The sequence below is a fragment of the Microcebus murinus genome, chromosome 12 (genome assembly GCF_040939455.1).
Source record: "Microcebus murinus isolate Inina chromosome 12, M.murinus_Inina_mat1.0, whole genome shotgun sequence".
Classification (NCBI taxonomy): domain Eukaryota; kingdom Metazoa; phylum Chordata; class Mammalia; order Primates; family Cheirogaleidae; genus Microcebus; species Microcebus murinus.
The window spans coordinates 86634694-86773949 of NC_134115.1; the positions used below are offsets into that span (position 1 = coordinate 86634694).

At 54.1% G+C, this 139256-nt stretch overlaps 5 protein-coding genes across 16 annotated transcripts; all 5 read right to left on the bottom strand.

The window, feature by feature from the left end:
- Positions 1–2637: 2637 nt before the first annotated feature.
- ST6GALNAC6 (ST6 N-acetylgalactosaminide alpha-2,6-sialyltransferase 6) lies at positions 2638–19476 on the bottom strand. 7 transcript variants are annotated; one of them, XM_012772027.2, is made up of 7 exons: positions 14946–15097; positions 13809–13863; positions 12032–12122; positions 9931–10110; positions 7457–7863; positions 4781–4888; positions 2638–4103 (listed from the first exon to the last, which is right to left on the bottom strand). In XM_012772027.2, exons 2-7 carry the CDS (start codon positions 13832–13834, stop codon positions 3914–3916), a joined length of 1002 nt encoding a protein of 333 aa, XP_012627481.2. In that variant the 5' UTR covers positions 13835–13863; positions 14946–15097; the 3' UTR covers positions 2638–3913. The 7 variants fall into 7 exon arrangements, with proteins under 7 accessions (XP_012627481.2, XP_075865175.1, XP_075865176.1 ...); XM_076009060.1 differs by having other exon boundaries at positions 13680–13863; XM_076009061.1 differs by lacking the exons at positions 13809–13863; positions 14946–15097 and adding an exon at positions 19116–19476.
- Positions 19477–21071: 1595 nt separating this feature from the next.
- Positions 21072–31279, bottom strand: ST6GALNAC4 (ST6 N-acetylgalactosaminide alpha-2,6-sialyltransferase 4). 5 transcript variants are annotated; one of them, XM_076009063.1, is made up of 6 exons: positions 31124–31279; positions 30042–30125; positions 28035–28217; positions 24710–25122; positions 22727–22834; positions 21072–21750 (listed from the first exon to the last, which is right to left on the bottom strand). In XM_076009063.1, the coding sequence occupies exons 2-6, from the start codon at positions 30051–30053 to the stop codon at positions 21561–21563; spliced, it is 906 nt and encodes a 301-aa protein (XP_075865178.1). In that variant the 5' UTR covers positions 30054–30125; positions 31124–31279; the 3' UTR covers positions 21072–21560. The 5 variants fall into 5 exon arrangements, with proteins under 5 accessions (XP_075865178.1, XP_012627491.2, XP_012627490.2 ...); XM_012772037.2 differs by lacking the exon at positions 31124–31279 and adding an exon at positions 30573–30737; XM_012772036.2 differs by lacking the exon at positions 31124–31279 and adding an exon at positions 30481–30737.
- A 3497-nt stretch (positions 31280–34776) lies between these two features.
- Positions 34777–47434, bottom strand: PIP5KL1 (phosphatidylinositol-4-phosphate 5-kinase like 1). The gene is made up of 10 exons (XM_012772042.3): positions 47365–47434; positions 46384–46587; positions 45140–45190; positions 44776–44930; positions 44414–44538; positions 44077–44111; positions 43933–43988; positions 42386–42498; positions 41937–42090; positions 34777–35119 (listed from the first exon to the last, which is right to left on the bottom strand). The coding sequence occupies exons 1-10, from the start codon at positions 47392–47394 to the stop codon at positions 34852–34854; spliced, it is 1191 nt and encodes a 396-aa protein (XP_012627496.2). The 5' UTR covers positions 47395–47434; the 3' UTR covers positions 34777–34851.
- Positions 47435–50310: 2876 nt separating this feature from the next.
- DPM2 (dolichyl-phosphate mannosyltransferase subunit 2, regulatory) lies at positions 50311–53688 on the bottom strand. Of its 2 annotated transcripts, XR_012922145.1 has the most exons (5): positions 53365–53688; positions 52976–53065; positions 51747–51849; positions 50414–51016; positions 50311–50371 (listed from the first exon to the last, which is right to left on the bottom strand). XR_012922145.1 is itself a non-coding variant. In XM_012772046.2 (4 exons), the coding sequence occupies exons 1-4, from the start codon at positions 53671–53673 to the stop codon at positions 50958–50960; spliced, it is 561 nt and encodes a 186-aa protein (XP_012627500.2). In that variant the 5' UTR covers positions 53674–53688; the 3' UTR covers positions 50311–50957. The 2 variants fall into 2 exon arrangements, 1 of the variants encoding a protein (XP_012627500.2); XM_012772046.2 differs by having other exon boundaries at positions 50311–51016.
- A 1992-nt stretch (positions 53689–55680) lies between these two features.
- Positions 55681–89899, bottom strand: EEIG1 (estrogen-induced osteoclastogenesis regulator 1). The gene is made up of 11 exons (XM_012772044.2): positions 89364–89899; positions 67275–67395; positions 67041–67070; positions 64221–64337; positions 62523–62569; positions 62255–62412; positions 60359–60463; positions 60078–60273; positions 59524–59645; positions 59358–59427; positions 55681–58389 (listed from the first exon to the last, which is right to left on the bottom strand). Exons 1-11 carry the CDS (start codon positions 89507–89509, stop codon positions 58344–58346), a joined length of 1158 nt encoding a protein of 385 aa, XP_012627498.1. The 5' UTR covers positions 89510–89899; the 3' UTR covers positions 55681–58343.
- Positions 89900–139256: the final 49357 nt, after the last annotated feature.

Consider the following 139256-nt stretch of genomic DNA (forward strand, 5'->3'; position numbering starts at 1 on the left):
ATGTGGTTTTTTTTTCACAGCAATTTAAAAATAAAGTCTAGGTCGGGCGCGGTGGCTCACGCCTGTAATCCTAGCTCTCTGGGAGGCTGAGGCAGGCGGATCATTTGAGCTCAGGAGTTCAAAATCAGCCTGAGCAAGAGCGAGACCCCATCTCTACTATAAATAGAAAGAAATTAATTGACCAACTAAGATATATAGAAAAAAATTAGCCAGGCATTGTGGCACATGCCTGTAGTCCCAGCTACTCAGGAGGCTGAGGCAGGAGGATTGCTTGAGCCCAGGAGATTGAGGTTGCTGTGAGCTAGGCTGAAGCCACGGTACTCACTCTAGCCTGGGCAACAAAGTGAGACTCTGTCTCAAAAAAAAAATAAATAAAAATAAAGTCTATAAATAAAAACATTTTAAGTACCTGTTTTAATTATTTCACTTGTATATGAACAATGGATTTTCCACCAATGGTGAGATATTAAAGTTTCAGGGTTTTATTTCCCAGCTATAACCTAAAGAAAGAAAAAAGGAGGGGCAACGGGGAGGGAAAAAGAGGGAAAGGGAGGGAAAAAACTGCATGGAGGAAAGATCTGGAAGATTATATCCTACACTAACAGGCAATAGGGCTGGGTGGTGCCTTCCCTTTCTACCATATCATTCATACAATTTAAGTTATTTTATGACCAACAATCTAAAAACAGAAACATATAAAAATGAAACCCATTTTTTAAAACATTAAAAAAATATTTTGGTTAAAGACAGAATTCCAAGGCTTAAAACAAACCAGCCAGGGTGGAGCATTCTGGGGCCTCTTCACTCTGAAGTTCACTGCGGGATCCACGGGTCAGCACACAGGGTGCAGGGGGAGCCTGGGTTGGGGTAGGGCTGCCCCAGGAGGGCCTGGGGGAACCCCTGAGCATCCGCAACAGCTGGAGGTAGGAAACAGCTGGACGGAAACGTAGAGAGCAGCTGGCTGCCACTCACTAGGGCCGCAGCTGGGGGGAGGCGCAGAAGGAGACACCACACCCCCAAGCAGGGTAGGGGCAGGGCCCTTTCCACAGAGGTGGGGCCCCACGGGCTTTGCAGGGGGAACTGGTAGAGGGGTGCAGGGGTGGGTGTGGGAGACCTGGAACAGCAATCGAGGAGGTGGATTTGGTTCTGGCCAATGAATGGGGAGCCAGGGAAGGTTTCAGAGCAAAGAGAGCCGTGCCGAGAGGGCTTCAGGAAGCTGACTCTGGCAAGCAGACCAGTCCCCACGGGGTCCCACCTGACGGGGTGGGAGTTTGAGGAGCTGGGGTTGAGGTCCACCATAGTCCCACTCCTGATGCTAAACCGAACTACCCAGGGTCTGCCCCAGCAAGACCTCCTCTTGACACCTTCTCTGGACCTTCGTGCCCACGGGTGGGCAGAGAGAAGAGCCAGGGCATTCTGGGAGAAATTCCACCCGAAACCTCTTCCTGGGCCCTCTTCCCCGCCACGGCCCAGGACCGGAAGTGGGCCATGTTCCCATATCCCCACAGCCACGCTGGGCGGTAGTCCCCAGATGGGGACTTTCGAGGAGCCTCTGTCCCTCCAGTACCCTCCCCCAACAGCCAACATTACCCTGCACATGCTCAGCCCCTGGGACCCTGGTGCGGCCCCACTGTCCCGCTGGGGCCCGCTGGACTTCTCCAAGCAAGAAGGATCAAGGCTTTGCCCCCTCGGGCTGGCACTCACGGCCCTTTGCCATCTGGCCCCAAGCAGTCTGGTCTCTCACTGCTGCCTCCCGCTGCTCTGTGGCTGGCTGAGGCTTGCTGGGGCCATTCGTCCCCGCCCCCGACACACCCTCCCTCATCAATGGGGCTCAACACAGCACAGTACATGGCCTGCGGCTGCTGATTGACTACGAGAACTGAGACAAATCCAAGGTGCCATTCTTGCCTCCCAGCCTCGGTGGCCCACCATCCGGCTGGCCCAGTGCCCAGGGAAAGCTCTCTTTCCTGTCCCCGGCAGCCCTGGGATCCTGGGAGATCCCAGCAGGCTGCCTGCCCTTGTCTCACACAGTCACCCTTTGTTAGGCCTCACTCCCAAGGGCATCTTATCTGCCTAAACAGGTTGTAATCTCAGAGTCACAGACCCCCTGCCTCCTGCCAATCTGCCTTTCTGTGAGAGGCTGGCAGCAAGGTGGAGACCCCGCTCACCACACCCCTGCCAGGGTCCCAGCCTCACCAGCCTCCCCGCTGCAGGGCTTAGCAGGAAATTTCAGCCCCCTGCCCATCAGGCCCCCATGCCTTTGAGCTGAGCCAAACAACCTCTGGCCCTATGGCCAGGATGTTGTCCCCCCATACCCCTTCCACACTTCCTGCCCAACTCTTCCCTCAGCTTCTACAGGAGTTCTTCGCAGAGCCATGGGGGCCTCCCCTCCCTAGAACCTGGGCTCCCTAAGGGCAGCATCTGGTCCCATTTGGTCCATGAAGAAACTGGGGCTCTCAGAGAAGTGCGTCACCCAAGGCCACACAGGTACCGTAAAACAGGGACAGGAAAAGCCAGGTGGGCTTGCCTCCGTACCCTCACCTCCAGTCAGGTCTCCACGCTCCTGACCGACGGGTGCCTGCTGCACGCAGCGCTGCACCAGCTGAGCTTCCACCCAGGAGACACAGGACACGAGGCTGGAGCTTAGGTGTGTTTATTCCTGTACAAACCATTACAAAACCAAGTCTGGGGCAGTCACTGCCCCTCCATCACCCCAGTGTGCAATGGCTCGCTGCTGGCCTCCCTGCCCGGTCCCTCCCACCTCACAGCCTCCCCCCCAAAGCCCTTCCCTTCCAGGCTCCCGAAGGGCAGGGGCCAAACACACCCCACTAAGGCCCAGCTTTAATAAAGTGCCTGACACGGAGCCAGGTGACAGAGCTCCCAGCTCCCCACAGCCATCCCAGGCTGGCTCAGGGGAGACCCTCAGAAGCCCTTAGCGGCTCCAGACAGAGCCCGTGTGAAACCCCAGTGTGGCTGGGATCCCCTTTTCTCAGCCCCAAAGTCTTGAACTGGTGGAAACCTCCCTGCTAGAGGGCAGAGGAGGAGGCCTGGCCCTTTAAGAGCCAAGCTGATGGCAGCTGGGCTGAGGGGCTAAGAAAACAGCTGAAGGGTGTCCCATTCCTGTCACAGTCCCCCAACCCTGGGGCAGTTTGCACAAAAATACCCTAAAGTTTTCCAGGAGGTGGGGAGGGCACCCTAGACCACCCAGGAGCTGGCTCCCAGCAAGGGACAGTGGCTGGGGGACCCAGCCTCAGGGAGAACAGACCCAAGGGCGGTCGGCTGCGGTGGGAAAGGGACTCAGACCACCTCAGAACCTGACACAGGCCAAAGGGCACTCGGAGAGGGGAGGGGTTTGCCCAAGGTAACTCAGGGCACAGCCAAGACCTGGACACCGGCCTCCCACCTCTGGGACTCCCCAAACCCCCACAACCCCACAGATTCTCTGGCCTGGCCTCCGGACAGCTTCCACCCCTATGTGATCTCTTTCTGATTCTGGGAACTGAGGGGGCAACACCAAGTTCCCAGTTCCTTGGGATGGGACCCCACTGTCCCAACCCAGGAGGGAGTGACTTGGAGTCCATTCCTGGGGCTCTGAACCAAGACCTCATGGGAAAGGACATGTCCTTAGCCTCAGATTGACTCAGAAGCACCCTTATACCCTGAATGACTAAGCTTAGACCCTGACAGGACAGGAAAGACACCCCTGATTAACCACATAGACTCCCAAATCCCTGACTGGCCTAGAGATACCCCCGGGCCCTGATTGGCTGGAGGATACATTCTCGTCAAGGCCCTGATTGGCTGAGAGACACTCCAGCCAGCTTTGATTGGCCAGAAGACAGCCCACGGTTGAGTCGCTGGGCGGAGAGCCACTTCTCCAGTGTCCCTCCTCCGGTCCCACAGGCAGGGTGGCCTAGGGCCAGGAGGGGTGGGAGAAGGTGATGCCGTACAGCTGGGCCCACGATGAGAAGACCCTCTTCTCAGTGATGAAGCGGTGGTGGTTGCCCTTGCGGCTGTGCTCATTCTGGATGTAGGTGACACACTCGTCCGGCCCCTTGGGCTCGTAGTAGTGGTAGGGCGTGCGCTGCAGGCGGGACCGCTGGCTGGGGCAGAGAAGATGGGGTCATCATGGCAGGGTCCTTGCCCTTCCTGCCCCGCCCCTCCCCTGGTGTAGGACTTCAGTAAGGGAAATCCCTGGCCCTCCCCAGCCCTCGGTTTTCCCTTCTGTAAAATGAGTGTAGGGTGGACTCGGTTTGTGACCATCAGACTTTTTCTTTTAATGCAGTGGCACCTTTTCCTTTGCCCAACAGGGCGGCAGTGTAGAGTAGAGGCAGGACTGTGGGCACAAGAGCCGGGACGCACCTCCTACTGTTTGGGGGACCTTAAGCCATTCATAAAACAACTTCCTTAGCCTTTCTCATTTCTGAAATGGGGAAAGTGGCAGTTCCTATCCCTTAGGGTTGCTGTGAGGAGTAAGTCAGCTAATAAACGTAGCCACGCTCGGTGCGTGGTCAGTTCTCAGTAAATTATAGCTGTCACTTAGTGGGCTTTTCATAGCATACTACTAATAATAGTTATTATCAATAAACAAACTCTGGCTGAGCCTGGGGTGGAGGCCCCTGAGGGAGCTCGAGGAAGCCTGGATCTCTGCAGAGCAGTTTGAATGCCATGAAGTAGAAGCCCTTTTAGACACTCCCAGGCAAGGTTTCCAGGCCCCCAGCTCCATCCTGCGGCCAGGGACAGGGCATTGTCCTAGGAGGGCCCTGGCTAGGCAGCTCACCTGCAGTAGTTGGGAGGGACCATACCATAGACGTGCACGTGGTCACACAACTCCACTGCGATCACCATGGTAAACCAGCCTGTGCTCAGCCACGAGTGGGACTTTTCCCTGGGGACAGAGAGGGGTGGTGATGAGGGGGCACACAGGCAAAGAGGGGGCAGCAGGCAGGGAGGGGTGGCCAACCCACATGGAGTTTCCTGGAACTCCTCCCGCCCACACAGCGGGGCCCTACCCTCACTTCAGTTCCCCAGTCCAGCCCTGCTCTGGAAGCATGGCCTGTGGCAGAGGGCTGTCCAGGCAGAGACAGGAGTGTGGAGGGACTGCCTTTGAGGGGAAGAGTGAGAATGTGCTTCCAGGAAGACCAGTCACAGTAGGGCAGGCTGGGAGAGAGCATGCTAAAAGCAGATGTGCCCTAAGGGGACACTAATCAGAGGTGGTCATACTGGAGTGACTGCAGTTCAGAGCAAGGCCTGAGAGCCTAGCCCAGAACCTGGTGCTTCCACCTTAGTGGCCACCAGCCACATGTGGTCATTGAGTACTGACATGTGGTCGAGATGTGCTGTAAGTGTAAATACATACTGGATTTGTTAGTATGAAAAAAATGTAGAATATTTCATTGATAATTTGTTATATTGATTACATTTCGAGCTGAAAATATTTTGCATGTATTTGATAGAAGGTGGTACTCTGAAAAGATTTTAAAAAAAATAAACCTCTAGCAAGACTGACAAAGAAAAAGAGAAGACACAAATTACCGATAACAAGAATAAAAGAGGGGAAATCACCATAAACCCCGCAAACATTCAAAGAATAATAAGAAAAGTCCACAAACAACCACATACATACATTTGACAACTTACATGAAACGGGCCAATTCCTTCAAACCCACAAACTACTAAAACTCACCCAAGAGGAAATAGATAACCAGAATATACCATAATTATTCAAGAAATTGAATTCATAGTTTTAAACCTTCTGAAAAACAACTCTCCAGGCCCAGAGCATTTCACTGGGAAAGTCTACCAAACACTTAAACAGAAATAATCCCAATTTTACACAATCTCTTCCAGAAAAATGGAAGAGGGGACATTTCCCAAGTCATTTTCTGATGCCAGCATGACCCTGATAGCCAAACCAGGCAAAGCTAGTACCAAAAAACCGAACAGATCAGTATCTCTCATGAACACAGATATCTCTCATGAACACAGACACAAAAATTTCAAAAAAATATTAGCAAATCATATCCAGCTATCTATCTATCTATCAATCTATCTACAAATACATCACAACCATGTGGGATTTACTCCAGAAACGCAGGACTGATTCAACATCCAAGAACCAGTCGGCTGGGCGCGGTGGCTCACGCCTGTAATCCTAGCACTCTGGGAGGCTGAGGTGGGCGGATTGCTCAAGGTCAGGAGTTTGAAACCAGCCTGAGCAAGAGCGAGACCCCGTCTCTACTATAAATACAAAGAAATTAATTGGCCAACTAACATATATAGAAAAAATTAGCCGGGCATGGTGGCACATGCCTGTAGTCCTAGCTACTTGGGTGGCTGAGGCAGAAGGATTGCTTGAGCCCAGGAGATTGAGGTTGCTGTGAGTTAGGCTGACGCCACGGCACTCACTCTAGCCTGGGCAACAAAGCGAGACTCTGTCTCAAAAAAAAAAAAAAACAAAACCAGTCAAGGCCAGGCATGGTGGCTCGTGTCTGTAATCCTAGCACTCTGGGAGGCTGAGGTGGGCAGATAGCTGAAGATCAGGAGTTCAAAACCAGCCTGAGCAAGAGGGAGACCCTGTCTCTACTAAAAATAGAAAGAAATTAATTGGCCAACTAAAAATATATAGAAACAATTGGCTGGGTATGGTGGTGCATGCCTGTAGTTCCAGCTACTTGGGAGGCTGAGGCAGAAGGATCGCTTGAGCCCAGGAGTTTGAGGTTGCTATGAGCTAGGCTGATGCCATGGCACTCTAGCCCAGGCAGAGTGAGACTCTGTCTCAAAAAAAAAAATCAATTTCTATATACTCTTTCTATATATTAGCAATGAACAATTGGGAACCAAAAAAAGTTTTTTTTATAGTCATGTATAATAGCTCCAAAAGTTTTTAGAAATTTAGGTATAAATCTAACAAAATATGTATATGAGCCATATGTTCATTATATTGGGTTAAATAAAATATATTAAAGTTAATTTCACCTGTTTCTTTTTACTTTTTTGAATGTGACTACTATAGAAATTTAAATTACATATGTGGCTCACATATTTCTATTGGATAGCACTGGCCTAGATGTATCCCTAGAACAGAACGTGATGGGAGCCAACTGTGTGCTTAAGCAAGACATGTTGGGAGTAGGGAAGACTTTACCTTAGGTATGCTATGGGGAGCTTCTCCCAGAAAGGTGCTAGGAGTGACTGTGCAATCTCAGAGCAGAGCATGCTGGAAGTCCTTGTGCCCTCAGAGCAGTGCATGCTGGGAGGAAGCCCTCCTGGGGAGATGAGGCCATGCAGAGCATGTTGGAAAACCCATGTTAACAGCTGGACATGAAGAGAACTCTCCTAGAAACCTGACCACACCTTCAGAGCAGTGTATGCTGGGAGCAACAGGCCCCTCTGGCCAGGACATGCTGAGAGGGAGCACAGGGCTGGCCATAGGGGATGGGTGGGAGGCTTGTACCTGTCCTTGCCCGTCTCACCCAGGAAGAGGTCATCAAATTGATGCATGCGGGTGGGAGAGACGGCGTAGGCCTCCATGTTGGGGAACGCCAGGCCTGCCCGCTGGATGACACGCACAAGGCTGCCCTGCGGCTTCTGCATCTTGTCCGGGGGCCCCCAGAAGATGAATATGGGTTCAGGGGTCCGGTTGACGAACTCCTGGGGCCTCCGCAGCACACGGAATACGCTGGAATGAGCCACCACGCGGAAGGTAGTCTTGTTGCCCACATCGGCTGAGTAGCCCGTGGTGGGCGCGTCATTCATGCGGATTGTACACTCGGCACGCTCAATCTCGGGGCCCAGTTTGGTGCCCAGCAGATGGCTGGAACTGCTGATAATCACACACCGGTGGCACCGGGAGGGCAGCGTCTGGGGGGCAAAGGAAAGCCAACATTATCGAGGTCACTTCATGCTGAGCCCTGTGCTCCATATGTCCAGGCCTCTAGGAGCCAGGAATTATTATACCCATTTTAAAGACAGGGAAAGTAAAGCCCATTCATTTGCCATTCAACAACCATTTCTAGCAAGCTGGCTCACCCTTTGCACTCGCTTGCTTTTTTCTCAATTCCTTTATTCTACTCGAGATTTAATTTTTTAAATACCCCAGATTTTACAAAGCGTGGCAGTAGAATAAAAAACTAGAGTTTCTTTTCATACAAACTTATTTATTGGGATTTTTTTATATTTCAAATTATTGATACATTCAAGGAGTAATTTTAATATCTATAATTTTTGCTAACCGTGTTGAGTTACACTCGACATCTGAGTGCAAAGGGCTAATGGCCAAGTACGTGGGACAGAGCAATGAGTAAAACAGACCCAGCTCCTGCCTTCAAGGAACTCAGTCAGGGAGACAGAAAAGAATGTGATACATGCCAAGGAAACATAAAATAGGGGCAGGTGATCACGAGTGACTGGACTGGGGGCGATTTTAGAAAGGCCGGCTGGGGAGGCCTCTCGGATCTGAGCCCTACAGGATGAGAAAGGACCACCTGAAAAGACATCCTGAAGACAGGAGAGACGGCAACCACAAAGACTCCTAGGCGGGAGTAAAGGCACTCAGTTGGGGCAGAATCAACAAGGCAGAAAATAGAAGGTGATGCAGTGGAGAAGTGCAGTGCCAGGATTTGAACCCAGGTCTATGTGACCACAGATTCCTCTGTCCCCAAAAAGGACATCTCTCCAAATGCACCCCGGGCATTTCCACATCACCCAGAACCAAGACAACCCCCTTACTATTAAGGAAGGCTGTGAAAGCCCCTCTGGGCCTCTGTGTTTCCGTGGGTGCAATGAATGGGTTCGAACCACATGCTCTCTGAGTCTAATTTTTGCCCATGGAATTCCCAGTCACCCTTCAAGGCTAAGCTCAAATGTCACCTCCTACAGGCAGCCTTCCCCGAGCCCTTACTCTGGGATCCAGCAACGTGTCCCACGTACACTGACTGACTGTCTCTCCCACTCTCCTGAGCTCTCGTTTTCTGGCTTCCCCAGCAGGCCAGAAGCTCCACGAGCCTGGCTCTGCCTCACTCCTTCCCACCTCACCCACGCGCGAGCTGGGCCCCTTTTCTTCCGCTTTCAAGGGTTCTTAGGGTAGAGAAAGACTCAGTTAGGTGTTAATCTGTCTCTAAACACTCAAGAATGGGCCCTTCCCCAGCGAGGGTACGTCTGGAGCCCAGGGCTCTGCGCTGTGTGCAAAAGCCCTAAAGAAAATATAGGAGGGTCGATGAGGAAGGAGAGGTACTACAGGGCGAACCCCAGAAATACAACCTGAATTTCATGGCTACTCAGGGAAAACCCAAGTCTCCAGGAAGGACTTTTGGCCTCTCTACATAGCTGCAACTTAGCAGAGGTTGGAAAATACCTTGTCTCCTTCCCCTCCTTGCTGTGTGGCTGCGGACAAGTGACCTCACCTCTCTGAGCCTTGGTTACCCCATCTCTGCAAGAGAGAGAATAATGCTGACCTCACAGGATTTGTCTGAGGATTACTGGTGACCACAGTGCTTGGCACGTGGCAGGCCCTTGATACAGGCAGCTGTTATTACTACTGCTTTTGTGTTGTCAGGGACCCGTGTCCTGCTCTCAAGGCTTGCAGACGCCCTGGCAGAGACAGAGAGAGCAGTGAAAGCCAGAGGCACGTTTCCAATGGGATTCTGACTCAAGAGGCGGCAGGATATCAGCCTTGGAGGCCCAGAGAGGGACAGGGCACTTAACCAAGGTCACACAGCCAGCAAGGGGACAAAGTCACAGGGGGTCAGGGTCTTGACTCCCGGGACGCTCCTTTCCTTTAGGAGGGCTGGGGGTGGGGGAGAGAAGAGGTGATGATGGAGTAGGAGGAGGAAGAAGAGCAGGAGGGGGAGAAGGGAGCAGCAATGGTGGGCAATGGGCAGGATCAGCCACCAGGCACCTCCAGGGAGCTCCCCAAAGGGGCTGCTCTACCTTGTTGCCAAGAATGGGGACATAGCCATCAGTCATGCTCCACTTCTTGAGGTTGACAGGCCCGCGTGTGTGGCCCCGCGGGGAGCCGTGGTGGAAGACCTCGTTGGCACTGTTGGAGCTGTAGAGGATGAGGATGGTGATGAGGGCAAAAAGGATCACGAACACTGCTGACCGCTGCTCCTGGAGAGGGAGAGGCCAGTGAGGGCCCAGCCACATGGCAGGCTCGGCGCCCCCTGCCTTGCCACCTGCCATGCCTGGCTAATGCTTGCTCTTCATGCCAGACCGGCTGACGCACTACCTCCTCCAGGAAGGCCTCCCTCAGCCCCCGCCTTTCCCCCATCACAATACTGATCACACTGCATCCAAACTGCCATCCCTCTAAGTAGTTCATGAGCTTTGAGGACTGAGCCTGGGTCAGCTTCACACCTTACTGTATCCCAGATCCCAGGGCAGGGCCTGAAACACAGAAGTTTCCTTGGGGTGGGGGAGGGTTCTGGACCAGATTGGACATGGCTGTCAGGATTCTCTCCAGCTGCAGCTAAAAGGCTGTCTAGAAACAGGCAGGACATCTGAGCACCAGGGCCCAGCTCTTCCCCAACAGTAACTCTCTATAAGTTATCTAAGTTGCCTCTCAGCCCCAAGCTTATCCTTTTTGTCTGTCCTACAGAAATGGATCTGGGCCCTTTAAATATTTTCCCTCACTAGTTAGCTGCATATTAAGCTTGGTGAGTAGAAGGTGCTGGCGAGACATTGCACTAGGAAAGGCCTTTGCTTCTGGGTCCTGGTGGGCTTGCTAGTGCACGTGAGCCTTGCTAGAGGCCCCTGCAGAGCACGTGGCTTCTCTAACAAGGGCATCGTCTCCACTGCCCAGAGGCCAAGAGTGTTGGCACTAGCAGCACCCAGCAGCTTCCTCAGGCAGAATGCCTCTAGCTCTTGCTGCAGTCACAGCTTCTCCAAAGTACAGCGACTGCAGAGCACTCAACCTGATGCTGCACCCAGAGGCCAGCAGCTACCCCACCCTGGGCCAGTTCTGTATTAGAGCCACCCAGCGGGCCATAGCCATGGCCTCTGCAGCAAGGCCTGGATCTCAGCCCTGGTGGTGCTGGGGGGTGGTCTGCTCTTTATATCTGCTATGCCCATGTTCCTTAGAGTCCCAATCCCTTGTTATCCCAATGCCCTGTTACAGTTGATAACTCTTTGCATAAACTTTTCCTGTTCAGTTACTGTGTGGCTTCCCTCTCCTGATTAGACCCAGACTAATACAGCCAGCCTACCCCACCTCCAACCTCAGGCTCTGCCCAGGCTGCAGTGGACCCTAGGGAAGGGGTGCGCAGGGTCAGGCGCAGAGTAGGTGAATGAATGAATGAATGAATGGTGGGGAATCCTGGTGTCCTCAAGGCGATGCTTATGTTGAGCCACCTTTTTTTTTGAGACAGAGTCTCGCTCTGTTGCCTGGGCTGGAGTGCCGTGGCATCAGCCTAGCTCACAGCAACCTCAAACTCCTGGGCGATCCTCCTGCCTCAGCCTCCCAAGTAGCTGGGACTACAGGCATCCGCCACCATGCCCGGCTAATTTTTTCTGTATATTTTTAGTTGGTCAATTAATTTCTTTCTATTTTTAGTAGAGACGGGGTCTCGCTCTTGCTCAGGCTGGTCTTGAACTCCTGACCTTGAGCGATCCTCCCACCTCAGCCTCCCAGAGTGCTAGGATTACAGACATGAGCCACCATGCCTGGCCAATCACCTTTGACTGTCACCACTGCCCCCTCCCCTTGCCTCCTGCTCACTTCCACCTCCCCACCCCCACCCCCTGCACACCACTCCACAGTCACCTCTGCTGGTCCTTCACCACAGACAGACCAGTCAAGCCTAGGAGGGCAGAGCTGACCCCAGGCCCAGAGACTGGCAGGAGCCTGCCTCACGCCACTCAGCAGCTCAGTAGCCAAAGCAGGGCTCAAATCTGGGCCCCCAGGCCTCCGATGCTCCTTGGCGGGAAGGAGAGAGACTCACAGTGGCGTGGGTCTGAGGCAGGTCCACCGGAGCCCATTCCACAGAGGGAAATGGGAGGCCCGAATGGGGACAAGAAATGAAGGAGAACTTACTTTGTTGCTACTCATCTCTCTCTGGCATCTGCTGAGGGGTAGGGGTCGGTGTCCTGCAGGTGCCCCTGGGGGCAAGGATGTGGGGTCACACCTGTAAGCCACCAGAAAAGGTTATGGCCTGGGCATCTTCCTCTGGGTTCAGCTGGTCAAATACTACACCCTATGTCCCCCACTGAGCTGTCCTACCCGCCCAGAATGGTACAGCTCAGGGCCACATCCACTTGGCAAATGGAGACCCTGAGGCCCAGATAGGGCAGGAATTTGCTTGAGGTAACACAGCACTGTGGTGGTGGCAGAGCCCCGCCCCTCTCCCTGCCCATTCTCCTCCTTGAGCAGGAGCTGGTCCACACGCAGGCGGCTGGCAGACCTAAAGCTGGCTCCCCTTTTGGAGGACCTGACCCCCACTCAGAGGGAGCCCCATTTGCACTAAAGCCTGCCTTGGGTCCCTCCGGCCTCAGAACAAAGCTGCACTCCTCGTAGGTCCCAAACACCTCTGCTCTTACTCCCCTCAGCTCTGCCTGGAGCACTGCTCTCCTCGGGCCACCTGGCCGCCACTCATCCTGCAAGCCTGGGGTGGACCAGGAGCGGTGGACCAGGAGCTTCCCTGGGCCCTCACCGGCCCCACCCCAGGCCCGCACTTGGTTGCCCTCTGCCGCCACAGCCACGGAATCCCGCGGACGGAATCAGTTCTTAACCAGTAAGGTCAACCGACCCGGGAGCTGGGGGCACTGGCTGAGTCGGGAAGCCCGGTGCCGGTGCCGGCTCCGCAGTCTCTGCAGAGCTCAGGGGCTCGGACTCATCCACCAAAGGGCTGTAATCACAGCCCCACCCGGGCAGCTCTGGGTGGGGGACCTCTGGGTGACAATGCAGCCTTGGGCAGTCTTCCTTCCTGCGCCCGCCCATGCCTGGCAGTGAGGGGACCAGCCCAGCTCTGCTCCTCACTCCCCAGCCGCCGCCGCGACCCCCACCCAGGAGCCAGCTCCCTCAGGGCCTCAGTTTCCCACCTGTGAAAGGGGAGTGAATACTGTGTCCAGTCTCCCTCCCACAGAAACGCCGGAGGGCGGTGGGGAGGGTGTGCAGAGGGACAAAACTAGGGCTCAGGGGGCTCCTCGGCCAGGTCCCCTCCTCCAGTGCCTGTGGGCTCCGGCCACTCTCTCCAACCGCTCTCTCCACCCGCTGACCTGGCGACTGTTGACTCCTACACCGTCACCAGGAATAGCCAGGGAACCTCGGGCCAAAGGGAGCGCCACGCTCCTCGCTGCAGATTGGTCAGGTCCTGGCCCCGCCCCTCCCCGGCCCTGCCCCTTCCCCGCGGGGACCTCCCACCTGCCCGGCCCGCGCAGGTTTCTCGGCGGCCAGCCCCTCACGGCCAGTCTGGGAGACCCCGAAACCTCGCCCAGGCCAGGCCCCGCGGTATACAGACCAGAACACTGAGGCTCGTCAGGAGGGAGGAGCGGCTTGTCCTTGGACTCACAGGCCGTCAGGGCAAAAGGCGGGAGCCCAGAATCCTAGGGTCCCCATCAGCCCTGCCGCCTCCGGCATTCAAGGCCTCGCGGGTCCCGCTGCCTTGGTCTTATTACGTCTTACTACCCTTTCCTGCGCCGGCCCCATGCTCCAGACACTCCAGTGCCCACCCCCACTTTCCCACCTTTGCCTGAGCAGTGCCCTCAGCCAGGACCACCGCCGCCTGGCCAGCCCCGTCACAATCCCGCTCTGAGAAGGCCATGGTCAGTACAGCATGTCAGGTGCCAGTGCGAATCCCGGGTCCACCACTTACTGGCTGGGGGGCCTCGAGCAAGCCATGTGACCTCTCTGAGCCTCAGTTTCCTCATCTGTGAAATGGGAATGAATAACAACAGCAGGTGACTCACAGGGCTGTCGGAAGGATTCCAGCGGATGTGGCAAGAGACACACAGCGCTTGACAACGCTGTCAGTGCCAGCCGCTGCTAGTCTGGTGGTTACTCATTGCTCAAGGCCTGCGTCTCCGGGGTGCCTGGGAAACACTCCTCTCCTGACCCCGACCCCCGGAACGCCTGCAGGAGTGTGCTAAGCATTGCCCACTCGCTCAATCTTCCTGGCAACATATGCTTATTCCCCATTTCACAGATAAGGAGACTGAAGTTTAGAGAGGCAAAGTGCCTTGCAGGGCCGCCCAGAGCCTTTATGGGGAGTCTTGTTTACAGGGAGCAGCCCAGCCCAGGGCTGGGCCTGACCGGGTCTCCCTGGACGATCCCCCTGGGCTGGAGGGGTAGAGGCCACCGTCGTGTGCCCAGCACCTGGCCGGGCACTGGCAGCGGGAGCAGGCCTGTTGAAGAGCGGCTTGCTCAGGATGGGCTGGCGGCAGCCCAGGCGCACTGGCCCAGGAGCCTGGACTTAGCCCCAGGACTGGACGTGCAGGAGGGCTGACCCCGAGCTAAGGGCGGGGGCTACACCCTGCCCTCTGTTTGGGGGCTTTCCTTCTTCCAGCCCCCAGCGCCCTCTCGCAGGGTCGGGACGCCCCCACGAGCCCGCGTGGGAGGAGGGCTCCAGCGAGAAGGGGGAGGGGGTCCTAATTCCGAGATGATGGGGGCGCCAAGCCCGTGGGTCCACCGGGGAGCTCACCCCTGCGCCCTCCTCGCGCCGACCCGCTCCCCAACTCCCGCACTCGGGCGTCCGGAGCCCTAACCCCAGCGGGAAAGAGAAGAGGCAGGGACCCCAACTCTAACCGGGTAGTCAGCGCCAGGAGGCCCAGAGAACCCCGCGACAACCTCTGGGCGCGAGGAGCGGGACCTGGGGGCGCGATCGCCCAGGAGGACTGGGTCTAGGGGAGTCCCCGGGCCCCCGCTTGCATCCCCACCCCCAGCGGTCCGCGATGCCCCTTCCCGGGCGCAGGCGGCGCCCCTCCCGCCCCCGCCCCGCGCGGCGCCCGCTCACCTCCGCCGGGGAGCGCCCGGCCCCCGCGGCCCCCGAGCCCCTCACATGGCGCCGGGAGCCGAGAGCCGGGGTCCGCGCTCCCCAGGCCGCCAGGCCCCGCCGCAGCCCCGGCCCGCCGGGTCCTAGCGCCGGGCTCGCAGCGCGGTCCAGGCCTGGGAGGCGGGCGGAGCCTCGGGGGCCGCGGTGGCTCCGCCCCCGGGCGGTGCCGGCGGGAAAGGGTGAGGGGCGGACGGCCGGGGTCCCGCAGCCCGCTGGGCGCGTCAGTTTCCCCACTGGGCAGCCTGTAGTGACAACGAAAATACAACAAACTTCCAGAGCCCTGTAGTGTGGGTCAGGCCCAGTTCAATCTCGTTTTATTGTCACCACGACCCCGGATGGGGAAACTGAGTCCCAGAGCACACTGCGCTTGGACTCATTTGAGTTTCTTCCAAGGCTCCCTGCCCGGAGCCTCGCACCCGGGAGTCACCCTGAGTGGACTAGCTGCGCGGCCGGCACGCACTTCCCTCCCGCTGCCTCTGGAAAGGAGGGCAAGGACGACCCCGGGCTCGTGAGGGTTAAAAATGCTCCTCTTCCAGTCGCTTCTTGTGGTAAAAAAAGAATGAACTTTTAAAATATTAAAAAAATATATAAAAATTAAAAAAATTAATGTTCCTTCTTATAATTACACGATAGTGAAAAATAACCGACGGAGCCTGGGGGAGCGTGGGAGGGGGGACGGTTAAATCAACAAAGGCGCAGCCCGCAGTGCCCTGGGAGGCTATTGCGGTGTAGGATTCGGGTCAATGGCCCTAACTGGAAAGTCTCCCTGGGATGTTTACAGGACATTTAAGTGAAGAAAGCAAGTTTAAGAACTGCGTCTTGAGTTCTGACATCCCCTTCCTGCCAGACCACATTTCCAGGACCCTGATCCGCTCAGCCGGTCTCAGAGAGAAGAGGAAAAAAAAGAAAAACAGACACAGGCTTTTCACAGCCCTCTTGCTATCAGTTGGCAACAATAACTATTCTCTTTTGTCTTCGCCTTTTGCTCTCAATAAAAGCCCAAACCGCTAATCCTCTGGGCTGGCACTACTCCTTTCTCTCTCTTGTGCCATGCCCTTCCCTACCTTGGGAAGTAAAATAAACTTTATTTCTTTAAAACTCAAAAAGAAAAAAGCACGGCATCTTGTATGATCACTTTGGAAAACAAAGTTGTAAAATTTGCACTCCACGCCTGGCTAGATATGCCCTGGAGAAATTCTTGCAGATGTACACAATAAAATTCATGGCCACGTTGCTTGAAATAATACAAAACTGGAAACAGCCCAAATATCCATCAACGAGAGAAGAGAATTTTTGTACATGATGAAACATTCACACTACAGAATAATGTATAGCAGGGAGAAACGAGCCAGCTACAATTACGTGGATGAATCTTAGAGACAGGAGTGAAAAAGTCAAGTCTGGGAAGACAAATCAAAATACACGAGGTATTATTTAAGCATTCAGCAGGCCGCCTCTCACAGCCAACGACACTGGATAGCTTTTGCCTCTCATACTGATTAAAGTTTTAAAAGCAAAAGTCAAGAGCACCAGGATGTCTGTAGGGGAGGAAAGGAGGTGTGCAAGTAATGGTCTGGTCTTTAAGTCAGGACTGAGTTCAAGAGATTCACGCTATCATTATGTTTTATAAGCTACAAAGATGATACACGGTCGTTTATGTGTATCACAATATTTTAAAAGAAAGGTGAAAAAAAGAAGAAAGTTAAAACAAAGAAAAAGAAAAATAAGAAAACATCTTTTTGCCCATCACAGTGATTAAAGTGTTAATAGTGTTTATTTCTGGAATGATGGGATTTAGGGCTTTTTTTTTCCTTTTGGCTTAGCTACATTTTCTAAAAATTTTAAGATCACAGTCACACGATGTTTACATATTTAAAAACATTATTTTTAATTTCTAAAAAGAGCTGGGCTTGGTGGCTCACGCCTGTAATCCTAGCACTCTGGTGGGGCGGAAGCGGGAGGACAGCTTGAGGGCAGAAGTTCAAGACCAGCCTGACCAAGAGTGAGACCTGGTCTCTACTAAAAATAGAAAAAATTAGCTGGCCAACTAAAAATAGAAACAAAAACTAGCCTGGTTGCTGGCAAGTGCCTGTAGTCCCACCTTGTTGGGAGGCTGAGGCAAAAGGATCACTTGAACCCAGGAGTTTGAGGTTGCTGTGAGCTAGGCTGATGCCTTGGCATTCTAGCAAGACTCTTGTCTCAAAAAAAAATTCTAAAAAGGAACTGCATATATACTGTGATTTTTTTTTTTTTTTTGCTTGTCTTTTTTTTTTTTTTGAGACAGAGTTGCACTTTGTTGCCCAGGCTAGAGCGAGTGCCGTGGCATCAGCCTAGCTCACAGCAACCTCAGACTCCTGGGCTCAAGCAATCCTACTGCCTCAGCCTCCCGAGTAGCTGGGGCTACAGGCATGCGCCACCATGCCCAGCTAATTTTTTTCTATATATATTAGTTGGCCAATTCATTTCTTTCTATTTATAGTAGAGTCGGGGTCTTACTCTTGCTCAGGCTGGTTTCGAACTCCTGACCTTGAGCAATCCACCGGCCTCTGCCTCCCAGAGTGCTAGGATTACAGGCGTGAGCCATCGTGCTTTTGCTTGTCTTTTTTTTTTTTTTTTTTTAATATTTAGTGTAGAAATGAATTAATTCTTTTTTTTTTTTTATGCTTGTCTTTTAAAAATACAACTGTCTGTGCTGAATTGTAAATGTACACATAAATTGTCTGGGAGAATCCACTCAGGACTACCGGTTGTAGTTTCCCCTGGAGAGTGGAGGTGGGACAGGAAAGATAGGTGCCACCTTTACTTTTCCCTCTGTAAACTTCTAGGCTGTTTGCCCTGTAGTAATGTGGTAAGTTAATAACACTTTGTTTTCAATTAAAACAAAAGTCAGCAGTCCTCCAAGGTCCTCCAGGCTACAAAGGCACAGCCCTCAGGAAAGGGAGGGGGTGGCCCTTCCTGCAGGTCCCTGCCCACCTACATCCGCTTCCTAATCCTCAGGCCCAGGACAGCCTGGCCCGGGACAGCCTGGCCTGCCCCGCCAGGCACAGGATGGAAAACCATGGGGCAGGGCCGTCAGGTGGGGAGCCTGAGGAACCTGACTGCTGGGACCCAGAGAAGGAGCACCCCTAGCCTAAGGCCACCTAGCAGGTTGCACCAGGCATGGGACATGTAACCCAGTCCTCCTTTCCAAGGTCAGTGACTTGAACCCAGGAAGTAAGAGCGAGTAGTTCAGCTCAGCCCCTGGACCAGATCCGAACCTGAAACTGCCCACTCAGACTTGCCATGACCCTGGGCCCAGGCTCACCCCAGGAGGCTCTGCTTTAGGGCTGCTCCCCTTGCTGAGCCCCAAGAACAATGACCACCAAGTCAACAGTAATAATAAGGATGAGAAAAGGAGCAGCTTACTCTTATGCTAAGCACTTTGCAAACATACCTCTTTGAATCCTTAAATAAACTATGAAATGGGTACCACTGTTACCCCAATTTCCAGACGAAGAAACTAAGGCTCAGAGAACACATGGGTGGCAGGGCTGAGATTCCACTAGGCCTAAGAAGCACAGAGTTGTCCTACACTGAGGCTCCAGGCCTTATGAGAGCTGGGCCAGGCCACAAAGGACAGTCATGGATGGTGATTGTAGCCAATCCTCTGGTTCCTCCCTCCCACGGTCTGGAAGAGCTGGCCTCTGCTTCAGCCCTTCCTGCCCCACAGGTATCGGTCGGGCATGTGACCCCTCTTCTTGCCCTTTAGTAAACTTCTTTAAGCCAGTATGATCTTTCCCTTCCATGGTGTTCTGGGGAGTCCTAAAAGATCTCCTCCCCTGCTGCCCAGGGTTCCCCACAGAAACCAAAATCAAGGCCCAGGGAGAGGACAGAACTTGCCCAGGATACCCCAGCAGCCCCTGGGCAGAGCACAGGCTGAGAGCCTCTCTCCCTCCAGACGACAGGCCGGTGGGGGCGCCCGCAGGTGGGGCCTCACACGGGAGCTGCTCCATAGCCCCCTGGTCCCTACCTGGGCTCCTGCAGAGGCACAGTGGCTCTGCTTCTTCACAGACAGAGGCTGGAGTGGCGACGGGCCCGGGTGACACAGGTACCCAGAAGGCCCCTTACGCCACCTCCAGGTGTGCGACTCACCTGGCTTCCTTCTGGGCTCAGGAGGAAGTAGGCCGGTCCCCAGCAAGTCTGCTGAGGAGCACAGGAACCAGAGTGTAGACAGGAAGACAGACGCCCAAAGAGGGGCTGCACATCGAGGTGCCCTCTAGAGCTGTGGGAGGCTCTGGCCCCCCATTCACCTCCCAGCAGCTGCAGGGCCCGCTGTGGCAAAGGCAGAGTCCTCAGTTTCCTGGTCGGGAGGTTGGAAGAGCCTTCAGCACATGTCAAACCAGCCACCAGACCTGTTAGGTCATCTCCGTCTACCTAGAGGAAGTGGCCGACACAATACTCCTGCCAGGTCACCACCCAGAAAGATGCACTATTTGGTCCAACCCAGCAGTAAACACCCTACCCGAGGGCAGGGACAGAGTACGCTCTGTGTCCTTGGCCTGAGGGCTGGGCCAGGGTTTCCTGGGAAGGATGGAGGAGGAAGAAGATGTGCCCTCCCAAGAGGGGGTTGAGTTCGAATCTCAGCAGACCCCAGGTCCTGGACTCCAGATGAGGCTGTGAGCAGGGAGACAGCACACAGGGTGGGAGTGCTTCCTGCCTGGCACCACCCAGGCAGGGCGGGGCCAGAAGGGGTGGGGAGGTGGGGGCAGAGCGGCAAATGACCCCATTTAAAATGACAGCTCCACATATCAAGTATCAACCCTATCCTAAGTTCAGGAACAGAGAGTCCATTGTCTTTGAATTCAAATAATCTGTGAGGTGGGGATTATTTTAACCTTCTATGGATGAGAAAACTGTGGCCCAGGGAGGGGTGCTAAGCCACCAGGGCCCCACAGCAGGAAGTGGCACCAGAAGCAGGTCAGGCTGACTCCACAGCCCTCCGAGCCTGGAGACCGCCCATCCCGATTCCCCATCTGCTAAGTAACATCCCCCTTCCTGGGCCCAACACCTGCTCTAAGCCCAGCCACCCCCAGACTGCCAGCGGCTCCCCTTCGCCAGCGCAGGGCTCTCCTCCCTCCTCCCAGGCCTGCCTGCAGAGCCTTCTGGGCCTACCTGGCACTGGGTAGGGGAAGGCAAGGTGCAAAGGCAGTGCTGTGGGCCCAGTGCCATGGCTCCAGCCGCTCCAGAGAGGGCCGGGGTGGGAGGGAGAGTGTGCCAGGTCACCCCTGGCTCGACTGCTACATAATTTGTGGGGTCCAGTGCAAAATCAAAATGCAAGGCCCCCTGTTAACAAAAATTAAGAATTTCAAGCTGGAGACAGCAGGGCATTAAGTTGAGCATGGGCCCTGACCCCTGGAGCAGGAGCTAGAGCCCCAGCGCTCCATCTGGCCAAGAGCCCAAGGCCTGGGGCGCTCTATTAGTCTTCTGGTCTCCAGAAAAAGGAACGAGGGGTCAGAAAGGTGTCAGGCCCTTGTGGGCTCCCTCCGGGCTCGGCCCAGCTGCTGCACGGCTGGGCTGTCGGGCTTTAGCTGAGTGGCCTCGTCTCATCTGTAAAATGGGCTGATACCAGCCCCCTTCCAGGGTGGCAGCATACCCTCATTAACAGGTGCAGAAGCCCAAGTGAGGCGAGGAAAGAGAAGCTCAGAGAAGGAAGCCCTGGGCTGAGGGTGAAGCAGGACTGACTCACCTCCAGGCAGCCACTCCCAGCAGTCCTGCTTTGCAGAGGGACCTTCCCCAGAGTTAACAGGGAACTTAACTGGCTTCCTCTTTGGAAGAGGCTTCCTCCCAGGTCCTGCCTCCCCTCCCACTGGGCGCAGAGCAGGGGCCCCAGAGAGGCCTCTGACTTGGGGTCAGTTTCCTGGGCCAGAACAGCCAAGGAGCCAGACCCTGGAGGAGTCCAATCTGCTGGAGACCGGGCTGGGCTGGCACCATCCACCGAAGGTTGCTGAGAAAGGGCTTCAGGGCTTGGAGTCAACAGGTTATGAGATTGTAACATGGACAGAAGTCACGACCCCCACTCCCAGACACATCACCACGCCAGAGACAGTGTCCAGAAAACACACATTTACCCGTACGCTCTCGATACGGCCTTGGCAGTCGGGCTCAAAGGCCCCTTCATCAGACAGACCCCAGGCTCGCACCGCCCTACCCAGGGCAGCTGGCCCGAGAAGTGTGGCACCAAAGGTGGCAGGGGTGGGGGAGGACCAAGACTGGCACAAGGTCACGATGCTGGTGAGTGGTGAGCCATGAGCCCAGGGACAAAGGCCACTTGATAGACCAGGAAGCGGGATGAACCCCAAAGCGCGGTGGATTGCTCGGGGAGTGGGTTGGAGACAGGGCGCCCCTGTCCACTCCCCTTCAAGTCGTGAGGCCCGAGATGGCTCCAGGCGTCCTTAGGGCAGGGCAGGAAGGAACCCTAGGCCCATCGGGCAGGTGGCAAGAGTCAGGATCCATAAATTAAATGTTTCAGTGGAGTGTGGTGGCCTGGGATGGGACACAGGCCTGGCGAAGGCATGGTGGCCGGCTGGGTGACAGGGGCTACTCGGTCCTCCAGGATGGGTGAGCGAACACGATGGGCCGCTTCTTGGCCCAGCGGGAGAAGACAGCCTTCTCGGTGATGAAGCGGTGGGCACTTCGGGGCGCCCGCTCGTGCGCCAGGTACATCTGGCACTCGTCCAGCCGGCCCTTCTCGAAGTAGTGGTAAGGCACCGAGGGGTGGCTCTTCTCCCTGTGGGGTGGGAGCAGTGCTGCTGTGGGATGGGTGTGGGACACCAGAACCCACCCACCTCCCACCAGACCCTGCCACCACCACGGAGACCCACGCCTGGTCCCAGGGAAGGGCAGGACACACGGAAGGAGCAGCACAGCCTGCAGATCCCAAAGGCCAGGGTTCAAGCCCCGGCTCTGCCTCTTACAAGCTGGGTGACTCTGGGCTGGAGATGTACCTCGTGAGCCTCAAGAGCTCACCTACAAAATGGAGGTGGTGACACCCACCTTCCAGGGTGGGAGTGTAGGTCAAAAGATAAAGGCTGCAAAGTGCCCTGCTGGTACCAGGCTCCCAGGGCACAGAGCCACCAGCCCTGCACTCCCACCTCCCCGTCAGCGTCACGGAGGCCGGCGGTGAGGCCAGGGCCACGGCTGGGACACACAGGCACCTGCCATCTCGCCCACCTGTGCAACAAGCCAGCTCCAAAGAACACGGGGTCAAAACGTGGGACTTTTCTGAACTCGTTAGTTACAATGACATTGAAATATAGTAACATAACAATGTTATAATACCATAAATGTATCTGAACTTGATACGATGTTGAAACAATATAGAATGTAAAAACTTGTCTGTAGAATATCACTGATATGCCCTAATTTGTGGTAAACACTTTTGTAGATTATTCTCTCCCTAAATGTTTCAGCAACCTTCTGAGGAAGCTGCCACAATTTTCCCTATTTTACCCACGAGGAACTGGTGGCACTGGGGGCGGGAGGACTGGCCGGAGGCCACACCACAGCACTAGGATTGGTATGGGAGCCCGTTCCAGGGGCCGGGCTCCTTCCCAGGGCCCAGTGCCCAAGTGTCTGCACCCCGGCCACCCACCGTGACGCCCACACACTCTGTGCCCCACAGCTCCTAAATCCTCTGGCTTCAGGCCTGGGCAGGGCCCCCAGCCCGCCCCCCACCCCTGCAGCCCGGAGCTGGCTGGTCTGACCTGCAGTAGCTGTCGCTGACCATTCCATAGACCACAATCTTCTCGCACAGCTCCAGAGCAAGGATCATGGTGAACCAGCCGGTGCTGAGGAAAGAGCCTGACTGCCTCCTGGGTGGGGCGGGGGGACACGTCAGCCACCGTCTTCAACACCCAGGCCTCAGCCTTCTGGCGGATGTGGGCTTGGTACTTTCCCAGCCAAGGGCCCCTCACCTCAACCTCTACAGAGGGCGCCTGGGGGAGCCAGAGTGGGAGCACAGCCGGCCCAAGGCAGAAGGGGACAACAGTGGAGCTGGACACAGCCCAGGCCTGCTCCACTCCCCACCACCCAAGCAGGGCTTAAGCCGAGCTGTGCTTCAAGGGCCTGAACAAAGCCCCGGATGATAGGTGTAGGGGCTCTGGCCACATCCACCCCTCATCTAAGGGGCCAGGCCCGGGGAGACAGCCATAGGCAGCAGAGCACAGTGGTTAAAAGTTGGGGGACTTGTGTGGTCTTCCAGATGGTCTTCTGTTTGAACCCTGACTCTGCTGTGGGGCATCAGATTTCTGGGGCAGCAGCACTGGGCACCCTCCCTGCTGAGGGCCACCACCGCAACCTCCACAGGGCGGGCATGAGCTGGGTCACGCTCATCCAACTCACACCTCCCAGGCCCTGTGCAAGCCCTGGACCTGCCACACCCAGTGCCAGCATTCCCAAGGGAAGGAGACAAATATATAAACAAGATGATGTTAGAGGGTGACACCTGCTGCCATGACAAGGAAACAAAGGACCGATATAAAGAATGTCACTGAGCCAGGCGCGGTGGCTCACGCCTGTATTCCTAGCACTCTGGGAGGCCAAGGCGGGAAGATAGCTTGAGCTCAGGAGTTCCAGACCAGCCCCTGCAAGAGTGAGACCCTATCTCTACTAAAAATAGAAAAAATCAGCTGGGCGTGGTGGTGTGTGCCCTCAGACTTGGGAGGCTGAGGCAGGAGGATCGCTTGAGCCTAGGAGTTGGAGGTTGCTGTGAGCTAGGCTGATGCCACAGCACACAGGCGCTAGGGAGGGCTTCCCTGAGGAGGTGACATTTCATCCAGACCTGAGTAGCAAGAGGAGCCCGCCACGAGATGATATGGGAGGAAACGTTCATGGCACGTGCAGGCTGCATGTGGAGACACACAGGGATCTCAGCGGCCCCAGCGGCCAGTGTGACTGGGGCAGAGTGAGTGAAGGAGCCAAGGCCACAGAGGCAGGCAGGGGCTGAGTCATACAAACTCGCAGGCCACAGGAGAGGAGGAGGTGGGAAGACTGGACTTCATTCTCCCTGTGGTACAAAGCTGCTGGCAGGTCACGGGCAGGTGACTCATGGGACTGAATTCTCTGCAGTTGAGCTCAGATGGCAGGGGCAAGGGAGGCAGCAGGGGGACCTGCCATGGGCTGTTTCCAGGGTGGGAGAAGATGGAGGCTTAGGTCAAGGTGGCACTCGGGGCCATTGCATGTGACAGATGACAGTACAAGGGGAGACAGGGGCTCAGCCCAAGGTTTTGGCTAAAATGCCAAGGTAGACAGGTCTATTTCCTGAGCTCTGGAGGCTGGGGGAGGAGCAGGGGTGTGAAGGAGGGGACAGCAGGGGTCAGGGGTGCTCTCCTGGGTGTGGGGTAAAAGAAGATCCGGAGCGCAGAGTGCTTAACCCAATGCCTGGTGCATGAAGAGGATGTCAGAGACCAAGCGAGATCTCAGAGCATGCCCTCCAAAGGGCAGTGCTCCCTACCGCCTCCCCACGCTGCCCAGTGCTCTCTACCAAGTGCTCACAAGGCCCCGTGCCCCTCACCACCATTTGGGATCTGCGGGCAAGTTCCATGAATGACAATCCCTCTGCCCCCCCATGGGAGGGCAGGACTGTGTCTGCTTCCATCACTGTGGATCCCCAGGGCCTGAGGACGCAGCCCCTGATGGACAAGAGGCTGCCGGGGAGACCCCAGCAGGCAAGTAGGCCCCAGGCTCACCGGTTCTTGCCCGTCTCGTCCTGGAAGATCTGGTCGCAGTACGCCATCATGCGCTCAGTGAAGGTGTACACCTGCAGGCCTGGATACATCTTGGTGAGCTGCAGCAGCACGCGGTAGGTGCGGCCACCGAGCGCCCGGTCCATGTGCCTGCCCTGGCCCCACACCACGTACAGGGTGTCTCGGGCCTGCTGGAAGTAGTGCGAGTAGTTGCGTAGCAGCAGCGGCACGCTCGTGTGCGAGACGACGCGCAGGGTGCTGCGATGGCCCACGTCCGCCTCAAAGCCCACGGTGGGCGCCTGGTTCATGCGGAGCACGCACTCGGCACCGTCGATCTCGGTGCCCAGGCCCGAGCCCAGCATCTGGCCGGAGCTGGACACCACGGCACAGCTGCGGCACGGCTCTCGGACCAGCGGCTGCAGGGGGAGGCAGAGGGGAAAAGAGAGAGAGGTGAGTGCACACAGCTTCCACCCCTGCGCCTCCCCCCAGGAACAGCCGCTCGCTCGAGGACTTTGCTCGACCAGGTATCAGCTCCAAGCACTGTTTGTTATTAACCCATTTCGCAGGCTGGGAAGGTGGGGTGGCTTTCCCAGGGTCACACTGACAGCACGCGCAAGAGCTAGGATTCTGCACTCAGAGCCCTGGCTTCCTCGTCAGCCATATTCCTGGTCCTTGTCCCTGCTGCCGCCTCTGAGGCCCTAACAGTCCTGATATCAAGCCCTTTACAAGCGTTACATGAGCAAATATCTATAAAATACTTAGAACAGTAGTTGGCACAGACTGGATGTCATTTAAGTGCTTGTTAAGTGAACACGCGCCTCAGCTCTTCATGAACGCTCCTAGGCCGCACCCTCCGCCACCTGAGCCCTACCCATGCCGTGCCCGGTTTCTAAGTACAAACGGGGTCTTCAGTGCCCACGACAGCTTTGGGACTCTCTGGTCCTGAGCCTGAATCCCAGCTCTCCCCCTTCTTGGCTGTGTGGCCTGAGGTCAAGTCACTCGAACTCTGTGAGCCTCAATTCCCTCATCTATAAAATGGGGGTGCAAACAGTGTCTTCTTGCCCCACTTGTGAGGTTCCAATGAGAAATGCCTGGAAAAAACAGAGAGCTGGTGGCAAACAGGTAAAGGAGTCAGAAAGAGCAAGGGGCTGGGCTCTATAATCCAGTCTCATGGAGCGTGTGATATTTTACCCCCGTGAAAGCCGATAATCCTGTATCAAAACTCCTGAAAACCTAGCACACGATACAGATGTGGAAAAAAAAAAAAAAAATCAGCCCAGAGAAGGCTGCCAGAGGACATGGCAGAACTTTGGGGGATGACAGAAAATTTCTATTCATGACGGTTGTGGTTGTTACACAACCGTGTACATTTGCCAAAACTTACTGAAACGTACATTTAACATCGGTGAACTTTGTTGTATGGAAATTATGCCTCAATAAAGCCGATGAAGTTTCTCTAAATGCCTGGAGGGTGATGTGCACAGACCTGCGCACAGACAGGGCCCTACCCCAGCTTGTCATTGTCCCCCCTACCCCGGGCTGCAGGAGCTGAGCTGAGCCACTTGAGCCACAGCCTGCAAGAGCCCCAGAGAAAGACGTGCCCCTCCCTCCACACTTGAGCCCTCCTGGAGGATCACAGGTTCACAGAGGCAAGGAAAGTTGGCAGGGACATTAATTCCAGCCAATAGAAAGCACACTGTCATATCCCACACAGGGACATTTTATAGCCAACATAATATTGATTTAGAGACTCGGCGGCGTTTTCCACAGCACACGGCGACAGAGAACAAGGCTTCCTTCTGCCCTCGCCTGGGGCCTGCCTTGGCAACCGGGATCTGTTCTGATCCAAGGTCACCACCCGCCCCAGGAGGTATTCTGCTTGTCCCTCACAGGTCTTTAAAACTTTTCATTAAGCTGGGTGTGGTGGCTCAGGCCTGTGATCCTAGCAATCTGGGAGGCAGAGGCGGGAGGATCACCCAAGGTCAGGAGTTCAAGACCAGCCTGAGCATGAGTGAGACCCCCATCTCTACTAAAAATAGAAAGAAATTAGCTGGACAACTAAAAATATGTAGAAAAAATTAGCCGGGCATGGTGGCGCATGCCTGTAGTCCCAGCTACTTGGGAGTCTGAGACAGAAGGATCGCTAGAGCCCAGGAGTTTGAGGTTGCTGTGAGCTAGGCTGATGCCACAGCACTCTAGCCTGGGCAACAGAGCAAGACTCTGTCTCGAAAAAAAAATTTTTTTTCATTAATTCTTAATTTATAAGAAGTGGCCCTTTTGACATTCAAAATCTGGACTGCCTGCTTCTCTTAAGGAAAACAAGGAGGACCCGGCCTCCCTGGGCTCACATCCCTGAGAGGTTTGTGTGTCTGAAGTGAACACTGGCCACCACGTGGAGATGGGACAGTGTTCCCCCAGCCCACCCCGACATTTGCCCCCTTGGCCATTCTGTGGCACATGAGAATTTGAGCCCCTGAGTTGTTTTGTTTCTTCATCAAAGACTTGTACAGCGTGTGTTCTGTGTACTGGCCACCAATCGTCCGCTGAGTCGTCTCTGCAACCCTACAGAGGCAGGAGCTGCAACCATCGGCTGTGACAGACCAGGAGGCAATGGAGACTCAGACGGACGAAGACCGGAAACACAGCTCCTCCCAGCCAGCGTCCCTGAGCAGCCTCCCGCGCCAGCCACTCAGAGCGCCATCGAACCCGGACTGGGAGTGTGCGGCACCTGCATCAATACAGACGCCCCTGAGGGTGCCCCCTGGAGGGGAAACCCACCACGCAGGCCACCAGAGTCAGGGCGAGGCGTGCCAAGGGCTCTGCACCTCGCCAGGCAGAGTGAGCATGGAACGGCGGGCGCAATGGGGCAGGGGCTGCGCCTGCCTCGTCACCCCGGGGACCCCGCATCCTATCCTCAGCAGCCATTGGCACGAGGCCAGACACATGGCAGGTGCCAAGTACACACTTGTCGAACAGATTGTGTGGGTAGACATGAATCGGAAGATGCCCAGAACGCACGAAGCACACTGTGCCGTGTCTGTGTCTGTCTCCCCCACTGGACTGGGAGCCCAGGTGGGCAGCCGCGCCGACTCATCCTTTTACCCCAGCATCCAGCTGAAGCAGCCAGACACTATTTGCTCAATAAGAAACCCATTTCCTCCTAGAACTCAGGGTTCAGAGAGGTAAAGTAACTGGCCTGGATCACACAGCATGTGAGCAGAGGGGCCACGCTTGAGGTCCAGGCTGGCCTGGCACAAGCCCAGTTCTCAATACCCCCTAGAGTTGAGGGAGCCAGGCCTGCCCCTGACACGTTGCCTGGCCAACTCACCTTCCCATCCGGCACGCTGCTATAGCCACTGAAGTGCAAAGGCCCCGGCACGGTGGGCCTGGAGCCGGGAGGGAGGTGGTCCAGGCAGGTGGCCAAGCAGAGGGGCAGGCAGGTCCAGCAGCACAGGAGCATGTAGACAGCAGAGAAGACCAAGGAGCACAGGACGATGAGCAGGAGCCGGCCCTGAGGGAGACAGTGGTCAGGGGGTGTATATGGGGGAACGGGGACTCCCAGGAGCCTCTGCAGGGCTGCACCTGGCTTCCTAGGCCTGGACGCCACTTTAGCAGCTCAAGGCCACGTGGCAAGGAAAGAGCACGTGGGCCTTAAACATTGGCTGGAGAGCCCACATTCTTTTTTTTTTTTTTTTTTTTTTTTTTGAGACAGAGTCTCATTTTGTTGCCCAGGCTAGAGTGAGTGCCATGGCATCAGCCTAGCTCACAGCAACCTCAGACTCCTGGGCTCAAGCAATCCTGCTGCCTCAGCCTCCCAAGTAGCTGGGACTACAGGCATGAGCCACCATGCCCGGCTAATTTTTTCTATATATATTAGTTGGCCAATTAATTTCTTTCTATTTATAGTAGAGACAGGGTCTTGTTCTTGCTCAGGTTGGTTTCAAACTCCTGACCTCGAGCAATCCGCCCGCCTCGGCCTCCCAGAGAGCTAGGATTATAGGCATGAGCCACAGGGCCCAACCGAGAGCCCACATTCTTTTTCTTTCTTTTGAGACAGAGTCTCGCTTTGTTGCCCAGGCTAGAGTGAGTGCCGTGGCGTCAGCCTAGCTCACAGCCACCTCAGACTCCTGGAGAGCCCACATTCTTAACCAGAAGCCTGGGTGCTGTGCAGCCTTGGGTATGGCTCTCCCTCTCTCTGGGCCTGTCTCCTCCTCCACAAATCCCTCCTCTGTAGAGTCCTCTGATAATGCCCACAGTGGGACCTTCCAGCGAGGACAGTGGTGGGAGCATTCTGTGCACTCTAGAGTGCTGTGCACATGAGGACAGGAGAGGGGCACATCAGAAGGGCTGCCAGCCCCTTTACTGCATGGACCACCTGGGATGGCCCCACCTCCGTCCCACCCCCAGCTGACTCAGTGGCAGTCCCCCTAGCTGATGATCTTGACCTGGGTCAGCAGCCCAGCAGGCGGAAAGGGATTCAGGAAAGCCTCATTCAAGAAATGGTTCCAATAATTGAAAAGCTGTTGCCCAGAGCCTCCCGCCTCCAGAAGCCTAGTGCCAAAGGCCATTGGAACCAGGAAGCCCTCTGACTCTCTGGCCTGGGGTGGGACCTGCTGGCAGACTTAGTTTTCCAAGAGGGGCTTGGTGAAGGACAGAACCCTGGGTCTGTCACTGTGTGCTGGCCTACCCTGGTCACCACCTGTGTCTCTCTGGGCTCTGATTTCTAGGCCCAAGGCACAAGTTGCAAGGCCACCCCTCAGAAACCACCTAGCAGCTGGCTGTCACTCTCTGAGAATCAGAAGTGTGAAAGCAGCCCCCACCCTGACAGAGGCACATCCTGCTCAGAGGCCCACCGATTCTCAGCCCACAGCTACATCAGCTTCTAAAAATAAATCTCTTCTGTGTGGCCAGCTGTTCCTCCGAGGTGGCTCAGCCCCTGAGGCCTCAGGCTCTGTCTAGCACCTGCTCCCCTGCCTACGAGGAACAGGCGACCCAGAGGCCTTGATTCAGACAGTGGGGTCAACTGCCCCCAACATCCAGGTTTCTCTCCCACAGCCAGGGGCTCCTGAACAAAGACAAGAGCAGCCGAGCTGAACTTTCACTGTATCCCACCCTCGGGTACTGTCACCTCCGTTCTACAGGGGAGGACAGTGAGGCACTGAACTGCAAAGGAATGCACCTGCCCTGAGCCACAGAGCCTGCACGAACGGGGCTGGACTTTGAGGCCGGAGCGGTGAGGTCAGGCGTGACTGTCAGTCCTGGCGTGGAGAGGCTGTTGAGGCTGCTGGAAGGTACCTCCAAGTTCCCTGGGAACCTTCCTCCTTCCACCACTTACCGGAGCCTTCATGCTGTCGCCGTCCCTCAGTAGTCCCGGGGCTGCCTCCAGGGCTGGCGCTCGGAAGGAGTGGGAGCTGGACACCTGCCAAGACGCAGAAACTCAGAGGGATAAGGGGAGAGAGAAGGCAGACGGGGTCCCAGGCTGTGAGGATAACTGAGGCAGGGAGGGTCAGGCCCGGGTCAAGGCAGATGCTGCCGAGGAATCCAGCGCCTAAAAGTCTCCTAACACCGGAAGGCAGTGTCCCCATCCTAAAGGAGCAGGAATCAGTGACCTCGGGGAGACCTCCTGCCCCCCAACCCCCACTGTGCAGGTGGCGAAGAAGAGGCAGCAGGGAGGGGCCCCTTGGGCTCAATATCATCCATAGGGTCTGGGGCAGATAGAGCCAGGAGCCAGGAGCCAGGAGCCCGGATTTCACCCATCCATCCTACCTCCCTACCCGGAGGACGAATGAGAGGCCTGGGCGGCAGGACGTGAGATTTTCACCGCCCGGCCAGATTCCACCGCCCCCGCTCCCGGCCGGGCGCTAACCGGACGGGCAGGTTGGGGCTCGCAGGAGGCTCCGGATCCGCTGCCCGGAGCTCCATGGCCCGCGGGCCTGGCGACCGGGCTGGAAGCGGGATCTCTGGGGCGGAGGCAGCGCTGCGGCCCGGCTCCCGAAGGCTGGCAGCCCAAACAGCGGGCCCGGAGGCGGGGGCGGGGCGGGGCCGGGCCGGGGCGGGGCGGGGCGGGAGGGACGTGCGCGGAGGGCGGTGGGGCCTCAGGGCCGGAGGCGGGGCCTTGGCGCCGGGGCGGAGTCTGAGAGCCGCGTCACCCCTTTTTCCTTCCTCTGTCATTTCTAGCGGGCCTGTGCTCTGGGTGGCAGTGGCGGGGCGGCAGAGGAAGGGGACCTAGAGTGTCAGAGCCACCATGCGGTGCTGCGTGGCCGTCCAGATTTGAGTTTCCCCGGGTCTGAAATTGGCGGGTGGGCAGGGAAGCTAAGCAGGAGCTTTGGGTCCGGCAGCCCTGGGCTCCAAGCTGTTAGCGTTGCCAGATCTAGCAAGTGAAATAGAGGACACTCGGCTACGACCACCTACTCTTACCTCCCAAAGGCCTCCTTGCCAGAGTGTCCTCCAAATCCCACTCAGTTCGGCCTAGGCCCAGCAGGTGCTGAAATGTGCGGCATTGGAAGGTTCACATGGGGTCCCTTGGGAATTTCCAAGGTGGCTGCCCTCAGGCGCCAGGCTGGTGGCAGCAGGCACTGAAAGGGCCCGCTGTGGGACAGTGGGAGGAGGAGCCTGTGGTGAGGTGGTGAGCACACTTCCCCTCTGAGAACGTTTTTTGCAAAATGTTGCATTGCCTAGAAAGGTCATCTAACCATCCCTGCCACACCCACCTCCCATGCAGGTGCTGGCCCCAGCCTTGGCCCTTGCTCTGGCCCCCACTGCAAACTCCTTCTTCCTTTTTCTCAGAGGCCCAGGTACGGGCAGGACCCCACGATGTCCATCCCCAGCTCAGTAACCTGAGTCTACCCTACTCCAGGATCAAAGCCAAATCCCCTAAGCCTGTGCTCTCGGCCTCCATTCCTCCCCTGTCCTATTCAGGGGCTGGGAGCAAACCTGCTGCAGTGACCCTGCCCTTTCAGGGCTTCCTTGGAGCATGGCCTCTTGTCCCTCCTACCCCAGCTTGGACACACTTGGGGAGCAGTGGTCCAAGGTCAGTGGTCCGAGTTCACCTCACCCTCGATGGCTGGTGAGGTGATGCTTCCTTCCCCAGAGAGGCAACTGCCTCCTCACTAGGACCACAGGAAGGCAGGGACATACCCAAACTGTCTGGGCTCCCAGAGTAGATGAGGATCCTAAGTTCACAGTGTAACCCTGACCAGGAAGTCCCAGAGCCCCAGATGAAGCTCTTCGTTTTGGCTGTGGCAAAAACCCACTCTCCTTGCCCCCAGCCTACATGCCCCTGCACGCTGTGACCTCCTGCTCCCTACCCCCAGTCATACTGTTCACTGCATCCTCTGCTGGACAGCTCTAGTCACATGGCTGCCCCTTCTTGCCTTCTTGTCACTCAGCTCAAGCACCGGCTCCTCAGAAAAGCCCTTGTGGGCCTGGCGTGGTGGCTCACTTTTGCAATCCTAGCACTCTGGGAGGCTGAGGCGGGCGAATCACTCACAGTCAGGAGTTTGAAACCAGCCTGAGCAAGAGTGAGATCCTGTCTCTACTAAAAATAGAAAGAAATTAATTGGCCAACTAAAAATATATAGAAAAAATTAGCTGGGCATGGTGGCGCATGCCTATAGTCCCAACTACCTGGGAGGCTGAGGCAGAAGAATAGCTTGAGCCCAGGAGTTTGAGGTTGCTGTGAGCTAGGCTGACGCCACGGCACTCTAGCCCGGGCAACAGAGTGAGACTCTGTCTCAACAAAAAGAAGAAAAGCCTTTGCCAGCCACCCTATCCAACTCTGCACCCCACCCCCCTTGTCTCACCCCAGTTTAGTTTTTTTGCTGTATTTGTTACACTCTGGAAACACCCTCTTTATTCACTGGTTTTCTTGCTTGTAGCCCACGTGCCATGAGCTCTGATTGGGCAGAGTCAGACCAGCCATGTTCTTGGGCACCTCCAGCACCAGCACAGTGCCTGGCACACTCTAGGTGCTGGATAATGTCTGTTGAATGCACGATTAGGACAGCCAGGCGTCCTGGGTCCCATGAGATCTTGGACAAGTCACTTCCCCCTCCAGCCTCAGGCCCTGCCACAGACGCAAGGGCGGAGAGGGGGCTGAGTCATCTCTGCGGATGGAGCGTGATTCTGGGGCTCTGACTCAGCCTGTCAGGGCCACACCCCAGTTCCTACCGCGGTGCCTTGCCACCCTGAGTCTCTCTGGCCTTCCACCTCCCGAGTGTGACCTTACCTACTCTGTTTTAACTTCCTGCTAAGCAAGAGCAAGAAATTTCCACTTAGCTCATGTCAGCTCAGAGAGGTTGAGCAATCACTCAAGGTCATCCAGACAAGTAGGAGTTATGTCAATATTTTACAAATATGTATTCTCAGAACCCACACTCCAGCCCTGCAGCATAAGCTGTCCCCTCCCTGGCAGCCATCTGATGCTCAGTGGAAACAGCAGCATTCAGTGTAGCTGAGTGGGGTTCCCAAGTCCTGCACTGCCCAGTCCTGGGGCTGCTCTTGGCCCACATAGCCTGTTCCCCCTGTTTTCTTTCTTTCAAATACCAGGCTTCTGTCACCCCAGACTTTGGCTGTGCCCTTGGTCTGGGACCCTCTCAGGAGGTGTCTGACTCTTCTGGTCTCAGTGTAGAAGTCAAGCCCCTCTCCCAACACCATCCATCAAACCATCAGGCGGGAGCCCTTCCCCCAGCTCCATGGCACCATGCTTCTCCCTGAGGCTTTGTCACTCCAGGCTGCTTTTGTCACCCAGTCTGTGAGTCCCCCCAGACTGTGAGTCCCTTGTGTTCTGCGAAGGCAGAGTCTCTGCATCTTGCTTCATCCCCACGTCCCCATTGCCCAGCAGGGGGTCTGTCACATGGCAGGTGCCCAGTAAATATTTAATGAGTTAATGAGGTCCATTTTCATCCTTTCCACTTTACAGATTAGACCATTGAGGCACAGAGAGGTTTAGCACCTTGTCTTGGTCACACAGCCAGGCTCTAGAGTAGCTCTGGAGGAAAAGGCCCCCTTGGGCATGGTTGGATTGAACTGGGGTCAGAGGCCAGGCTGGAGTGTCCTAGAGGAGGAAGAAGGAGTGATGCAGGCTCCTGGTGACATCTATGCAGCCAGCCTTGGTCTTAGCACTGACCCTTGCCCCCATTTCACAGATGAGAAAAGTGACTTCCGGAGGAAGCGAGCTCACATGAGATCAATAGTGGACCACATCAGAATGCCTCCCAGAGTTCCAGGAAGCCCCTACGCGGAGCAGGTCCTCCCACCTGCACCCCTAGAGGAGCAGGAGCAAGGGGCCATCCTGGAGGGAGGCTAGTAGGGCCCCAAGTCAGGAGCAGGGAGTTGATGGGCCTGAGTTCTCCAACTGACCTTGCCACTTACCCATGTGTAAGCCCCTAACATCTCTGGGCCTCAGTTTCCCCATCTGGATGAAAAGGGGGCTGGAGCCTTCAGCCTACCCACTTCCCCAGAGCAGACGATGGGCTGAGGGAGTTGGTGGTTAAGAATACAGGTTCTGGGCCGGGCGCGGTGGCTCACGCCTGTAATCCTAGCACTCTGGGAGGCTGAAGCGGGCGGATTGCTCGAGGTCAGGAGTTCGAAACCAGCCTGAGCAAGAGCGAGACCCCGTCTCTACTATAACTAGAAAGAAATTAATTGGCCAACTAATATATATATATATAAATTAGCCAGGCATGGTGGCACATGACTGTAGTCCCAGCTACTCGGGAGGCTGAGGCAGAAGGATTGCTTGAGCCCAGGAGTTTGAGGTTGCTGTGAGCTAGGCTGACGCCACGGCACTCACTATAGCCTGGGCAACAAGCGAGACTCTGTCTCAAAAAAAAAAGAATACAGGTTCTGGAGTCCAAAAGGCATGGTCGATTCCTGGTTCCAGCATTTATTGCTGAATGATCTTGCTCAGTTCCTTCACCCCCTGAGCCTCCATTTCATGGTCTGTAAAAAAAGAATAACAGCATTTTTTGAGGATTAAATAAGCTAAAGTGGGGGCGCGCTTGGCACGGTGCCAGGGACAGCACCACCACCAAACGGGGCAGCGCTGTTATGGGATTAGTTAGGGGATGCTGCCGCCTGATGGCCAGCAGGGGAACTGCAGGCGAGAGTCCGGGTCCCGAAGCGCAGGGCGAGGCCAGCGCCGGTCACTCAGTGTGCGCCTCCACCCACTGGCAGAGGCGACAGGCGTATCGAGCGGGGCTGACAGTGGAAAAGGTCCGGCCCGGGTAGCGCAGTGTCTTCCACAGGTGCTCCAGCCGCTTGCGGAGCCCGTAGACCGTGGCGAGATCCACGAGGCCCAGGAAATAGCGCTGCTCTGGCCCGTCTAGGATGTGCAGGGCGTTGGGGGCGTCGGGCAGCAGCCGGCGGTTCTGGGCTCCCGGCTCCTCCGGGCTCTCTGTCCCTTGCACAGACCTGGGGGCCGACAGTGGGGTGAGGCTGCCGCCTCCTCCAGGGAGCCCCAGCCAGTCGGCCTTGGAAGAGGTGCCAGCCTGCTCACCTCTGGCCCATTCCCACACCCGTGCGGGATCTATGAAGTCAGGTAAAGTGGGAGGCCCAGGAGGGTGCAGTTGAAGGCCTACAGGTGCCCTGTCCAGGTCTTAGCCACTGGCCACACGTGGCCACTGAAACGCAGCCAGTCCCAGCAGAGACACGCTGTACGCGTAAAACACGTACTGAATTTTGAAGACAGTATGAGGAAAATGATGTAAGGAGGGGAATCAAGATGGCGGGCGAGTAACACGGCCAGACAGAGTGTCTCTGCAGAAAAGACAGATTCTAGCAGAAATTAGAAGAAAGAAGCAAGAAGACGAGCATACAGCAGACAAGTGTCGGAAGGAGGGGTACCTGAGACCATGGGAGACTCCACGGGAGGAGGTTGTGGAGGAGAACTGGAAGCTGAGACCGCTGTAGCAGCCTGGAGACCAGCGGGAAGGGTAGGTGGATAAATCACCTTTCCCCTTCCCTGCATCTGGGACTGCTGGTGGGCTCCCCAGCGGGTGGAGAGACCTGCGGACACCAGCCCAGAGACAGCTGCTGCCAGTGAGCGGTAAGCCAGTAGCGGACATGGCATCAGGCTCCCAAATCCCGCGGGGCACCTCCGTGTGCATAGACCCAAGCGGCGCGGCAGGCGCCATATTGCCTCATTCTCCCCTCCGCTGACCCTACCCACGGCTGCCCAGAGAGACAACACAGCCACCAGCCGGAGGCACCTCCAGGGAACAGAACCTTCCCTTTGGGGACCCTACAGCTGACTAGGGGGAACTCAGACTGTGAGCTCCCTACCCGCCAGCCCTCCCAGGTGCTGCTGGCACAGTGATCCCAGGAGAACGGGGCAGACTCTGAGGCTGAGAGACATAGACCCAGCCTGGGCTCCCTGTGGGTGAATTGGGACTGGCACTCCTCCCTGGTGGGGATATAGTTTGAACTCTGGGGCCCAGAGGTCAGACCTGCAGACCAGATCCCATGCAACGAGGGCTCGCATTGCCCGGGGCACAGAAGGGATATACGTGAACAGCCTACTGAGGTGTGTGTGCCTTCAGGGGCAGATCCGCGTCCTAGAGGGCAACCCTCCCCCCAAAGGGAGGCCGGGCACCCAGCCCAGGTGGCATTCCTGTGCAGGGAACCTCCCCATCGGCATCACAGTCCGGGGAGGCCTGGTGACCTGTGGTCTGGCCTGCTGGCAGAGGCCCAGGAGTAGCTGCGGAGTTGGGGAGGGTGGAAAGAAGCGAGGCCTGCTCCAGACTGCGGGTCTCAGGCAGCCCCACCCCCACACGCAAACTTTCTGACTGAGCAGGACCATTCCAGCCCCTCCCTGACAGCTTTTCCTGGAAGCAGAGAACAGAATTTTGACCCCTACTAACGGGATTGGTGGTGCCTGAGGGCAGGCTTACCCAACCCAACTCTGCCCAGACTCTCTCCTAGACCAGCCCTCACTGAGGGGGAGAAAAGGACACACCTGGAAGTCCCAGGGCCCCACTGACCACCTGAGGCACTAGAGTGCCTCTCTACAGGAACAAGAGCTGGTTACAGGACACAAAAACAACAGCGTAGCCTGTTCCTCCAAGCAAGCACCACCTACTGACAGGGAGGGCATCCTGCACACCCTTTTCACGGCACCTACTGACCCATTATACAAGGAGTGGTCAAATCACCCCCACAGACACCACCTCCCGGCTCAGAAACTAAACAAGGCGTGTGAGTACCCAAACAAAAACCTAAAGGAAAGAAACAACAACTGATCGACATGGGAAGAAATCAGCGAAGGAACTCCGGAAATATGAAGAACCAAACGGAAAGCACCCTCCCAAAGAGGAGCACCAGCCCCCTAGAAACAGACACCAACCAAAATCAGGCAACCAAAATGACAGAAGAGGAATTTCAAATGTGGATCATAAGAAAATTCAACGACCTGTAAGAACAACTCAATAACCAACACAAAGAAACCACAAAAAGCCTCTAGGACCTGGAACAAAAGTTCACTAAAGAAATCGACATAATGAAGAAAAGTTTAACTGAACTCCTGGAAATGAAGAATCAATTCAGGGAACTACAAAATACGGTGGAAAGTCTCAAGAACAAGGTAGATCAAACAGAAGAAAGAATCTCAGAGATTGAAGATAACACTCTCCAATTAAATAAATCAGTCACAGAGAGCAGAGAAACAAGAGAAAAGAGCAAAGCCTACAAGAGATGTGGGATTATGTGAAGAAACCTAATGTGAGGGTCATAGGGTTACCAGAAGGGGAAGAAGACAACACTCAAGGGTTGGACAAGCTATTTGAAGATATAATAAAGGAAAATTTCCCAGGCCTTGCTAAAAATCTCGATATACAAGTTCAAGAAGCTCAGAGGACCCCTGGGAGATTCAACACAAACAGGAAGACGTCACGACATTCAGTCATCAGACTGACCAAAATATCAACTAAAGAGGCCCTTCTAAGAGCTGTAAGATGAAAGAAGCAAGTAACATACAAAAGAAAACCAATTCGAATAACACCAGACTTCTCTACTGAGACTTTACAAGCAAGGAGAGACTGGGGCCCCATTCTCACCCTTCTGAAACAAAACAATGCCCAGCCTAGAATCTTATTCCCTGCAAAACGAAGCTTCATATATGAAGGAGAAATAAAGACATTCTCAGATAAGCAAAGTCTCAGAGAATTCACCAAGACAAGACCAGCCCTACAAGAAGTACTCAAAACAGTGTTACTTATGGAACACCATAATAAAAACTCACGAATATAAAAACAACCAAAACCCAAAGATTAAAGGCCAGATATTACAATGGCTCAAGAGAGAAATCAAAGCAACAACATCCAACCCAACAGAATGAACAGTAATCTACCTTACATATCAGTTTTCTCAATAAATGTGAATGGCTTAAACTCTCCACTCAAGAGACATAGGCTGGCTGAATGGATAAGAAAATACAGGCCAAGTATATGCTGTCTTCAGGAAACACATCTACCCTGCAAGGATGCATATAGACTAAAAGTAAAAGAGTGGAGATCACTATTCCAAGCAAGTGGAAGCCAAAAGAAGGCTGGCGTGGCAGTTCTAATTTCAGACGATTTAGTTTTTAAACCAACAAAAGTAGTGAAAAACAAAGAGGGTCATTATATAATGGTGAAGGGCACACTTCAACAAGAAGAGATAACAATTTTAAATATATATGCACCCAACTTAGGTGCACCCAGATTCATAAAGCAAACCTTACTGGATCTAAGCAATTTGATTAATAGCAACTCCATAATCACCGGAGATTTCAACATCCCACTGACGGGACAAGACAGATCCTCCAAACAGAAAATTAATAAAGAAATAATGGACTTAAACAAAACTCTAGAACAATTGGGTCTGACTGACATTTACAGGACATTTTACCCAAAATCCACTGAATATACGTTATTCTCATCAGCTCACGGGACATTCTCTAAGATTGACCATATCCTAGGACACAAAGTAAACCTCAAGAAATTAAAAAAAATAGAAATCATACCATGTATCTTCTCAGATCACGGTGTAATAAAAGTAGAAATCAACCCTAACAGAAACTCACATTTCTACAGAAAATGGTGGAAATTAAACAACCTCCTACTAAATGATTACTTCATAAATGAAGAAATCAAGATGGAAATAAAAAAATTCTATGAAAAAAATGACAATGGAAAGACAAGTTATCAAATCCTCTGGGACATAGCTAAAGCAGTTCTGAGAGGAAAGTTTATCTCCATAAATGCCTATAACCAAAAGTCAAAAAGATCGCAAATAGACAATCTAATGAAATGACTCAAAGAGCTGGAAAAAGAACAGACCAACCCCAAACCCAGCAGAAGTGAAATCAACAAGATCAAATCAGAACTAAATGAAATTGAAAACAGGGAAGCTATTCGGGAAACTATGAAACACTGAGGAAGGAAATAGCAGAGGATGTAAACAGATGGAAATCCACACCATGCTCGTGGATCGGCAGACTCAACATCATTAAAATGTCTATACTACCAAACTGATCTACAGATTCAATGAAATACCTATTAAAATCCCATCAGCATTCTTCACAGATATAGAAAAAATAATTTTACGCTTTGTATGGAACCAAAGAAGACCCTGAATATCAAAAGCAATTCTAGGCAACAAAAACAAAATGGGAGGTATTAATATGCCAGATATCAAACTATACTACAAAGCTGTAGTAATTAAATCAATCTGGTATTGGCACAAAAATAGCAATATTGACCAGTGGAACAGATCTGAGAATCCTGATATAAAACCATCCTCATATAGGCATCTAATCTTTGACAAAGCAGACAAAAACATACGCTGGGGAAAAGAATCCCTTTTCAATAAATGGTGCTGGGAAAACTGGATAGCCACTTGTAGAAGGCTAAAGCAGGACCCACACCTTTCACCTCTCACAAAAATCAACTCACGCTGGATAACAGACTTAAACCTAAGGTATGAAACTATTAGAATTCTAGAGGAAAATATTGGAAACACTTTCCTAGACATCGGCCTAGGCAAAGAGTTTATGAAGAAGTCCCCAAAGGCAATCACAGCAGCAACAAAAATAAATAAATGGGACATGATCAAACTAAAAAGCTTCTACACAGCCAAAGAAACAGTCATGAAAGTAAATGGACAACCTACAGAATAGGAGAAAATTTTTGCATCCTACCCATCTGATAAGGGGCTGATAACTAGAATATACTTAGAACTCATGAAAATCAGCAAGAAAAAATCAAATAACCCTATTAAAAAGTGGGCAAAGGACTTGAACAGAAACTTTTCTAAAGAAGACAGAAGAATGACCAACAAACATATGAAAAAATGCTCAACATCTCTAATCATCAGGGAAATGCAAATCAAAACCACAGTGAGATATCACTTAATTCCAGTGAGAATGGCCTTTATCAAAAAGTCTCCAAACAATAAATGCTGGCGTGGATGTGGAGAGAGAGGAACACTCCTACACTGCTGGTGGGACTGCAAACTAGTTCAACCTCTGTGGAAAGCAATATGGAGATACCTTAAAGCGATACAAGTGAATCTGCCATTTGATCCAGCAATCCCATTACTGGGCATCTACCCAAAAGATCCAATGACACTCTACAAAAAAGACACCTGCACTCGAATGTTTATAGCAGCACAATTCATAATTGCAAAGCTGTGGAAACAGCCCAAGTGCCCATCAATCCAATAATGGATTAATAAAAATGTGGTATATGTATACCATGGAGTACTATTCAGCTCTAAGACACAACGGTGATATAGCACATCTTATATTTTCCTGGTTAGAGCTGGAACCCATACTACTAAGTGAAGTATCCCAAGAATGGAAAAACAAGCACCACATATACTCACCAGCAAACTGGTATTAACTGAGCAGCACCTAAGTGGACACATAGGTACTACAGTAATAGGGTATTGGGCAGGGGGGAGGGGGCGGGTATATACATACATAATGAGTGAGATGTGCACCATCTGGGGGATGGTCATGCTGGAAACTCAGACTTGTGGGGGCAGGGGGGGAAAGGGCATTTATTGAAACCTTCAAATCTGTACCCCCATAATATGCCAAAATAAAAAAAAAGAAAATGATGTAAAATATCCCATCAATTTTTATGTTGAATAGATGAAATAATAAAATCTTGGATGTATTGAGTACTAAATTGTATTTTATTATTTATTTATTTATTATTTATTTGAGACAGAGTCTCACTCTGTTGCCTGGGCTAGAGTGCCGTGGCGTCAGCCTAGCTCACAGCAACCTCAATCTCCTGGGCTCAAGGGATCCAGCCTCAGCCTCCCAAGTAGCTGGGACTACAGGCATGCGCCACCATGCCCGGCTAAGTTTTTCTATATATTTTAAGTTGTCCAGCCAATTTCTTTCTATTTTTAGTGGAGATGGGGGTCTAGCTCTTGCTCAGGCCAGTCTCAAACTCCTGAGCTTGAGCGATCCCTCCACCTCGGCCTCCCAGAGTGCTAGGACTACAGGCGTGAGCCACCGCACCTGGCCTCTTTGTATTTTTTTAAATGAAACTACTAGAAAAATTTAAATGACAGGCATAGGTTGGGCGAGGTGGAGGTGTAATCCTAGCACTTTGGGAGATAGCGCCAGGAGGATCGTTTGAGTCCAGGAGTGTGAGGTTGCAGTGAGCTATGATGCCACTGCACTCCAGGCGTCAGCCACCACGCCTGGCCTGAGCCTCAGTTTTCACATCTCTAAAATGGGAATGAGTCCACCCTCTAAGTGAAGCTCATGGTTGCTATGTAAGGAGAGATGGTTACTACTACAAAGGAGAGGACATGATGATGGTGCCAGGGGCAATGACCCCAGGGTCCTGGAAGTGGAATGACTGGCTTAAAGGTTCAGGGCTCTTTCTAAGGTGAAAATAAACAGATCTTTCCCTCACTCTGAAACCTTCAATGGCTCCACACCCCCTGCTAGAAAATGGACAGATTCTTCAAAATGCCACTGGACCTCACGTGTTCTGTCCCCTGCTGTGGTCCACCTGTGGCCCCAGCCCCAATCAGACAGGCTTCTCTGGCCCTTCCCTCTAAACACACATACACATGTGTACACGCGTGTACACACACACGTTCTGCACTCTCCAGCCTTCGAGCCTTTGCCTACGCTGTCCCCACCTACGGAAGGCCCTCCCGCCCCTCCACACCCATCTTTCCCATACTCTCACCACCTCACTCTGCTGCCGCCTCTGTGTGGGCTCACCTGGCCATGCGGAAGATGAGGCCGCTGCCCGGGCCCCTCTCATCCTCGTGGAGACGCTGGAAAGCCATCAGCAGGCTGTAATCCAGCACGTTGAGCTCGCGGAGGAAGGCGGTGTCCAGTTCCATCTGGCGGAGGAACCAGCTCCGCTGGGGCCCTGCCAGAGCATCAGTGCCCCAACCTGAGCGCCCATCATGGGTCAGCCACAGTGCTCCACACGCTTCTGCCCCGAGACGGCAGGTGGCATTACTGTCCCCATTTCACAAATAAGGAAAGTCATCTGTACTTTGCCTTGGTCACCTAGCTAGGAATGGTGGAGCCAGAATTTGAACCCTGCTCTGTCTGACTCCAGAATTTGGGCTCTTAACAACTCACGCAGAGGGCTGTGCGGGCACCCGTCTAAACTTCACCCTGCAGGGACCAAGAGTGGGCAGGGACCTCCCATAGCTTACCCAGGTCGATAGTCTTGCCCTGAAAGTTGAGGTCCTTCAGCACCAGGATGACAGGGCTGCCCTCCGGGGCTGGCTCCACCCAGCGGCTCACCTCACAGCCCTTGATGTCATACCTGGGAGATGGGGGTGCAGAATTCAGCTTTGCATAGATTCGACACAGACGGAACCTTGCAAGGTAATAGAAACAAGAGCTTCCACTGGTGACATTTCACATACACATGCAACTCCTTGCCTTACTGTCTCTAGTCCTCAGCACAGCCCTGCTCCATTACCATCCCCAAGGTAAAGATAAAGAAACAGGCTCAGAGAGTTCCTCCTACTTGCCCAGGCTGCACAGTAAGTACAGAGCAGAGCAGGGGTTCAAACACAGGCCCTGGCAGGCCCACCCAGGCTTTAGCCCTGCCTGTGCCTGCCTCCCGGCACCTTGTCATTACTGAGGGTGTCCCAGACACAAGGCTCCAACCCTAGACAGCAGTACCAGGAGGGCAAGAGGGAAGCCGATGGCCCTGAGGAAGTGGCAGTGGGGACCCCCTGGGCAGAACAGGGCTGGAAGGCGCAGAGGCTCTGTGCAGCCAGGGAGGCCGGGTTTCAACCCCTGCTCCTTGTACATTAGCTGTGTGGCCTTCTGAACCTTCCTCCGTTTCTTATCCATTAAATGAGGAGAACCACAGCTACCCCTCAGTGTCATTCTGGGAGTTAAGAAGGTGATGGCCCCAGCGCGGTGGCTCACGCCTATAATCCCACCACTCTGGGAGGCTGAGGCGGGCGGGATCCCTTGAAGCCAAGAATTCAACACCAGCCTAGGCAACATAGCAAGAACCCCCTCTCTACAAAAAATAAAAATAAAAATTAGCTGGGCATAGTCGTGTGCACCTGTAGTCCCAGCTTCTGAGGAGGCTGAGGCTCACTTGAGCCCAGGAGATGGAGGTTGCAGTGGGCTGTCATGATGCCACTGCACTCCAGCCTGGCAGAGCAAGACCCTGTCTCGAAAGGAAAGGAAAGGAAAGGAAAGGAAAGGAAAGGAAAGGAAAGGAAAGGAAAGGAAAGGAAAGGAAAGGAAAGGAAAGGAGAAAGGAAAGGAAAGGAAAGGAGAAAGGAAGGGAAAGGGAAGGAAAGGAAAGGGAAAGGGAAGGAAAGGAAAGGGAAGGGAAGGGAAGGGAAGGGAAGGGAAGGGAAGGGAAGGGAAGGGAAGGGAAGGGAAGGGAAGGGAAGGGAAGGGAAGGGAAGGGAAGGAAAGGAAAGGAAAGGAAAGGAAAGGAAAGGAAAGGAAAGGAAAGGAAAGGAAAGGAAAGGAAAGGAAAGGAAAGGAAAGGAAAGGAAAGGAAAGGAAAGGAAAGGAAAGGAAAGGGCTCAACACAGCGCCTAAGGCATACTGAGTGCTCAAGAGATGCTGGTTATGGGTGTCACAGTCTCCGACCCGCCAGATCGTGGGATCGTCCCTTCTCCTTCCTGGGCCTCAGTTTCGCAGTCTACCTAGTGAGTGTGGGTGTTTCAGGGGGCACGTTCCGGGTGGGGTCCGGCCCTGAGGCCTGCTGCCGCGGACTCACCTCTCGGAGATGCGGCCGGCGGGGTAGAAAACGCTGTGCATGACGATGAAGTACGTCTGGGGACCGGGATAGGGAGTGAGGGAAGCCAGGCCCTCACCCTCCGCCGCCCCCTCCGCCCAGCCATCTCGCCTTGGTCTCACCCACCTTCTTTCCCCCGGCCACCCGCAGACTGTGCACTCCTGCAGGGGAGAGGGCGCCAGGTGAGGGCCCCAAACTCCACAACCCCGGCCCCCCGGGCCAGCCGCAGACCCAGGCCACGCCCCCTTCTCGAGATCAGCCGCATCCCGAGCCCACTCCTCCAGGCCCCGCCCCCAGGCCCCTTCCTCGGCTGGGAGTCCCTGTGCGACTGGACCCCACCCCGAGACCCAGCCCAGGGATGCCCCGCCCACAGGCATCGCCCCGCCCACAGGCGCTGCCCGCCCTCCCCGGTGTGTTAGCGCCTAGGACCAGACCCCACCGACCCCCTCCCCAGCCCCCGTACCCAGCAACCGGGCGAGCAGCGAGTGCGGGTGCCGCTGCAGGTGCCGCACGTAGCGGGGGAGGTGGGCGAGCAGCGCCCGCACCTCCCGGCGCCGCTGGGTCTTCAGGAAGAAGCGCTGGTCGTGGCTGGGGAGCGGGAGGGAGAGGTCACTGCCCAGGCTGGAGCGGCTCCCATCGGCCCCCCTGCCCTGGCCTGTGCACGCCCTCAGTCCCTCCTCCCCGCATCGGACCTCCATCTGGCCCAGACCCTCCCTGGCCTTGGTCACTCTAGTTGTCTGTCTCCCAAGGAGCATTCTCCACCACTCCGCCCTCCTTCCCCCCGGGGCACCACCCTCACCCCTGCCCCAGCCCGCGGAAGCTCACGACAGGAAGAAGATGGCCTTGCTCTTGGAGGTGCTGAGGAACTGCAGGTAGGGGCTGCCTGGGCCCAGCGCAGCCTGATAGTCCTCTTCGGCCAGGCCTAGGCAGTGGCGCAGCCGGGCAAAGGCTGGACCAGCCAGAGTGCCCAGCTCAAAGCCCTGTTGGGGAGGAAGAGCAGTCCCAAGAGTGCCCACGTGGGGCCAGGTGTACAGCTGGCCCTGGTGCTGGAGGGTCAGGATGACCACACCCTTCCTGCAAAGCTCCTAGGCAAGCCATCACTCCCCCTGCACAGATGGGGAAACTGAGGAGGAGAGAGAGCTAAGACCGGTACATGCCCCTTCCCGCCCAGGATTCTTGGGCTTCCTACCTCGTGAACCTGGGTCAGAACCTCAGAGAAGTCCTCCTGGGAGGGCAGCCCCTGCAGGGAGGACAGAGGAGCTCAGGGCAAGTCTCAGTCCCCACTGCCTGTCCCAGGGTCTCCTGCACCTGGCCTTGCCCCCTTCCTCTGGTTTGATTCCCTCAGCAAACAGGGACCTGAGTTGTCTCTGGCTGTGTCTTAGGTGGGCAGATGGGCTGCAGGGAGGACAAGGGTGACCTGAGGCAGGTGTGTGTGGTATGTCTCTTTCACCGCTGGGTCTCCAGCACCTGGCTCTGAGTTCAAGCCTGGCCAACGCCCCCAGACACACACATTGGCCCAGCGAAGCCATATTCCATCCCACTACAAGGGGATGGTCCTGAGGCCACGGCTGCCTGACACGGCCTGGGAGGGGCAGGATCAGAGAAGCTTCCTGGGGATGGTGACCTCTGAGCTGAAATCTGAAGGCAAGTGGAGAGGAGCAGGGTGCTCATAGTGGTGACACAGCACTGGTGGCCACCAGCAAGGAAAGGAGGGCCTGAGTGGCTGCAGCCAGTAAGGGAGGTGGTGTAGGAACAAGGCTGGACACTTAGCCCTTGGAGCCTGCAGGCTGTTGAGGCCATGCTGAGTACTGGGGAGCCAGGCAAGACTTTCAGCAGGTGATGAGGTCGGGTTGTGGCTTAGAGGACCCTCTCAGGCCCCTACACTCCCTGGACCTCCAGGTCCCTGTGCCAGGGCTTGGCCTGTGGGATGTGGTCACACTGTGTACACACACACACACACACACGGGCACACACACACACACACAACACACATGCTCACCGGTGCCTGCCCAGCTGCTGAGCTTGCAGTTGGGTGACCCTTTCTGCTGAGCCAGCCTGGCCCCAGCCTGAGCTCCAGAGAGGACAAGCCAGGCTGGCAGGGTGGGGGTGGGGTCCCTTCTCAGCCATATACTCTGGCAGGGCTGGGAGGGCCTCAGAAACCACAGAGTACAATCCCCCTCCATTATACAGATGGAGACACTGAGGCTCAGAGACAGGCAGAGGTGCACCTGGTGTCACACAGCAATCACCTGACTCAGGGGCTCCTCACACCCCCAACCCTGGGCTTTCCAGCTTCCCCCAGAATGTTCTCCCTCCCTGCCTTCTGCCCTGGATAGCGCTCTCTGAGCCCCAGGTCTGGAGTATTAGCAAGGCAGGGCACCAGCCCAGTCTTGCCATTGGTGTGGGGCTGCATGGGACAGACTGGCCACTCACTGTGGGTGGGTGATCCATGGAGACCTGGGTGGCAGCCCATAGCCCCGCCTGCATCATACACATCATCCCATGCAGTTCGTGCCCTGGGCCGATCTCAAACAGGCCCAGGCGAGACTGCTTGTCTCGCAGGCGCCAGAGGAGCCCACGGCAGCTGGAGCCGGAGGTGGGTGCTCTGCGCGCAGCCTCTGGGGAGAGGGCCAGGACCTGGTGGGGGGAGGCACAGGAAAAAAGCCCATGTGGCAGCATCTCAGAGAGGAAAGACCCTGGACTAAGTCCCACTCCCTGTACTTGTGAGACTTCCCCCATCGCTCTCTGCCTCAGTTTCCTCAGCTGTAAAGTCGGGATAATGGGGGTACCCACCTCACAAGGTGTTTGTGAGGTGGCCACATGGCGCCTGGCAGGTAGTCGGCACCCACATGGAGTGATGGTTGTTACATGGTCTGTGGGTGGAGTCAAACCTGGCCAAGACTGAGCGTCTCTCACCAGCTGTGTGACCTTAGGTAAGTCACCCAAACTTTCCAGGCCTTATTTTCTCAGCTGTCACAGAGAACTTTCGCTCCCTCCTGGCAGGTATTAGCTGTCACTGCTGTTGTCCTGGGCTCCTTGCACGGGCACCCTGGACAGCAGGAGCTGCGATGCTCCAGTCAGTCTACTCCTCTCGCGCCCGCTGAGCGCCCCAGGCTCCCGCAGAGGGTCAGCGCGACGCTGGGATCCCACGGCAGGAGCTTTGATTACCGTCCCCGTTTTCGGAGGAGGAAACTGCGGGAGTCCTGGGGGATACCCGCCAGACCGCCCCCTCTGTCTCAAACGGAAAGGAAAGGAAGGGAAGGACCACGCGGGGCGTGTCCTGGTCCTCGCCCAGGGCAGGGCCCCTCCCTGCTCGGATGGGGGCGTGTCTCCTCCTCCGTGCTCACGGAGGGGAGGCCCGGCCGCTGCCCACCACCCCTTCCCGCTCCTGTCCTCTCTCGAGTCTGCACCTACCTCGCGGGGCCCCGGGCTCGGCGCAGCCATCGCCCCCGCCGCAGCTTTCCGGGCTTTGGCCGAGTTCCCTGGCGCCCCGCTGCGGGAGCCAGGCCCCGCCCCTGCCTCGCGACCCACCAATCGCGAGGCGCCGGTCACAGCAGCGCCCAATCCGCGCAGGGGGCGCTGGCGATCGCCGTCGGGTCCCGCCCCCGCGGCTGCAGCATCCTTCGGACCGCGGTCCAGGCGGGGCGGAGCCGCCGGGCGTTGGCTAGGGTTCCCGGGACGGAGAGCCCCTCGTTTTCCCCGCTGGCGTGGGGGACTCGGGTCTGGGGGCCGCCTGGAAGCGAGTAACCTAAATCCCGTCCCGCCCACCCACTCTGCCGTGAAATTCCCATTCACTTTCTCGTGTGTGGAAACTAAGATGCAGAGAAAAAAGGGACTGCGCCCAGGTCACACGGGAGTCAGGACATCCATTCATTCAACACACATGCTTTGAACGCCCACTTTGAGCCAGTAGTGCTAGGCCCTGGGGATTTAGTGGTGAGCGAGAGGGAGGGACACAGCTGCCAGCGTGATCTTTTAAAAGCGTAAATCACATGATGTCACTCTCATGCTTGGAGCCTCCAGTGGCTTCCCAGGGCAATGGAACAAAATCCAAACTCTTCAGCATGGCCCCAGGCCCGTGTGTCCACTCTCCCTACACCCACCACCCAGCCACACAGGCCCCTACAGCTCCTTGGCCACCAAACCCTCACAATCCTTTCCCCCAAATTTTCACTTGCCTTGTTCCTTCCAGTTATCTCGCTGGGTCTAACCAGCCGGCCCCTCCCCCAACTCTTTTTTTTTTTTTTTTTTTTTTTGAGACAGAGTCTCACTTTGTTGCCCAGGCTAGAGTGAGTGCCGTGGCTTCAGCCTGGCTCACAGCAACCTCAAACTCCTGGGCTCAAGTAATTCTTCTGCCTCAGCCTCCCGCGTAGCTGGGACTACAGGCATGCGCCACCATGCCCGGCTAATTTTTTCTATATATATTAGTTGGCCAATTAATTTGTTTCTATTTATAGTAGAGACGGGGTCTCGCTCTTGCTCAGGCTGGTTTTGAACTCCTGAGCTCAAATGATCCGCCCGCCTCAGCCTCCCAGAGTGCTAGGATTACAGGTGTGAGCCACTACGCCTGGCCTCCCCCAACTCTTGATCACATCACCTTTATTTTCTTTATCCCCTTGTACACTGTCCGAGATTGTCTTGTTCATTTATTTGCTTACTACACCTCCCCCCTAGAATGGAAATGCCACAAGGGCAGAGGCATGCCAGTCTCATTTTGAGCCAATGTGAGTAGGGTATGCAAAGGGCCTGGGCAGTCCCAGGAAGCGAAAGGCCAGCGTGGCTGGAGTGAATAGGGCAGAGAAAGCAAGCAGCCAGGGCCTTGTAGGCTGTCATAGGGAGACAGGTGTGGAGTCAGAAAAACATCGTGTGAGTGTGAGAAAGATGCTTAGATATGGGTTTTGGAAAGGCCACTGTATTTTGTGCATAGGTCAGAGAGGGCCAGCACAGGGGGGGCAGTGGGGGGCGAGTGGTGAAGAAGCCATCCATGACTTAGGGCAGAGGGTAGTAGCTTTGCCTCCAGAAAGTGGCTGGGAAGGGAGAGTTGATGGGATTTGGGGACTTGTGGATGAGGGGTGGGGGAAGCAAGCTACAGTGGGGACGCATGATGCCAGCCAGCCACGAGAGGGGGGAGGCATGAGAGGAGAGCCAGAGTTGGGGAAAGTCTAAGAATTCAGCTCACAATCGATGGATCGAGGTCCCACCACAACATGCAATGAGGATGTCAGGTGCACAGCTGGGGCCCAAAGGGGACAGTTGCGCTGCAGGCAAGCCTGGGAAAGGATCACCAGGGAGGGTGTGGGTGACAAGGCCTGTGACCAAACCCTGAGGAGCCCATGGCAGAAGAAAACACCAGAGGCATCAAGGACACTCATCACAGACACCAACAGAGCGTCTGATCCAGGGGATGTCATGTGCCAAATGTGGCAGAGGGTAAAGGATTTAAAGGAAGGGCATCACTGGTGGCCCCAGGGGCTGTGGCCTCCCTTGGGTGACAGGACAGATGCTGGTCACAGCAGGAGAAGAGGTGTGGACACCCTTTTGGGGCAGTTCGGCAGTGGAGAGGGGGAACTGGTAGGGAGTTGCTGGGTTGATGCAGGGTCCTGGAAGTGGAGCCTGAAGCGTGTTCAACAAACTACCTGGGAGAGGTAGAGGTTGTTCGCACGACAGGGAGCACTGGTGACATAGGCTCCTGCCACAGCAGTGGGGGGAAAATATCCAAAGCCCAAGTGGGCCGCTCCACCTGGACTGGAGGACAGGCGGCACAAGCAAGGGAGGGCAGGCGTGTCCACAGTTGGCCCCTTTCCTCTGTGATGAGGGAGAAGCCTCCATCCGCTAACTGGGCGGAAGTGGATGTCCCAGGCTTGGGGGCAGGTTCACGCTGGGTACTGGGGAGGACGGGAGAGGCTGCTCAGGTACAGCGGGCAGATTGCTGGCAGCCTGGGGCCTGTGCCAGATCAGCTACCCTGAACACAGCAGCCCTGCTCTGACTCAGTAGCAGCCTTTGTGGCTCAGGGCTTGGCTAAGTCTGGCTGCTGCATATAAGAGATGGATGATGACAGGCTTGGGCTTTCAGTGGAGTAGCCCAAGGATCCCTAAAATAGTAAGTCCATCTTGGCCACACTGGCAAAGGGGAGACACGGCAGAGGCAATGCCAGGGCCACCACGGGCTTCACAGCTGTGAGCTCCACTGAGTCCGAAGCACATGTGTCCTAGTCCCAGCTTTGTCTCCAGTGTGCAGCACAGGGACAGGTCAGGGGAGGCACCTGAGGCATCCTCACTGTACAAACCAGGGTCTTCTGACCTGAGACCAATGCAGGGGCCACATCCCAGCCCCCTCCTCTGGTAAGGACAGCACAGAGAGAAACACGAAACCAGTGTTTATTGGTAAGCGCCGCACACAGGCCAGCCCTGGGGCTGGGGCCTGGGCCTCCATGAGGAATGAATGGTTGGTCAGGAGGCCCACGTGGCTGCCCTGTGTGCCGAGACATGGTGGCGGCTCTGGGGTCAGTTCTTCTCCTAGGCTTTCCAGGTCCAGAAGTCCCTGTGGGGTCTGGGGCTGTGTCAGGCCAAGAAGCAGCCTTCGAGAGAAGCAGGACTTGTGGAGAGAGGTCAAAGAGGCCATGTGCCATCTCAGAACCTGCTAAGTCCAATATCAGCATGTGAAAGGAGGGAAACTGAGGCAAGATGGTAGAACCCAGAGGAAAAAGTGACGGGAAGTCTGATTGTGAGGTAGGGAGAACCAGCATCTCTCATGCCCAAGCCAGAGAGGGTGAGAGGTCTCCCAAGTGCTCCTTTGTCCTGGCTTCTGGAAGGGTGACCAGGGGAGGAGCAGGGCTCTGGTTGGTCAGGGGTGAGTCCTGATCAGCTCCATCCCACAGGGATGTTTGGAGCGCAGCCAGGCTGGAGGGGGGCACAGTGCCTGGACCAGTCCTGTGGGCTCCCACCCTTGGTCCCTGCCCTGGAGAGAAGGCCAAGAAGGGGCTGGCAGCCTCATCCCTGCTGGGCCTTCACTGAGCCTTCTTGGTCACCCTCTGGTTCTTCAGCATCACGTAGGTGATGAACAATCCTGGAATAAATATACAAACAAGAATGGCCAGGTAAGATCTGGGCTCATGGATGCTGGGAGGACAAGGCAGGGCAACCCACATGCAAGGTCATGGGCCTACCAACCACCCTCGAGGGCACTTGCTGTCTCCCCAGTCATTCAAGTCACACATCCGCTCACATTCATTCAACAAACACCAACTGAGTGCCTTTCTCAGGCAAAATGTTGCATTTGGTGTTTCAGACTCTAAGAAGAACAAGACCCACCCATCTATCCATCACCCAATCAACCACTTGCCCACCCAACATCCACCTACCCACCCATCTACCCCATCATCCAGGCATCTGATTGTTGACTGACTCATCAAAACTACTTTCCTGTGCTGGGTGCTGAGAACATAGTAACAATAGAGACATAGTCCCTGTCCCTGTGAAGCCATGAGAGAGAGGTGCAGGGATTAGGAGCCAGGGTGATAAGAGGGTGAGAGGCGATTGAGGTGTGAGCAGAATGATGGGGGGGAGTGGGGAAAAAGAGAGACACACCATTAGAGTCCAAAAAGCCCAAGGCATTGGGAAGCTCAGAGGAGTTACTGACAGTGGCCTTGAAGGAGGAACATGAAAACCCCAGGGGAGAGTTGGGGGCAAGGAGTCTCAAGCAGATAAACAGCAAGTGTCAAAGCGTGGAAGTAATTTCAGAGGGGCCCTCCAGACACCCTGCCCAGGGTTGGGGCTGCAGTGAGGGGGTGACTTACCCACAAACAGGAGCAACAGGAGACCCACCGCCAGGGGGATGGCGACAGCATAGGCCCGGGGCAGGAAATACTTGTGGATGACATGCTGGCTGTCGATGAATGGCTGGCAGCCAGAGCAGAACTCTAGTGAGCTGCAGTCGCCTTGCCCAGCCCCTAGCTGCCTCGCCCAGCCCCCAGCCGAAACAACCCACCCCCTCCATCTAAGGGACATATCGTCTTTAGGACGATGGCATCTGGGTGCCGGTACTTGTTTCTTTCCTTCCTTTATTTAATAGTTACTTACTGGGCACTTGCTTGGTGCCTGCCCTACGTTGGTGCTGGGAACCTGGCAGTGAACAGAAGCCAAGAGAACTGCCCTAAGGCACTCACAGTCTAGCAAAAGGTACATGAGGAATCCTTGAGTGACTCCCAACATGGGCTCCCAGGTCTTCTTTACTAACATCTTTCTCCAAAGGATACCAAGTTCTGCAAGATTTTGCCCTCCAAACACACTGCATTTTTTTTTTTTTTTGAGACAGAGTCTCACTCTGTTGCCCAAGCTAGAGTGCCATGGCATCAGCCTAGCTCACAGCAACCTCCAACTCCTGGGCTCAAGCAATCCTTCTGCCTCAGCCTCCTGAGTAGCTCGGACTACAGGCATGTGCCACCATGCCTGGCTAATTTTTTCTATATATTTTTAGCTGTCCAAGTAATTTCTTTCTGTTTCAGTAGAGTCGAGGTCTCACTCTTGCTCAGGCTGATTTCAAACTCCTGAGCTCAAACGATCCACCTGCCTCCCAGAGTGCTAGGATTACAGGCATGAGCCACCGCGCCTGGCCCACACTGCACTTCTTAAGCAATGATCAATAAATTTTCCTACAAGAAAAAAAACATCCTAAAGGCCCTCATAAAATCCACTGGTGCCTGCCATGCCCACGAGCCGGTAGGCTAACCAGAACCAGAACTCCCCCCAAAAGGCAAAGCAAACAGGGCACAGGGCTTTAAGTGCAGCAGTTAAATATGCGACCTTGGGCCAGACCCTTCTCCCTGAGCCTCAGCTCCCTCATCTACAAAATGCGGACACCACTAGCATCTTCCTTGTAGTGCTGTTCAGGAGATTTCATGAGCTCAGGCAGGTATAGCACCTAGCACAGCACCTGGCACTTAGTGGCTGCTTAAATGGTGTTGTAGGTCGGCTTCAGGACCCAAGGATGGGGAAGGTGAGCCAAGGGCGGGAGAGACAGACATACCAAGAGAATCACCCAGGCCGTGTAGTAGGTGAAGATGATCAGGCTAATGGCGACGAGGCCGAATCCCACCACCTGGTCTGTCCCCGTGGCCTGAAGAAAAGGGAGGGCTCAGCTGACGAAGTGACTCTCCATTTATGGGCACTAATGGACGGGGGGCGTCGCGGCCTAATTACGCTCTAAGTTTCCCATTCATTCAGCCGATGCTAGGGAGGGCTGATTAGGGATCAGTTTCCAGGCTGGGAGAGAGTGCCAGGCCTCTGCGTGTTCATGCATACAGAGAGCAGGCGGGAGAGAGCACTCCCGGTTCCGAGTGCCCAAGCCCCAGCTCCCGAGCAAACCCCGGACCTCACCCTGGACGCCCACAGCCAAGAACTCAGCCCCAATCTCACCATTTCCCCGGCGCTCCGCCACCAGGGCACCAAGCCACATCCGGTTCCGGATCCGGGCCCTTCTGGCTTTGGGGCGCGGAGCGCGCCGGGAGTCGTAGTTCCCAGGCTGGCCCAGGAACACGTGGCCCGAGACCGGCAGGCCCCGCCTCCCTTTGCATCTCGGGAAATGTAGTTATCGAGGGAGTCATGGGTAAGATTTCTCCCCGAAGCTAGGGAATGGGACCAATGGGAGTTGGGAACCCGGACTGAGGGGCTTTCATGGCCACAGTCTTGCGCGATCGTCCCCCCCCCCCCCACGCCAAAACCCATCTCTAAACATCCCAGAGTCCCAAAGCCAGAGCGGGATGGAGGTGGAGGATCGGAAGTCCCGTTTTTCAGATGGGGAAAGTGAGGCTCAGAGACGGGAGTCCTTGGTGAAGCCCACACTGGAACCCGACGGGGAGCCCTACTGCCTGGTGGTCTCGAGGCCCTAACTTGTCTGCTGAGGGCTAGGCTGCAGAGCCCGGCCTGGGACGGGATGAGGAGGGGCTGGCTGAGCCGACGTTGACGGGGAGGATTTCGACTGGAGGAGAGAGGGCGCCCCCTTGCCAATCGCCTGGCTTCGCTGGCGACCCTTTCCCGTACCTCCCTTCACCGTCTGCCTCTCTGGTCCTTGGTGTCGCAGCACCAGAGGTTTCGGACAGGCCCCTGACAAGGCCCCTTCGGTCTTGGAGGCCCTTTCCTCTGAGAACAAGGGGAGGCAGGGCCAGATCTTTGACGCTTCTCCAGCACCAAGACCTCATAGCTCGTGGGGCCGGCTGCGCCTCACCCCTCAATCTCACTGGGATGCCTCCCCCTGCCCCTGCAAGGAACCTTCACAGCTGGAGACAAGGGCTTCTTCCCCTCTGCGTTTGTGTGTGTGTTGTTGTTGTTGTTTGAGGCAGGGTCTCTCTTTTTTGCTAGAGTGCAGTGGCGTCATCATAGCTCACTGCAACCTCAAATTCCTGGGCTCAAGCGATCCTCTTGCCTCAGCCTCCAGAGTAGCTGGGGCTACAGCTAAGTGCCACCACACCTGGCTAATTTTTATATTTTTTGTAGAGAAGCTGTCTCGCTCTTGTTCAGGCTGCCCTCAGTCTCCCAAAGTGCCAGGATTACAGGGGTTTGGGATTACAGGCATGAGCCTCCGTGGTGGACCCCTGTGTGTTTGGATCAGCTGATTTACTTAGTTGGTCTGGGCCATATTGTAAGCGCCCCAAGGCTAGGGTCTGTGGTCACTGCTGTATCCCCAGAACCATAATGGGTTTGGCACAAAGTAGGAGCTTTAAATCAATCAACCAGCTGTAAGAGTCAGAGATTTTTTTTTTTTAGATCCTCGAATGCCCTGAGTTGGTTGTGGAGTCACTTGGCCTGCTGTCCTCACTTGAGAGGGCAGGGGAGAGTTGTCTGGGTCTGGCATAGTTTGCTCCCACCAGCAGCATTTATCTCCTGTCATCAGAGCCCCTGTCTATGGGGGCTGCCCTCCCAAAGTTGACACGATCAACCCTTTTTCTCCCACAGCCCAGTTCTATTCCTCACCACTAAGGACAGACGGCTCAGCTGGGAGCCAACTTTTCCCTCCCTGCCCACGTATGCATAGAACAGAGGAGGGGACTGAGAACCCCCTTCAGGGTTTAAAGAGGCTACAACTGGAGTTGAGTCCTAGAAGGGGTGGGGATAATGATTGTTCTGGGGCACAGATAGAGGCCTGGTGGCCTGGCCAAAGCTACTGAGGCTTCCTGTCACCTCTGAGCTTGTTAAAGGCCCAGAGTGACCTGGCTGTCCCAAAGCTTGGCTAAGCCACTGAAATTCTATGTAACTTGGGACAGTCAGGAACAGGGGTGAGGGGCCCAGACCAACCTGTAGACAATGCCAGTCTGAGGCTTTAGTTAGGGAACACACCCAGCACCTCCTGTAGTGCAGGCTGTATACCCACGTTCTCATTTGATCCATAACCCCATTTGCAGCAGAGGAAACTGAGGCACAGTTATTTGTCCTCAGGCATTTTCTTAGAAGCCACCTGATTGTAGGGAAGGTCCACAGAGCAGTGGTTAGAACTTGGGTTTGGAGATCAAAGCTGTCACTCAGTGTGGCAAGTAACTGCCCACCTGGGACTGTTTCCTTTCCAGGACTCTGGAGCAATAAAGGTGGTGATAATTGTGACTGCAGTCAGGACTGGGAGAAACTGGACCACCTACATTTTCCCCACCGGTGGAATGTCACCTTATACATCTGGCTTCCTTCTGATGTTGTCTTTGAGCCCAAAGTCAATGTAACAAAGTAACAAGGTAAAAAAAAAACTCAGCAAAACAAAATCCGCAATATTTAATTTTTTTTCCCCAAACCAAGACACTGACATTAGGCTGATTTCCCCTTACAATGTTATTTTCTACAATAGAAGCTGGGACACAAATACAAACACAGCCCACTGAACTGGAAGTAGTGGTGGCAGCATTCTCTTACAAAGGAGGGGGATTACAGAAAAAAAGGACCCCTCCCCCATTTCCTCAATTACCTCCCTAAAGACAGAGGAAAACGTGGACATTCCCCTCCTGGCAGATCATGCCATGTGGTCAGTTTGTGGGGTTTAACAGGAAAAAAAAAAAATCTTAAAAATATTGTAGACCTTTATTTTCTTTAAATCTCCTAGTAAAAACATTAAACTTTCAAGAAGATTCCAAACTGGCATTGCATAGACCAATTCCTTTCCAAAAATATCTCTAATATATTCTTTCCATCTCTCTCTATATAGAATTTGAAGTCCAGGGGCTGTGGGCACCTGGTGGGAATTCGCTGAGCTTGAGGGGATGAGAGGGCTGACGAAAGGTGTCCCTCATGGGGACAAGGCCAGGGCTCCGGGCCTCTTGCTCCAGCCAGTGACAATTTGGTTGTGGCCGAATTCTCAGTTGGTCCAATTACCCTGACCTAGGGCCTTGTGTGGGAGGACGTGGCAGGCTCGATCTCCTTCTGGGGTGACTCTTAGGCCCAGACCTTGGCTGGGTCGGGGCTGGGACTCCTGGTTTGGAGCCTCCTCAACAGCACCAAAGCCAGCTGTTCTGTGCCTGCAGCCCCAGAACTTCAACTCAGATCCCAAATCTACCCTGAACGCACCTCCCCACTGGGCTGGGTGAGGTGACGCAGACACAGAAGGGAAGGACAGTGCTCCCCCATCTTCAGGGGGCCAATTCATCTGCAGACCCTGTGGCCAGCTTCCTTTTAAAGTGCCAGTATCTGTATCTGTAGGGCAGAAAGGGACTCTCGGGGCTGACCAGAGCCTTCTCTAGCCTGAGCGAACGCTCCATCCTGCCTCGGCAGGCACTTTCCAACATTCATTTTCCAGAAGAGTTAGGTAAGTAAAACAACAACATTAACAAAAACCCTAGAAATGCTCTGGTCCCAATGCCAGGAAGTTCCCAGACCAAGAACCCTAACTCTGGCCAGCTGGGGACCTGGATTGCTCCCAGCCTGGGGAGGTCACCCGCAACCCCCCTCCCCAGAGGACCAGCATCCCAGCCCCCAGCTGGGTCCCCAGCCCTGCTGGACCCAGCCGGCAGGTGGGGCAGAGAAGAGAAACACCTCCCCTCACCGGGGGGAGGAGGCAATATTGAACTGTGAACTCAATGAAAGAAAGAAAGAAGAAAAAAAAAGGAAGGAAAGAAAAAAGCTACAGGGCTAAGTAAACACCAGCCTGCTGGGTTTATACGAAATGAGTGAAATTTAAAAGGGGTAAGGGAGTCTGTCCAGGGGCTGGCTGGCAGCTGGAACCCACCTTCAAGCAGGTTACGAGGACCGGGGTGAAAGTGCTGAGAGCAGGGGCTTCAGTGAGGGCAGGGGCCAGGGGCAGGGCCAGACTGCTCCCCACTGGGAAAGCACACCCCTTAAAGGACCCCACCTCTCCCTTGCCCAGAAGGGGGGATGCTTCCAGAGGAAGGCTGAGGCTTTTCCAGCCAGGAAGCCAGCTCTAGGCGGTCCAGTCGCAGCCCACCTGCCTCTCTGGCATCCACCCCAGCTGGGCCAGCTGACCCTGAGGGCAGAGAAAGGGGCTTTACTTGCCCCAACCTTCCTGCGAGAAACCAGCTGCTCAGGACCCAGCCCTGGGCAGAGGGCACCGTCGGTGCTCAGACCTTTGTCAGCGCAGGTCTTAGGCCTGAGCTGGAGCTAAATGGAGGGAGGAGAAGCAGCCTGTTCCAGCCGGGCTGCTAGACCCCGGGCCTCTGACTGCACAGCGGGCAGTGACCAGGAGTCCTTGGGAAGGGGTCAGGGGAAGGGGAGGAGAAGGCCAGAGGGGCTGTGCTGGGGACAAGCACGTGCAAAGTGCAGGCTGCCAGGGCAGCAGGAGAACATTTGTTGGGAGAGGTGGGGCTCTCCATCTGGAGTGTGGGGAGGGTCTGAGGTCATGGCTCCCAGGAGGCGGCCGCCAGCAGATCCCCCAGGACACAGGGCAGGGACAGCTGAAGCACTAAGCAGTCAAAGGGTTACGGGTGGCAGGATTCCAGGGGTGGCCTGCCCCTCCCCCCCCCAAAAGGGGGCAATGGAGCAAGCCCCTGCCAGGGCATGACTGAAGCCAGTGCCCCTGGAGTGGACAGGCCCTCAGCCACACACATCCCCACATGTTTAGGAGCTGCGACATGTCCTCAGCCGAGGGGCCAGGTTGGTCTCCAGCAAGGGCAGTCTGGCCATCTCGTCTTGCCCACCAGCTGCATGGGCCACCCTGTCCTGCCCTCTAGTGGTTCAGAGGAGAATATTCACAGTGGTGCCTGGGCCCTCGCAGGCAGGCCAGGAGGCTCCCGGCATGGATGGGAGGACAATGGAATGATGCCTGGGGGGCAGGGGTGGGCTGGAGTGGAGAGGCACGGAGGAGATGCAGTGAGGATGGTGATCCGAATGGGAAGGTTCCTCATGGAATGACGCGGGTCTGGACACCCGAGAAGGCAGGATCCTTCTCCAGCCTGGACACCTGCTCCTCAATGGCTTTCAATCACTACTGGCTCGTAGACCCCAGAAGAGACCCTGCAGGGGAGAGATGGGTCCCCCTCAACACTCCACTTGCCAAGTACCCCCCAGGGCCAGGCCCTTGGAGGTACATGAAAGCAGTCACTGCTGCCCAGACTCATTTTGCAGGGGGCTAACGCTGAAGCTCAGGGATGTGAAGTCACTTGCCAGGGGTGGCACAATGGCAAGTATCAGAGTCCATGGGGACCGCAGAGCTGGCACAGGCTGTGCCTGAGCTCTTCCAGGGTACTGGCAGCTTGCATTCCTGTGCCACCCCTAACCCACAGTAACCCTGGCAGGCAGGGACTGTGCCATGTCCCATTGACAGATGAAGAAACTGAGGCTCACAGGGACTGTGAGGTTTGCCAAGAGGACAGTGGAAAGTGCAGGAACCTGACAGCTCTCCTGCCTGCAGGGACTTAAGACGTTGCTGCAGCCAGACTGGTTTCTTCCCTCCCCTGAACCCATCTCCTCATTTCAGGAGGGGCCAGGGAGGGGTGTTTACAAACCTCAACGGAGTCGCCCTGTTTTCTTCCTGCCCACCCCAACCAGAGCAGCCCAGGAGGCAAGCTGGGAGATGGCGGCTGCAACTTCAGGCCTCGGCCAGCAGGGGGCAGCAGGGCCGCTGCCCAGAGCCCGGCCAAGGCCATCCTGCTCTGAGTCCGGATGTTCCCTACCCACCCCACAGCAACACGGGGGACGCCTTCAGCACAGTCCGCACGTGGGAGGCTCCTTCACTCCCTCCCTCCCTCATTCATTCATCCAGCGAGCCAAGGGGACGCAGCGAGCCAGGCACACGGTAACGTGCTCCGAGTGAGGGCGTAGGAGAGGGCACGCTACGAACTGTCACGTGGGCGCAACCTGCGTTGTCCACAGCTGTACCCCAGCACTAGCTCATCACAGCCAGGGCAGGGGGCCGTGGGGACAGCTGTCACTGCCGCACCCCACGGCTGCCCTGTGACCCCTCCCCGAACCTCTGCCCCTACCTGTTGGCCAGCTGGATGCCACTCAGCGTGGCGGAGCCGTCACGGCTCACGAACAGCCGGAGGTTGCTGTCTGTGGAGACACAAGGGAGGATGGAGGCTGAGCAGGGCAAGGGCAGCCCCTGGAGCGGGCGACACCCTCCCAGCCCGAGAGGCACAGGCAGCTCACCCTCTGTGTTGCTGCCCTCTGTGAAGTCCTGGCTCTGCATGATCTTCTCCACAATGTCATCTGCGTCGATCCGCGTGTCATCCACCCAGGTCGGGTGGCTCTCCACCGAGTCCTTCTTCCGCCTGGGGTGGGGCACAGTCATGACAGTAAGGCAGCAACAAGCACAACGGAACAACGGCGAAGAGCTACAGCACTTTTCTATGCACGTCCCCCGTTGTGCTTCATTCAACCCTCACAAGCACGCTGGGGTGAGGAGGCTGTTATCCAGTTTTATAGATGAGGACGCCAGGCACTGAGAGGCTAAGTAACTTGCCCAAGGCCACACAGCATGTAAGCGGTGGATCCAAGGCTCAACCCCAGGGCTGTCTGGCCCACAGGCCATGCTCTTGACAAACGGCAGTCACGGACGCACAGGGCTGAGCCCTGGTTGAACCATCACCACCCAAGCCTCTGAAGTAGGGACCCTACTGCCCTTGTGGCACAGGTAAAGCAGGAGAGGTTCAGGGAGCCACTGGGAGGGGTCTGTTCCCAGGGAGCAGACCAATGGGACCCACCGAAACGAGCGGTCCGACAGATGCAGGGGCCGTGGGGGCCGTGGCGGCTTCTCGGGCGGCCGGTGCTCCCGCTCACTGCCCTCAGGGCCCTCCACGGTCATGCTGAGGCCACCGGAGGCGCTGCTGCTAGTGGACGTGTTCCGGCGGTGCGTCAGGTCCGAGAGGCTGGAGGAGCGAGAGTGCTCTGTGCTGTAGCCTGGTGGGGGAGGGGGGAGGGAGGGTCATATGGCGGATGCCAGGGACACAGCAGGCCACAGGGGCAGGGCCAGGCAGCCACTCACCGGAGATCTTGGACTGCTGGCTGGCGTAGCTGGAGTTGCGGGAGTGGCCCGAGTGGAACACCTCCTCGGGGCTGGACAGGTTGTGGTCTGGCTCCTCCAGCAGCCCTGGAGGCAGAATGGGGGAGGGGCCGGGCTTACCCAGTGGTGCCACCTCACCCTTCACACTGTCCCCTTACTCAGCCTCCTATGGGAGCACCATGCATTTCCATTTAACAGACTGAAAAACTGAGGTTCAGAGGAGCAGCAACCTGCTTGAGTCCCTGAGCCACAGGTCACCCTCTGAACCTAGGTTGTTCATTCCAGAGATACCAGCTGGGGACCTCCTTGTGAGGAGTGCCTGGGGCTCAGAGGCAGGATGCTGAACAAAACCGGGCCACTGTCACCCACACCTGCGGTGAGCAGCAGAGCAGGGAGCAGTGCGTGTCCAGGGCCTGGCCTAGTCTGGGGACCTGAGGGAAGTCTTCTCCAAGGAGATGGCCTTAATGCCAAGCCGTTCAGGACGTGGGAGGGAGGGAGCCGGATAAGGCATCAGGGAAAAGGCCTTCCCGACAGAGCGAGCAGCACAAAGGCCCTGTGGCAAACAGAGGGAGGGGACGTGGAGAAGGGGAGGGGAGCAGGCTGGCCTGAAGTCCCAAGTCACCCATAAGCCCAACTTCAAAACAAACTTTCCTGGCATTCCCCAGCAGGAGGCACGTGGGGCCAGGCAGGACCCACCCAGTGCTCTGAATCCCCACCCGCCAGCCCTCCCGGCGACACAGGAAGGGCCCATCCTCACCCTCTTCAGAGAGGAGCACACGCTGCCGGCATGCAGCCCAGGCCTACCCTTGTGACCACCACATCCACGTGGCTTTGCAAGCCCCCAATGGGCTCTCTGCACCCGGGGAGGAAGGAGCCAGCCACATAAGTAAATGGGTGCTTAAATCCCACCTGCCTGGGAGAGGCCTGGTCCCAGAGGGAGCTCCCCTCTGGGCCCCGTCTGGGGCTGGAGGAGTAACTGCAGGGGAGCCCCACTCACTGCCTGGGGCCTCCCCTGGCTGGCTCGGCCAGGGCCCAGGTCAGAAGGTCCCTCACCACCCCCAGCCCCCAGGATGGAATCACCCAGCAAGCAGCTGCGGAGCTGCCACAGGCTGGCACAGGCTGGCTCGCTCACTCATCAGCCTGGGGGCCCTGTTTCAGATTACGGGACACAACCAACACTTGGGGGCGGGCCAGAGCCTCCTCTCCCGGCAGCACCACCTCCTAATTGCTACGCTGTCTCCTCTGGGGATTCAGGCTTCTTAACAACTTTAGTAATGATGCTACTTTAACACAAACGCGGTAGCTACCGCCTACTACGCGCCAGCAGGTACCACATTTGCTTGGTTAAGCCCCAAAGCAACCTAAACTGTAATTACTATTCCCAATCCCACCTTCCAGAGGACACTGAGACTCGGAGAGGCGAACTGGCCAGTCAAGGTCACACAGCAAGCGGGAGAGCAAGAGCTCCCAGCCCGTCCCTCTGCCAAGTACGTGGAGACCTAGCCCCAGACGCCACCTGCTCGGGGAAGCTGGCCCTGGTCTCCGACGGATCCCGCCTTCTGTGCCTGTCTCCCCCACCTCTGGACACCTCTGTACATAGACGTGCATGGGATTTATTTATGGCTTGATTAACGCCTGTCTCTCCTGATAGACTGAGGACCACATGGGCAGGGAGGCCACGTCAACTCTCGGTTCAGGGCGCTGCAGGCATTCCAGGCCCAGTGTCGCGGCCAGCACTCGTGAGTGTTCAGGCCGCATCCACGCAGTGGCAGCGCGGACACAAACACCATCACACCACCTCCCTCCTCTCAGCAAGCATCTCCCAGGGGAAAGGGGACCCGCTGCTTGTAGCGGAGGGGCGGGCAGAGGGGGCGGTACCTGAGCTGAGGATGGTGGGCCGGGGTTTGGGAGGCCGGGACCCTGTCAGGGAGCTGGTGCTGCTGCTGCCACCGCCGCTTGTCCCGCCACCCTTACACGTCAGCCGCAGGGACGAATCCTGGCCCGGGATGGAGATGGACTTGGCAGTGGACGGTGGCCTTGAGAAGACAGATGGGTGTGACTACGGTGCCCAGCTCAGGACCAGATGCACAGGGGAGCCCAAGAGTCCGCGTCCCCCAGCCCTCCTGCCGCCTGTGCCAGCACTCACGTCTTGAAGCAGGGGTCCCCAGAGAGCAGGAACATGCCGATGGTGACCTACAGGAAGGGGAAGAATCAGCGAGGTCTCGGCCAGCCCCACCCAGCCCAGGCACAGCCCCCAGCAGCCTCCTGGCCCTGTCTCTGCACCTTCCTGGCTGGAGGGTCATGGCAAAGTCACCTAACCCCTCTGAGCCTCGTGTGGAGGATGGAGATGACCCCAAGGCCTGCCTGGCGGGGCTGTGGGGAAGGCGCAGTGAGATGAGGGTTGAGCTTTGCCCGGTGCCTGGCAGAGCGACCGTGCAGCCAGAGGTAGCTACAGTCACTTCAGGCCGATGACGAGACTGAGAGTGCCTCAGGCATGGGGCCGCGCGTTCACCTCCATCCTGCGTGAGGGGTACAGCCAGGAGGGGGCCTGAAAAGCCCCACATGGGGTTGGGGTGGGGAAGCTTCAGGCACCTGACAAGGTGGGCAGGGTGGGGGCTCACGAGTCTGACTCGGGTGAAAGTTTGCCGCATAAAGCAAAGCACAAAGCCATGACAAAGTTAACTCACTTGGGCAAAGATGTTGGCAATGGCCCAAACATGGCAAGGTTTGGATGCTAAAATCTGGGCTGAGAGGAGCAACAGACAAAGGGTGACTGGGCAGGAAAGGTGCTCAGCTCCCACCGCTGATGACACGGTGGGCCATTGGGTTGAGGCTTTTTATGGATGATTTCAGTTGGCCACGACAGCAGCCTAGAGTAGACGACAGCCCCAGGCTGCAGACCAGGGAACCCAGACTCAGAGAAGGGAAGTGAGACCCAAAGACCTGCAGACAGAACATGGGGGAGCTGGCCTGAACCCAATGCCACCTGTCCCCCACCCCCTTGATCTGGCCTGATTAAGAGGACATGGAGACACTGTGGGGGAGTTTGAAAGGCCCTGACCACCACAACCATTAGCCTGGACCTCTTGTAAGTGGTCAAAGGGTCTAGAAGGTGCCAGAGCCCCTGCCCACTACCTCCCGCCCAGCTCTGCTCCAGACTCAATGCGCTCCCGCTGGGTCGGCTTGCAGAGGTGGCGTCAGGACAGGCCTGTTTTCTAGGTGAGGAAACAAAGGAAGACAGACGTGCTGGCAGTGGACACCCAGACATCTCTGTTCCCAAGAGGCTATAGAGGCAGCTGTCTTGGACACCTGCAGGTGGCCAGCCAAGGCAGGTCTCTGTCAGGCCCTCAGCAGCCACTATGCTCGCTGATCCTCCGCAGGAGCCGGGCTGCCTTGTGTCATGTGAGGCCTGGTTAGGAGGTAGGCCGAGGAGGCAGAGGGCTGGGGACCAAGGGCCAACTCTGTGTGTGACCCCAAGAAAATGACTTCTGTGTCTCAACTCTCTCCTGTGCACAGCCGGGACTAATCAGACACACACCCACGGGGCTGCTGTCGGCACATCACAAGTTCAGGGCCGGCCAGCCCTCAGTGCAGCTGACCTCACCCAAAGTGCTCACTAAACCCTTAAAGAGACTGTCAGAGTCCACCCTCTGACCACTGTGGGTAAACTGAGGCCCGTAGCCCAGCCAGGCCTCTGATAGTGGTTTCCTGATCCCAGGGTCTCTCGCTGCCTGCCCAGGTGGGAACCTGAATTGCCAACAACCCTCCAGGAGACTCTGACGGGGAGCTGGGTTTGTCCCCACCCCTTGGTGGGGGGCGGAAGAGGTAGCAGGGGCCCTGGTACCTTGAGGATGGAGTTGTCCTGGCGGGTGTTCTTCGTGTCATATCCCTCCAGCAGGCAGCAGCGCACCGTGGAGCCCGAGCCCGCAAACTCAGCCAGGTTCAAGTCGGCGAAGCCCAGCTAGGAGGGAAGAGGCGCGTGGGAGGCTGCAGGGAGTGTGGGCTCCCAGCTGGCAGACTCCCAGAGGGGAGCTTGGCAGAAGTGGGGGAGGGGAAGACAGGCAAAGTCCCTAGACCCGCCCCACAGCCCTGACTGACTGTTGCATAATTGAGACCCAAGGACAGAGGGCCCGGGTCGGCAGCCCCAACGTGGCGAAGCCAGGAGCTCACATCCCTGAGCTGCACAAAGCACCCTTTGTGTCGTGTCCCAGCGTGCACTGGGGCCAGTGCGCCCAACATGAAAGGACATTGTTGTCTGTGACACAGATGCATTGTTCCCTGGGAAACAAGGCCGTGCTGTCGGGAGCTGCCAGGCAAGCAGGCAGGGAAGGAGGCAAGGCCCGTGGGAACTGGATGGTGGGGTGGCAGGATGGGGGGAGGGGCACGGACCCCAGGGAAGTCCCCCTGGTGGGGGCCTCCTCTGATGCCAGTCCGGGAGAGGAGCGAGGGGTGGGGAGGGAAGTGGGAGAAAGTGAGCAGCAGGCATGAGCTAGGAAGGCCCCGAGATGGCAGGTGAGGTGGTGCCAGGCTTGGGGACGTGGAGGAAAACCAAACCAATCAGGGATGTTTATCAAGGCCTGCTGTGTACAAGTCTCTGTTGCTGTGTTAGGGGCACACAGTTCAGGATCAGGGAACTGAGTTCAGGTCCCAGCTCTGCCACTGATTCACCCTGGGAGGAAACTCAGTTCACGGAGGGCAAGAGGCTTGCCCAGGGCCACACGGCTAGCCCAACGGATAGGACTGAACTAGGCCAGATCAGCGCCATGTCCCACCACTTCGCCGGGCCTTGGTCTCCTCCTCTGTCCAACGGGAGTAAAGCCAGCAGCAGGAGTTCAATTACAGAGCAGAGGGGAAGGGGCCTGGCAGCTTCTGACAGGTGCTAATGCCCCAAAAGCGTTTGCTGGTGGAGATAAGATGCTCTTGGCTGTTCCCAGTTGTTTCTTTCCCATTTGGGTGGCTGTCCTCACCCACATGAATCAACAGGAGAAATTTCCATTTCAGCACCCTCCAAGCCCAGTTCTAGCCACCCTGCCCCCAGCTTCTGGAGAGGGATGTCACACCCTGGGCCAGGGCAGGGTGCACAGCCCAGCCGCAGAGTTCCTGAGCTCTGACGAGCGGGAAGGGCCGCGCCCCATGCAGCGCCCCCCCGCAGGCCTTCCACCGTTCCTGCCACTGGGCTAGCATCCCAGCAGCCAAGAGGGGAGGGGGATGCCCAGGGTCCCCCACAGAGAGGAAGGGTTGAGGGCAAAGCAGGCTGATTCAAAGCCAGAGCTGTCTTCTCTTTACCCAGCAGAAAAGGTTTTACTATGCAGGGCCTGACTGTGGGTGCAGTGAAACCCTGGCAACAACACAGATGTCCCACAGCCGGGACTGGCTGAGTCAACCAACCGTCACCACCACGCAATGGGATGTTGCTGTCATTAGAAAGCACATGGAAATTGGTGATAACACAAAAAGATGCCCACGATGTACTGGCTACATAAAAAACCAAGCTGCAGGGCCGGGCGTGGTGGCTCACGCCTGTAATCCTAGCACTCTGGGAGGCAGAGGTGGGAGGATTGCTCGAGGTCAGGAGTTCAAAACCAGCCTGAGCAAGAGCGAGACCCTGTCTCTACTATAAATAGAAGAAATATATATTACTTGGCCAAGTAATATATATAGAAAAAATTAGCCGGGCATGGTGGCACATGCCTGTAGTACCAGCTACTCAGGAGGCTGAGGCAGGAGGATTGCTTGAGCCCAGGAGTTTGGGGTTGCTGTGAGCTAGGCTGATGCCACGGCACTCACTCTAGCTTGGGCAACAAAGCGAGACTCTGTCTCAAAAAAAAAAAAAAAAAAAAACCCAAGCTGCAAATCTGTATACCTGTGTATTTTAAAAATCCTATTGTTTGCATGCACAGAAGTACACATAAAGGCTGCTTATTTTACACTTCTCTAAACTACATGCATGTATTTTTAATTCACTGCTCTGCATGTATGGTAATTTCATAATTTTTTTTTTTTCTTAAAAGGTCTGGAAAGGCCGGGCGCAGTGGCTCACGCCTGTAATCCTAGCACTCTGGGAGGCCGAGGCGGGCGGACTGCTCAAGGTCAGGAGTTCAAAACCAGCCTGAGCAAGAGCGAGACTCCGTCTCTACCATAAAAATAGAAAGAAATTAATTGGCCAACTAATATATATATATATATAAATCAGCCAGGCATGGTGGCTCATGCCTGTAGTCCCAGCTACTCGGGAGGCTGAGGCAGGAGGATCGCTTGAGCCCAGGAGTTTGAGGTTGCTGTAAGCTAGGCTGACGCCACGGCACTCACTTTAGCCTAGGCAAGAAAGCGAGACTCTGTCTCAAAAAAATAAATAAATAAAAAGGTCTGGAAAGATCCTAACACATCCCAATGGTGAGGTCCTGGGGAGAGGAAGGGGACAGAAACCAGCCCCTCTGCTCTATGAACTTTTGTATCATTTGTGTTACAATGAGCATGTGCTGCCTTTATATGGACTGCAAAGACTTATCAATAAAGATATTTCCAAAAAAACACATCTCATGCAGGGCTGACTGTCTCCTGTTTGGGGCAGAGACAGGACTGGAAGTCCTTCTGGAAGCTTCCCTCATGCCCATCCCACGCTGCCCCGTCCCATCCCACTGCCCCTTCACACAGCCCCTCTTACCTTGGAATAAGCCTTCCCGCCTTTCAGCTCCTGCACAGGGAGGGAGACATAGCAGCAGGGTGACTAGGGAGTCCCAGGGACCTCCTGTGTCTCCCCAAATCTCCCCAAATTTGAGGGCGGACAAGAAAAAGGGCAGAGCAACTTCCCCCATTTTTCTTGGTGGGGGGGACAAGTCAGGGGAGGGGCCTGAAGCCCCCAGGCCCCACACCCACCCTCGCCCTGGGCCAGCCTCACCTTGCGCACGGACACGCGGAAGACGCAGGGGTCCAGCAGGCCCGTGGCCGGGTTGGCGCTCATCTTACACACAAAGGTGAACCTCTTCCGCCACCGCACGCAGTTCTCCTGCACCTCCTCCCTGCAGGCCAGAGGGGAGACGTGAGCGCAAGTACAAAGTACGGATCACAGCCAGGGGACCCGTAAGGTACTGGGACGGGGCGAGAGTGCTGCCAGAGTGCTACTGACCCTGACCCTAACCCTAACCCACTCGCTGGTGGGAGTGAGGAAGGGAGCTCTCACTTCTCACTTTGTGGCACAAAGTAACTATATTTTCACAAGAATGGACATGTGTAATCGTAAAAACAACAAAAAAACCCATGTACTAAAAAGTACAAAACACAAGGCCAGGATGAGGCCAGGCTGGGGCAGCCGCCCCCTTCGCCAAGGAGCAAATAAGCTGCTGAGCTGCCCTCTGCTCCCAGCACTGCCCCTCCACCCTGCTCTGTGACTATGAGCCAGGCTCAAGCCAACCACCTCAGGTGACCGTCACAACAGTCTTCCCAGCCAGGACGATGCTCAGCCCATTTCACAGGTGCAGAGACTGAGGCATGCTGCCCAGTGTCAGCCAGCCGGGAAACAGCTGCGCTGGGCTCTAAGCCCAGTTCCTCCTGACTCCAGAGCCCCCTTCTTCACCGCTGGTAACAGGGACGACAGTAACCACCATGGCTAATACGCACACAGCGCCTCCTGTGTGCTGGCACTGCTCAAAGAACTTTACAAAAGCCAGCGGTCCCCAGAGCCTGCTCCCAGTGCTGGGGATAGGAGCTTGTGCCACACCCCTGCGAATACCCTCCAGGTCAGCTGCCATCTCAGCCCAGTTCCACGTGCAAAGAAACCAGGAGCACTGGGCGTGAAGACCTTCACCAAGGCCACCACCAGGAAGGGGACAGGGGTTTAACCCGAGCAGCCTGGCTCCGTGCAGACAGCAACCAGGGCCCTCAGCTGCCCCGACACTAACTGGCCGCCTGGCGTTCCAGCCCCTCAAGTTCCCCCCAACTAAGAAATTTAGCACCCCTTTAATGAGGAGGTGCTCTGTGCCCCGGGGAGAGTGGGAGCAGGTGGGAGCGGCTCAGCCGAGCCTCTCCAGCTGCTGCAGGGGCTCGGCAGGATCTGGGGGTGGCGGAGCATGTGGCAGAGAGCGCTCTGCCTCCCTGCCGCTCCCGTCCCCCACGGCCGCCTGGCAGAGCCGGTGCTAAGGAAGGGAGGCGGTGGTGTGAGAGACGCTATCTCCAGCCCGTCCCACCTAACCGGAAAGGCCAAGGGGACAGCTGAGGAAGTGACCTCTTCACACCCTGGGTGACCCGGGGAACTTGGGCTAACTGCCAGGTTGGGGCCTGAGGGTGGAGGGTCAGAGAGGGTGGCAGTTAAGCATCACCTGAGCTTTGGCGTTTGCTTCTCACGGCAGCCGTGCAAGGTGGGCCCTCTGCCACCCCCTTCTAGGGCTGAGGGCACTGGGAGGAAGCCACCCTACACCCACCCAAGCTCGCATCCCCAGTGACTGGCAAAGCAGGATTTGAACCCAGGACTGTATGATTTCAGAGTCAGGGCTCCTCAGCCATCACCTCAACTCGCAGGTGCGGAGCTCAGGGACCTTGGCGGGGGAACCCGTGGCACTGGCGGGGCCAGCAGCGCCTGTCATGCACCCGAGGCCCTGCCCAGGCCTCTGAGTGCCAAGCAGGCGCTGGGCAGTGAGCCACTGCCGCGGACTACATCCACCCAGTGATGACTCAGTGTCACCTGGAGGGGGCAGGGGAAGGGGTGAGTCAGGGAAGGTGACCGCTGCAGGGAGGTCACATTCAAGTTCAGGCCCAAATGACAAGTGGGGAGAAGCCAGGCGGGGGAGGCGGTTCCAGGGCGAGGGGGCAGCAAGAACAAGGAGGGAGTCCCGTTTCCTGGGGCAACGAAAGCCCCCAGGCCTCACCCGCTGTGAGAAGCCCCCTCCAGGCAACCACGCCGGGCTCCACGAGGCTTTGAGGACGTGGCCAAGGGAAGTCCCGTGCTCCTGCCAAGGCTGCGACAAGGGGCAGCAGGACTTGGGTCAGGCAGACCTGGGCACGGCATCCCCACCCCCCTGTCATGGGCACCCGGGAGCACGCAGTGAGGGGAGCCCCGCAAGGGCCTGGCGTCTCTGTGAGATGTGCCTCATCTGATGAAGACGCTGGGGACTGAGGGAACTCGGCCACCATACGCTGCCGCCCTGTCAGGAGGCTGAGCCCCAGCAACCCCCGAGCTCCAAGATGGGACAAGCGGAAAGGTCAGGGCTAGAGAACCAGTGAATGGACAAATAAAATGTGGTCTGGCCAGACCGTGGAGTGTTACTCGGGAATAAAAAGAAACGCTTGTACATGCCTCGCTATGGGTCAACCTCGAAAAATGATGCCAGGTGAGAGCAGCCAGCCAGGGAGGGCTGCACAGTGTATGATTTCATTTATGTGAAATGCCCAGGATAGGCGACTGGTACACTGGTGGCGGGGGACGGGGAAGTTGATGGGAATAACTGGTAATGGGTGTGGGTTTCTTTCTGTGGTGATGAGAACGTCTTAAAATTGGTTGTGACGATGGCGATGGTTGTACAACTCTGTGAATATACCGAAAACCGCTGAATTGTCACTTTCAATGGGTGAATTGTGTGGTATGTGAATTGTATCTCAATAAAACTGTTACCAAAACCCAAATACCTGGTAGGTCAGATAAAAAGAAAATGGAGAAGACAGCAGGAAAGGCGGCGGGAGTAGAGATGAGAAGGGGGACGCTACTTCAGACAGGTGCTTAGGGAAGGCCCTCACAGCAGTGACATCTGAGCAAGGCTTGGAGGGAAGTGAGGACTGGAGCTGAACAAAGGGGGAAGGGCCATCCAGAGGAGCGAACAAGTGCAAAGGCCCTTCGGTAGAGGAGTACTTGGCAAATGCAAACAGCAGGGAGGCCAGTGGCTGAAGAGGAGTTGAGGGGAGAGCAGAGCGGGTGAGGGTGAGGGTAAGGAAGCAGGGGTGAGGGTCTGCCAGGCCCCAGGCTGCAGTGAAGACTTTGCGTCTACTCTGACAGCAGCTCCATCGCCCCCATGGACTGTGGCTCAGGCAGAGGCTAAGAGCAGCCTCGGGAAGGGCGGGTAGAAGGGCAAGGAGAACAGACGCTTCCCAGGCAGCCAGGGGGCCAAGCTTGAGAGCGGGGCAGCTGGGAGCCACCACGTGCCCATGTGGACCTCATGCCCCCACCCTGGCTAGGAGCTGGGGGCAGCTGCTGGTGGCCTAAGGAGGAAGCTCGCCATTATAGGTGTGTTGAAATACCCAGGAATTAGGATTAGCGTCTGGGAACAAAAGCTGGTGGTGAATTGTGGGTTTCGGCCCTTCCCCTTTCAGAGTCTGCCATGGGAATGCCGGCCAGAAAGCCTGAGGCCCATTTGTGGTTCCAGGGCCAGGCCAGAGAAAGCCACGTGGAGCCCTCTCAGGTAACGGGCACATGCCCTCCCTCGGGAAGGTGAGCCCAGGACGGGATCCCATGACCAGCGCGGGCAGCCCCGTTTCCACAGGGCTCCAACCATCACCTATCCCATGCCACCACGCCCTCGGGAAGAAGCTAGCAGCCTCGCCCGGCCCAGCCTAGGAGGCCACAGCAAGGGTGAAATAAACACTGCGGCAGTGGCTACTCCCGAGGGCCCGCTGTGTGCCACCCGGAACTCAACACAGAAAGGTGGCTGCCAGTCACCACGGCCCACTCTACATATGAGGGAAGTGAGGCTCAGAGCTGCTGGCAGCAGAGCCAGTCTTGACTCTAGGCCATTCCATGTCCACAGCCCGTGTTCTACCAGGTCATAGTTTGCAGCCTCCTCAGGGTCCACAAGCCTCCCACCAGACCCAGGGCTCCTCTGGTAGGAAGCGGCTGGGCACCTCAGGTGGGTGGCATGGGTCCCAGGCACAGGGCAGGGAGGGGAGACGCACACAGGCTCAGGGCCGGAGCACGGGGGAGGGTGCAAAGCAGACAGCAGGAGCCCCAGGCTGCAGCTGGCCAGGCCAGGGGTGAGGAAATCTCAGAGACTCAATTCACTCAGAAACCTTTCATTAAGCACCCACCACCTGTCCCTGCCGAAGGCCCTAGGGACATAAGCAGCAAACGAAGTGGACAGGAACTGTCCCCTGCAAGGGGCTTATACTCTGGGTAGGAGACAGGCAAAACCAGGCAAACGCATGCCAGGAGGTCGTAGGTGCTATGAAGAAAAAGGAACTGGGGGGGGGGGGGCTGGGCGCGGTAGCTCGCCTGTAACCCTAGCTCTCTGGGAGGCTGAGGTGGGAGGATTGCTCAAGGTCAGAAGTTCCAAACCAGCCTGAGCAGGAGCGAGACCCCATCTCTACTAAAGATAGAAAGAAATTAATTGGCAAACTAAAAATATATATATATGTGTATATGTATATATATATGTAAATTAGCCTGGCATAGTGACGCATGCCTGTAGTCCCAGCTACTTGGGAGGCTGAGGCAGGAGGATCACTTGAGCTCAGGAGTTTGAGGTTGCTGTGAGCTAGGCTGACGCCACAGCACTCACTCTAGCCTGGGCAACAAAGTGAGACTCTGTATCAAGGAGGAAAAAAAAAAAGGAATTGGGGAAGGGGGTAGGCAGTGACCAGGTGAGGGGGCATAAGGGACAGATGGCCAGGGAAGGTCTTAATGGGAAGGTGACAGCTGAGCAAAGAGCTGAAGGAGGGAAAGAGTGAGCCCCACGGACAGCTGGGGGCAGAACAACCCATGCTTGAGAGGCAGCAAGTGCAAAGGCCCTGGGGTGGGAACGCGCCTGACATGTGTAAGGAGCAAGGAGCCAGTGAGGCACGTGGTGGGCGAGGAGACAGGAGAAGGAGTCTTGGCCCCAAGCTCACAAAGGGGCCTCGCGGAGATGCCGGCGACCACAGGCGTCCACGTGGGAACGGGCGTCCACGGCAGGAGCGATTACAGTTGGGTGAAAACAGGAAGAACTCAAACGTGCTTGAGGGGATGGCTCAAACGGCACCAAGCAGACAACTGCCAGAAGAAGGGACGAGAGAGAGGGAAAGAGCCATCGGACCCACAGGAGAAGCAACATGCAGAAGAGAATCTACAGCACGACCCCATTTCCCTGTTTCATTTTTTTTAAAGTGACTTATATAAATGTCGATGTGCACAGAGAAAACGGGAGGTGCCTGAGTGACATCGCAAATGAAGGCCATCTCTGGCTGCTGGAGTGTCTACAGATTAAAGTAAGTATGGAAGGACAGAGAGAAAGGATGAGGATGGGGGGACTGTGTCTTTTTTTCTTTGTGAACTGGGAGTACCAGTCGAAACTTTTTTTTAAAAGCATGCCGAGCAGAGGGAACTAACTCCTCTGGAGTCCTGGAGATTGCAATGTGGCCCGAGGGCGAAGAGCCACTTGGCAGAATACCCCCAGGAAGGCAGAGCCCAGCCCAGCACTGCCTGGCCCCGGTGACCAGAGGCACAGCAAGCCACCTGTCTCAGAAGGCCGGAAAGTATGAAAAAACTAAAACAAATGAGCAGCTATGAAGACAAATGCTAAATGTTTATTTAAGAAAACGTAAGAGTGTGCATCCCCCAGCTTGCCCAGCTAACATGGCGCAAATAGGAATTTAACGATGACAAAACCAGGGCCCAGCCGGGCGCAGTGGCTCACGCCTGTAATCCTAGCACTCTGGGAGGCTGAGGCGGGCGGATTGCTCGAGGTCAGGAGTTCGAAACCAGCCTGAGCAAGAGCAAGACCCCGTCTCTACTATAAATAGAAAGAAATTAATTGGCCAACTAATATATATATATATATATAATTAGCCGGGCATTGCTTGAGCCCAGGAGTTTGAGGTTGCTATGAGCTAGGCTGACGCCTCGGCACTCACTCTAGCCTGGGCAACAAGCGAGACTCTGTCTCAAAAAACAAACAAACAAACAAACAAACAAAAAAACCAGGGCCCAGAGAAGGAAATGGTTTTAACCCCCGGGGGGGGGGGGGGGGAAGAACCCTGGACTCCGGACTGGCTGGCCAAGTGGCTTATTCACACTGGCGTGAGGGGACGATGGTCAGAAGGGGGAGGAGCTCAGAGCAGGTCTGAGGCAGGGGAGGGGTTATCAGGGCCACGTTCTTCGTTTATGCCCAAGAGTTGTTTCCATAATTGAAATTGAAACCAAAAATGAGAAAAGGGTTAGGAGGGTTGGTCACAAGCAAGAGGGACTTGAGCCCCCAGCTACCTGCTCAGGGCCTGGACGCACACTCGCCTCCCAAGGCGCTGCCAAACAGGGCCAGGACCTGCTGGCAAGACTGGGCGCCCTGGCCCTCCCCAGCCCAGGCTTTCAGGGCGGCTTCTCAGCTCCCCACTGCCAAGGACAGGTAATTACAGGGACTGGGTTTCGTTTTTAGCTTTAAAATATACAATTAGACGTGCAAATCTCAGCAAGGCAGGGTGATCCTCCACCTACCGCAGCCGCTGTGGCCAGCACGGTGGCAGAATCTAGCTATTTCTGGGCTGTCCTGAAATAGAGCAGAGCACCCCCAACACGCTTGTGCCCTCCTCGGGCAGAACTCCCCTGGAGCTCTCCTGCCCCCAGGAGGCCAGCCCAGTGACCTCTGGCCCACTCCAGGAAGCTGCACCTCGAAGTGTGGGAGGCACAGGACCTGTGCCCCAAATCCTGAGCAGAGCTTCCATGATGCATCCACAAAGACTGGCTGTGGCTGTCGGCTCAGGTGTGGGGCGCTCCACCCCTAGTGGAGTGGGGGACAGACAGCACACAGGAATCGACTGACAACCGCTGCCAGTCTCTGTGGAAGTAGAAGGGGCCTGACCTGGGGCCTGGGGACCGGAGTCAGAGAAGGCTCCCCAGACAGTGACATCAGGGCTGGGATCTGCAGGCTGAGGCTTGCTAGGTGAAGATTCAGGGAGAAGGATGTCCTAGGCAGTGGGAACGGCACAGGGCAGACCCAGAAGCTAGGAGGCGGCTCCCAGGAAGGGCCAAGAGAAGACCGGGGCGGGGGGTGCGGCAGGATCAGGCTGATGAAGACAAGAGGCTACTCAAGTGACCAGGAAGCCTCATCTCAGTAAGTCTCAACTTCCTCTATAAAAGGGCAATCTCCTCATCACATGCGGCTGTCACCGTGACTTTGTGGTGCCACCGCTCCTTTCTCCACTGCTCAGCCGGAGGAGTGATGCAAAGAACTCTGTCAACAAGGTGTCCATGTGGCCACATCTTCCTAGCATCTGCCCCACCGTGTCTCACCCTCGGACCCCATGCAGACGGGCACCACGTCTCTGCCTGCACCGCCATCTCCCCAGAGCCCAGGACAGAGCTAGCATAAAGCAGGACCTTCTCTGTGTCCTCCTCCAGGGCCTGCTCTTGAACACGTCCCTGGTCCCCACAGCACATCTTTAATTAATCAACACCTCCTGTTAAAAACAGCTCCCATTCTTCAAGCTTGTTTTTGCAGGACCTGTGTTTTATGTGCATGACCAACTGAATTCTACTATATTCCTAAGAGGTGTGTGCCATTATCATTCCCATTTTACAGAAAAAGAAACTGAGATCCAGAGAGGGACAGGACAGGTCCAAAGTCACAGAACAACAGGGCTGGACGCTGTCCCAAGGGGTCGTGACACCAAGCCCACACCTTCACCCCCCCATGTCTGCTCCCCTCAAAAGCAGGAAGGCAAAAGGACCCCCTGGAGGAGGGGACACTGCCCCACCAGGCTACCAGCAGCTGAAGGCTACTGAAGAGGCCTCAGAGCCTGTGAAGGGTGGCAGGCCAGGCCGAAACGAGCCACCGTCCTCAGCTTCTCAGATAGTGAAATTCGGAGCTCCCAGCAGGAGCTGCCCCAGAGTCTGAGCTCCATAGTCCTTAGGGACATCTCACTGCCACACCCCCAGCACCTGGCCAAGGCCTGGCCAGCATCACTGCCCAGTTAAGTGCAACAGCAAGATCCCACAGCCTCGGCAATCCCCGTTTCCATCACTCAGGTGACAGGGGTCAGTGCCGTGGGAGCCACCTCCTGGCCACAGGCTGCCAGGCCCACAGGGTCCCCACTGACAAGAACCAAACAGGCCCACCGGGGCCTCTCCCTGGAGTTGGAGCAAAGGTGTATAGGCTGGTTGGCAATTGTCACAGGGGCAGAAAGTCAGGAAAAGGGAACCCTGGGTATTACTGGGGCAGCCCAGCCCCCGTGACAGGGCTCCAGTGTGACCCCACACCCACCCTCAGCACTTCATCTTCCCAGTTGCATGTGCTCGTGAATACATGTCTAATCACCACCATGTGCCCCAGCCTGGCAAGGAACAGCTGCTCAATCTCACAAGCAAAGAGAGGGAGTAAGGCCCGGCAGGACAGGGCTTCCCAGATGCAGGCAAAGATTCCCCGCAGGCCCTGCCAGGACTGCAGACTTGGGGCCAGGGTATCTCTGTTTCTCACAGGCTGTCCTGTGCACTGCAGGATGGTTAGCAGCATCCTGCCAGCAGCCCAACCCTAGGTGTGACAACCAAAATCGTCTCCAAATCACCCCTGGTTGAGAACCAGTACTGCAGGCCTTGGAAAGACATTTTAAACAAGCACCAGGTGACTCTGACACAGGGAGCTGGGCCCCCAGCTAAGAGTCAGCATAGCTGTGAGAACTGTGTGGGACCCCAGGGACCCCCCAGCCCCAGCTATGCTCCTGGTGCCTGGTACTCGGATGCCTACCATGCAGCCCCAGTAACAGGAGGGGACCAGAGCAAGACTCCAGACGAAGCTCCCTCCCCCTGCCGTCCTGCCTGCCCCTCCTCAGCCCCGCCCACTCCAACAGTCCTTGGCCTGGTTCCTGGAGGAGCTGGCGCTGTGGTGATGCAATCAAGGTTCCCAGCTGATGAAACCCAGCCCAGGCTGCAGAGAGAGTCTAATAAGGAAACAATTTAAATCGACAACATCTGCCGTGCTTCCCCGAAGAGACGTGCATACAGTCGCCTGGAGAGGGGCCCACCCCGGGGAGCAGCCCCGGCGCCCGTCCAGGGGCTGTGGGGTGAAGAGCCAGCGTGGCAGTCCAGCAGCGTCTGGCTGCTGCCAGGGGTTCAGGGCTATGTGCAGGGGAAGCAGTTACAGTTCTGGCACGGCCAGCCCCTCCTCCCACGATGAGGCAGCAAGAAGTTCCTAGAAGCCAAGCCACGCTGCCCGGCACTGGAGTGCTCACAGTAGCCACCCATCGGCCCTAAGACACCTTCTTTGCTCCCCTACGAAGGGCTCAGGGATTGGTGGGTGGGCGGAGTGGAGGCTGGGGTCAGCATGTGACCCAAACAAGCAGAGCAGACAGCCTACTAGGGCTTTGGAAACCCCAAGATGGAAAAGTGTGGGGAAGGGGGACTGGCCAGGTCACTCAGGCTTGCTGGGCAAGGGTTGGGGTTTAGGAGCAGGGATTCTGGAGTCAGACACACCTGGGTTGGAATCCTGCCGCTCACCAGCCAAGCAACCGTGAGAATGATCTTCAAAAAACCCCACGGGCAGGTGCAGACACCCTGCTTTACAGACACAGGCACGTGGCTTCCCTGCTCTGCATTCTGCACCCAGAGTCAGCTTGTGCAGGCGGCTCGAGCAACTGCCCAGGCAAACACCTGTGAATGCGATTCCCAGCTAATGCCAATGGCCACTCTCTCTTGCCCTTACAGCACACAGGTGGAAAGCAGGCCACTGATGGGGTCCAAAGTAAACTGCTGGCTTTGACCAAGTGCTGGTCCAATCCCTCACACCTGGGCAAAGGTGCCCCCACCACCCAGTGCAGTCCAGCCTGGCTGTTTCCCAGGTACCCTCCCATGTGCCAGGTGCTTCTCAAGCATTAACCTCCTTCCTTTATGTCACAGATCAGGCAACGGACACTCAGGGAGTCCAGGCACTTGCTGCAGGTCACACAGGAAATGAGGGGTGGTCTGCACTCCCAGGCCCCCCTGCAGGAACCCACCCCCACTTCCTGACCCTGCAGGGTCCCTGGGAAATCTGCCAAGACAGCGCAGCCATGCTCAGGGGATCGTGGCATAAGCATGAGGTGACCTGGGACCCTAAGGTTTGTGGGCTGACCCTTCACTGCCAGTCTCCGTACCAGGGAAGAGGCAGCTGAGTCCAGCCTTCTGCCAAGGGAAGGATGGTCAAATTTGGACAAAGTGTGGAGTCAGTGGGTGTGGCTCTGGGCCAAACCCATCAAGACCTGCTGGTGTCAGGGATCAAGTTAGGTCAACCAGGGTCAGGAGAAGAAGTGGGAAAATGCTCCCTAGAAAATAGGCCTTGCAAAAACTCCTAATATCAGCTCCCCACCTCCTGAACACCTGCTACACATCAGGCACTGAGCCAAGAGATCTCCTGCTGGACCTCCCAAGTCCACAGCCCAGCTCTAGGAGACGGGGACCATCATCCCCATCTCTCTTGTCACAGGCAAGGAAACTGAGGCCTAGAGCAGGGAAGTCACTGGTCCATGGTTTCCTGGCCTGGAGAAGAGTGTGATCTGAACCCACAGCTGTCTGACCCCACAGCCACAAGCTAGGCTCCCATGCCAGGGCCGGGCCAAGCCAGAGGCCCCAGAAATTCAAAACAAGACACAGTGTGCAGCACACTAGGCTGTGGTAACAACTTCCCCCACCCAGGACCCATGACAAACACAGAGCTGCGGGGCTGGCTCTACTCAGGATATAGGACTTCCCTTCCTATACCCACCAGACTCCCAGCAGGCCCACCTATGAGGCACGGGGAAGCAGAGAGACCACCGTTCAAGGCCAGGCTCTACCACTCTGGACATTTGACCTCTCTAGGCCTCAGTCACCACCCTGTCCCTGTCTTACTGGGTTGCTACAGGGCCTGACACATACATGGGAAACCCAGGCCTCCAGAAGTAACTGCAGAGAGGGACCTTGAGTTCCCCTCTGAGGCAGATGGTCCAGCAGGAAGCCAGGCACACAAAGCCCCTGCTCCAGCCCCTTGCCCACTTCTCTGTCCTAGGCCCATGGATCAGGACATTTCCCCAGGCCTTGAACCTGGCTGGGACACCCCGGCTGGGACGTCCAGGAAGGTGGATTGACAGGTGGCCCAGGCATGCCCAGGGCCACTCCTGGCTGACTCACACCTGGGTGGTGTCTGATTCACTCAAGGAGGAAGGGGAGAGAGGGGAGGGGGATCCCCACCCCTGGGGCCCAGCTCCTCGAGTGCCTAGGCTCGACTCATGAGGATGCCTCTGTCCTCTAGCTCCATCCAAGCCCATCCTGAGGGCACCCTACACGCTGTGGACTTCCTCTCCCCGGCCCAGGTCTTAGGCTCGTGTCTCACAGGGGACAAAGCTGCTAGAGGCAAGGCCTGTTTCACTCCCTGCTGCATCCCCTGTCCCAAGGAGACTCCTGGAACACAGCAGGTGCTCAATAAGCATCTGATGACTCAATGAGTGCCCTGTACACCCCTGTGCCCACAAGGGCTGCCCCTAAACCTCCTGTACCACCTCCAGGGAAGGGGCTGCCCAGCTGGGGCCAGGGGTCATTGCCACTGCTGGATCTGTCACCCAGGTGTTCCCACTGATCCATACAGCATTCCTTGTGGCTCCCTGGACTTTTGAGGTGACCAGGTGGTGGTAATGAGGAACTGCTCGGCCAGAGCCACTTTTCCTCCCAGCCCGTCACAGACTCAGACCTGTTTTTCCAGCCATCTTCAGCAGCTCCCCAAGATTCCAACCACAGGACCAAGGGCTCAGGGTCAGGAAAGACCACAAGGCCCTGACTCACTGGTCTCCACCTCCTCCCCAGACACCTGATTCTCTGCAGACTCACAGACCAACGCTGGGCTAATCCCTGCCTGTCATTCACTTACTCCACACAAACTTACTGAGCACTTACTACAAGCCAGGCCTGTATGGAACACTGAAGATATATCCAAAGCAGCCTGGGCCTTCGTCTTCCTTGCATCTAAGATGGGCCAGCTGTAACATGTGACTCCTCCTTAGCTGACAAAAAGCCCCTAGGAGCTGCTGCAGCCCAAGGTAAGGCCTTCTCTGGGCACTCAGGGAGAGCGTGGTCGGTCAAAGGCTCATCCGCAAAAAGAGGGTTCAGGGCCACAGCAGGAGGGGTGGTGACACCTCCCCTCCCCTGCTGTGCTCAGCCCTTTTCTGAGGGATGGACATGTCTAACAGTCTCCCCTGGCTCATGGGCCCCAGGCAGGGACCACAGTTGTCTCGATTGGGGCAGTGACCTGGTTCTAATCACACATGTTTCCTGAGTCAGTGAACCAGAGGAAGACAGAAGAGAAAGAGAGAGGGAGGAACGTGGACCTTTCCTCTCTTCTCCCACCCGAGTCCCTTCCAATAACAGCCCTGGATTAATGCCAACCACCGCCAGCCTTTACGGAGCCGTGCTCCTTGCCAGGGGCCAGGAAAGGAATGTACCAGGCATTAGCCCTTTTCACCTAAGCATCAAGGAGAAGCTTATTATCCCATTTCACAGACGAAGAAAGCAAGGATCAGAGAGATCCAGTCATCTGGCAGCGCAGGAGCCCTCCCTCCGTCTGAACTGCCAAGCCCACAGTCGAGCAGGCCCTGCTGGGGTTTGCAAGAGACAGAAGGAAAACCCCTAGCCAGAAAAGACGGCTGCAGCTGCCAAGATGAGTTACTGCCTTGTAAACAAGAGCGATGCTTATCAGGTCGGATGGCTCAGGCTGCCCCACCAAAAAGACCCAGGAAAAGATCCAAGGACCTCTTCCAGGCACACAAAAAGGTGCCTCATTTTTGTTAGAGGACTCTGGCGTCCATTCAGCACTGCCCAAAGGTGTGGGGCATCTCAAGGCTTGTTTCTGGCACAGAGACGTGCAGAGCTCACAGACACTCAGGGAGAACAAACCCATGAGAACAGCCCCAAGAAGCAGAACATTACAGGTCCCCAGAAACCCCTTCCAGACGCGATCCTCACCCTGACTTGTATCAGGATGTTTTCGAACTTTATATAAATGGCATCGTACACTCTTGGCTCTGACTTACTTTGCTCAATGTTTGTGAGGTTGGTCTTTGAGCAGCAGCCTGTTCACTCACTACCACATAGTACGCCTCAAGTTTTGTTTTGAATCATTCCATGATGACAGAGGTGGAAAGCTGCCCTTCTCAGCTGACAGTCACCTGCCCTTCCGCAACCTGGAGCCCCAATTAGCCACATTGCCGCTTTTGTGGTTCTAAAATACAAATATGACTTAGAGGCACACCCTGCTGTGGCTCCCACCCCCTACTCCAAGTGTTCTTCCCTGCTCAGAACTCGATCTTGCCATCCCTCCGTCTGGGCTGCTCTTCTCCTACCTGCCACCCACTAACCCTACTCCTCCCCTGGAACTGAGCCCAGCATCAGCTCCTCAGGGCCTGTACCCACAGCACTGATTGGATTCCTGTGCCTCCCCCACTGGAGAGGGCCATTCGGGGGTGGGGGCTGCATCCCCAGGGCCCAGCCTGGGACCTACACACAGAAGATGCCTAGGAACTGTCATTGAGCAACCAGGGGAAGACCAGCAGGAGCAGGGTACCGCAGGTGTGCTGCCCCCATGTCTGCAGAGAGTCCGGCTGCGCAAAGAGGAAGTGGTGGGAGGTGAGGGCACCTTGCGTGCGAAGAGAACCCAGACTTCCACCCTCCCCAAGCATGAGGCTGTGCACCTCCTCTCTCTGCGGGTTTAGTCTGTTTTTAGCTGCCAGATGCCTGACCCTGTGCTAAGCAAGAGCTCTAATCTCAGGTAGCCCTTCTCCTCCCGTGTGAACACCTCTATCTGATGAGGAGGAAGCTGAGGCTGAGAGGCCAAGGCCCTTCATGGTCAAGGAACAATTGAGCAGCTGCCAAGGTCCAACTGCAGAGCACAGAATCAGGCCCCAGCCCCCTCTCCCTCCTCACCACCATGCCATGAGCATCCCTCCTCCCCACCAGGGGTCCACCCAACCCAAGCCATCCATGCCTCCAGCTGCCTTTCAATTGCAGCCTCTGAGCCGGTGGCTGCGCCCAGCTGCCTGCTGTGCGAGTGAGGGCAGCTCCTGACACAGACTGATACCTCCCTCAGGCAGGGGAGGTCAGAGCCCGGTCTGGCAGCTGGTGGTGGCTGCCTCGAGGTCCAGTGCCAAGACTCACATAGGTTCAGAGCCAGGGAGAAAGAGTTCCAGCCCCAGGGCAGCACCAACCCACCACAGGAAGCACCAGGACTAAGATGCAATGATGCAACAGAGGCCAATAAGGGCCCACAGGCTGAGGAAAGAGCTAGACGTGGTCAGGGATTGCAGGGCCCTGAGATAAAGGTCCACAGATGGTGTATGAGGCCAAAAGAGGCCAGAGAATGCTTCCTGGAGGAGGTGGCTCTTGGGCTGAGCAGGAGTTCAGCAAGTCAAGAAGTGGGGGAAGGGAGCTTGAGGAAAAGGAAACTGCCGGAACAAAGGCACAGAAACCAGAAGGGCAAGGAACAGAAGTTGACATGAGGCCAAAAGGGGCAGGGCCCCCACCTGCCGAGGGGCCCCTGGCTCTCTCACCTGTGCCCCTGCCTACCAGCAAGCAGCCAGCCAGTGCCCTCCATCTCTGAGGACAGCTGTCTTCTGCATGCCAGGGTGGGTCCCAGAGCTGGCCCTGGAGAGGGCCCCTTCCTTGGCAGAAGCCTCCCCAGCGCAGGAGCGCTCCAGCTCTCACTGGCTCATAGCCAAGCACCCCCATGCAGGGCAGGTTCAAGCCAGCAGGGACAAGAAAGCACACAGACCCCACTGGGGACCGTGAGCTCAGATTCGAGGTGTGCTCTCAGCTGCTCCCATGCCTGCAGAGGGCAGAGAGGGAGAAGTACCCTGTCCTGGCAGCACCCCATCAGTGCTGGCCCACAGGGAAGCACCAGTGCCAGCTGCCACAGAGGGGCAACTTAGATGTGCCATTCAGCCCAGGGCCATGACTCAGCCAGGGGACGGAAGGATAGACTGTAGCAGATACAGCGTGTCTACGTGAGCCAGGAGCCGAGCTAGACGTCTGACAGGCATCGTCTCACCGCGTCCTCCCAAGTGCATCGCCAGGCAGGCACCAGCAGCCCCATTCACAGGGAAGGTCACAGAGACTCAGGGAAGTCACTTGCCCAAGGTCACACAGGCAGCAAGTGGCAGAGACAGGACGGAAAAGGACGGGAACATCTCCCCCAGGCCTGGGGGCAGGGGAAGAGCAGGGCAGAAACCAAGTAGGCAGAAAGCCCTCTATCAGCTCTGCCTCCCAACCACCAAAACACACTGGCTGGAGGGGCTGCGGGCTCAGGCGACATCGGGCAGGGTCCTGGTATAGGCAGCTCCCCGCCTGCATGTGAGAGCTTTTCCAAACCCCAGGTACCAAAAGAGGCTGAGCGAAAACCAACGGTTTGCCACCACAGCCCTCTGCAGACACCACGGCCAGGCAACGGCCAGGTAGCTTCAGGCCTTGCAGAGCCACCAACAGCAGTCTGACCTCGCAGGGAGCCAGCAGGCTGGGGTGGGGGTTGGGTAGAGGGGGCTGCGGGGGAGGCTGACAGGTCCCAGAGCACACCTGCAGCCCTGGGGCAAATCCTGTGACCCCACATCCAGAGTGCTTGCCAGGCAAGTGGATAATGAAGAGTTACACCACCCTCCCCACCCTACATTAGATCCCCGTCTCTTCTAAGCAAATCTGGTGCCTCCCTCCTCCTTAAACTTCCTGTGGCTCCCTTGGTGAGAAGGACGAATCTAAACTGGTTGTCTCAGGTAATACTGCCCAGCCCTAGCCACAGGCGAGTGACTGCAAGGTCACCACACGGCCATCACCAGTCTTCACACACCAAGTCCCTCAGCTCCTGAGGTCCCTTAGCAGACACAACAGTGGCCATCCCGATGCCCAAGCAGCAGCCGCACATGTGAGTCAGGACTCCCAGCTACTGAACAAGCATAGTTCAAAGGCACACACGGCCTCCCAGCCACCCCTGGGCAAGCAAGGCCCACAGGCACACGGTGAGGCTGCTGCTGAGAGCCCCTGGCCGGAGCACCTCCCAAGACAGAGCCTGAAGCGAGGAACAGGCCTCGAGGAACAGCCTGGCCCCAATGGGCCAGGTCACCGCAGGTCAGAGCCGCTGCCAGGCTGGCAGGCCGGGGCTGCCAGGGCGGCACCTGCCAATGGTGTGACCAGCTGGGAGAAAAGAGCAGACACCAAGGCCAGGCACACGCTGGGCAGCTTCAGGCCTCACCACGGCCACCAGAAGCAGTCTGACCTGGCAGGGAGCCAGCAGCTGGCCTGGTGCCACAGCCTTGCTGCCCAGGCTGGCCTCTGAGGCCTCCCGGCATGGCCCTGCCTGCTTCCCCTGCCAGGGCTTCTCTCCACAGGCCACGCTGCCTCCTTAACCCCCCACCCGCACACAGAAGGATTTCTCCAGGGGCCCGGGGACCAGGCTGGCCTGAGGAAACCGAAGGCAGCCACACCGGAGATCCAGGGCATGCAGTGGGGTTGGGGAGGAGGCTCAAGCGGGCAGCCCACGTAAGAGGCAGCTACACAGGCCCTAGAGTCAAACACTGCCACGCAGCACTGCTGTCAGATCTGCCAGCTTAAAAGAAACAGAAAGTCTGGATTATTACTCAATCAAAAACTAGGGAACACTTCAGGGGTGAACAAACCCTGGCTATATCTGGCCACTGTGCACCTTCTGAATGTCTACCTTCTGGCACCTACTAAATACTAGGCATGATGCTAGGCCTTCAGGATGAGGAAACCCACCTGCCCACTCTGCCTGCCAGCCCTCTCTCCAGTCTGCCCACTCCTCTGCCTGCCACCGGCCAGCCAGGCACAGTCAGCACTGCCCATCGGCCAACTCAACTGGCTCGAGTCAGGGCCCCTTGCACCTTCTCCGCCAGGCAGGGAGAGCCATCAATCCTAGTCGGCAAACCAGGCCTGTCACTGCCCCACCCATCTCTGCAAGACTCCCAGGCCAGGAACAGAGCAGCCTGGCCATCCACCACTTTACTTTCTCCATCCCCTCCCAGCTCCTCCCACATCCCAGCCACACCAGCCCCTTGCTGGGACCACTGGGAGCAAGTGCCTTCTGGCCAGGTGACTCTACTGCAAGAGCTTGTCCCAACCTTCTGCTAGTCCAATCCCCCTTGGCCTTCCTCCCAGGAAGGGTCGCTTCCTCAGGAAACCCTCCCTATCCCGAGATGGTGAGCTCCAGAAAGGCAAGGATATGCCCGGTCTGAGATGGGTGCTCAGTCAACAGCTGTCAAGCCAATGGGGATGCCTGAACAGAAAGGCCTCCCCAGCTGCTCTGCCAGGGTATAATGGGACCCAGGAGGACCTGCCCCAGATCTGCCGGGCCCCGAAGTTTCTATGATGCCCACCAGGCACACTGCCCCAACTCGGGGGTCCATCCCATGGCACCTCCACATACCACTGAGGGACAGAACTGTGTGTCCACCTCCTGCCCTCCTGCAGCTCCACACTGCCTAAGAGCAGGCCTCACAGGGTGGAGGATTCAAGTGGCATTGTGCAGCCTTCTCCCAGGAGGACGGGAGAGGGACTGGGGAAGCAGAGGCCTTGGCCAAGTGTAAGGAGTGTGTGGAAAGATCCAGCGGCTGGCCTCCCTGGGGACCGGGCCTGGCACAGGGCCTCCAGTCGCAGAGCCAACCTGCCCAAGGCCTTCTTTATGCTCAAGAAATCCCATACGTGGCTCTGAGGCTGCCCATCCTGGCTGGCACAAGGCTGTGCCCAGGGAAGGCAGACAGCACCTGTGTGGTGAGCAGCCACATGCTCTTCCAACAAAAAAAGTAAAAATCCCACTGACAGCCAACTGAGGACTCGAGGCTACCAAAGAAGAAAGGCCAGGGGAGGGGCCTCTCCAAGTCACAGTCTGCTGCTTGGACAGTCTGCACCAAGTACAGAGTAGGAGGAGCCCGCAGAGGCACCGTTCTCTCCCTCTGGCCCAGCCTGCATCTTTCGTCCAAAGAAGGGTACTGAGGCACAGGGGCACAGGTCAGGGTCAGATCAGAGTCTGCCTAGCTATGCCATTAACTCCTCCTATGAAGTGGCCCTGGTAAGTCACTTCTGTGCCCCAGGCCTCAGTTTCTCCATCCACTGGCTGAGGAAATGCTCTCTGCCTATCTCCTCCAGAGAGGACTTGCTGCGAGGTAAGTGAGCGCCTCCCTTGCGCTGCCTTCCCCTGGCACTGCCAGCCACGAGTGTGAGGCAGGCCACAGGACTGGTGCCAGCTGGGAGTAGAGACCTCTCGGAATGTTTGGGATTCTTCCTGCTGGAGGGCCGCCTTGGACAAGCTGGCTGCTCCCCAACTTGACTAGGACTTTTGCATCCCTTCCGGGTCCACCAGGAAAGCCTCCCAGACGTCACTTGAATATGTCCACCTGGAAGGCTTCTGGGCAGGAACCTTGGCAAATGCTTGCAGTGCCCCAGTGCCAGCCCAGGTCTAGTCCCAAATCCACAGCAGTGACTTCAGCTCCATCCCACCTTATGGCCCTGGGGACCCTTTTCTTTGGACTTCACAAAGCCCAGTACAGCGCCTCCAAATTATCCAGCTCTGGACTTTCCTGTCCTACCCAACGTGTCGACAGGAACCTTCTTCAAATGTGTGGGGGTGTCACACGGTTCTGTGGCTGCTTTCAACACACTGCCATCAAGGCAAGGCACGCTTTGGAGCTGGACCTGCCCAAATTCAAATCATATCTCTGCTACTACCTAGCTGAGCAGCACGGGCCCAGTCACTTCTGCTCTCCTGACCCTGGTCCCTCATCTTGAGTGGTGGACCATCATCAGCCCACAGATATGTGGTTGAAGGCACTCCAGTGATCATGCATTTAGATGCTCAATAAGTCCCTGGCATGCAGTAAGTGCACAATCAAAGGTGGTTTAAAACCATAATGATAAAAGCCTTAACTTCCCAATTCCACCCGGTGACCTCTGGTATGTGGCTTCACCTCTCTGGCCTAGATGCTTCTCCGGATGACCAAAGAGGATTAATGGAAATGCCATTCACAAAACGCTCAGCATGGTGCCTGGCACATAGTACGGCCACTCAGAACACAGTAGCTGCAAGGATTACTATTTGTAGGGAAGCCCCAGAAAGATGAAGCTAAGGAACAGCCCGACATACCACCTGTTCTACCTGCTCGAATTGGGTCAAGCAAGCTGTGTACCCAGCTGTTGCCAAGGCGCCCAACACACAGGGAAACATTCCAGCTAGGAGGGCGGGTGCTGCAGGGGTGGGGCCTTGGGCCTGCCTTACTCTGACATGGCCCATGCTGCCACCCAGAACTCTGGGCCATCTCAGGGGTCTCTGGGGTTGGGGGAGATAGCTACAGGCCCAGATCCCGTAGCTATCTCCAGGATCTAACTAGGTCAATGCCCCCAGGTCCTACCAAAACTTGAAAACAATGGGGCCTTGGCTATCTGGAGAGGTAAGGCTGTGAGGTGGGGCTCCTAGGCTGCAGACCAGAGTGGGTGGAGTGGAGGTAGAGGCAGTAGGAACCCAGAAACCCCAAAACCCCCATCTACTGCGCAAAAGCCCAACAAAAGGCATAGTAGCTCTAAGCTGGCTTCAAGTTCCAACGTCACTCCAGCCACACCTGCACAGCAGCAAACAGGTACCCAGGGCCTAGTAAGTGCTCACCTTTGTTGGGGTGGGGGCTCAATGTCAGTTCCTCCCTCCCCAGCCCCACTCAGGTTCCATCCAGGATGAGATCTGGGAAAGGTTGTTTGGGCTCAGCTTGATTCGGGGAATCTGAGTCCCCTTTCCAAGAAGGAAGAAGGGAAAACAGAGGTGAAATCCAGTGTGGGCTAAGACCTGGAACTTTCCAGACTTTCCTGGATGACAGAGCAGGTTTAGGGCAATGGAAAGGCCAACAGGTAGGGTGGTGACAGTGGCTCCAGGGCCTGGAAAGCCAGGCAAGACCTCGGTCTAGGCCTCAATATCAATTCTTTGGTGGGATCGAAGACCCTGTCTCCACTCCCAGCTCACATGTTGGCCCCCTGCTGACTCAACCTGGTCCCCCCAAGACCCAGGAGGGGCTGGGACCTGGGCATTTCTGCCCATAGTAACCATAACTGCTGCAGCGATTTCCCTGGGCCAGACCTGGTGCATACATTATCCATTCCCCCTCGCAACCCTAGAGGTGGGCATGACTTCCCATTCTACAGAGGAGGAAACAGAGGCTCAGGAAGAGGCACAACAGGATAGTTGTCAAAAGTACCTCCTGAGCCAGGCACAGTGGCTCACACCTGTAATCCCAGCACATTAGGAGGCCTTGGCAGGAGGGTCACTTGATGCCAGGAGTTTGAGACTAGCCTGGGCAACAGTGAAACCTGGTCTCTACAAAAAAACCACAAACGTTAGCCAGGAGTGGTGGCGTGTGCTAGTAGCCCCAGTTTCTCGGGAGGCTGAGGCAGGAGGATCCTTGAATCTGAGAGTTTAAAGTTGCAGTGGGCTAGGATGACACCACTGTGCTGTAATCCAGGCAACAGAGCAAGACTCTAGTCTCAATTAAAAAAGCACATCCTGAGTTTGAATCTGGGCTCCACTATATCAAATGAGGCAAATTGCTCCCTCACTGAGCCTGTTTCCACCTCTGTAAAGTGGGGATAATAATCCTATGGGCCACCCCACCACCATGACATAGTCAAACGGTTAAGTGAAAGATGCCAGTAAAATGAAGCACAGCACCAATAATAGCTGATTCTTGAGATCAGAGAGGTTAGGTAACCCAACCAATGTCACCCAGATAGTGAGCAGCCAACTCCAGGCCCTAGTTCAGAGCACAGCCCTCTCTCCCTGAAACCTTAGGCTTCTATGTGGGTGGCTATGGGATCACAGGCTTCCCAGGCAATCAAGGATGGCCCACCACCCCCACCACAAGGGGTAGCCCTTGTCCAAATTCCTCAGATAAGCAGCTCCCAGCAGAGCCAGTGCACAGAAAAGGCACCCCACCCTGTCCGCACCGGAGATTCCTAAATCTGGGTTAGGCTGTGCAGCTTTCCTCCCTTCCCCTCCTCCCAGCACAGCATTCGACCTCTGGATTCATCCAACAGGTCTCCATACTGGCCGAGTTAAGTTAACAACTGCCTCCTTCGAAGTCCCTGGCAAGACGCTTCTTTCCGGGCCTGGGTGTCCATTTGTGACACACACCCCCACTCAGAAGGGTGAGGCAGCTCTGGCTAACTGGGCTCACAGGCAGGCCTGAGGAGCAAAGGCAGAGCAGGACAGGGAAGCAGCGTGCCCCAGGCCTTGCCCACATTCTAGCTACTTGAGGCTTCTCCACGACTCTGACAGAGAGACCTGCATCAGGCCCGTTTTCCAGAAGAGGACACAGAAGCCCAGAAAGTAACAGAGCCAGAATTCCCACCCCCATGTGTCAGACGCCAAGGCTCTCTCCAGACAGGCCCAGTCAGTGAGGGGCAGCCTGGGAACTCAGCAATAAGCTGGGCAGCTGGACCTGCCAACATGGAGATGAACACAAAACCAAACTCAACGGAGCCTCTTACAGAGAGGGCAGCAGCCTCCAGGACAAGGACATTTGCAATGCAAAGCAGCCCAGCTCCAGCCAGAAGAGGACAGTCACTCAGAGGGGGCTGGGTAAGCCAAAATCCAACTGCTTCCCTCCAGCCAGACTGAGGAATGCCTGGGACCTGGCCTTCCCAAGCATCAGGGAGTACCAGAGAACCAGTGGCAGGTCTGGGCTCTAAATCTTAACAGCCCGGGTGGCCAGCTAGGGTGCAAGGTGGCCTGGAACACCCTTCCCCTACTCACCCCGGGACCAAAGCACAAAAACCCCTAGGCTCTATGTGCAAGTCCGCAAAATGGGCGGAATGGGCCTACTGAGGGTAGCATGCAGGGCCCCAAGAGGGTTGCTGCAAGAAGAGACCCCCAGGTATCCAGCTGGTCACCTGCAGAAGGGTGCCTGGCACCCTGCCACCTTCCTCAGGCCCAGTCCTGCCTTGTGCAAACTTGCCCCAGACAAACATAATCCCCCGGATTCTCCTGGCCCAAGGGGTGCTTCCACACTTGCCAAGTGACTACATCTCGCTCATGATCCCCCTCTCCTGCGAGAATGCCCCAGCTCCTACCTTGACGACAAGCTGACAAAATCCCCGCCATCCAGCAGCCGGACCTTGCAGAAGAGGACCCCGTTCACAAAGGGGACTGCAGTCAGCTCCTCCAGGGTGAAAGTGGTTTGGAATTTGAATTTCTTCTTCTTCATCAAGAAAGCCATGAGCGAGTTCCCTGAGTCTGAAGCCCAGAAGGCCAAAAAAAGGGGGGCCAGAAATCCCCAGGATTCCTTTCCCTACACCACACCCCCTCCTCAAAACACCAGAGCCGGATCCCGCCCAGATGGTGGCGGAGGCGGCGGAGCAGGCGGGGATCTGAGTCCGGAGCCCCAGGTCTGAGCGACCAGTCCAGTTCGCGGGCCGGCTGGCTTCACCCTCGGGGAGTCGGGGCTCGGAGGGGTTCGGAGCGGCCGGGGGCTTCACCGGCATGTAAACAGCGGCGCATGGCCCGGAAGGCAAGTGTAGGGGCGGCGGGCTGCGCGCGAGCGGCCGCGCTGGCGGGCAGCATCCCGAGCCGCGGTCCCCGGGGGCTCACGCCGCGCGGCCGGGCGCGGCGGGCGAACCGGTGAGACTGAGGGCGGCGGGCGGCCCCGCCCCCGCCCCGCTGGCGGCCGGGGGAGGTGCCCTCGCCGCGCACACGCCCCCGCACGGGTGCCCCGCGGCCCGCGCAGGTGAGGCGGAGGGCACCCCAGCGGCGGCCGGCAGCTCTGGGGGCCTCTTCGGGCGGTGCGTCGGGACACCGCGAGCCGGGAACGTCCGGCCACGGGCCTCCTCCGGGCGGGCACCGGGCCGGCCCCGGGCAGCGGGGGCGCCGCCTCCTCCTCGGTCCTAGGACCCGCGCCGCGGGCCCCGGCGGAGCTGAGGCGCCCTCTGGCCCGGCCAGTGGCGCCCGCCTCACCCGCCGCCTCTGCCCAGCACCCCGCGAGCAGCAGCGCCGCCGCCTGCGCCCCCGACGCGGCCGCCTGAGCCCGACGCAGCGCAGCGCCGCTCCGAGAATGCCCAGGCCCCGCGCGGCCGCCCGCGGAGCCGCCGCCGAGAGCGGCAGGGGCGGGGCGCCGGCGGCCCGGCCCGCCCGCGATTGGGCGGCCCGGCGGGGCGGGCGCGGAGCGCAATTGGCGGACGGCGGCGTGGGGCGGGACTCGGGGAGGCGGAGGCAGCTCGGGGAGCTCGGATTGGTGCGCCGCGCGGCCGGGCCCGCCTCCTCGGGTAGGGCGGAGCCGAGGGAAAGGGAGAGGGGCCCCGGGAAGGCAGTGGGAGGTCGCGGGGTGGGGAGCCGAGGCTGGCAGGGCAGGGACGAGAGCGGGAGCAGAAGAAAAGAAGAAACAATGACGAGGAGAAACAATTTGAAAACTATGGCTGGAATGGCCTAACAGGGTCCCGCCAGACTTGAGCTCGGTAAACATTAAATCAGACCGGGAAGATCCTGAGTCCCATTTCTCAGAAAACTGACACCCAGAGACAAGACCCAAGCAGGTCTTTCGCCTCCAAATCTGTAGTTCTCCTCGGCATTGAGGAGTGCCTGGAAGCCTTCGCCTGAGGAGGTGACTTGGACCAGTTCATCACGCGCCTTGTGACCCAGCTTGTATCGTTCCAAGCTGTTATCTAAGCCTTTTGTTGTCGTTGAGTTTCTTGCCTAGTTAAGGTTTGTCTCGACGACTAGTTTAACTGCTGTGGACGCAGAGACCAGTTAGTGAGCCTCTCACCTCCCAGGCCCCTCGGCATATTGCAGTTCATTCATCCAGTATCCAACTGTTCAGGGGCAATCTGCTCTGAGCCAGGCTGGGACCCAGCAGGGAACCTGGTGGGTTTGCCCTCTGCAACCACACCAAGCTCAAGGCCAGGTGGAGAAGCAGACAGGCACACAGCGGCAAACCTGGTGGGTAGGATCTATAAAAGGAGACATACAGGGGACTGGGGGAGCTCAAAGGAGGCATTTGCCATAGGGGACTCAGAGGCTTCTGGAACAAAGTAACCCAAGCCACCACCTGACTCAGGGATGCATGCCCTGAGTCAGGCAGGGTCCAGGCAGAGGGAGCTGCCAGAGACCTGGTGGCTAGAGAGCTCGGTGCCCACAGAAAGTATCTAGCATCTCCGACTGGCTGCATCGTGGTGAATTGAAAGAGAAGCAAGAGATGGGACTGGAAAGGCTAGATCTCACAGAGTCTTGTAGACCAGAGTAAAGAGGAAACCACTGACACATATTGAGATAGAGAGTGAGCTCCTCAGATTTGCTTTTTGACATAAGAAGCTTGCTCTGGCTGCAGGTTAGGAGGGGAGAATATGGGAAAGAGGTGGATGAGGGGCCTGTCATGATGGTCCAACAAGAGGTGATGACAGCAGGACCTCAGCATTGGGGGGAAAATGAGAGGATAGGTCTGAGGCATCAAGAGACAGATTTGACTTTGGGCTTGGGGATGAGCTAGGTGTGGACTTGTGAGTGTGATTTCTGATTTTTTCCTGCTTCCCAGTCATAACATAGGTAGCAATCCATGCTCTCTCCAGTTTACCCCATAATTTAGAAAACACAATTAGATTGGAGAAAAATGATAATAGCAGCTCCCAGTGCCACGATGTGTTCCCTTTTATGGATAGGGAAGTTAAGGCCTAGAGGACTTAGAACACTTAACTGGGATCTTGACCCTGAAGCACAGGCTCAAAGAGTGCTAAGCTTTGCTACCCACACTATGGGGTGTGTTCTCACTAATGGCTGGGCCGGCTCTGTGAGGGAAGAGGCTGTGGCTGCCTGATCCCAGGAAGGGATTTCAGAGGAGGGAGCCAGTCAAGGACAACCCAAGGCCTGGCTGGCTCCTCAGCTGTGGACATGAGTAACCTCAGGCCACTCCAGCAGGAAGCAGAGTGGGCCTGACTGCCAGGCTTAGCCCAGGCCAGGTGTTTATCTCCTTGTGCCCTGGGAACCCAGAAAGTTTCCCTTCCCTTTCCCAGATAGTGCCCGGGGAAGAGAGAGAACATTGCACCAAGACAGGATGCTAGATTGGGGTCAGGCGAGTCCGAGCTAGAATCCTGGCTCTGCTGTGTATTGCAAGTGTGGGCCTGGTTCAGGATTTCCACATGGGGAGGGTGTTCACTCAGGTGTTCCTAGGACCACTTGCCCTGGAACCAACAGCTAAGATCAAAATCTGGCTGACTCCCCATTGCCACCTGTACCGCACAAACTTTTGGGTGTAGTTTTGTATGCATGGAAAGAAATCTTGAAGGACACATCATAAACATTCCCATCTCTGAGCCGTAGTTTCTTCATCTGTAAGATGGAAATAAGAATATCAACTTTGGCTGGGTGCAGTGGCTCACACCTGTAATCTCAGCACTTTGGGAGGCTGAGGTAGGATGATCACCTGAGGCCAGGAGTTTGAGACCAGCCTGGGCAACATAGCAAGACACTGACTCTAAAAAAAAAAAAAAATAGCCGTGAGTGGTGGCACATATCTGCAGCTGCTCCCAGCTACTCGGGAGGCTGAGGTAGGAGGATGACTTGAGCCTAGGAGTTTGGGGCTGTATGCACCATTGCACTCCAACCTGGGTGACAGAATAAGACCCTGTCTCAAAAACAAAAAAAAAAACTCAACCTTTCTAGAATGTTGTGAGGACTTCAAGAGGCTGTACCTATGAATGGCTCAGGCCTGGCAGGACATGGGGGACTGAGCGAGTGGTCAGCAGGGGCTCTAGGCCAGCACTTTCACTCTTCTCCAGCCCCCCCAAATTCTCAAGCATGGCCTGTCCCCCCAACATATAAGGAGCCCAATACCAGACAAGATAATTTCCCATAGGTGGTCTGGAGAAAAAGCAGAGGGAAATGTGTGAGAAGATGATTGGGCTGGGGTTGTGATTCAGATGGGGTGGTCAAGGAAGGCCTCTATGGGGTGTCATCTCAGCCAAGACCTAAATAATAAGGACAACCCAGGCACAGGAAGCTCTGGGGGGCAGAGGCATGAGCTGGCATGTTTGGGGGACTCCATGTGACCAGAATGAGTGAGTAGCCAGGCCAGAGAGAGGCACCAGGGTAGTCAGGGGCCTGCTCACATGAGCCCTTGTGGGCCTTGGAGGAGCTTAGTTTACAGCCCAAAGGGACACCACTGGAGGATATGGGCAGAGAAGGGACAAGGTCTAAAATACATGTTTTCAAAAGCTCCCTCTGGCTGCTGTGTAGAGAATGGATGGATTGTGAGAGGGCAAGAACAGAAGCAGGCAGGCAGGTGAGGAGGCTGTCACAGCAACCCAGCAGGAGTCTCTGATGACTCTGACCAGGGCAGAGACAGAGCAATGGGAAGAGGAAGGAGACCCATCTCAGAGGAAGCACTCACAGCACTTGCCGAGCAACGATAATGGCTACTCAGCGTCGTCAGGGCTAAAGAGTCCAAGAAGGATTTACAACCTTTTTGAATATTCCCAGTGTTTTGAATCTGATCGAATGCCACAAGGTTCTTGAAGTTGGGGGGTAAGTGAGCATAAGCACTGGATTAGGGCTAGAAAGGAATGCAGGGATTTAGTGTGACTGCAGCCTCCGGAACACAGTCACAGCTGGAGAAAGTGGAAGGGCCTCGAAGAATCCTCACCTTCCCAGGCCCAGCATCGACTCTTGTCATGCTGCTTACTTATCGCTCTCTCCCTTGGAGCATGAGCTTCCCAGGGTCAGACACCTCTCCATGGTGTATGGTGTCCCCATGTCCTGTCCAGGCCCCCTGACATGTGATAGATATTCCATAAATGATTGTCAAGGGAGTGCACGTGTGGCTGCATAGCTGAGTACATATATACATGGTGGTTGTATGTATGTATGTACATATGCATGGATGGATGACTGTAAATTTAACCACATAACCCCCTACTTTAAACATGCTCAATATTGCTAATATTGAGTTGTCAAAATTCAATGTGCACTATTCCCTTTAACAGAAATTACCCAATAGCTATATTCACACACATGTGTGAAGATACATGTACAAAATGTTCCCTGCACCACAGTATATTATAAGAAAATAGGCCGGGCGCGGTGGCTCACGCCTGTAATCCTAGCACTCTGGGAGGCCGAGGCGGGCGGATTGCTCGAGGTCAGGAGTTCGAAACCAGCCTGAGCAAGAGTGAGACCCCGTCTCTACTATAAATAGAAAGAAATTAATTGGCCAACTAATATATATAAAAAATTAGCCGGGCATGGTGGCGAATGCCTGTAGTCCCAGCTACTTGGGAGGCTGAGGCAGGAGGATTGCTTGAGCCAGGAGTTTGAGGTTGCTGTGAGCTAGGCTGACGCCACGGCACTCACTCTAGCCTGGGCAACAAAGCGAGACTCTGTCTCAAAAAAAAAAAAAAAAAAGAAAATATTGGGAGCAGACCAATGTCCAGCAGTAGGAAGAGGGAGGCCTTGAGGGCAGGGCCTGTGTTTTGTTCCCTGCTCCATCCCTGGCACACAGAACGGCACCTGGTATACAATAGGGCTCAAGTATTTTCCCAATGAAGGGAGGCACCAGCAAAGGGACGATGTGGTCCTGTTAAGGACACTGGAGGTTTGTGTGTGCTGATATGGGAGACAGCCACCTTCCCATGCACAGCGAGAGTCACAGAACTGTATGTAAAAGATGAGCTTATTTTGGTGAAGAAAAATGAATATGTTCGTGCATGCATAGAGGAGAATCTGGAAGGATACATCCCAAACTGTTACACCAGAGGCTTCCATTTCAGGATAGGGTCTGGAGGGAAATTTTTACTTTATTTTAAAGAATATTCTTGGGTATTGTTTGATTCTTATAACAGGATGGGTTAGTTTTATAGCTTAACAATATATAATTATAAGGCTATTATAAACAAAAGCCCTTCTGTGCTTCACTGTTACCCTCTGGATAAAATCCAAGGTTCTTAGCCTGGCATTCGGACCCCTCTGGAAGCAACTGCTCAGCCTCTCCCTGCATGCCTCCTTCAGGCTCCTCCTGCCCAAAGGTCCTGGGCTCACCCCTCTGTCCACCTGGTGACACCTACTCTAGGTCTAGCTTTAGCTCCGGCATTCCCTCACCCCTACTCCCCCATCGGATACAATGCCCACTCCCTGCTCTGTGCCCCTATGTTACCAAACACCTGTGTGAGAGAAAATGAGGGCTTGCCTTCTGTTTTCTGTCTCTGCAGGGCCCAGCACAATACATGGTGCACACTTGGCATTCGTTGGAAGGAAGGGAGGGAGGGCAGAAAGGAAGAAGGAAAAGAAAAAGGAAAGAAAGAGAAAGGAACAAAAAAAAACAGAAGAGAAAGATAGGGGAAACTGACTTTTCACTTGCCCAAATCACCCCAAGGGCACCCTCCCAGCTGGCCCGCTCTCTCGGTCACCTGACGCCCCGCACAGAGACTGCTTCACATAGCCATGCTGTGCCAAGCTGCCTTCCCAGCCCTGCTTGCCAAGGGCAGTCAGTGCTGATTCACTGGTGACTGGTCTCCAGTTATTTGCAGAACTGGAATGGCAGCCGAGCCGCCGAAGCAGCTGACCAAGGGCATATCGATTTGTGCTGGGCTCCTTGCTAATATCTGAGCCAGTCACACGAAAAGATAAAGGCTGCAAAGAACTCGCCCACAGCAATCCGTCCTGCTTAAGCCTCCCACGGGCAAGTCCACAAGTTGATCAGCCAACTCTGCCCTTTCCAACCCAAGTCTGACCATCACTCACGGAGGGTAGTCATGGTTCAGAACACGAGGTCTGGAGTCAGGCGGCCCTGAGTTTCGGCCCAGGGATTGCTGACTCAAAGGGTATTTACATATTTATTGGTGAGAGATCCTGCCAAACTGCCTTCCAGAAAAATTGGACAGATTTATATTCCACCAACAGTATAAGAAAGCAGCCCCTCACCATACTTTCTCCATTCTTACCAATCCGTTTGACCAAAATACAAAAAATTATCCCACAGTGCTTGCATTTCTTTCATTGTTATCTTTTCATATTTTTTTGGCTGTTTAAGTTTCTTCTATAAATTTTCTCTCTGTAAATTTTGTCCATTTTTAAATTGGGGTAGTCATCTTTTTTTTAATTTATTTGTAGTGGCTTATTACATATTGTGGATATTGAGCTCTGTTATATATGTTCAAGTATTGCTTCCACTGAATCAATTGTCTTTAGACAATTTGTGGTGTCTTTTTGCCTCACAGAAGCTGCTTACCAAGCCCCAGCTAAGAGATAGGAGTCAATCTACTTCAATGGAGAGAGCACTGGATTGGGAGTCAGGTTTTGACTTCCATCTCTGCTACTGATTCACTATGTGACTTTGAACCACTCAGTCCCTGCCTCTCTTTCCCTATCAGTTAACGATGAGCATAGTCTCTGAGGACCTGTCCACCTCCGTGGTCTAGACCAGCACTGTCCAATAGAACTTTCCTCAGTGATAGAAATGTTCTGTATCTGCACTGTCCAATATAGTAACCACTAGCCACGTGGGGCTATTGAGCACTTGAAGTGTGGCTAGTGTGACTGAGGAACCGAGTTTTAAATTTCACACAATTCTAATTTAAAATGTAAGTAGCCACACGTGGCTAATGGCCAGCCTATTGGACAGTGCGGGTGTAGATTGTCTATACTTCCGAGCAAGTTGCACTACATTGTTGTTATTAGGCGGGGGCTGGAGGGTCCCTTTGAAACTTAGGGCAGGACATTCCATTTTTCTAAGCCTCAGTTGCCCCTTCTGTTCAGTGGGGCCCACAGTGGTCCCTGCCTCCTGGGGTCGCTGGACAGATTTGATTTGAGAGTATGTGCCCCAACACTGCAAAATCAGGCCAGATTCCCGGGTCGAAACGTCACAGTGTGTTCGCCCCGTTTACGAGACCAGAGCTGCGCCCGTCTGCCCCTTCAGCTTTGACGCCAGCCTTTCCCTTCTTAAACCAGGCCTTTGGCTCCAACGTGCCCTCAGCCTAGGACTCTGAATCGCTGACAGGGCAACGTCCGAACTCTTCAGCCTCTTCCCTGACCCCTGGGAGCCGGCCCCGCCCGCCCTGGCGTCACTGTCCTCCATGCAACCCGTGGGTCAGCCCCAGCAGCCTCCCCACGCTCGCCCTGTGTCTGCCTCCTCCCTCGGCCTTCCCGGATCTGCCCAGCACTTCGTTCATTCGCTTCATTTGTTCATTTTTCATCCACAGGGGCTTATCCTGCCATCTGCTCTGGCACTGGAGCTACAATGAGGGGAACGTGGATGTGGCCTGAGCAATGACAGTTGTGGTGATGTACCTGGGGGTCGGGGGGCAGGAGTTCAGGGAGCAGTGGGAACACAGAGGCCTGACCTGGTATGTGTGGTCAGGGCAGGCTTCCCTGAGCCAGCGGCATGGGTAGAAGCCAGCCAGGAGAGAGGGGAGTTGGTAGAGGGGACAGTCTGAGCTGGCCCATGGCAGGAGAGAATGCAGGAGCCCAAGATCTGCCAGAGGCAAGGGCAAGGCTCCAAAGGTAAACAGGCCCAATCCTACTACAGGGCCTTGTAGGCCATATTAATGATGTTGTGCTTTATCCTGAAAGTAATGGGGAGCCATGGAAGGTATTAGAAAGAGGATGATGTGATTATTCCAGACCAGCTTCCCACATGGCCTTTGCCTCCCCATAGGATTCAGGAATTTAGCCCCCTCGCCTGTCCCTTCTCCACCTGCTACCTGGGTCTCAAAATGCTTCAGAAGCACACAGTTCCTAGGGCCTTTCTCCTGCCTAAGGTGACCTGGGCTCAAATCCCAGCCCTGCCACTCCTTGGCCCTGTTGCTTCAAGCAAGTCATTAACCTTTTCCCTATCGGTGTCCTCACCTGTAAAATGGGGATAATGACACCTTCTTTGCACAGTTACATAAGTTACAAGGGAAAAGTGCATGGCACGGAGCACTTAGGAAATGGAGTCGCGCTGAATTCCTTCTGTGCAGGGTCAAACCAAAGCCACGAAGAGAAACAGACAGGCTTCCCAAAGGGTGAGCAGAAGTCCCATTTCTGGGAAGCGTCCCAGGGGCCTAGCTGGCCCTGACGGGAGTGGAGGAGAGGTTTGTCCGAGGCCTTTCTTGGGCAGCCTGACCGCATGCTGGGCACCTCAGAGGAGACCCTCTGAGCCTAGACTTGGTCCTCTGGATCTTCTCAAAGCCCCTAGCCGGCAGGCCAGGCGTCAGCAGGCCGGCACGGCGCTTACATAACCTGGCAGGAGCCCAGCACCTTTCACCCGGTGATCAGGGCCGTGTTTACCAAAGAAAGGTGTTCCCAGGTCACCTCCCTGTCCGAGTAGGCACCTGCATGCACATGGCCCTTTAGACCTGGCGGAGCTCTGCCTGCTTTCTGACTCCTTAGTCACAGTCCCTGGTGTTGCTGTCAGCAACGGCTGTTGCTTTGTTTCGCTTTTTATTCCTATATCATAGTTCATATTTTGGGGGTACATGTGATATTATGATACACGCATACAATGTGTCATGATCAAATCGGGTTAATCGGGATATTCATCGCCTCAAACACTTATCTCTCCTTTGTGTTGGGAACATTACAAATTCTTCCCTTCTGGCTATTTAGAAATATACAATAAATTGTTATAACAATCGTCACCCTACTGTGCTATTGGACGCTGGAACCCATTCCTTCTACCTGAGCATATTCCTGTGCTCAATAACCAACTTCTCTCCACACCCCTCCCAACAGCTATGGTTTTTAACAGTGAAAAGCATCAGAGGTGGCATTTATTTAGTGGGAAGGCCCTGGGGCGGGTGGGGACAGTGGGGGTGCAGGTGAGCAGCAGGGGCTGGAGATCCGACCAGGCTATGAGTCCCAGCCTCTGCCACCCAAGCTCTGGGGCCTGGAGCCTCTCTGAGACTCAGTTTTTTACAGCTGTAAAGTGGGTGTAGTGGCCATACAAGCCTCATGGAATTCTTCTGGGGACTTGATGAGGTAGCAACGTACACAAAGGGCTTCCTGAATTCCCTGGCAACTGGGAGGCACTCTTCAAAAGCCGGCTATTAACATCACACTGTTTTATGACCTGCCTTTTCTGCTCATGAGGAATGTCCAGCCGCAGTAGGGAATTCAACACTGTCAAGGGTTCCCGATACATCCTGAACTCCTAACTCACAGGGCTGGGAATCCTGGATTTTAATTTCCTGTTTGGCCTTCAGGTCCTACCCTCCCAGACCTCAGTCCTCACTTGTGGAGCCATGGGCAGGGGTTGATGCCTGCTTAGGGCCCTGCTCTCAGATTCTGCATTTCAGACCTAAAGACTCCAGGTGCTACACCTCACCTTTCCCTTCCTTGTTTCATTCAACACATATGGCCCAGGATTCAAATTCCAGTTCTGCCACTTCTTGGCTATGTGACCTTGGATAAGTTACTCTCTGCCTCTGTTTCCTGATCTCTAAAATGGGAATAATCAGCAAGGCGAGGTGACTCATGCCTGTAATCCTAGCACTTTGGGAGGCCCAAGGCAGGAGGATTCCTTAAGGCCATGAGTTGGAGACCAGACCAGTAGGCGTGAGCCAACACACCTCACGGATTATTCCCATTTTAGAGATCAGGAAACAGAGGCACAGATTGGCTTTAAAGAAGATCATGATGGGCCGGGCGCTGTGGCTCACGCCTGTAATCCTAGCTCTTGGGAGGCTGAGGCGGGCGGATTGCTCAAGGTCAGGAGTTCAAAACCAGCCTGAGCAAGAGCGAGACCCCGTCTCTACTATAAATAGAAAGAAATTAATTGGCCAACTGATATATATATATAAAATTAGCCGGGCATGGTGGCACATGCCTGTAGTCCCAGCTACTCGGGAGGCTGAGGCAGAAGGATCACTCGAGCCCAGGAGTTTGAGGTTGCTGTGAGCTAGGCTGACGCCACGGCACTCACTCTAGCCTGGACAACAAAGCGAGACTCTGTCTCAAAAAAAAAAAAAAGAAGATCATGATGGGCTGGCCATGGTGGCTCACGCCTGTAATCCTAGCACTCTGGGAGGCCAAGGCAGGAAGATCGCTCAAGGTTAGGAATTCGAAACCAGCCTGAGCAAGAGTGAGACCCCCCGTCTCTACTAAAAATAGAAAGAAATTAATTGGCCAACTAAAAATACATAGTAAAAAATTAGCCGGGCATGGTGGTACATGCCTGTAGTCCCAGCTACTTGGGAGTCTGAGACAGAAGGATTGCTTGAGCCCAGGAGTTTGAGGTTGCTGTGAGCTAGGCTGATGCCAGGGCACTCTAGCCCAGGCAACAGAGTGAGACTCTGTCTCAAAAAAAAGAGGAAGAAGAAGAAGAAAGGCCAGGTGCTATGGCTCACACCTGTAATCCTAGCACTTTGGGAGGTTGAGACAGGAGGATTGCTTGGGGCCAGGAGTTCAAGACCAGCCTGAGCAAGAGCGAGACCCCATCACTACAAAAAAATTGAAAAATTAGCCAGGCATGGTGGCACGTGCCTGTAGTCCCAGCTATTGAGAAGGCTAAGACAGAAGTGTTGCTTGAGCAGGGGAGTTTGAGGTTGTAGTGAGCTATGATGACACCACTGCACTCTAGCCAGGGTGACAGAGTCAGACTCTGTCTCAAATAAAAATAAAAAAAATTAAAAGAAGAGGAAGAAGAAGAAAGATCTCAAATCAAAAGTAGCACATGTTCATCATTTTAAAATTCAAGCATTGTATGATTTTATACTACAGAAAGTTTGAAAAGTAAAAGTCCCCTATAATACCCCTCCCCAGAGATAAACTCTAACAGTGTTGTATAGATTCTCTCAGATGATTTTTTCAAAGCTTACAGTAATAATTTTTTCCCAATTTTTCCCAATTTTTTGGAAATATATTCTATACAATATATTGTATAGAATATATATTATATAAAATTACATATTAACCATTTTTAAGTATATAGGTCAGTGGTATTAAATACATTCATAATGTTGTGTAACTGTCACCACTGTCCATTTCTAAATCCTTTTTCATTATGTAAAACTGAAACTCTGTTAGCCATTAAACCCATTAAACACTAACTCCTATTTCCCCTGCCCCCCAGCCCCTGGCAACCCCCATTCTGCCTCTGTCTCTATGATTTTGTCATCTCTAAGCACCTGATAGAAGTGGGATCATAAGTATTTGTCTTTTTGTAACTGGCTTATTTTACTTAGCATAGTGTCTTCAACGTTCATCCACGTTGTAGTATGTGTCAGAATTTCCTCCTTTTTAAGGCTGAATCATATTACATTGTTTGTATAGACCACATTTTACTTATCTATTCATGGACACTTGGGTTGTTTCCATGGTTTAGCTATTGTGAATAGTGTTGCTGTGATCATGGGTATTCAAATATCTCTTGGAGGCCGGGCGTGGTGGCTGATGCCTATAATCCTAGCACTCTGGGAGGCCAAGGCGGGAGGATCGTTTGAGCTCAAGAGTTCGAGACCAGCCTGAGCAAGAGTGAGACTCCATCTCTACTAAAAAATAGAAAGAAATTAGCTGGGCCGGGCACGGTGGCTCACGCCTGTAATCCTAGTACTCTGGGAGGCCGAGGTGGGCGGATTGCTCAAGAGCGAGACCTGTCTCTACTATAAATAGAAAGAAATTAATTGGCCAACTAATATATATAGAAAAAATTAGCTGGGCATGGTGGCGCATGCCTGTAGTCCCAGCTACTCGAGAGGCTGAGGCAGCAGGATTGCTTGAGCCCAGGAGTTTGAGGTTGCTGTGAGCTAGGCTGACGCCACGGCTCACTCTAATTTGGGCAACAAAACGAGACTCTGTCTCAAAAAAAAAAAAAAAAGAAAGAAAGAAATTAGCTGGACAACTAATATATTAGCCGGGATGATGGTGCATGCCTGTAGTCCCAACTACTCGAGAGGCTGGGGCAGCAGGATCACTTAAGCCCAGGAGTTTGAGGTTGCTGTGAGCTAGGCTGATGCCATGGCACTCTAGCCCAGGCAACAGAGTGAGACTCTATCTCAAAAAAAAATCTCTTTGATATCCTGATTTCAATTATTTTGTGTATATATACAGAAATGGAATTGATGGTAATTCTATTTTTAATTTTTTGAGGAACTGCCATGCTGTTTCCCACAGTGGCTGCACCATGTCACGTTCTTATAAACAGTGTACAAGGGCTCCAATTTCTCCTCCTCCTCTCCAACATCAGTAATTTGGGTTTTGGTTTTTATTTTTTATAGTAACCATCCTAATGAGTGTGAGATGGTATCTCATTATAGTTTTGATTTGCATTCAATGATGTTAAGCATCTTTGAAGAAATGTCTATTCAAGTCCTTTGCCCATTTTTGAATCAGGTGGTTTGTCTTTTGTTAGTTTTAGGAGTTCTCTATATATCCTGGATATTAATCTCTTTTCAGATATACGATTTGCAAATATTTTCTATCAGTCTAGGGGTCACCTTTTTATACTATTGATATCGTCTTTGGATGCACAAAATTTTTAAATTTCCATGAAGTCCAATTTAGCTAATTTTTGTTTTGTTGCCTGTGCCTTTGGTGTCATAGCCAAGAAATTATTGCCAAATCCAATGTTGGGAAACTTTTTTCTCTGTAGTTTTAGGTCTTATATTTAGGTGTTTGATCCACTTGAGTTCATTTTTGTACAGTATATGGTATTAGGTAGGCAAGAGTCCAACTTCATTCTTTTGTATGTACTATTTGCGCTTTTTTGCAGCACCATTTGTTGAAAATATTGTCCTTTCTCCATTGAATTATCTTGGTAACATTGTCCCTTTGACCATATATGCGAGGGTTTATTTCTGGGCTCTGTGTTCTACTCCATTAGTCTGCACATCTGTCTTTGTGCCAGTACCACGTTGCTTTGATCACTGTAACTTTGTAGTAAGTTTTGAAATCAGGAAATATGAGTCCTCCAGCTTAGTCCTTTTTCTAGATTGTTTTGGCTATTCAGGATCCCTTGAGAGTCCATATGAATTTTAGGATGATTTTTTTCATTACCTTGGAGAACAAACACATCTTAACAATATTAAGTCTTCCAATCCATGAACATGGGATGTGTTTCCATTTATTCATGTCTTCTTTAATTTCTTCCAGCAATACCTTGTAGTTTTCACTGTGTAGGCTTTCACCACCCTGGTTGATTCCTAAGTATTTTATTTGTTTTGGTGCTATGGTAAACATAATTGTTTTTTAGTTATCTTTTTAGATTGTTCATTGTTAGTGTATAAAAATGCAACTGATTTTCGTTATTTTTATTAAAAACAAAGATGGGAAAACATGATGCACCTTGTTCTGTTTTATTTTACCTACCAGTGACTCTTTTTTTTTTTTTTGAGACAGAGTCTCACTTTGTTGCTCAAGCTAGAGTGAGTGCCGTGTGTCCTAGCTCACAGCAACCTAAATCTCCTGGGCTCAAGCGATCCTACTGCCTCAGCCTCCTGAGTAGCTGGAACTACAGGCATGTGCCACCATGCCTGGCTAATTTCTTGTATATATATTTTTTTAGTTGGTCAATTAACTTCTTTCTATTTTTAGTAGAAACGCTCCCTCTTGCTCAGGCAGGTTTCAAACTCCTGCCCTCGAGCGATCCGCCCACCTCAGCCTCCCAGAGTGCTAGGATTACAGGCACGAGCCACCACGTCCAGCCTACCAGTGACTTTTGGTGGCTTCTTGTCAGAACATTCTCTTCTCAGTGTACAGTCATCCGTGGTGAGGACATCCACACTGGATTTACCCAGTTCCATCAGGATATGTTTGGGGTGTTTGCAGTATTTTACTACTTTAAGCCACACTGCAGTAAGCACCCTTGTAAAGGCTCCTTATGCACTGGGGGGAGGGCCTTGGAGAAATTTCCAGAAGTAGAACCTCTTGGCCAAAGGGCAGGAACATTTTTAATGTTCCCTACAGGAGGGAACCTTACGAGCTTTGCCCAGAGGTAGGAGGGGTCTGGTTCTCCTACCCTCGCCATTGTCACTGTGGTCTTTGCTCAGATGGTAGATATGAACCCTGATGGTCGTCTTGCCTCCCCAACACTGAGAGTGGCCCAGCCTCTCACGGGGACAGAAATTGACTTTTTGCCAAGAAGGTTCATCGGGTGGCTGAGGCCAAAGAACTTCTTACAAAAACCAGTGTTTGCCCTTTAACTCATTTAGGGAAGCCAAGAATATCCACAATAACCTGTTGGAGGGAAGCCAGAGCTGTTCTGCATAAACCGCCAGGGCCCCACTTTGGAGGTGAGCAGAGCCCGGGGCCTCTGATTAGCATCTCCACACGTGGCTGGCCAGGCCCGCTGAATTCCCTTCAGAGTCCAGCGAGCAGCCTTTTCCCTGAATCATCATGACTCCTGCAAACCAGGCGCTGGAGTGATTAACGTTCTTCCGGGCCGCTTGGTAGCGAACGTCTCCTGGACACATCCAGCGTATCTGATTTTGTCCTGCTGCCACCTCAGGGAGAGCTGCGGGTATTCAACTGTGATTGCTGGTAGGGAGGTGGGGTGGGGTCACAGGGACAGTGGCCAGTCACCTGGAGGCCAGCGCAACATCCTTCCCACGCCCTGTTACCATCACCCTTCCGTGACCTTCGGCAGAGGGCTTACCTGATCCTTATGTGCTGTCCGTGCTGTTTCCTCTCACCCGGACCTCTTTCTGTCACATGCTCCATCCTTACCACTTGCTCTGGCCCACTCCTTGTCACTCATTAGACCTCAGCATCAAGTCCCTTCTGCTGGGAAGCCCTCCTAGACGTCTCCAGGGAAAGACGCTTCCTTTCTAGATCCTCTTAGGGTAGCAAGCTTGCAGCATTTAAAACAACAATGACAGCTTGACCTGTGGGCCATTGTTATTTATGTCTCTCTCCCCCCAGGTAGTAAGGCCTACAGGATCTGGGTCTTGGGCTGTGTCCCAGCACCGGGAACAGCTTAACGTCAGAGCCAGGCTGGCCAGATTTGAATCCTGTCTCTGTCAACTAGGGCAAATTCCTGAATCTCTCTGCACCTTTGTTGTACCGTCTGTAAAATGGGGATAATAATACCTATCTGATTGTTAGGGTTGTTAGGAGGGTTACCTATGTACTTGGAATGGGTGCCTGGTCTGTAGAAGGTGCTAGATGGGTGCCAATGTTGGGGTTACATGCTAGTGGTTAGACGAGGGTCTCCAAGTTTCCCTCTGTCGCAGGCACTGGTTGTTGCTACCCAGCATCCTCCTGCATGAGAACTGCTTAGCATGTCGCAAGCATGCTTTTTGTCATGGTTATTTTCATGTCAGTGTTGCAGCCATGGGATTGTAGTTCTGATGACAATGACGCCGAGCTGCTCAGGAGCTGACGACTGCACTATCCACATTGCCCTGGCTAGATGGCTGGCTCTGTGTGTATTTTTCCACCCCTGCTCCTGTAGATAAGAGCCTGGCCTTCCCTGTGGAACCCGGGTCAGGTTCCTTAGAGAACTTTTGCCATCACCCTGTTGGGGCAGAGCTTTGTTGCCCTGGGGCAAGTGTCCACACGCGGCTGTCACCAGGGGTGCACTATAGCACAGAACCTGGGTGGGGAAGCTCTCCCTGGGAGAGGGCTTGGACCCGGCTGGCTTTCCATGCTCGGGCCCCTCAGGACAGCTGCCACATGGGGAGGCATCGTGTGGTCTGGGAGCTTAGCCACCCAATCAGATTCTCTCTGCAGAGTGTAGGGGACAGCCTTTGGGAGCCACCCAGCCCATACCTGCCCCTTCTCTGAGAACCCCTGGAGAATTCCTTAGGAGACATCTTAGTGTACTTGACTCTATCCCATTGGCTGGACTGGGTACCACCTAACCTAAGATGAGCCGAGCAGATTCTATCCTGGGAATCTGGACTCAGAAGTAGTCTCCATTGGCATATGAACTACCCACCAGGGGTAGCCACATGTCCAGAGAAACAGGGAATGAAGTAGATAGTCCTTGGCACTAAGAGCTCTGGAGGGTCCTGCTGGTTTTCCAGTTCTCTGGTTGGGTCCCTTGGAAGCTGGGTGACACCGCCTGCCCTCTCCACTAGCCGCCTCTTTCTCTAGATGGCAAGTCCCCCACCCGCTAAAAGCTAAGCGTGCCTGAGCTCCCCACTCTCATCCGAACTGACTGTGCGTGCGTTTCCCTGCCACGTTGGCCCTGCCCCTGCAGAGGAAACGCTCCAGCCCCTGCAGCAGCCAGCACAGCCGGCAGGGCAGCACCGGCGGGTGATTTACTGGTCTAGCTGAGGCTGACCCGGGGCCTTCCGGGAAGCATCTGCTCAGCTGCTCCCATCACTGCCCTGGGGCCTGCTGTGAGCCTGGGAAGAGCCCGCCGCCCCAGCACAGGAAGCTCTCGAGACTGTGTCAACTCCTGTCTCTGCGGACAGGACCAGCCTCGGCAGAGGGGGCTCATGAGGTCAGTAGGGCCCAGGCCCTGCTTAGGGCACTTGTTTTGTTTTCCTCTTGCAGAATGGAAACTGCTTTATTTATTATAAATATAAATGCAGACATGTGATTTTTAAAAAACATTACGCAAATGCATAATACTTTAAAGAAAAAAGCCTACTTCACCTCCGGATCCTATCACCCAGAAAACACACGCACCAACACTTTTTTTTCCAGAAAGGAAATCAATTGTACATACCGTTGGAACCTGCTTTTTTTTTTTTTTTTTTTTTTAAGCAATGTATCCAGAGACCATCTTTTCTCAAAAATGGCTTTATTGAGGTATAATTGATCTGGAATAAACCACACATATTTGAAGTACATACATTTCAACATGTGTATGCACCGTGAATCCATCTCTACAATTGAGAGAGCCATGAGCCCCAAAAGTTTACTTGCACCTCTTGGCAATCCCTCCTGCCACACACTTTCCCCAGCAACCACTGATCCTGCATTTTGTCACTATGATTAGTTTGCAGTTCCTAGAATTTTTATATAAATGGAATCACACATATTTTTTGTCTTGTTTCTTTCACTTAGCATGATTATTTTTGAGATTCACCCATGTTGTCGAGTGTATTAATAGTTCACTCCTTTTTATGGCTAAGTGGTATTCCATTGTGAGGAGACACCACAGTTTATTTATCCACTCGCCTGCTGGTGAACATTTGAGTTGTTTCCAATTTTGGGCCATTACAAATAAAGCTGCTATAAACATGTATATACAAGTGTCTGCAGGGAGCATTATTTCTCTTGAGTAAATACCTCTGAGTGGAACAGCTGAATCATATGGTAAGCTATGTTTAACTACCAAACTGTTTCCTAAAGTGGTTGGTTATACCGTTTTATACTTCCCCCCAGCAGCATATACAAGTTCCAGGGACTTCACGTCCTTGCAAATATTTGATATTATCGGTCTTTTGTTTATTTGTTTTTTGAGACAGATCTTGCTCTGTTACCCAGGCTGGAGTACAGTGGCCCAATCATAGCTCACTGCAGCCTTGAACTCCTGGGCTCAAGCGATCCTCCTGCCTCAGCCTCCCCAGTAGCTGGGACTACAGGCACTCACCACCATGCTCAGCTAATGTTTGTTTTTTTTTTTTGAGACAGAGTATTATTCTCTTGCCTGGGCTAGAGGGCTGTGGTGTCAGCCTAGCTCACAGAAACCTCAAACTCCTGGGCTCAAGCAATCCTACCGCCGCAGCCTCCCAAGTAGCTGAGACTACAGGCATGGGCCACTATGCCTAGCTAATTTTTGATATATATACTTTTAGTTGTTTGGACAATTTCTTTCTATGTTTTTAGTAGAGATGGTGTCTCGCTCTTGCTCAGGCTGGTCTCGAACTTCTCTAGCTCAAATGATTCACCTGCCTTGGCCTCCCAGAGTGCTAGGATTACAGGCGTGAGCCACCAAGCCCGGCCGCAGCTAATTTTTTATGTTTTGTAGAGATGCGGTTTTACTATGTTTCCCTAGCTGGTCTTGAACTCTTGGCCTCAAGCGATCCTCCCATCTCGGCCTCTCAAAATGCTAGGATTACAAGCATGAGCCACCTCGCCTGGCTGGTCAGTCTTTTTAATTTGAGATATTTAATAGGTGTGTAGTGGTACCTCATTGTGGCTTTAATTTTTCATTTCCCTGGTGAGTAATGAAGTGGAGCAGTTTGGTGTGCTTGCTTCAGGGCACCTTGGCACATCCATAAATGGGGAACTACGTTGTCATTTTTAAGGAGTGTGTAGTGCTACAACACTGGCTGCATCATTTTGTTTAACTAAGGCCCTATGGATGGATGTCATGGGTAGCTTGGCTATCTTCCTGTTCCACACCATACTGTGACGTACGACCTAGTTCATACACTTCTGCACTTTTGTCTATTTTCTTTCCGTGGCATCCATGGGTAGAAGGAGTGCATATCATCAAGGCTTTTGAAACATAATGACAAGGGCCACACCACCCTGAACGCCCCCCGATCTCGTCTGAAACATAATGACAAATAGCTCCCCTGGAACCCTGCAGGTAGTACAGCCCCCCTGGCAGCACATGGGAAACAGTTCCAGCTTCTAATTCAAGCAGAAACCTCCAAGCCATCACTTGCAGGGTTTGAGGAAGTCTTTCAAGTGTGACCCCATGACTTTTGGCAAGAAGCCAGAAATAAGGGTATATTGGCCACAGGACTCGCTCAGAGTGGCCTTGGAAAGTCATTATGATGGGCTGTTTCAGGGCCGGGGAAGGAAGAGGAGAGCCGGGGTCAGGCCTGGGGCTGAGCCAGCAATGTTCACGTCCATTCCTCGCCCTGTGACTTTGGTCTAGCCACTTGACCTCTCTCCCCGTGCTTTTCTCAGATGTGGAGTAGAACAAATAACACTAACCCCCGAGAATGTGGAAGCCCTTTATAAACTGGAAACACTCCCCAAAAGTGGGCAGTTGGGAACCCCAGAAGCGTGGGCAGCGCGCACGGCCTCCGCGGAGGATGCTGAGCCCCTGGCGAGGGAGGGGGAGGGGCGGCGTGGCGCAGAAGAACAGTAATAATAACCTTCCCCAGAGACGCCCACAACCTGATCCTGTGATCATGTGTTGCCAGCTTCACAGCAAAGGGGCATGGAGGGAGCAGATGGAATTAAGGTTGTTGATCAGCTGACCTAAAACACAGAGAGTAGCCCGGATTAGCGGGTAAGCCAATGGAATCGCTAAAGTCCTTCCACACCGAAGAGGAAGACAGAGGACCTGAGAGACACCGCGTGGGAAGGACTCAGCCCTACATGGCTGGCTCTGAAGGTGGAGGAAGGGGCCACACACCAAGGAATGCAGGTGGCCTCGAAGAGCTGGAAAAGGCAGGGAGAAGAATCCTCCCCTAGAGCCCCCAGGAAGAACGCAGCCCCTGCCAACACTTTGATTCTAGCCCAGTGAGGCCCGTTTCGGACTTCCATCCTCCAGAACTGTGAGATAATAAATTTGTGTTGTTTTAAGCTACTGAGTTCATGGGAATTTGTTGCAACAGTGACAGGAGCTGATACAGGAAGAAAGGTGGCACCACGGGCTGCAGCAACACTGCCACTGCCAGCATCGCGGTGGGGAACTGCACCAGTAAACGTGTGGCAGTGTCTTCATGACCTCTAGGGACATGCAGCGGTGCTCCTTGCTTCAGTGTGGGTTGCTGTCTGGGAGAGAGAAATAACCCCAAGCATAGGCCTTGAATGCCAGGCTGTGGGCATTCAGAGGCAGTGGGGAGCCACTGAGGGTTTCAGACAGAGCAGGCAGCTTAGGAGAACTTGCTTTTGGCAGAGGGGATGGGGTGGAAGAGCCCCGGGTGCAAGTCCCAGCACTACCTCTCTGGGGACCTTGGGACGAGTTGCGGATGCTCTCTGGATTTGTGCTCCATTTCCTGCAAACAATGGGGCCATTTCTGAGGTTCTTCCTAGTCAGGGAACACAGCTGGCCCAGCCTGAATAGGGCCTTTGGCGATCAGAGGGGATTCTCCTACCTGACACCTAGAGGGTGGAGAAAGTAAGAAAATAATAAAAACAACAATAATAATAATAGTAACAACATTTATTGAGCACTAACCATGAGTTAAGAACTTTATGTGATGTATCTCATTTAATCTCACTATTCTGTCAAGGGTTACCCTGTGCTCTTAGTTTAAAGGTCAGTATCCCCATGATGGCCCAGAAGGCTCCAAGGTGTGGCCCTGCTGAACCCTTGGGCCTCATCTCAGACCTTTTCCCCCTTCGTTCTGCACTTGGCTTCTTTCAGTCCCAGAGATGAATGTGACCGCCCCACCTACCTCACGGCCTTTACACAAGCTGTTCTGTGCACTGGGAGTGCAGTCACCCTGCTCAGCACCTGCTCAACCCCTCCAACCTTGGTCTCAGCTCAGTGGCCAGCCAGTTGCCCTGCCCTCCAGCTAAGTCAGGTTCCTGTGTATGTACTTGCACTTGACTTCAGATGACAATGGCCCTGTACATAAGCACCTTTAAATACATATCTGTGTGGTTACCTGAGTGGTCTCTGCCTCCTGACCAGGTCGTGGGGGCCGACAGGCTAGGATGGCAAATGTTTGAGGAAAGAATAAATAAGTAAGTAAATACATATCTGCTGACTGAAGGAATGTACAACAGAGTCCAAAGGTTGGTTCTCATCTACATTTTTTCAAAAGCAGAAATGGGCCCAGAGGCGATCAGAGGTTTGCTCAAAGTCACCAGGTGAACTTGGCGGCCTGGCCGTCTGAGCAGGGGGTCACTGTGGGTGGGGGTCGAGGCTGGGGGAGCCTGGGCCTGTGCGGGAGGCGGATCTGTTGGGGAGGCGCCTTAGGAAGGATGTGCTGAGCACAGCTGCCCGGCAGAAGAGGAAGGAACTGGGGCGGCGGGCGGGGGCCGCGGCACGTCTTCCCCAGAGTCTGCCCCCACCCCGGCCACTCTCTGTGACACGTTCTCACGCTCACCCTGGCCAATATTGCTGTTTAAGTGGCTTTTCACGGTGGCTCACGCCAGGCGAGGACGAGGCTCAGGGCTCGGCCCACTTACCCATTCCCCGCAGGACCGCGGTCCGGCCGTTTTGGAGGATGACTGGGCAATATGAGAAAACTTTCGAAGTGCATACCCTTTGACCCAGCGATTCCGCTTCTGGGAATTTATCCTAAAGAAACGCTAACATCCATGAAATCGGCAACACTATGCACACGAGGCGGTGTTTACTGTAGCGCCGCTTGTCATGGTGAAGAACTGGAAGCCACCTAATGGACATCAGCAGGAAACAGATGAGTAAATAATGCTTCCCTGATCCCATGGAAAACCACGGAGCCATTCAAAAGAATGGGATGTTCATGATACATGTATGTACTGTTAAGATTTTTTAAAAAGTTGCAGAACAATGTGTTTCAATAGAAACAACGGTGATATAGCACATCTTATATTTTCCTGGTTAGAGCTGGAGCCCATACTACTAAGTGAAGTATCCCAAGAATGGAAAAACAAGCACCACATGTACTCACCAGCAAACTGGTATTAACTGAGCAGCACCTAAGTGGACACATAGGCACTACAGTAATAGGGTATTGGGCAGGGGGGAGGGAGGAGGGGGGAGGGGGGCAGGTATACACATACATAATGAGTGAGATGTGCACCATCTCGGGGATGGTCATGCTGGAAACTCAGACTTGTGGGGGGGCAGGAAGGGCATTTATTGAAACCTTAAAATCTGTACCCCCATAATATGCCGAAATAAAAAAAATGTGTTTCAATGATCTATCGCTGAGTAACAAACTATCCCAAAATTAGCCTGCTCTTCAGCTCCACGTGGCTTCAGCAGGGGTCACTCGTGTGGTGCATTCAGCTGGGAGCCTGGCTGGGCCTGGAACCTCCAACGTGGCCTCACCTTCCAGGGCCTGTCTCCACATGGCCTCATCATTCCACAGCCCGTGCTTCCTTGCAGCGTGGTGCTTGGGTCCCAAGAGCGAACATTGTATTTTAAGAAAATAAGCCTCAAAGTGCAAGCCCTCAGCAAACCTCTGCTTGCATCATGTTTAAGTAGAGTCCCATTGGGCAAGGTTCATCACAAAGCCAGGTCCAAATTCAACGTGAGAAGGCCTACACGAGGGCCTGGGTGCTGGGAGGCAAGATGCATTAGGCCATTACAATAACGACCTAGCATAATACATGTAATAAGATCATATTTTACTAAGAAACCATGACTGAGTGCAGTGGCTGACACCTGTAATCCCAGCACTTTGGGACGCTCAGGGCAGAGGAGCGCTTGAGCCCAGGAGTTATAGACTAGCCTGGGCAACACAGCAAGACCTCATCTCTAATTAAAATTTTAAGAAATTAGAAAAAAACATTCATGCTCAATAAAATATATAATATTACATGTATGTTCTATAATACACACACGTGTGTGTATGTTTATGTGTTTGCATATGCATTGATATGAGTCTGCAAGACAATTTACTAAACTGCTAACTGGTTAAATTTCAAGAGTAGAAATGGGCAGGTAAAGGAGGAACTTTCAGTTTTTACTGTATATTCTTCTCTAGGGTTTGAATATTTTAAAAGGAAGATATCTTATTTTTACAATAAACTTTTTAAAAAAATACCATACTATGAAAACCTTTGTGTGTCACTAGATGTAATTTTCCAGCACACCTTCAGATAGCACAGTATCCCATCCCCTGAGCTGGGCATTTAGTTTCCAGCCGTTCTGCCATTCATGAACAACCTTTGAGCCCAGTCTTTACACATGTCCTAAACTATGGTCTCAGGGTAAGTGCTGAGAAAAGGAAGGGCCGAGTGGAAGGTCAGGAACATTTTGAGGATCTAATACCTTCCGTCAGGTGGCCCTGCAGAAGACGGTATTGATTTGCCAGCCCACCGGCGAGCCAGGGGGGATGGCATGACGTGACCCAGTCTGGTATCTTCCCTCCTAGAACCTGGTGCCCATTTCACAGATGAGAGAACTGAGATCCAAAAAGATTGGAAGCGACTCCCATGGCCAACGCGGCGAATATGCCGCTCATGTGGCTCGGTGGGAGTAGGGAGGAGTGGGCTCCACCTCACCAGGGGTCCCTTCCCTCCTAGCCTAGCCGCTGCCGCCTCACCCCAGGCCCTGTCTCCACACCTGTTCGAGGCAGAGTCCAGCCTCCTCTTGAGCCGTCTGGACCCTGCCCACCTGCCTGCCTGACACCTCTCGCCCTCACCCTCTGACTTCCCCCAGATTCACCTGCTTTCAGTTCCCCAAAGGAACAGAATGCCACTTGGTCTGCAAACCTTTGTACACACTGTCCCCTCTGCCTAAAACACTCCCCCAACACAGCCTCCCCACACTTCCTCCTGGAAGCCTTCCCTGATCGCCCAAGGGTAGGTTCAATCACATGGTCGCATGCACACTGCTGGATTTTCCGTTCATTCCTGCCTGCTTGCACTCAGTCATTCACCAAACGTTTACTGACCACCTGCTGGTGCCAAGCGCCAGGCTGGGCACTGGGGATACTGGGATGAGCAGAGCTCACACCTCGGTCTGGGCCGGGGGAGGGATGGGAGAGCAGGGAGGAGGCAGACAATGCCAGTCCACAAATGGACAGTGCTGGGCTGGGCATAAGACACACAGACACCATGGGAGCCCCCCCCCCTGCCCCGGCAGCACCCCCTTCCTGCCTCTTGAATCTCTCAGAGCCCCTGGAGTGCCATTGTTTATTTCAGCTATTCTGTTCCCTACATACGGATGAACTTGATAAGGACACTGGCTTACATTTACTGAGCCCTTGCTCTGTGCACCTGACATGTATAAACTCGCCAAATCCTCACAACCACCTGTGAGGTAAGTTGTGAGGACACTGTTACTGTCCCCATTTTACAGAGGTGGAAACTGAGGCTCAGAGAGGCAAGCAGTTTGCTCACATTTGCCCTGCTGGGAAGCATCAGAGCCAGGATTTGGACACACAAAGCTGGGCTCCTGAGTCCTGCGTTTTGGGCCGCTATACCATGCGGCCACAAATTAAACACAAACCAAACTACAAGAGCAACAGTGTTCAAACAATCGCACAAACTGCATGTGACAGATGATGGCGTTTTGCAGAAATGAGGTTGCCCCCCACCATCTGAGTCCAGCCCATGTGCTCCCTGGGGGGTTGGCTGCCAATTGCTCTTCTCTTCCCAAACCACAGGGAAATTGTCAGCTTTGTCCGTCACTTGGTACAACAGCACGTTTTTTTGTCTATGCAGATCCCACCCCTCTCCCCTAGAAATCAACGATATGAGCTTCTTGTGTATATCTCTAGGGATAGTTTATGCAAATACAAATATATATTCCGTGTCCTCCTCTCATTCCGTGTCCTCCTCTCACCACATCCCTGGCTCCTTCCATTTAATGGGATCTTGGAGATCACCACCTATCAGTGGGAAAGAGCTCGCTCTTCCCTGCTCAGTCGCCTCATGTTCCTGCCAGCCCCTGCCGATGCACATGAGGGTTGTTCCTGACCTTCGCAACTGCACCGTGTAGGTTTCAGTCACTGTGGCAAGCAGCCTTCACCATGGCCCCCAAGGATCCCCACCTCGTGGCATGCCTGCCTTCGTGTAACCCCCTCGCCTCGAGACAGGCTGGACCTGGTGACCAGCTTCTAATGGACAGAGTACAGCAAAGTCATGGGATGGCCGAGAAGGCCTGGAAGCAGTGACAGCCTAGTAACAGTAAGTAGACTCAGCGCCCAGGTTTTAGGTTCTAAATGCCATCCTCTAATAGAATTAATCAGGGCTCCTTCGAGAAATGGCCGTTCTAAGGCTCACGGGGAAAGTATAAGATGAGCCTGTAGTGCCAGAGAGCAAAGAAGTGAACAAAGAACAAAAGGACAGCCGGGTACAGTGGCTCACGCCTGTAGTCCCAGAACTTTGCGAGGTGGGAGGATTGCTTGAGTCCAGGATTTGGAGGCTACAGTGAGTTATGATGACACCACTGCTCTCTAGTCTGGGCAACAAAGTGAGACCCTGCCTCAAAAAAAAGGACAAGGGCATGTCACAAGAAACAGGCACCAACTTGAAAGAGCTCCCAATGGCCAAAGCCAGAGTAATTTGAGAAAGAAGGTATACCATGTCATGCTGGATTACAACTCGGAGCGTGAAGTGAATATGCAGCAGCAGTCCATGCCCACGTGAGCAAGTGACTGAATGGAAGAAAGGAACAGATCATCCTTGCAGGAGAATCTCGAGTGATTTACAATACTGTCCTCCGGAGGCAGAATTTAATTCCTCCCCCCTTGCATGTGAACTGCACTTAATGACTCATTTCCAAAGAAGAGTATAGGCCGGGCGCGGTGGCTCACGCCTGTAATCCTAGCACTCTGGGAGGCTGAGGCAGGTGGATCGCTCTAGGTAAGGAGTTCGAAACCAGCCTGAGCAAGAGCGAGACCCCGTCTCTACTATAAATGGAAAGAAATTAATTGGCCAACTAATATATATAGAAAAAAATTAGCCGGGCATGGTGGCACATGCCTGTAGTCCCAGCTACTCGGGAGGCTGAGGCAGCAGGATTGTTTGTAAGCTAGGCTGACGCCACGGCACTCACTATAGCCTAGGCAACAAAGTGAGACTCTGTCCAAAAAAAACCCCCCAAAAACAAAGAAGAGTATAGAAAAGGCAAAAATAGTGACTTCACGGTGGAAAAGGCTGGCAGACACCACCTTGATGAAGGGATGAAGGTTAATACTAGTGGCAACGTCACCGGGACCTCACGTGCCTCCTGACGTAACAGAATGAGGAGGCTCCATGCGCCTCTGGGACATTCCTCCCCCAAATCTACTGCCAAGCTACAAAATAAAGAAACACAGAAATTGAGGGACATTCTACGGAACACTCGACCAGTACTCCTCAACGCTCGAGGTTATGACTTAAGAAAGGCTGAAGAAAGACAGACTCAGGCACAGACAGAAGAAATCAGGGAGACGTGACAAGACGCAACTGGCAGCCTGGGTTGGACCTTGGTGTGAGGACGAGTGAAATCTGAATGACACTACTTAGCTAACAGTGACCTACAGCTGTAACGTTAGTTTCCCCTGACAAATGTTCCATGGTGAATTAAGATGATAACCTTGGGGAAACAGGGTGAGGGCTAGGTACATGGAAACTCTGCGTCATCTTTGCAATTTTCCCATAAATCTAACATTATTCCAAAATAAAAGTTTATTAAGGAAAAAGGAACGAGGCCGGGTGCGGTGGCTCACGCCTGTAATCCTAGCACTCTGGGAGGCGGAGGCGGCAGGATCACTCAAGGTCAGGAGTTCGAGACCAGCCTGAGCAAGAGCGAGACCCCGTCTATGTTAAAAATAGAAAGAAATTAATTGGCCAACTAAAAATATATAGAAAAAATTAGCCGGCCATCGTGGCGCATGCCTGTAGTCCCAGCTACTCAAGAGGCTGAGGCAGAAGGATCTCTTGAGCCCAGGAGTTTGAGGTTGCTGTGAGCTAGGCTGATGCCACGGCACTCTAGCCTGGGCAACAGAGTGAGACTCTGTCTCAAAAAGAAGAAAAGAGAAAAGGAATTGGATGTCATTTCTGAGACTAAGTTACAAACAGGACGCTGGCTTCTGTCTTGCTTGTTCTCTCTTGCTCTCTTGCTCGCTGGCTCTGTGAAGCCACCTGCCATGTCACCACTGCCCTATGGAGAGGCCCGTGGTATAGAACTAAGGGATGCTTGGCCAACAGCCATCAGGGAGCTAAGCCCCCAGTCCAACAGGCCATGAGAAACAGAATCTGGCCAACAGTCAGGTGAGTGAACTTGGAAACAAACCCTCCCCAGTTGCAGCCTTGAGATGGGTCCCCTGCCACTGCTGACACCTTGATTGCAATTTTGTGAGAAACCTTGAGGACCCAGCTGAAGTGCATCTGCATTCCTGACTCACAGAAATCAGGAGTTAGGCTGGGCACGGTGGCGCGTGCCTGTAGTCCCAGCTACTCGGGAGACTGAGGCAGGAGAGTCGCTTAAGCCCAGGAGTCTGAGGTTGCTGTGAGCTAGGCAGATGACACGGCACTCTAGCCCAGGTGACAGAGACTCCATCTCAAAAAAAAAAAAAAAAAAGACATCAGAAGATAAAGGCTTATTGCTTTAAGCTGCTAAATTTGGGGGAGCAATACATTATGCAGCCATAGATAACTAATACAGGTCTCTTCTCTTTTCTGTTATTTTCTCATTGCCCTGGGCCCTTGGCTTAGCCTTATTTGGCTTAGATACCAGCAGAAACGCTAACACGGGCCAGGCTCTGGGGTGTTGGCCTCCACACAGTCCAGTATAGGTTAGTGAAATAAACACTCAAAACTTAAAAATTCTCAGAAAAGAACTCAGGGACCACAATTTGAAAGCTATCACTCCCCTGCTTAAATCCTCCAATAGCATTTCACTGTTTGTCAAGTACAATCTGAAACCTTTACTATGGCTTGCAAGGCCCCCAGCGTGTCTCCTACCAGTTCTCCTTTCTCATTTTCTGTGTTTCCCCTCCCCCTTGGTTTCTGGGTCCCCGAGCATTCCTGCCCATGCCAGCCCCAGGACATTTGCACATGCCACGTTCTCTGTCTGGTGTGTCCTTCCCACATCTTCCCATGGCTGCTGGCTCCTTTTCATTCAGGCCTCAGTTCAAATGCCCCAACTGGGACAGCCTGGCCCTGGCCACCCATTCCCTGCCCCCGGACCTCCTGGCATTCTCCATCGCATCTCCCTACTTTGTTTTCTTCAGAATGTGGACCATTATCTGAGATTATCTCAACTCTTTATGTGTTTTTTGTTTTGTTTTGCTTTTAGTCAGACAGGCAGTTGAGTGCAGTGGTGAACAGCCTTGAACTCTGGCCCAGATCCTGTCTCCACCACACATGAGCTCTGCCCTTGAACATGTTTCCTACCCTCTCTGGGTCCAGCTGGCCTGTCTGCGAGGGAGGCATGATGAGAATTCGCGTCATAGGATTGCTGGGCGGATTGAGAGAACATAGAAAGTGCCCGGCCTACGCCTGGCATGTCGTAAGTGAACTGCATGTATGTTTGCTGTTGTTAACTTTTTTTTTGAGACAGAGCCTCGCTTTGTTGCCCAGGCTAGAGTGAGTGCCATGGCGTCAGCCTAGCTCACAGCAACCTCAAACTCCTGGGCTCAAGCAATCCTGCTGCCTCAGCCTCCCGAGTAGCTGGGACTACAGGCATGCGCCACCATGCCCGGATAATTTTTTCTATGTATATTAGTTGGCCAGTTAATTTCTTTCTATTTATAGTAGAGATGGGGTCTCGCTCTTGCTCAGGCTGGTTTCGAACTCCTGACCTCAAGCAATCCGCCCTCCTCGGCCTCCCAGAGTGCTAGGATTACAGGCGTGAGCCACCACGCCCAGCCTGCTGTGGTTAATTATTATTATTATTAATTATTATGCTCCGTCTTCCACCACCCCTGAACATAAGCTGGAAGAGGGAAAGGGCTTGGTCAGGTTGGGGTTTTGCTCATTGCTCTAACCCCAGCACGGATCCTGGAACACAGTAGCAGGAGTAGAAAATAAACACTCCCTGAGTGAATGAGTGAATGAATGATGTGGAGTAAACGAACATGGCTTTGGGATCAGGCAGACCCACTTGCATTCCCTTCCTAGGCTTACCCCCAGGAGCTGTGTGACCTTGGATGAGTGACGTCCCTTTTCTGAGCCTCAGTTTCCCCATCTGGGGCCTCCTTAGAGTTACTGGGAGAGTTCCTCGGGCTCCCGAGGGGCAGGAACGGCAGCAATCGCGCCCCCCCACCTTGGCGAGTCTGGCGCTGCCGGCTGGGGGCACACACACATGCACACGGCAGTTTGCAAACAATTCCTGGGGCTCCATGACCCAGAGTCCATCCTCAAACAGCTCCACCCCAGGTGATGGCCCCTACCCCGGGGAGGGAAGGGCAGCAGGCACAATGGGTCAGAAGGCCGTGTTCCTGCCCGACCGACCGGACAGGCGGGGCCTCTATCTGAGGAGAGTGAACCAGCTAGAATGTGCCGCGTCAGCACTGCCTGCCTCTGGGTGGCCTTGGCCTCTGGGGGCAGCAGGAGGGCCTCGCCCTAATATTCCTGCGCCTGGGGCTCCAGGATGGGAGAGCGGCGATGAGAGTGGACATGAAGTGAGCCGACCTGGGGGGCTGAGGGGCAGCAGCCTCGGCCAGAGGGTAACACTCCCCCAGCCAATGGAAGGTGGCAGAAGTGATAGGGCGCAATTTCCAGACTTGACCTGTAAAAATCTCCCACTCCGTCTTCTACCCCCTGCCCGCCCCATCTGCCAGCCGGGGGTCTATGCCTGGGGATGCCCGGGAAGCCACATATGAAGGCAGCCGAGCCTCCGTCAGCCCCATCCCCGGGCCGCTTCCCACCCCCCTGCCTGCTGCTGACCCGGCTTTGGAGGAGCAAGACCTAAACTGCTCATCTGTTAAATACTGAGATGTCAAGGGTTATTGGCGAATGAAGCCAGTTTATCTCAGATAAGTTTTTGGAGACAGTGTCTCTCTCTTGTCACCCAGGCTAGCTAGAGTGCAGTGGCATCATAGCTGCCTGCAGCCTTGAACTCTTGGGCTAAAGCGATCCTCCTACCTCAGCCTCCCAAGTAGCTGGGACTACAGGCGAATGCCACCATGACTGGCTAATTTTTTTTTTTTTTTGATAAAGACAGGGTCTACCTATGTTGCCCAGGCTGGTCTTGAACTACTGGCCTCAAGCAATTCTCCCAACTTGGCTTCCCAAAGTCATAGGATCACAAGTGTGAGCCATCACACCCAGCCATTGTAGAGATTACCCTGTTTTTCCACCAGTTTACCAAATGAAGACACATATATGGTAAAAGCTTCAAATATCATAGAATCAACAAATGTCCCCTGTGAGCCCTTCCTGCTTCTGTAACAAGAGATAATCACCATTAATACTTTGGATATATTCTTTCAGATATTTTTCCTATATATGCACATCACATTTTTATACAAGGAGTATCATACTATGCATGTTGTTCTGTAAAGTTTCCTTTCATTTAGCAGCAGACCTTGGAAATCTTTCCATGTTTGGAGACAGGAATCTGCCTTGTTGTTGTTTTTTTAACCCTGGTCTGGCATCCCACAGCACATGTGTATAATACTAAAATGTATTTAATGGAGTTGTGTATTCATTATTCACTGCTGTGTAACAAATGACCCCAAAACTTATCAGCAACAACAAATATTTTCTTTTTTTATTTTTTAGCAAATAGTTCTTAGACATTCTGAGGGTCAAGTTCAGCCAGGTGGTCTGGCTCAAGGTCTCCCTGCCTGTGGGCAGTCAAGCTGTGGGCTGGGGCTGTGGTCTCCTAATGGGGATGGGGGTCTTCTTCCAGGCTCCAGCCTCAGGCCGCACCTGTCCCATGTCCCTGCCACGTGACAGCTGCTTCCCCCAGAGACGGCACTGAGAGAGCCCAAGATGGAAGCCACCGTCTTTCATAACCTAACCTCAGAAGTGACAGGGGACAATGACAGACCACTTTGCCATTGGTCCCGACTCTGGCACCATGAGGGAGGGGCTTCCCAAGCCCCTGCCTACCAGGAGGCCGGGGCGGCGGGGCTCTGGGAGGCTGGCCACCGCAGGCGTCTACTGGTGAACACCTGTCCACTCCAAACCCGGCTGCGAGAACATCGCGGTGACCGTCCCCAGGCGCTTCCTGGCACACCTGCGGGAGGTTTCCCCTGGGCTGTTCACAAGCATCAGCCTCTGCATTCTCACCGAGTTCCGGTGAAGCGGGTGCGACCGTGTGTGCCCATTTGGCAGCGGAAGGAGCTGGACTGGGGGGGCACAGGGCCCTCGAGGATTCCGAGCACCCTCCAGACAGGACCGTCCCGGGGCGGGGGTTCCAGATGGGCTTTCTGACAGCAGTGGAGGGCAAGGGAGCGGAGGAGTAAAGACGACCGACCACAGACGTGGTAACGCCGGCCTCACACTGGGACGTGCTTCCCGTAAATGAGGGGTGGGGCTGGGCCACCGCCCCACGGCACAGAGGAGGGGCGGAGGCTTGCCTCAGGCTGCACGGCTGGTCCGTGGCAGAACCTGGGGTCACCGCGTTGTCCCCCCATGCTCAGAGCCTCCTCCCGGATTCTCGGCAGGTGCTGGGCCAGGCGTGGAGCCCGCACGTGCGCCCCAGGCCCCGCAGAGCTGTACCCTCCCCTCGCGACAGCAGAGGAAAGTGAGGTGTGCAAGGCTGCAGGTGCCACGTGGGAGCCAGTGCCCTGGCCACGTGCAGGCAGGGGCGGCTGAGGGCTCCCACAGGGGCAGAGGAGAGAGGAAGGAAAGGGGCAGGGCCTCACACGGGGATTAGCTCCTGATGCTCCGATATTGCATCTTCCTATCTTTGAGGCAGAACTGGAAACAGGATGTGGGTTTCCCTTTGAGGGTCCCTTGCCCCAGATCGGCGTGTACCATTGGACACACATGAACATCACGGGAGAGGGACTGCCGGTAACTGGCTAGCACACGCTCCGAGTCAGGCTCTGGGCTGTGTGACTGCAGATGCCTGACTTGACCTCTCTGGGCCTCTGAATAGGAACTGCTACACAGATTGTTAGGGCTGGTGGGATGGTGCTCTGTAAATGGTGACAAGCACTCTGTAAATGGTGACAAGCACTCTGTAAATGGTGACAAGCACTCTGTAAATGGTGACAAGCACTCACTCTGTCACCCAGGCTGAAGTACAGTGGTGTCATCATAGCTCCCTGCAACCTTGAACTCCTGGGCTCAAACAATCTTCCTGCCACAGCCTCCCAAGTAGCTGGGACTACATGTGTGCACCACCACACCCTGCCGATTTTTCTGGTTTTGTAGGGACAGTCTTGCTATGTTGCTCAGGCTGGTCTCAAGCTCCTGACCACAAGTGCAGGCATTATGGGCCTTGGCCTCCCAAAGTGCTGGGATTACGGGTATGAGCCACTTCGCCCAGCCTCATGGTGACAAAGACTTTTTGCAGTGTTGGGAGGTGGGAGCAATTCTTTGCCAAAAGAGGAGACAGAGCCAGTGGAATGGCTTGGACGGGTTTATCCCCTCCCTGTCAGGATAGCCGCCAGCAGGGCTCTGCCCGAGACATCGCACACACCACGTCAAGTAAAAAGAGGGAGGTTGCTGGGCAAGTGCAGCTTCCGGACAGGCCCTGCCTCCCCCACGATTTCCCTCCACACTGGTGGCCCTGGGCTCCTCCTGGGGAAGCATCTGGGGTTGCCCCGTCCCGAGGCCGCCTGCCCCAGATGCCAACCCAGACACAGCTGCGCCAGGTGTGCTGAGCCCCTGCCAGGTACCAGGTGCTTCAGGTAAGGACAGGCAACAGCCCTGCCCCTCCCAGAGCCCACCTCCCGGGCTCTGCCTGGGCCCCATAAGTGCCACCTGCATTTAGGAGCTACAGCCCTAGTTCTCAGTGGTGTCCTAAGTGTCAGGATGACAGTGAGGAAGGGAAGTCTAGGTTCAAGGGAAGGAAACTAAAATGGGTGTTAAAGGCCTGTGTCTAGGCCCGCTCAGCTTCAGTATCACTGTGTGGCTTCGAGCAAACCCCTGCTTCTCTCTGGGCCTTATAACCAAAGGGATGGAGCTCTTTCAAACTGTCAAAACAGATGCCACTAGCTGAGGAGTCAGATGGCCCCTGGCGTGTTTGTCTCCTGTCTGTCACTTACCAGCTGGGCAACGTTAGGGAAATTACAGCTGATGCAGTGGCTCACGCCTGTAATCCCAGGAATCTGGGAGGCCAAGAAGGGAGGATCACTTGAGGCAAGGACTTTGAGACCAGCCTGAGCAAGAGTGAGACCCGTCTCTACAAAAACTACAAAAATTAGCCTGGCATAGTAAGTAGCACATGCCTGTAGTACCAGGTACCCGGGAGGCTGAGGCAGGAGGATCGCTGGAGCCCAGGAGTTGGAGGTTGCAGTGAGCTATGATGATGCCACTGTACTCTATCCTGGGTGACAGAGTGAGACCTTGTCTCAAAAAAAAAAAAAAATGAAATTACTTAACCTCTCGAAACCAGCTTCCTCTTCTCGACTTTCTGAATAATACCAGGCAGGTGGCTCACGCCTGTAATCCTAACACTCTGGGAGGCCGAGGCAGGCGGATCGCTCAAGGTCAGGAGTTCGAAACCAGCCTGAGCAAGAGTGAGACCTTGTCTCTACTAAAAAATAGAAATAAATTAATTGGCCAACTAAAAATGTATAGAAAAAATTAGCTGGGCATGGTGGCGCATGCCTGTAGTCCCAGCTACTAGGGAGGCTGAGGCAAGAGGATTGCTTGAGCCCAGGAGTTTGAGGTTGCTGTGAGCTAGGCCTATGCCACAGCACTCTAGCCCAGGCAACAGAGTGAGACTCTGCCTCAAAAAAAAAAAAAAAAAAAAAAATTCTGACTAATAATCCTGGATTGTTTACAATACTAAATGGGGGCCGGATGTGGTGGCTCACGCCTGTAATGCTAGCACTCTGGGAGGCTGAGGCAGGCGGATTGCTCCAGGTCAGGAGTTCAAAACCAGCCTGAGCAAGAGTGAGACCCTGTCTCTACCAAAAAAATGGAAATAAATTAGCTGGACAACTAAGAATATATAAAAAAAAATTAGCCAGGCATGGTGGCGCATGCCTGTAGTCCCAGCTACGCGGGAGGCTGAGGCAGGAGGATCCCCTGAGCCCAGGAGTTTGAGGTTGCTGTGAGCTAGGCTGATGCCACAGCACTCTAGCCCCGGCAACAGAGTGGTACTCTGTCTCAAAAAAAAAAAAAAAAAAGATGTAAAAAATGTGGATAAATGAGCATGGTACCTGCATGGAGAGCAAAATAAACTTGTCCTAAAGGCAGAGAACACCGCGGTTTCCTGTCTGCCTCCCCTGTCTCCCCAGAAGCAACCACTTCTGGCTCTTTGAGTTGTTTTTCTCAGCCTTACACATCCTGTATTTCTAAATAATAAGCACAAGCTGCTATCTTTTGAGACATTTGTTTTAGCCATTCTTTACTTCCTACCGGTCTACCTGTCAACCCTGCACTATCTACCGACCACCTGGTCGGATACAGGAGGATTCCCTGCCTCCACCCCACCCCATTTCCTCTCCTCCACCACCCACTGCAGAAGTCATATGGCCATTGGGGCTAAACACTAGTCACATTTCAGATGGGTGCACTTCTTTATGTATGGATTAATATATCATGCCTCAATCCTTAAAAACCACTCCAGCATTTACATGATATTTCTTACATAAATATTATTCATAGATGAGCATTGCATTTCCTTTTCTACTCTGATTTTCCTGAAGTTCACAATTACTTTTTTTTTTTTTTTTGAGACATAGTCTCACTCCTTTGCCCAGGCTAGAGTGCCATGGCATCAGCCTAGCTCACAGCAACCTCAAACTCCAGGGCTCAAACAATCTTTCTGCCTCAGCTTCCCAAGTAGCTGGGAGTGCAGGCATGTACCACCATGCTCGGCTAATTTTTTCTGTATATTTTTAGTTGGCCAATTAATTTCTTTCTATTTTTAGTAGAGATGGGGTCTTGCTCTTGCTCAGTCTGGTTTCGAACTCCTGACCTTTAGCGATCCTCCCACCTCGGCCTCCCAGAGTGCTAGGATTACAGGTGTGAGCCACCGCACCCAGCCTGGAATTTTAGGTAAAAGGAATTGCATGGCAGGTGCTTTTTTTGTCTGGCTCCTTTTCCCTGGGCTTTGCTATTTTGAGATCCACATGTGCTGTGTGGGTCAGTAGTTCGCTCCTTTTTGTTGCTGAGTGGTGTCCGCTTCAGCATCCGTGTGGTGTGAACACACCTGCTTTGTTCTGCCATTCACCTGTTGATGGACATTTGGGTTGTTTCTGCCTGCTATCAGTAAAGCTGCTGTGAACATTCCTGAACAAGGCCTCAGATGACCATGCGTTTTCATTCCTTTTGGGTAAATACCTAGGAAAGGATTTGCTGGTTCTGTAGTGTGGGTTTACCTATATAAGAACTGCAAAATTGGCCGGACATGGTGGCTTAGGGCTGTAATCCTAGCACTCTGGGAGGCCGAGGCAGGAGGTTCGCTCAAGGTCAGGAGTTCAAAACCAGCCTGAGCAAGAGCGAGACCCCATCTCTACTAAAAATAGAAAATTATTGGCCAACTAAAATGTATAGAAAAAATTAGCCGGGCATGGTGGCGCATGCCTGTAGTCCCAGCTACTTGGGAGGCTGAGGCAGGAGGATTGTTTGAGCCCAGGTTTGGAGGTTGCTGTGAGCTAGGCTGATGCCATGGCACTCTAGCCCAAGCAACGGAGTGAGACACTGTCAAAAAAAACCTGCAAAATTATTCTGTAAAGTGGCTACTGTGGTTTGGCTATTTGCCCCTCCAAATCTCAGGTTGAAATGTGATCCCCAGTGTTGGAGGTGGGGACCAACGGGAGGTGTCAGGGTCATGGGGGCAGCTCCCTCATGAGTGGCTTGTGCGTCCACCTGGGAGCTGGGAGCGAGGGAGTTCTCCTCCCCCATCTCTTTCTCTCTGTTCTCACCATGAGGGGAGATCCCCTCACCTTCCGCCATGAGCGGAAGCAGCCTGAGGCCCTCACCCAGAGCAAGCGCTGGCGCCATGCTTCCGGTACAGTCCGCAGAACCAGGGGCCAAATAAACTTCTCTTCTTTATCAGTTACCTGGCCTCAGGTATTCCTTCATATCAACACTAACCGGAATGACAGTGGTTCCAGTCTACGTTCCCACAGGTGACAGCTGAGAGTTCCAGCTGCTTCACACACTCACCAACCCATGGCATTATCCGTCTTTGATTCTAGCCATGCTAGTGGGCACCCAGTGGTATCTCATTGTGGTTTTAATTTGTACTTCCCATATGCCTGAGCATATTTTTATGTGCTTATTGGCTATTCATATATCTTCTTTTGTGCAGTAATCGTTCAAATATTTTGCCCATTTTTTTTAATTTATTTTTTTATTTTTAGTAGAGATGTGGTCTCACTCTAGCTCAGGCTGGTTTTGAACTCCTGACTTTGAGTGATCGGCCTACCTCGGCCTCCCAGAGTGCTAGGATTACAGGTGTGAGCCACAGCACCCAGCCTTGCCCATTTTTAAACTGAGCTGTTTGTCTCATTGAGTTGTAGAAGTTGTTGAATACTGAGGATGCAAGTCCTTTGTCAGAGATATGTGTTGCAAATATCTTTCTTTCTCCCAGTCTGTGGTTTCCTGTTCATTTTCTGAACAATGGCTTTTGAAGAGCAAAATTCTTGAATTTTGATAGTCTGTCGATTTTTTTCAATGGTTTGTGCTTTTTGTTTCCTTTGTAAGAAATCAATGGCTTTAAAAAAAATCTCTTTCCTGTAGTTTTAGTAAGAAGGAAAATTAGTCATGTATGATTTCTCTATCATCTTAATGAGGAACTTCTCTTAGCTCATTTTCTTCACAGGAAGATCCTCTCCCCATCCTGCTTTGCACCCTCTTCCATCCCAGAGCTATGGTAGAAGGAGCAGGGAGCTCCAGCTTTCACTCCTGGCGCCAAACACTCACAGTTGTGTAGGCTTGGGAAAGTCACTTAATCCTTTTGAGCCTCAGTTTCCCCAGCCGGGGAGTAAAGGCAACATCATGATCTCAGGGAGAGGTGGCAAGGTCAGACAGGGAGAGGGCTGTCACTGGCTCCTGACCGCCTCTGGGCAGGGCAGGTCGAAGCCTTTCAGCCACCCCAGAGCCTTGACTGTCAGGGCTCAAGGCAGAGAGGGCAGGGAGCCCAGAATCACACAGCTTGCCCAGGCAGAGAGCGGCCCCTGACTTCTGTTCCTGAGCTCTCTCTGCACCCAGAGCCACCTCTGGGCTAGACCAGCTGACAGAACCAGCGATGTCCTCTCCCTGGGGTAGAGAAGGAGCCTGTAACCGCCAGGGCCAGACATTCCTAAGACCTCTCTCAAGTCTTGGCGTCCCCACCCTCCGGACTGAACCGCTCAGGACTGTGCCAGGGCTGCATCTGACTGTGGTTCTTTAGCACCACCTACAGGACACATTGAGAAGGACATGCTACATGGCTTCTCTGAGCCCCAGATTCCAGAAACTCTTGGCTGGGAAGGTGCCCATTTATAGAGCATTTCTTATGTGCCCAGGCCAGAGCTCTGCACCCTACACAGGCCTCTCCCCTGACCCATGCCACAACCCCTAAGGCAGGGACTACATTACAATACTGAATCAAATCTAACACCTTCAGTTCAAAAATGCATCACTCATTTTTGTGCCACTGAAAAAAGCCCCCCAAAACCCCATTTCCAATTAAAATATGACACAGCACTTCCTTACCACTTAGAGATTTTATTTTATATTTATTGAAGGCACACTTTTAAGCTTTACTTAGATTTTTAACATATTAATGGGTCATAACTTTGCATACATAAAAAGGATACCGTGGTCAAAGTAATTCAACGAAGGTATTCTTAAAATACCTCTGTATGTGCAGACTTCTGCACATACAGAGTCTGACTTTTCTGGATCACTTTTTCATCTGGAGTCATCGAATCTGTGTTTTTTCAGACAATATTGTCCTCTGTGTCATTGAGGGCACAGGAGTTGAAGCTTTTCTTCATAGGACAGACACCACTATTGTCTCCAGTGTCCTTCCAAGCTGCAAGTTTTGATGTGCACATGCAGGCATTGACAAATAAGTCACAGTTGCTACCTAGTCACTACAATCATAAAATATGGACTGATTTCAGAAATGTCTAAATGGGTAGGGGGGAGCAGATCTTAGAATGAATGAAATATAGTGTCAAAGCTGCCTTGCTCAACACAAGTCCTGGGGTACCTCCTCTATGCCAGCCCTGTGCAAGGGGCAGGAGACACAGCCCCGAACAAAAGTGACTCAACCCTGCCCTCAGGGAGCTCAGAGTGCCACATGGGAGACAGACATCAAACAAAAGATGGGCACAGACATAATGGTTCCATGATCACAGTTGTGCTGTGAGAGGGGTCAGCAGTAGCAGTGACTATATCTCGGGTCGTGGAGAGCTACCCAGAGGAAGTAGCATCTGAGCCGTGATGAATGGATAGGAGCCAGCCAGCAAGAGAGGCAGAGCTGCATGCAAGGTAGGGCAAGAGTATATATAAAGCCCCCAGCCGGGCGTGGTGGGTGGCTCCCACCTATAATCCTAGCACCCTGGGAGGCCGAGGTGGGCGGATCACTCGAGGTCTGGAGTTCGAAACCAGCCTGAGCAAGAGCGAGACCCCGTCTCTACTATAAATAGAAACTAATTAATTGGCCAACTAAAAATATATGTAAAAAATAGCCAGGCATGGTGGCGCATGCCTGTAGTCCCAGCTACTCGGGAGGCTGAGGCAGAAGGATCGTTTGAGCCCAGGAGTTTGAGGTTGCTGTGAGCTAGGCTGATGCCACGGCACTCTAGCCTGGGCAACAGAGTGAGACTCTGTCTCAAAAAAAAAAAAAAAAAAAAGGGTATAGCGAATCTTAGGGGCTCCCCTGCACTGAAAGGCAGCGTGGCTGGAGTGTGACGAATGAGGGGACGGTGGCAGGCGCTGGAGCTGGGGAGGTGGGAAGGGGCAGATTGTATACAGCCTTTCTCTAAAGTACAGTGAGGAGCCGTTGCAGGGCTTTAAGTTGAAAAAGAAACTGAAGTACAAAAATAACATGCCAAGTCACAGAAAGTGATGGACCTAGAACTAGGACTCAGGTCTGGCTGGTTCCAGCACCCACACTTTCAATCCCCACTGGAGGGGCCAGAAGGGACCAACTCCCTGATCCACCTCCTTCACTGTCCTGCTAAAGAAACTGGGGCCTAGGAAGGGGAAGGCGCCTAAGTGGCACAGCAAGGCTCGGTCTCATCTAGAACCCATGTCTCCAGGCTCCTGGCTTCCCTCCTGCACCCAGCTCCAGGAGTCCTGGCCAGGCCTTGGCCAAGGCCCCACCTTACTGAGTCCCAGGAAACTATGAGTGCTTGGAGAGCAAAGGGCTATCGTTTTTAGTTCCCAGGAAGCTGTGTCACCCTGTCCCAGTTCCCAGTTTGCACAGGTGGTAGCTAGTTACAGCCTGAATCCTGGAGCCCTCCCAAGGCCAAGCCAGGATAAGTGGACGTGGACTCTGCGTGCAGCAGGGTGAGCCCTGCCCTGCACCTTCCTCCACCCACCCTGCTGGGGACAGGTTGAATTCCAGCCCCAGCGGCCTCCCCGTCCTTCTGCACCTTCCACCCTTGCTTGACGGTAAAAGGGCTCTAAGCCACATTATGGGCAGGGCACCAAGGTCCCAAGGACAGCCAGCCAAGCGTATCTGCAGCCTCTCCCCTCAGCACAACCCCAAGACAAAACATCTTGGGACAGACAACTTATTGCTCTTGTTTGTATATTTTTTTTCAGGAAAAATTTCCGGAACTGAACTTACCTGAGTCAAAAATAAATAAATAAATAAATACCGTTTTTGTTTGTAAATCATCAGCAAATAGGCCTACTGCACTATTGCACCGATTCACACCTCTTCTAGCAGGGTCTGAGGAGTGTTGCCCCCACCCCGCCTCTCCAATAATGCCTGCGGGTCCTGATTTTAGCTCTGTCGGTCCCACAGGCCAGCACCTCTCCTCATCCTTTGAGTCTGCACTATTAGTCATTGAAGAGAGGTTCTCAGACTCGGTGTGTATTCATCTGTGGAGCTTGTTGGAAAAACGGAAAGGCAGGCTGGGTGCAGAGGCTCATGCCTGTGATCCCAGCACTCTGGGAGGCTGAGGCGGGAGGATCTCTTGAGCTCAGGAGTTCGTGACCAGCCCGAGCAAGAGCAAAACCCCATCTCTACTAAAAATAGAAAAATTAGCCTGGCATGGTGGTGCCTGTAGTCCCAGCTACTTGGGAGGCTGAGGCAGGAGGATCACTTGAACCCAGGAGTTGGAGGTTGCTGTGAGCTAGACTGACACCACAGTACTCTAGCCCCCAGGCAACAGAGCAAGACTCTGTCTCAAAAGAAAGAAACAATCAAACAAACAAACAAAAACAGAAAGGCAAGCACAATTTGGGAGACAATATTTGTAAAAAATATATGTGACAGAGGATATAAAAAGAATTCTTGACACTTAATAAGAAAAAGGTAATTTATATAGAATAGATACTTCATCAAAGAAGATATACACATGGCAAATAAGCACATAAAAAGATGCTCTGCCACCATTAGTCTTAAATTAAAACCACGATGAGATGCTACTTCACACCTGTAAGCGATGGTTAAGGTTAAGAAGACTGACCGTACCAAATGTTGGCAAGGACGTGGAGCCGCTGGAACTCACACACTCTGTTGGTGAGAAGGTAAAATGGGACTGGGGCAGGAGTCATTGATTGGCGCGCGCTGGGGCACAGCAACACGAAAATGAGGAAGTCAGAAGCAAGAAAAAGAGGAACCCGAAGAGACCCCAGGGCCACTGTCTGCTGGGACCTGTGCCCACTCCTGCCCCCTTCTAGAGTGCACTATCGCTTCCTAATCATCCTTGACATCCCCTCCATGTCTAGAGGTATACTTGCTTAGTAAACTTCTTTCACTTTGCTTTTCTGCTTTGGTGTTTGGTTTCAATTCTTTGTCTCTGAGCACAGGGACCAAGGATGATTACTCGCCAGGAACAGTACAGCCACTTTGGAAACTGGCAGTTTCTTAAGAAGTTCAGTATACACTAACCCAATGATCCAATCATTCCACTCCTAGGTATTTATCCAAGAAGAACGAAAGTAGGATCCCCATAAAGACTGTGTACAACACAGGCTGGGCGCGGTGGCTCACGCCTGTAATCCTAGCACTCTGGGAGGCCAAGGTGGGCAGATTGCTCAAGGTCAGGAGTTTGAAACCAGCCTGAGCAAGAGCGAGACGCTGTCTCTACTAGAAATAGAAATAAATTAATTGGCCAACTAATATATATATAAAAAATTAGCCGGGCATGGTGGCGCATGCCTGTAGTCCCAGCTACGAGGGAGGCTGAGGCAACAGGATTGCTTGAGCCCAGGAGTTTGAGGTTGCTGTGAGCTAGGCTGACGTCACAGCACTCTAGCCTGGGCAACAAAGCAAGACACTGTCTCAAAGAAAAAAAAAAAGACTTGTACACAATGGTTCATAACCACTAAATAATGGAAACAACTAAAACACCCCCATCAATATGTGATTGTAAGGCCGGGCGCTGTGGCTCACGCCTGTAATCCTAGCTCTTGGGAGGCCGAGGCGGGCGGATTGCTCGAGGTCAGGAGTTCAAAACCAGCCTGAGCGAGACCCCGTCTCTACTATAAATGGAAAGGGATTAATTGGCCAACTGATATATATATATATAAAATTAGCTGGGCATGGTGGCGCATGCCTGTAGTCCCAGCTACCCGGGAGGCTGAGGCAGAAGGATCACTCGAGCCCAGGAGTTTGAGGTTGCTGTGAGCTAGGCTGACGCCACGGCACTCACTCTAGCCCGGGCAACAAAGCGAGACTCTGTCTCAAAAAAAAAAAAAAAAAAAAATATGTGATTGTATAGATAAACAAATTATAGTATATCCTATTCAGGAATAAAAGAATGAACTATTCGTACCCACAACATGGATGCATCACCAAATAATTAGGCTCGGTGAAGCAAGCCAGACAAGGAAAGGGTACACTCTCTTTACGTAAAATCACAGAAAATGCAAACTACTCTATCCTGACAGAGCACAGACCAGGGGTTGCTTGGGGAGGAAGGAGGGAGGACATGGAGAGGGAATGTGAGGGACAGATGATTACAAAGGGGGCACCAGGCTGGGTGTAGTGGCTCACACCTGTAGTCTCAGCGCTTTGAGAGGCCAAGGCAGGAGGGTTGCTTGAGGCCAGGAGTTTGAGACCAGCCTGAGCACCAAAGGCCAGGCATGGTGGTGTGTGCCTCCCAGGTACTTGGGAGGCTGAAGTGGGAGGATCGCCTGAGCCCAGGAGGTCAGGGCTGCAGTGAGCTGTGATTGCACCACTGTACTGTATCTTGGATGGTAGAGTAAGACCTGTCTCAAAAATAATTTTTTTGTTTTTTTTTTTGAGACAGCGTCTCACTTTGTTGCCCAGGCTAGAGTGAGTGCCGTGGCATCAGCCTAGATCACAGCAACCTCAAACTCCTGGGCTCAAGCGATCCTGCTGCCTCAGCCTCCCGAGTAGTTGGGACTACAGGCATGTCCCACCATGCCCGGCTAATTTTTTCTATATATAATAGTTGGCCAATTAATTTCTTTCTATTTATAGTAGAGACGGGGTCTCGCTCTTGCTCAGGCTGGTTTTGAACTCCTGACCTCGAGCAATCCGCCCGCCTCGGCCTCCCAGAGTGCTAGGATTACAGGCGTGAGCCACCGCGCCCTGCCTATTTTTTTTATTTTATTTTATAAATAATTTTTGCCCACTTGGTCTGCACACAAAAAAATTTTTTAAATAAAATAAAACAGGCACCAAGAAACGTGTGGTGATGAAGCTTATTATTATGACAATTCCCATCGTCTTCATTGTGGTGATTGTAAGGCTGGTGGCGGGGGCCCCCCTCCCCTCCCTAGATCAAAAAGAAAAGGCTCACGAGACCAGACCCGCCAAGGACAAACTACTAGACCCCATTGAGAAAAACCACACACAGATGTCCACCCAGATAAGAACATTTCGGCTCCTGGATTCCACAAATACCGCCAGCTCCTCCTATTTCTCAATGACCACCAAAGGTCGCCCCAGCTCTTCCCGCCAGAAGTCCCTAGCCCTGCCCCAAACGGTATAAAAGGCCTCATCCCCTTCAAACGGAGGCGACTTCTGGGGCCCTCCCTCTCTTGGGGCCCCAGAACCTCGTCCGGGAGCACTAAATAAAGCCACGTTGTTTGGTCCCACTCTTTCTCTCTGTGTCTGTCTTTTCTTTTCAACGCCGCCGAAAAACCTTACAGTGATGGTTTCACAGATATATCTACTTCCAGGTGTAGGGCCCAGGAATCTGTAAACAGTTTCCAGATAATTCAAAGCACAGCAAAGTTTGAGAAGGATTGTTCTAGCAGAATCCTCCCTGCGCCATGTGTCACCAAGACCTCTCCTGATGGGAGGTGTGCTCTAATTGGGGTGGGGGCTCTTCTGTGAGGACTTGCTGCATATGGAAGGAGGGTGTCACGAATCACAACACAGGTCATTTCATAGATCAGGAAACTGAGACCTCGAGAAATAAACTACATTTGGGCCAGGTGCGGTGGCTCACACCCATAATCCCAGCACTTTGGGAGGCTGAGGCAGGAGGATCACTTGAGGCCAAGAGTTCCAGACCAAGCTTGCGCAACATAGCAAGACCCCATCTCTACCAGAAAAATAAAAATAAAAACAAACAAACTACATTTTAGGTGCAAGAAACAAATAATCTGAGCTAGTCATTAATATAAAAAGTTATATAAAGAGGAAGGGTTATAAAACCCCTTCAGTCACTGGGGAGGAGGCCTCAAGAGGCAGAGCTGGGCCTGGGAAGTTTTCAGAACACAGGGCGACCTTCCAGACCACACCAGGCCCACCTTTCCTCACCAGCTCCTCCCACTCCCTCCTCTGCTGAGGATCCTTTTCTGCTTCTTGGGGTTGGAAGAAGGCTCAAGAGTCCCAAAGACTGAGTGTGTCTCTGGATCCAATTCCAAGTTTGGAGCCGGGAGCAGGAATCCATTGACCCAATTTGGATACCATATTCTCATCTAATTGTAACAGAGGGAATGGCCTGAAAAGGGTAAAATGATTTGCGAGTTGTCTCTCTCTTTTTTTTTTTTTTTTTGAGACAGAGTCTCACTTTGTTGCCCAGGCTAGAGTGAGTGCCATGGCGTCAGCCTAGCTCACAGCAACCTCAAACTCCTGGGCTCAAGCAATCCTCCTGCCTCAGCCTCCCCAGTAGCGTCCCAGCTACAGGCATGTGCCACCATGCCCGGCTAATTTTTTATATATATATTAGTTGGCCAATTAATTTCTTTCTATTTATAGTAGAGACAGGGTCTCGCTCTTGCTCAGGCTGGTTTCAAACTCCTGACTTGAGCTATCCGCCCACCTCGGCCTCCCAGAGTGCTAGAATTACAGGCATGAGCCACCATGCCGGGCCAGACACCCTACTTTTAATGACAAGCAAAATGGAGATCTTCAGCTGTTGTAACTGGAAGTCCAGTAAGGTAGATCTACCTCCAGGAACTTCTGGATCCAGGTACTCAAACCTCAGCTGAAATCTCTCTTCCCTCCTCTGCTTAGCCTTCTCCAGGGGTGGCTTCATTATTAGGAGGGTTTGCTCCACAGGGTGACACGACTCAGGTTTTCACCCTTCCAGCTTGAAAACTTCAATGGGAAGAGCAAAAGTCCAGGGCAGACTCTCATTGGTCCAGCTCGATCATGTGCTCATTCCTTAATCAATCCCTGTGGGCAGAAGATGCATTACATTTTTTTTCTCATTATTCTTATGGACCAATCCTGGGTCACATCTACACCACTGAAGCCAGAGTTGGGACCCCTCCTCCAAGCTGCAGGGACTGTGTCAACCTTAAATAATGAGATGCAGAAAATATGATGAAGTTTAGAGTTTATTCAAGCACAAGGCTTGAGGACAGCCACTCGAGGACACTGACTCCAAACGAGTGGGGTCAGTGCTCCAAAGTAGATAAGTTTTGGTTTCACTTACACAGGCAGGGACAGAGAAATTTTATCAGGATTGCAGTGCACCATTTTCCACAGGGGACCAGCATACCCCACAGCGGTTGGATTGGTTACAGATTGCTACATTCCGGGAAGATTACTTTATTTCTCCTTGAAAAAGGGCAATGATCTGAGGGGGCGTATCTCTGGCGCCACTTGGCCTTCCTAATTATTTGCAGGAAAAAAAAGCAGAAGTTGCAGCTGTGTGCCATGTGACTCAGGCTGCATGGCCACGTTCCTCTCAAGGCTCAGAATAATTTAAAGTTCTGGTGGCTTTAAGTTTGGATTATTTAATTTTACAACAGAGAGCAGAGGAAGGATGGTTCCCTGAAACTAGACCAGAGTGCCACAGCTGGGAACTGAGCAGGCACCAAAAACAGCCAGAAGAGGTCAGAGTGCCCTTTTGGCCCAACCTCCCACCCGAACAGGACCCTGCCTTGGCCTTGGCCTCAGTGGGGTTCCCTGTGGCAGCCAGTCCCCCTTTGTGCTTGATTCCTGACATGCGGGTGGCGTGTGAGCGTCACTGCCCACACCGATCAACACTGACTCAACTGAGATCAAAGCAAACAGCCCAGCCCAGGTTCTCCCAGTGAGTCAGGCCAGCCTGGGAAAAGGAGGGGGTGTCCTTCGTAGGGTCCCTTCTGGCTAGGAAGGCCCACCCCCACTGCATGGATGGGGAGAGCCAAGAGCAAGACAAAAAGGAGTCTGGCCCCAGACTGCCTGCCCACCAAGCTCTGCCTCCAGCTGCCTGCTTCTGGCTCCACCCAGGGGGCTATGAATGGGTCCCCAAGGGGTTAAGTGTGGAGTTTGCAGATAGGCTTCCCTGGGTTGAATCCAGCCCACAGGTATGTTTTGTTTGGCTTGCAGGAGGCTTAGAAATAATTAGTAGTCAGTATGTTTAAACTGGACAATTCCAGTCAAAAGCTGGAATTCTAATTTCTTTTGTTAAAAGCGGACACGAAGGACAGGCCCACATTCCTAACCACTGAGGTCGCCAGGGACCAGTTCTACCATCACCTCCTGCAGCCGCAAGCCTGGGACTCTGGTCTGAGCCAGGGATCTTTATCTGAGTGGCTGCGAGCTGCAGGCAATGGCTGGGTTAGCAGAATCCTGGAGAACTAGGCTACGATGGGTCCCCAGATGGCCCCTCCACCCTCTTATTTCTTCCCATCTGTATCCTTACCTTCCGCCCTGTGTGGGGCTCTGGGCTCCTCCTCCCCTGCAAGCGCAGCCTCTCACCTCCTTTATGGCTTTCTCTGATCCCACGGAGTCATCCCACCGGCGCTCACAGGCGGGGGCGGCACCGGAGGGGAAGTGGCAGTTCACGAAGAGGAGACATGGGACTTGTCCAAGGTCACAGCACTCGGGTGGGGCACGGCCACTCAGGGTGAGGTTCCTGATGCACCTGTCACAGGTCCAGGGTCCAGGCCGCAGCTCCGGAAGGCTGAGTCACTCCCATGCTCTCACACGAGGTTAAGTCACAAAGGAATCTGAGCAGCCAGGCACCCCTGGGGTGGCCTCCCAGCTCTGCCATTTAGAAAATATGTGCCACCAGTGAGTCTTGGCTTTAGTCTCTTCATCTCTCCAATGGAAGAAATGCGAAGCAGCTTCCAGCAATGCTGTCAGTGCCCACTGCAACCGACACAGCAATGAAAGGTGTATTAAAATGTCAGTTCAGGGGCTGTGCCACGCGCTGGAACAGTAACTATGACTAAGACAGACGTTGTCGCTGCAGGACACATGGCAAAACTGGTGCAATTTTGCCTGCCAGGGTACATTTGGCAACGTCTGAATACATTCTGATTGTCACAACTTGGGGGCGGGGTGCTGCTGGCATCTAGTGCGTCGGGACCAGGACGTTGCTAAGCATCCTGCAGCGCACTTCTCCGGCCTGAAGCGTTAATCGCGCTGGGATCGAGAAACCATCCTACGGCAAGACACAGACATGGAAACATGTGGCTACATGTGTGTGCACAAACCTGAGAGAGAGGAAGCACAGGGTGTGACCCAAGAAGGCTCCCTCTAGGCAGTGTCGCCCAAGCCAGAAGTGAAAGGTGACCCGGAGTTAGGACAGCGATGAGGGAGAAAGTTGTTCTGAGCAAGAGGATCAGCAAAGGCAAAGGCTTGGGGGCTAGAAAAAGAGCCCAGCACCTTAAAGGAAGTAGACTCCGGCGCGGCTGGACGGCAGAGTACAAGGGGCAGCCCCGGGTCAGGCCAGGCCTTCATGACTCACATTACCGAGCTCATGCCTCATCCTGGGAGTGCAGGGAAGCTATTGGAGGGGTGCAGCCAGGAGCGGCCTGGTTAGACCCGCCTCAGAAGAGCGTGGAGGCCAGGGAGGGGCCGCTGTGGGTCCCATGGGTGAGGGAGAATGGGGGGCAGCGGGAGAGCGCCGCAGGTTGAGGGTGTCGGGAGATGTGAGGTGTGAGGCAGGGCGTGGGACCGGATGTCACCTGCGTGTGCAGCTTGAGCAGCTGGGAATGGAGCTGCCTCTCCGAGTTCAGCCAGGAACAAAGTAGACGAGGTCCCTGGAGCCAAGGGGCTCCCAGGGAAGGAATCAGTTGGAAAACAAGCAACTCCACATGGGAGGAGAGTCAGGGAGAAGATGTACGGGAGCTGTGGGAGTCACAGCCAGGGATAGCTAGTCTGAGCCTTCGCAGCAGTCAGGCAAGGCCTCAAGGAGGTGACAGCCACGCTGAGCCCTGAAGGCTGTCCAGCAGTTGGCCAGAGAAAGAGTGGGGCAGAACCAGCACATTCCAACACAGGCCCGAGGCCTCCAGCACCCCGCAGGCCACTTTGAGAACCGCATCCCCCTCTGCAAACATCCACACCAAGTTAACTTCATCGTCACAGCTCTAACCCGAAGAGCTGGCCTTGTCCCTGTCTGTTCCTTCCAGTGGCTACTGCTTGCCACCCTCTGAGGGCCTCAGATGATTGTCTAGAATTTCTCTAGGGATCGGGAAGGCTTTTCAGGGAGATTTCCAAGCAAGACGTGAAAGCGGATCCCCCAGGTTCAGTGGAGCTGCCGCAGCCGACACTTTGATAAGCAGAGTCAAGCTGTTCCTGCCCAAATTGCAAGATCAGGAGCAAATAAATGATCAGTGTTTTAAACCAGTGGTCCCCAACATTTTTGGCACAAGTGACAGGTTTCATGGAAGAGAATTTTCCCATGGACGGTTGGTAGGGGGAGGTGGAGCTCAGGGGGTGATTCCTGCGCTCACCTCCTGCCGTGTGGCCCAGTTCCTACCAGGAGACAGCAGTTTTATTTATTTATTTTTATTTTATTTTTTTGAGACAGAGTCTCACTTTGTTGCCAGGCTAGGGTGAGTGCCGTGGCATCAGCCTAGCTCACAGCAACCTCAGTCTCCTGGGCTCAAGTGATCCTGCTGCCTCAGCCTCCCAAGTAGCTGGGACTACAGGCATGCGCCACCATGCCCGGCTAATGTTTTTTCTATATATATTAGTTGGCCAATTAATTTCTTTCTATTTATAGTAGAGACAGGGTCTTGCTCTTAGCTCAGGCTGGTTTCAAACTCCTGACCTCGAGCAATCCGCCTGCCTCGGCCTCCCAGAGAGCTAGGATTACAGGCGTGAGCCACCGCGCCCGGCCGAGACAGCAGTTTTAAACCACTAAGTTCTGCAGTTGTTTGTTACACAGCGAAAAAGGATGGAAATAAGCCCCCTTCCTCCCCGCTGTTATTGAGCACCTACTATGTGCCAGGCATTGTGTTAAAGCTTGGAGAAATTAATTAATCCCATCCCAGCGCACAGTCAGTAAGAGATGGGCTAGCTCTAAAGACCCAGCACTTATTACTCCTGAGGGTTCAACTCTTGGGCACAAGCTTGTGTGCTCTTTCAGGCCCAACCATAAGTGATGACAAAGGCTTTACCTGCCTTCCATGGGGGGCGGGCGTGGGAAGGCATGGGGCTGCCCTCCCTGCACCAGACTCAGACACAGCCGGTGAGTTGCGGCCAGGAGTCAGGCCGGGTGGCTGTGCTCTCACATGCATTTGCAGCCCCAGCCCAGGAGCCTCTGTGGGGCAGCCTCTGTATGGGGGCCCTCATCTGAAGCCCTCGCCAAGTGGGTCTGCAGGACCTCCTGGCCGAAGCTGAGGGAATCTCGAAGACACTTTATTCTCAGTACTTTTCCACTCCCAGCCTTTACCCGTCTTGTCCCCCTGCCCCACTTCCCAAAGTCCGTAAAACTTAGCAGGAGCTTTTCTTTCTTATTTTATTTTATTTTATTTTATTTATTTATCTTTTGAGACAGAGTCTCACTCTGTGGCCTGGGCTAGAGTGCCGTGGCGTCAGCCGCGCTCACAGCAACCTCAAACTCCTGGGCTCAAGCGATCCTTCTGCCTCAGCCTCCCGAGTAGCTGGGACTACAGGCATGCGCCACCATGCCCGGCTAATTCTTTCTATATATATTAGTTGGCCAATTAATTTCTTTCTATTTATAGTAGAGACGGGGTCTCGCTCTTGCTCAGGCTGGTTTCCA

Coding starts and splice junctions, on each gene's coding strand:
- ST6GALNAC6 (XM_012772027.2), bottom strand. CDS start 13,834: ATGGCTTGCTCGAGGCCCCCCAGCCA. Junction 7,864..9,930: donor TCCCCATTCTTGGCAACAAG/GTAGAGCAGCCC, acceptor TTTGCCCCCCAG/ACGCTGCCCTCCCGGTGCCA. Junction 4,104..4,780: donor GTCCCTCCCAACTACTGCAG/GTGAGCTGCCTA, acceptor TCTCTGCCCCAG/CCAGCGGTCCCGCCTGCAGC.
- ST6GALNAC4 (XM_076009063.1), bottom strand. Junction 25,123..28,034: donor GCAGCGTGCCGGATGGGAAG/GTGAGTTGGCCA, acceptor CTCCCCCTGCAG/CCGCTGGTCCGAGAGCCGTG. Junction 21,751..22,726: donor GTCAGCGACAGCTACTGCAG/GTCAGACCAGCC, acceptor CCCACCCCACAG/GGAGAAGAGCCACCCCTCGG.
- PIP5KL1 (XM_012772042.3), bottom strand. CDS start 47,394: ATGGCTGCGCCGAGCCCGGGGCCCCGCGAG. Junction 44,539..44,775: donor AAGGCCATCTTCTTCCTGTC/GTGAGCTTCCGC, acceptor CCCGCTCCCCAG/CCACGACCAGCGCTTCTTCC. Junction 42,091..42,385: donor GGGCAAGACTATCGACCTGG/GTAAGCTATGGG, acceptor ATGCTCTGGCAG/GGCCCCAGCGGAGCTGGTTC.
- DPM2 (XM_012772046.2), bottom strand. CDS start 53,673: ATGGGTTTTGGCGTGGGGGGGGGGGGGACGATCGCGCAAGACTGTGGC. Junction 53,066..53,364: donor GGCGGAGCGCCGGGGAAATG/GTGAGATTGGGG, acceptor CCTTTTCTTCAG/GCCACGGGGACAGACCAGGT. Junction 51,017..51,746: donor CCTGTTGCTCCTGTTTGTGG/GTAAGTCACCCC, acceptor TATTTATTCCAG/GATTGTTCATCACCTACGTG.
- EEIG1 (XM_012772044.2), bottom strand. CDS start 89,509: ATGGCTTTCTTGATGAAGAAGAAGAAATTCAAATTCCAAACCACTTTC. Junction 59,646..60,077: donor CTGTCGGACCGCTCGTTTCG/GTGGGTCCCATT, acceptor GCCCCACCCCAG/GCGGAAGAAGGACTCGGTGG. Junction 58,390..59,357: donor GGCATCCAGCTGGCCAACAG/GTAGGGGCAGAG, acceptor TCTCCCCTGCAG/GGTCTCTTCTGGGGTCTACG.